The following is a 130,976-nucleotide window of genomic DNA, read 5'->3' as shown; positions in this document are numbered from 1 at the left end:
GTGCTTGATGTTCATCATGGCTCTCATCCTTGATGCATATAGCTTCAAGTGTACAACTCATTGATGTATCTACATCATCTTAACCAAGTCTTGACCATCATAACCCATGTGCAAGTCTAAGACATGAAGCACAACTCACTTAAGAGTTGTATGAAGTTTGATGAACCAAAGTTACATCAAAGTCTTAGATCTAACACATACATGAACTATAAACTTGAAAGTTAACTAACTAATCAAGATCATAAGTAGTAGAACATAGTTCTTAGTTTGATCTTGAAGATCCCAGACTCAAAAGTCTAGATCCAAAGTTACATTTAAAGAAAACTTGTTTGTGTGTTCTTGAACTTCCAAGGTTAACTTGATTTGTTCAAGAGATATGAGATCAAGACTAACTTGTAGTACTTGACCATATAAACTAACTACATGAAATTAAAGTGTATAAAATAAAGAAACAAGTTAATTAAACAAGTAATTAGTTCAAGGGTTGCTCATACTTTAAAGATTCAACCAAAGTTGATCTTTAAGTAAAGTAAACTTTAAGTTTACTTCCATGACTTACAAGCATGATTTCAACAACAATGAACTTATAATCTTTGAAACATTATATGTAGAACCTAAACTAGAGAGTTTAGTTCTTGATTGTTCTTGTTAAAACAAGATAAAGGATGAATCAAACTAGAAAGTTAGATTCTTGAAACATGTAAGTAAATAACAACAAGTAATTTAACTAATCAAAGACTAGTAACAATAAACAAAAGATGATGATGATTATGTTCATGTAGAAATCAGTTTTTACCAACAAAAGAAAAGAAGAAAAGAAGTTGTTTCAAACACTTACAAGTATGAGAGAAAAAGAGAAGAAAGTTTGAGGGAATTTGCAAGTAAAGTGTGTGTGTTTTTGAGAGAGCATACAAGTGAGAGTAATGAAGGAAAAATGAAATCAAAACACCACTAAATGTGACCAAGGGATTCGGCATTCTGCAGCAAAAACAAGGGGAAGAGGTTTGTTTGTTGGTCACTTGAATGAAAAGCTTGAAAAAGTTGGATACTTAGAGGTGCATGCATGGGGAGAAGTTGTAACAAGATTCCTACAAGTATTAACTAACTAGTTACACTCCTAAGTGATACTTACACATGAAAGAGTGGGCTAGTCAAGTCCATTTAAAAGGTAGGGTGGGCTTACAAGTCTTAATTCATGAGTCCATTAACTAATCAAAGCCCAAGTTCAATTAATTAACAATTAAACCCAATTAAAGCCCAAGTAACTAACTAATAGCCTTAGTTAATTAAAATGATTAATAAATTTAATCATGAATGTAAATAATATCTAAAAATATTATTCGTGAAAGTTCCGGGTGTCACAAAGACGTTTCGGGCCCTTAAAAGTCAAGTACGGGCAATCATGGCAACATGTAAATGTAATAACGTACATTCATTTAATCACACGTATTAACAATAATAATTATTAATAAATAAATGTTGGAAATTACAGGGTCGTTACATTACCCACCTGTTAAAGAAAATTTCGTCCCGAAATTTAAGCTGAGGTAGATGGAGGAGTCGGGAAACGGTGAGGATACTTTCGCATCATTTGATCCTCTCGTTCCCAAGTAAACTCATGTCCTCGTTTGGCATTCCATCGTACTCGAACGATTGGAATTTTTTTGCGTTTCAAAGTTTTGATCTCACGATCCATAATTTCAACAGGTTCCTCCACAAAGTGGAGTTTGTCGTCAATAGTAAGTTCTTCCAATGGTATGATAAGTTCGGGTGCAGCAAGACACTTCTTCAAGTTCGATACATGGAAGGTAGGATGAACTGAGCTCAATTGTGCTGGTAGATCCAAACGGTATGCAACGGGTCCAACACGTTCCAAGATTTCAAAAGGACCAATGTATCGTGGGTTTAACTTTCCACGTTTTCCAAAACGGATCACACCATTCCAAGGTGCAACCTTTAACATTACAAGATCACCAACGTTGAATTCAAAGTCTTTACGTTTAAGATCAGCATAACTCTTCTGACGATCGCGGGCAGTCTTAAGTCTAGCTTGAATCTGAGCAATCTTCTCCGTCGTTTCATGGACTACCTCGGGTCCGGTGATTTGCTTTTCGCCTACTTCGGCCCAACAAATAGGGGATCGGCACTTGCGGCCATACAATGCTTCAAAAGGTGCAGCATTAATGCTAGAGTGATAACTGTTGTTGTACGAGAATTCGGCGAGTGGAAAATGTCTTTCCCAGGTCTTTCCAAAATCAATGACACATGCACGCAGCATGTCCTCCAAGGTCTGAATCGTTCGTTCACTTTGCCCGTCAGTCTGAGGATGATAAGCAGTACTCATGTCGAGACGAGTTCCCATAGCTTCTTGCAAAGAACGCCAAAATCTGGAAGCAAAACGGGGATCGCGATCGGAGATGATCGATAAAGGTACACCGTGTCGTGATACAACCTCCTTAATGTATAACTGAGCAAGTCTTTCCATTGTATCTGTTTCCTTCATCGCTAGAAAGTGTGCAGATTTGGTAAGGCGGTCAACAATAACCCAAATAGTATCGTATCCGCCCACCGTCTTCGGCAGCTTAGTAATGAAATCCATTGTGATCCTTTCCCACTTCCATTGTGGGATTTCCGGCTGTTGAAGTAACCAAGAAGGTCTCTGATGTTCGGCCTTAACTTTCGAACAAGTCAAACACTTCCCAACATAAGTTGCAACATCCTTCTTAAGATTCGGCCACCAATACTGTTCTTTAAGGTCGTGGTACATTTTACCCGCTCCAGGATGAATCGAATATCTCGATTTGTGTGCTTCATCAAGTATAAGGTTCCGTAGATCTCAATAAAGAGGTACCCAAATTCTTCCGGCATAACATCGGAGTCCAGACTCCCTAACCTCGAATCGAGAGACAAGTATGTTCAAATGTTCGTGAGATATGTTCTCCTCCTTGAGAGCCTCAACTTGGGCTACTCTGATCTGGCTGTTGAGGTTCGAATGGATGGTGATGTTCAGAGCCCTAACACGGAGAGGTGCCGTCCTCTCCTTTCGGCTTAAAGCGTCAGCTACAACATTGGCCTTGCCAGGGTGATAACGAAGTTCACAATCGTAGTCGTTGAGCGTCTCGATCCATCGACGCTGTCTCATATTCAGTTGCTTCTGATCAAAGATGTGCTGGAGACTCTTGTGGTCGGTGAAGATAGTGCTCTTAGTTCCATACAAATAATGTCTCCACAATTTGAGCGCAAAGACAACGGCTCCAAGTTCAAGATCATGTGTAGTGTAGTTCCGCTCGTGAATCTTCAATTGGCGGGAGGCATAGGCAATAACCTTTGATCGTTGCATCAGTACACAACCAAAACCACTCTTTGATGCATCACAATAAACAACAAAGTCGTCACTGCCTTCAGGAAGTGATAGGATAGGTGCGGAGGTTAACTTCTTCTTCAAAGTTTGAAATGCTGATTCGTGTGCGGGTTCCCAAATGAACTTCTTGCCCTTGTGAGTCAGCGCGGTCAAAGGACGCGCAATCAGAGAAAATCCTTCAATGAACCTTCGATAATAACCGGCGAGACCTAGGAATTGGCGAATATGCGTCGGAGTAGTGGGGGTCTCCCACTTGCTGATGGCTTCAATCTTGGCGGGATCAACTTTGATACCCTGGTCGCTTACAACATGACCCAAAAATTGTACTTCCTTCAACCAAAATTCACACTTGGAGAATTTGGCGTAAAGTTGCTCTTGTCTTAAGAGTTCAAGCACTAATCAGAGGTGTTGCTCATGTTCTTCTTCACTCTTAGAGTAGATGAGGATATCATCTATGAAGACGATAACAAACTTGTCCAAGTAAGGCTTGCAGACACGATTCATGAGGTCCATGAACACGGCAGGTGCATTTGTCAAACCGAATGGCATCACGAGAAACTCATAATGACCATAACGGGTCCTGAATGCAGTTTTCATCACGTCACTTTCCTTCACCCTCAGCTGGTGATAGCCGGATCGCAAATCGATCTTTGAATAAACGCTCGATCCTTGTAGTTGATCAAAAAGATCATCAATTCGCGGAAGAGGATACCGATTCTTGATTGTCAATTTGTTGAGCTCACGGTAGTCGATACACATACGAAAGGATCTATCCTTCTTCTTCACAAACAGAACAGGTGCGCCCCAAGGCGAGAAACTTGGTTGAATAAATCCTCGGTCTAACAGCTCTTGTAGTTGACTCTGTAATTCTTGCATCTCAAAAGGTGCGAGTCTATAAGGTGCGCGAGCTACAGGTGCAGCTCCTGGCACTAAGTCAATCTGAAACTCTACGGCTCTCTGCGGTGGCAATCCAGGCAATTCCTCTGGGAAGACTTCAGAAAATTCGTTCACAATTCGAACGTCGTTCACGCTCTTTACCTCAGTTTCTACTGCTTTCACATGTGCTAGGACAGCAAAACGTCCCTTCTTCATAATCTTTTGCGCTTTCACGCAACTAATGAGGTTCAACTTCGAGGTACATCTCTCTCCATAGATAACCAGTGGTTCGCCATCTCCTTGTGGTATGCGAAGTGCCTTATCTCCACAGATAATATCGGCCTTTATCTTGCTCAACCAATCCATACCAACGATCACGTCAAAGCTTCCCAGTTTGATAGGTATCAAATCAATTTCGAAATCTGCACCAGCTATGTTGATAATAGCTCCACGACTAATATGGTCAACCTTTTCAAGTTTTCCATTGGCGACCTCGACAAGCATACTTTCTTTTAACGGGACTAATGACCAATTAATCTTATCGCAAAAATGTCTACATACATAACTTCTATCCGCACCAGTATCAAACAAGACAGAAGCTAAAAGATTGTTGATTGTGAATATACCTGTCACCAAGTCGGGGTTATCGCGTGCATCCCTTGCATTAACATTAAAAGCTCTAGCACGCGGTGGTCCGCCATCCTTTCGTTTGTTCGGGCACTCGTTTCTGAAATGGCCCGTCTGCCCGCATTCGTAACACTTTTTCGGCCCGTTGGTGTTCGGCCTCCCTGTCATCGTGGTAGTCTTGCATTCTCTACCGATGTGCCCGCTCTTCTTGCACTTCTCACAAACAGCATTACAATACCCGGTGTGGTGCTTGTAGCACCTCTTGCATTGTGGTAGCGTGCCCTTGTAGTTCGGGTTGGAGTTGTTGTTGTTGGGGTTGGGGTTGTTGTTGTTTTGCCTGAACCCTTCATGTTGCTTCGCCGGGTTTTGATCATAGTTTCTACCCCGGTTGTTGTTATTGTTGTTGTGGTTGTTGTGGTTGTTGTGGTTGTTGTGGTTGTTGTCCCATTTCCTCTTTTCGCTACTACCAGCTTCAAACTTAGCCTTCTCCGGCTCATCAATAAGGATCTGATTCATGAGAGTATGCGCCATGCGCATTGCTTCGGGAACATTCGGTGGTTTGGATGAGGTGACATTTCCTTTGATGGACTTAGGAAGTCCCGAGAAGTATTTCTCCATGCGCTTGAATTCGGGCGTGACCATGGTCGGACACATAAGTGCCAACTCCAAAAACCTACGGTTGTAACTGTTAAGGTCGTTCCCTACGGCCTTTAACTGCATAAATTCGATTTTCATCTTCTGAATTTTGGTTCTTGGACAATACTCATCAATCATAGCACACTTAAACTCTTCCCAAGGCGTAGCATACGCCTCATCAATCCCTTTTGCTTGAGCTAACGTGTTCCACCACGTTAGCGCGCTGTCAGATAGCGTGCAAGATGCAAATTTGGTCTTATTATCCTCCGAACAGTTGCTAACTCGGAATACTGATTCAAGTTTCTCGAACCATCGGGTGAGACCAACTGGTCCCTCGGTGCCGCTGAAGTTATGCGGTTTGTAGCTCTGGAATTCCTTGTATGTACACCCATTTCGAACGGGTGGGATAACTGGTGGTGGTGGCGGTGGAGCTTGGAGATTTCTTTCTGCTAGGGCTGCAGCGACCCGTTCGCTGATCATGTCCTCAATTTGGGCGGCGGTAGGTGTGGTTCTTCCGTTAGCCATGGTATTCTAAACAAAAATTTTGACCCAAGTCAAAATCCAGCATGCAAGTAGTAATAATACTGTATATAGTGACCAATCATGGAATCAAACATCACATGTTATTAAATAATGCATCTAGGTACAAATACCACAGAATCATCGTACAGCAATGTAAATAGAACATCGTGCAAGAATTAAATAACGCAAAGTTCCATTCATTAATAATAATAAGTTTCATACATCTGAATAAGTTCGTACAATACATATGAAATACATGAAACTATATCTAGATTACATCATGAAATCTAAGTACAAAGTCCTACGGTGAAGGCGGGTGAACTGCTCCTCGAGCTAACTGCTCCTCGAGCTCAGTGACTCGAGCTCGGAGAGTCTCAATCTCCCTCATCAGTTCCTCGTTAGAGTGAGCTGGTGGGGCAGGCGGTGCAGGTGGGGCGGGTGGTGCGGGTGGTGCCGGTGGTGCTGATGTAGATGGTCCAGCTCCGGATGTAGACGGTACGTCCCTAGATGTAAGTGGTCCGTATCTAAATCTAGGTGGTACGGTTCCAGGAATAGTCAATACGTAACGGGGAACCTTACGTATCTGTGGGTCAGCAGGGTATGGCACAACTCGTTTACGAGCAGTAACCCTACGTCGATGGCCAAAAGCATCAGTAAAAGCACGACCTCCATTCACCCCTGGAATGACGGTGCCGTCGGAACGGTACCGCTTCTTCGGCGGGGTGGAGGGTGCCTGAATAGGTCTATCAGCAGGATCCTCATCATCGCTGGAGTCGTCTAATGATGAAGAATCGGCGGATGATGAGTCATCCGAATCGTGTGGTGGTGACACTGGTGGCTGAGCTGGTAATCCAAAGCGTCCGAAGGCGGCCAACATCTGTCGGTGTCTGCCTGGAGGAATCACGACTAAACGTCCGTCAGGAGTGCGTCGGCAAGGCGTGTGCATGTGGTTACGAAATGGCCCTTCCCCGAACTCCGCGGGGATCTCAATACCACCAATGCGGGGCTGTAACCTCGAGGGTCCGGGAGCAGAAACTGGGGCAGGTGCACTAGTGCCATCTCCGGAAGTGGAAGCGCCGGGATCACTAGTGGGTGTCGGGGCCGGTGTATCGGCAGTAGCAGCAGCAGGTGTAGCAGTAGGTAGGGCGACGGGGTCTGAGTCTGTACTGCCCGAAATGCCAGCAGGTGGAACATCCGACATCTGAACAAGGAAAAATAAATTTTCCATGTCAGTATGTCATAAAGCAAGCAAATAATAGGCCAACAGTTTAAATCATGTATAACAATAAGTAGCATGGCAATATCAGTAATCGTACGAAACTAGCATGCAATCGAAAGCAAGTAATAGCATGCAGTAGTGAAATCACGTAGTAGCACACGGCATATAGCAGTAACAGTAAGCAGCAGCATGCAGTAAGTTCAGCAGAAACACGTAAACTAGCAAGTTGTAGATTAGTCCTATTAGTGAATCCTACTCGGGTCTGTCTTAGACTCACTAATGCAACCTAATTCCCTACAACCAATGCTCTGATACCAAATGTGATGCCCCGTACAAAACCATCGTGTACGAATTATCAACAACAGGATCATTACAAGGTTAAGTACTATATGCTGTAATTAAAGAAATTGCATTCGCGATAAAAAGGTGATGTCACAACCGACATCAAATGTTTTACATTTCAAAAGCATGCTTCACTAAGTAGAAGCAGATAAATAAGTGTACGTGACCCCAAAGGTCGTTACATAACATAGTTTCAAAAGTACGAATGTTTGAATGCAAGATAAGTAGTCATGCGATAACAACTCTAAGCAGCGGGTTCTACAGCACGACTAGTACACAGCGGAAGCAACCTCAAGCACCTGAGAAATACATGCTTAAAAACGTCAACACAAAGGTTGGTGAGCTATAGTTTAAGTATAACAGTATGTAAGGTAGGCCACGAGATTTCAGTGCTACAAAGAGCGTTTCAAAACAGTATGATAAAGTATATGTTAACCGTGGGCACTTGGTAACTAACTTAACGTTTAAAATACCCCCTGAAAGTACACTTGGCGAGTGCGTATGTTTACTAAGTATTAAACACTCGTTGACTGCTAGCGCGACTAGCCCGAGTGGGGATGTCAAACCCTATGGATCCATATCTAAGATTCGCGTTCACGGTTCATAAACCAATGATTAAACGTTACCGAGCTAAAGGGAATCTTTATGCCGTTGTATAACCCACACATATATAAGTTTAAGTACTCGTGCCTAGTATGTAAAACATAAAATCCGCATGTATTCTCAGTTCCCAAAATAAGTTAAAGTAAAAAGGGAATGCTATAACTCACAATGATATGTAGCGGTAAAGTAGTAGTCGGGAAAGGTGTGCAAGTAAATGGTCCGAAGTCCTCAACCTAAGTCAAATAGTACTAAGTTAGTAAATCGTCTTAATAGGTTTAAAAGTATGTATTTAAGGTCTTAAGGGTCATCATCAATCATCATTAAACAAAAGGCGTAAAGTAAGTTTCGTTTATGAAAGTAGTTTTCAATAAAGTCTGACTTCAGTCAGTCACCACGGCCTCTACCCTTACTGAATTAAGGTGATACCAGTGGCCATGGCTCCGTCTATGAGTCCCTTAAGTGTGGTAAAATTTACAGAAGCAAACTCGTCTTGGTTTGACCGTGGCGACGGTCTAAGTGCGAGTAGGTCAGAAATTTCTGCACAACGTTAAAGGACATAGTGACGATCGGAGGGCCATAAATCCAAAACCGTAACTAGGATTAAGACGAGTCCTATATGAAAAGTTATCTACACGAACTGAGCTATCAGAAAATCAAGGTTACAGTAGCCCAGGTGTACTGGTCTGTTACAGAAACCAGAAAAACAGAAACTGTACACAGAAAACAGAAAAGTAAATGGACATAGTGACGCTCAGAGGGCCGTAGACTCTAAACCGTAACTCGGATTAAGACGAGTCTTATATGAAAAGTTATCTACTCGAAAAGTTCTATCTAAAAATCAAGGTGAGAACAGCCCAGGTCTACTGGTCTGTTCCAGAAGCATCAGGTCAGTAGGTTTTGGACAGAACAGTGAGTTTTTAAGGGTTCCGGTGGTCTTGGTGCTTGATGTTCATCATGGCTCTCATCCTTGATGCATATAGCTTCAAGTGTACAACTCATTGATGTATCTACATCATCTTAACCAAGTCTTGACCATCATAACCCATGTGCAAGTCTAAGACATGAAGCACAACTCACTTAAGAGTTGTATGAAGTTTGATGAACCAAAGTTACATCAAAGTCTTAGATCTAACACATACATGAACTATAAACTTGAAAGTTAACTAACTAATCAAGATCATAAGTAGTAGAACATAGTTCTTAGTTTGATCTTGAAGATCCAAGACTCAAAAGTCTAGATCCAAAGTTACATTTAAAGAAAACTTGTTTGTGTGTTCTTGAACTTCCAAGGTTAACTTGATTTGTTCAAGAGATATGAGATCAAGACTAACTTGTAGTACTTGACCATATAAACTAACTACATGAAATTAAAGTGTATAAAATAAAGAAACAAGTTAATTAAACAAGTAATTAGTTCAAGGGTTGCTCATACTTTAAAGATTCAACCAAAGTTGATCTTTAAGTAAAGTAAACTTTAAGTTTACTTCCATGACTTACAAGCATGATTTCAATAACAATGAACTTATAATCTTTGAAACATTATATGTAGAACCTAAACTAGAGAGTTTAGTTCTTGATTGTTCTTGTTAAAACAAGATAAAGGATGAATCAAACTAGAAAGTTAGATTCTTGAAACATGTAAGTAAATAACAACAAGTAATTTAACTAATCAAAGACTAGTAACAATAAACAAAAGATGATGATGATTATGTTCATGTAGAAATCAGTTTTTACCAACAAAAGAAAATAAGAAAAGAAGTTGTTTCAAACACTTACAAGTATGAGAGAAAAAGAGAAGAAAGTTTGAGGGAATTTGCAAGTAAAGTGTGTGTGTTTTTGAGAGAGCATACAAGTGAGAGTAATGAAGGAAAAATGAAATCAAAACACCACTAAATGTGACCAAGGGATTCGGCATTCTGCAGCTTAAACAAGGGGAAGAGGTTTGTTTGTTGGTCACTTGAATGAAAAGCTTGAAAAAGTTGGATACTTAGAGGTGCATGCATGGGGAGAAGTTGTAACAAGATTCCTACAAGTATTAACTAACTAGTTACACTCCTAAGTGATACTTACACATGAAAGAGTGGGCTAGTCAAGTCCATTTAAAAGGTAGGGTGGGCTTACAAGTCTTAATTCATGAGTCCATTAACTAATCAAAGCCCAAGTTCAATTAATTAACAACTAAACCCAATTAAAGCCCAAGTAACTAACTAATAGCCTTAGTTAATTAAAATGATTAATAAATTTAATCATGAATGTAAATAATATCTAAAAATATTATTCGTGAAAGTTCCGGGTGTCACAAAGACGTTTCGGGCCCTTAAAAGTCAAGTACGGGCAATCATGGCAACATGTAAATGTAATAACGTACATTCGTTTAATCACACGTATTAATAATAATAATTATTAATAAATAAATGTTGGAAATTTCAGGGTCGTTACAAAAACAAGCTATGCAAAGTCCTCCCGTTCTACACTTACCCGATTTTAACAAAGAATTCATAGTCAAAATTGACACTTCTGGGGTGGGAATTGGTGCCGTGCTTCAACAAGAGGGTCACCCATTGCTTTTTTGAGCAAAACATTATCGACTTGACACCAAGCTTTGTCCACATATGAAAAGGAATTCATTGCGGTAATCCATGCTCTTGAAAAGTGGCGAGGATATTTGCTTGATCGTTATTTCAAAATTCAAACGGATCATGTAAGCCTCAAATATCTACTCGACCAACGAATTACAACACCTATGCAAATGAAATGGTTACCAAAACTTATGGTCTTTGATTGCGAAATTGTGTACAAAAAAGGGATCGAGAATGGTGCTGCAGATTCTCTTTCCAGACTGCAAAGTGATGCTGAACTGCTCCAAATGTTTGCTACTACGATCTTTGGTGACTTTGAAGAAAGAGTTTTACAAATTGTGGCGAATGATATTGATCTCCAGCAGATTATAGTACGGTTACAACAAGGATCAACAAATGAAAAGCATTATGTGTTACAAGATGGTGTGCTTAAACGTAAAGGAAAATTGATAGTGGGGGCAAATGATCAACTTCGGTTAGATATTATCAAACACTTTCATTGTGACTCAAATGGTGGACATTCGGGTTCCAGTGCAACTATACATAAGATCTCATTATGTTATTATTGGCGCAAGTTAAGAACACAAGTGAAGCAATTTGTTCGAGAATGTGGCATTTGTCAACGTTGCAAACCGGACTTGAGTAGCTATCCCGGCTTACTTCAACCTCTGCCTATACCTTCACGCATTTGGTCAGATATATCCATGGACTTTGTTGAAGCCTTGCCACCTTCAGAGGGTAAAGCGGTTATTTTCGTGGTGGTCGATCGTTTGAGTAAGTATAGTCATTTCATTCCTCTTGCTCACCCGTTTACGGCTACACAAGTTACACGTGTATTTTGGACAACATTTATAAGCTACATGGACTTCCAAACGTCATTGTAAGCGACCGAGATAAGATTTTTGTAAGTACGTTTTGGAAGGAGCTTTTTCGCCTACTTAAAGTGAGCTTAAACCTATCTACCGCTTATCACCCTCAAACCGACGGGCAAACGGAAATTGTCAATAAGTGTTTGGAATGTTATCTCCGTTGTATGACAAGCGACAAACCGAAAGATTGGGTTAAATGGTTGGCGTTAGCGGAGTATTGGTACAATACTAACTATCATAGCTAAATATGTACCACTCCATTCGAAGTGGTGTATGGCCAAACACCACCAACACCTATTTCCTACACTCCTGGTGAAAGTAGAGTAGACAGCATCGATCGCTCATTAACTGCACGAGAAGAGTCCATAAACATTCTGAAATTTCACCTAAAGAGGGCACAAGATCGTATGAAAAATGTTGCAGATAGTAATCGTTCGGACAGGGAATTTAATGTAGCATATTGGGTATACGTGAAGCTGTTGGAAGCTTCGACGAGCCCAACACACCCACTATAGAGGACCTAGGTTATACTCACTCACTACACCAACACTTTGACGTTGGTTAGCCTTTAATTTTATAAATCCTTAGTGCACAATAATACTTAGGCGACAGTGTCGACCATATATCGTTCAGGCGGTATAACCGACCATATATCACTTAGGCGGCAAAGCCGACCATATAATAGATACAACACAAGTGCACTAAGAACTTAAACACAAACTGAGGCTTAACCGGGAAACTTAACAAAGAACACTTTTATTAATACAAAGAAACAATTACAATATTATGGACTCAACTCACACTCTTACTTCTTCACAACTTCTACTTCTAACTCTTCTTCACTTCTTACTTCTTCTCTACTTCACACTTCACTTACTCACACCTTACACAAATGAACTACTCATCACCCATATTTATACTACCCCATGGAACATTCTAGAAACTAGATATTGCCATGGATAAATATCTAGATATTTTTACCACATAAAAATATCTAGATTTTTACATTTTAACATCTAGATTTTTCCTTATTTATATCTAGATATTTCTTTTACATTTTAATATCTAGATATTTATATACATTACTAATTCCATGTTATCTAAATTTGCATTGTATTTTATCACACCCCCTCAATGAAAATTTTCTTCCAACGATGTCTTGCAGACCATTCCAAGTGCTTATCTGAATCTTGTAAACTTCGGTTTACTTAGGCTCTTGGTGAATATATCTGCAACCTGTTCATCTGTCTTTGTTGGCATCATCTTGATCTCCCCTTCAAGGACCTTCTCGCGAACATAGTGATAGTGCACTTCTATATGTTTTGTTCTTGCATGAAAGACTGGATTCTCTGCTAGACGTATAGCTGATAGGTTATCGCAGAAAAGCTCTACTTGATAATCCGTTGATTGATGAAGATCTTTCATTAGTTGTTTCAACCAAGTAATTTCTTGCATTGCTGATGCTGCCGATCGATATTCTACTTCAGTGCTCGATAAGGATACTGTTGGTTGTCTCTTGCTGCACCATGATATTACTCCCGATCCAAGACTAAACATGTATCCAGTTGTTGACCGTCGTGTATCATAGTCTCCAGCGTAATCAGCGTCACAATATCCAGTCACGTGACATTCTTTTGTTTTCTTGTACAAAATGCCAAAGTTAATAGTGCCTTTAACATACCTTAAGATGCGTCGTACAACATCAAGGTGAGGCTTCTTCGGATTGCTCATGTATCGACTAACCACTTCAACTGCATAAGATATGTTTGGCCGGCTTAGTGTGAGATAAATAAGACTTCCGACCATCTTTCGATACATGGTAACATCTTGAAGACTTTTTCCTTCATCTGCTCGTAGTTTTGTATTCGGATCCATTGGAGTTGAGATAGGTTTGCAATTAAGCATTCCGTACTTTTGTAAAAGATCTCGCGCATATTTCTGTTGTCCCAGAAATAATTCTTCTCTTTTCTACTCTATTTCGAGTCCAAGAAAATGTTTGAGTCCTCCAAGCTCCTTCATATGAAATCTGATAGACTGATTCTCTTTTGTTCTTTGGATCTCCTCATAGTGATGTCCCGTGATGATTGATGTTAAAGCTAAGGGGTATAAAATACTATTAAATTTTACAAGGAAATACTATTAAATACGATACAATTTTACACAAGATATTTATTTATTTAGAGAATGGATATACTTAAACCTTGCTACAACACTTATAGGCAGTGTACCTAATCGTATAGTAGTGTAGTTTTTAGTAAGTCCGGTTCGTTCCACAGGGGAAAAATCTTTAAACAAAGCTTAACGCTATATTAGTTTTATTTTATAAAAATACAAATATATATATAAGTAATATTATTATTATAAAGGGGGTTTTTTACCGTTTAATGACCGGTTTGTCGATTTTAAAAACTTAAGTCGCAGTTAAAACCAAATGTAAAATATTAAAAATAAATACAAGACTTAATTTAAAGCGTAAAGTAAATAACGATAATGAAATTGCGATAAATAAAAGTGCGATAAAATAAACTTGCGATAATTAAAAAGTACGATAATTAAAAGTGCAATTAAATACAATAACAATAAATAAAAGTGCGATAATTAGAAGTGCAATTAAATATAAAATAAAAGAAATTAAATATGAAATAAAAGAATTATGCTTATTTAAACTTCCATAATCATGATGTTTGACATGTTGATTTTAGTTTTATGCCCATGGGTTAATAGTTCTTTATCCTGGATTATTTAATATGTCCATACGGATTTGTCCATAATAGTCCATCAGTCATAAATATAAAGAGCGAAAGCCTTCGTCAAATTATTCTTATTCCCGAAGTCAAATATTCCAACTAATTGGGGATTCGAATTGTAACAAGGTTTTAATACTTTGTTTAATGAATACACCAGGTTATCGACTGCGTGTAAACCAAGGTTTTACTACTTTGTTAACAATTACACCAATTACCCTTGAATGTAATTCACCCCTGTTTCAACAAGTCTATTAACTATTAATCCAGTTCCGTGTCCGGTAAAATGAATAATTATTGGTATTTATAGATATCCCGCCCACCGTACCTAGTCAAGCGTATGTGGTTATATATAAATACGTCGAATTATAAGTTTGTATATTGAATTAACAAGGTATTGTTTAGTTAATATAAATCCCATTAATAGCCCATAGTCTAATTTTCACAAGTGTCGTTCTTTTATCCAAACCCCAATTATGGTACACAACCCAATTACCCAATTTTAGTAATTAGCCCAACATCATGATTACTTCGATTTAAATAAGCATAATAATAACTTAGCTACGAGACATTAATGAAAATAATATAAACATAACTTACAATGATTAAAAATAGCGTAGCGTTACACGGACAGAATTTCGACTTACACCCTTACAACATTCGCTAACATACCCTTATTATTAGGATTTAAAATTAAAATTAAAATTAAAATATAAATATAAATATTTACGTATACATATATAGAGAGAGATAGATTTTTTTTTATATATAAATCATCGAATTGCGCTGGCTTTTATAGGGATTTTTGTCCAGGGGAACTCCGCGACTCGCGGCCCATTTTCACTACAAACTCCGCAACTCGCGGAGTTTGTAAAACCAGCTCACACATTTTGGCTCCTTTCTTGCCGATGGATTTTTATATATTATATAATATATAAATAATTATAAGAATTATTTAAATATTATATTATATTTATGTGCATAGTTGACTTGTAATTTTTAGTCCGTTACGTCGAGCGTTGAGAGTTGACTCTGGTCCCGGTTCCGGATTTTCGAACGTCCTTGCGTACAATTTAATATCTTGTACTTTGCGTTTTGAATCTTGTACTCTTGTAATTTCGAGACGTTTCTTATCAATAATTGGAACCTCTTTGATTCTATTTTGTACTTTTGAGCTTTTTGGTCGTTTGCGTCTTCAATTCGTCGAATCTGTCTTTTGTCTTCACCTTTTATTATTTAAACGAATATCACTTGTAAATAGGACAATTGCAACTAAAAGCTTGTCTTTCTTGAGGAATAATGCTATGAAATATATGTTCGTTTTTAGCATTATCAATGATTAAGTCATCCACATATACTAGCACTATGGCTAGTTTTCCTTGATTTTATTTCACAAATAAACTAGAATCTGAAGGAGCAACTGTAAAACCACTTTGTACCAAGAACTCACCAATTTTCCCGTACCAAGCTCTTGGAGCCTACTTCAAGCCATATAGTGCCTTCTTTAATTTGCAGACATGCTCAGGATGGATCTTGTTCTCAAAGCCTCTTGGTTGCTCCATATAAATATTTTTGTCAAGTTCTCCATGTAAGAAAGCGTTCTTGACATCCATCTGCCATAACTTCCAATATTTGCTAGCAGCTAAAGCCAGTAGAACTCGAATTGTTGTGATCTTTGCCACCGGACTAAATGTTTCTTCATAATCCAGCCCATATCGTTGAGAAAAACCTCGAGCAACAAGTCGAGCTTTATACCTTTCAATGGAGCCATCAGATCGAGTCTTCACCTTGTAAACCCACTTACAAGATATTGGTTTCACATCTTTTGGCTTTGGAACTAAATTCCATGTCTGATTTTCTGTTAGTGCATTAATTTCTTCTTCCATTGCTTTCCGCCATTCTTGACTTTGTGCTGCTTCTTCATAAGTGGAAGGCTCAATATGTATTGATTCATCCACATGAGCAGCATTGGCATACCTCGAATTAGGTTGCCTCGGCCTTGTTGATCTTCGTAATTCTTGTACATGCTCCTCGGCATCCATTTGGCTTGGACGAACCTCTTCGGATGTAGATTGATGTACCCCAGTTTTCCATGGACTCGTTTCCTTAGAGTATGATCCATCTCCTTCTTTAATTGGATCCGATATGTGCTCTTTATGTTCTTCTTTCTCTTCTGGAACTTCTTCTAATCCATGAGATTCTGGAAGCTCTATCTTTTGAGGTGACCACCATGAAGAAGCTTCATCAAATACCACATTTCTTGAAGTATGACACTTTTCAGTATTTGGATCACAACATCTCCATCCTTTTCTTGATTCATCATAACCGACAAAAATGCATCGAATTGCCTTCTTATCAAATTTGCTACGTAGATGATCTGGTACGAAGACGTAGCATACACATCCAAAAACCTTGAGATGGTTGACGGTTGGCTTGATCTTCCATAATCTTTCATATGGTGAAATATATCCCAACTTTGTTTGTGGGAGTCTGTTAATCACGTATGAAGCCGTCCTCATACATTCGGCCCAAAATCTTTCTGGTACATTCTTACCATGAAGCATACTTCGACAAGTTTCAGCAAGGTGACGATTCTTGCGTTCTGCCACTCCATTCTGTTGTGGAGTATTGGGGCAAGTTAATTACCTTCTGATCTTGTGGTTCTCAAGATAGATATTGAACTCAGTCGATAAATATTTTCCTCCATTATCTGTGCGTAAGCACCGAATCTTATTATTGAGCTCACTTTCTATCTTCTTCTTGAACTCTTTAAACTTCTGAAAAGTCTCTGACTTTTCCTTCATGAAGTAAACCCACACATACCTTGAGAAGTCATCAATGAATGTCACCATATACTTCATACCTCCAAGTGATGTTTGTTTCACTGGGCCAAAGACATCTGAGTGTATGAGCTCTAGTGGTGTCTTGGAATGATGTTGTGACTCCTTGAATGGCAATTGGTGAGCTTTTCCGAATTGACATCCAGCACATATTGTATCTGTTCGGATATCAATTTGAGGAAGCCCATTTACTATGTGTTTCACCATCATCTCTTTTAACTTGTTGTAGCCCACATGCCCAAGACGTTCATGCCAAAGATCAGCCGTCTCATTCTTTCGAGTCTTATCCACATATGCTGTTTCAGCAGATAGTACATAGACCGACTCTATTCTTCTTCCTTGCATAATTAGATTGTCAACCACCTTCACTCTCTTGAATACGGATACATCTTCGGGTCCAAAGAGCAAATAATTCCCTTCTGCTGTCAATTGTGGTACTGATAGTAAATTCTTCTTTAGGCCAGGGACAAGATACACCTTCTCGAGTTGGAGCTTATGAGAGCCGCATTTATTTGGAATTATTGTCTTTCCAATGTGAGAAATAGACAACCTTGAATTGTCGGCTGTCAACACGACTCTCTTTCCTTTGTAATCATCCATTTCTTGCAGCTTCGTCTCATCATTGGTCATATGATTTGAGCACCCAGAATCGATGATCCAATCATCTTTGTAGTTTATTGTTGACTTTAAGGTTGCTGCAAGAGCTTGATCATCCATGCCAGCTTCAACGGAGAGTCCTGCTTCTGCATCCCAAGTTTCCTCATTAATGGATGCTTCGTGATGTGTGCAGCGGTGTATACGAAATAGTTATTATTTTTACTACGAAATACGATACAAATAACACAAGTTTTAATTATTTATTTACAGATGGGATATACCTAAACCTTGCTACAACACTATAGGCAGTGTACCTAATAGTAAAGTAGTATAGTTTTTAGTAAGTCCGGTTCGTCCAACAGGGAGATGGCTTATTTCACACTATATTTTAATTAACTATATTTGTACACAATATATATAATATATATATAATAATATATAAAAGGGGGTTTACCGTTTAATGACCCGTTTGTCGGTTTTATATTTTAAGTCACAATTAAAACCTAATGCAAAATATAAATGACGATAATTTAAGTGCGCAAAATAAATAACAATATAATAATTATGCTTATTTAAACTTCCGTAACCATGATGTTTGACGTTTTGATTATTTATTACCCTGAGTTAATTGTCCTTTGTCCTGGATGTAATTGAAACCTATCTGGGTTTTACCCATAATAGTTCATCGGTCATAATTATAAAATGCTCGGCAAATTTAACCTTATACCCGAAGTCAAATATTCCAACTAATTGGGGATTCGAACTGTAACAAGGTCTTAATACTTTGTTTAATGAATACACCAGGTTATCGACTGTGTGTAATCCAAGGTTTTAATACTTTGTTAACAATTACACCAATTACCCTTGAATGTAATCCACCCCTGTTTTAATGAGTCCATTAACTATTAATCCTTCCCCGTGTCCGGTCAAATGAACAATAATTCGTACTTATAAATATCCCGCCCATCTTGTCCAATTAAGCGTATGTGGTTATATATAGATACGTCAAATCATAACCTTTATATTAAATTAACGAGGTATCGTTAATTTAATATAAAGCCCATTAATAGCCCATAGTCTAATTTTCACTAGTGTCATTCTTTTGTCCAAACTCCAATTATGGTACAAAGCCCAATAACCCCATCTTTAATATTTAGTCTAACATCACGATTACTTTGACTTAAATAAGCATAATAATAACTTAGTTACGAGACATTAATTTTAAAAAGGAAAACATAACTTACATTGAGTATTTATCGCGTAGTGTTACATGGACAGAATTTCGAATTCAAAACCCGTAAAATAACCTTTACATAACCCAAATTAATCTAATATAAAACTAAACTAATATTATATATATATATATATATATATATATATATATATATATATATATATATATATATATATATATATATATATATATATATATATATATATATATATATATTACAGAGGGAGTAATATATTTATTGTATATATTTCGGCCAGAATTCTGTGGCTTTTATAGACCTGACCAAACTTTTGGGGCCATGCGATCGCATGGCTCCCCTTTGTTATTTCCATGCGATCGCATGGCATAGAAATCCAGCTCACATTGCCTTGGACACTAGCTTGTCGACATGATATATAAATATATATAATATATATATAATTTATATAATTATATATATATTATATTATATTATTGTGCATAGTAGACTTGTAATTTTTGGTCCGTTGAGTCGGGCGTTGATAGTTGGCTCAGGTCCCGGTTCCGGATTTTTGAACGTCCTTTCGTACGATTTAATATCTTGTACTTTGCGTTTTGCAATTTGTAATTAGCACAAAAAATTATTTTCCTTAACTCCCAAAATCCGCGCAAGTCTTTTAACTCAATTTTTGGGACGCTTTTGAGTGCACTATGGCTTTAAGGACCCTTTTCCAGTTTTAGGACGCTTTTTCTTCAATTCTTTAATCTTCGTGCTTTTCGTTTCGTAACTTGTACTCTTGTCAATTTTAGACGTTTCTCATCATTAATTTGAACCACTTGAATTGTATCTTTTACATTTGAGCTTTTTGGACGTTTTTGTCTTCGAATCTTCGTTTTCGCCTTTTGTCTTTGCACTTATTTATTATAAACGAATATCACTTGGAAATAGAACAATTGCAACTGAAAACTTTACATATCGGAAGGATATTGATACTAAATATATGTTTATTTTGAGCACTATCACTTCGAATGTGACCTCTTTCTTCTCATCTCTTGCGGCGGCCACATTTCCTTCGAAAGTTCGCCTTCTGGGGTATCTACAATCTCGAGCAAAATGACCCTTCTTGCCACAATTGAAGCATTCACCATTCTTTCTCTTATCATTTTTCCCGTATTGTTGACGATGATCTCTTCTTCCTTGTTGAGCTCCCCCTGAACCGTTGCCTTTTGATTTTGGGTGACCCTTCCACCCATATGTCTTACTTTCTTTCATCGCCTCATGTCTTTGAGATGTTGCTTTCTTCTTATTGGTGAAGAGTGCATCTTCTCCGTCTTTTATAGTTACTTCATTCATCTGCTTGACTAATGCCTCTTGGTTAGCCAATAAATTCTCCAGCTCTATTAATGATGGTTGAGTAGGCCATCCTCTCACAGCGGCTATAAATCCATTATACTCGGGTCTTAAGCCGTGGATGATAATTCTCTTCATCCTTGCATCACTCACTTTCTCTTCAGGAGCAAGTTGAGATATCTCACGACAAATAGATTTCACCTTGGTGAAATACTAAGAAATAGATAGACTTCCTTGTGAGATACCCGCGAGCTCATTTTCCAAGAGCTGGAGGCGTGCTTCATTCTTCTTTGAAAACAATTTTTCAAAAGTTTTCCAAGCTGGCTTTGGTGTTTTCTCGTCACGGATGTGCTCCAATAGATCCTCGTCGATTGTAGTCTTCAATATAAATAAAGCCTTCCCGGCCTTGATGTTCCATTTTCTCAAAGCTTCGGCATTTTCTTTCGGTGGAGGCGTTGTGTCACTGCCAGCAACTATTTCCCATAAATCCTGTCCTTGTAGGTAGGATTCTATACAGGTCCGCCAATAACCATAGTTGTGGTTATTGAGACTCTTGATTCCACTGCTCGTACTTGCAAGATCTGCCATCATGACGTCCAACGTTCAATAAGCTTGGTCCCAGACCGATGAGCTTTCACAGTTCCTAACTGTGCTCCGACAGAATCTCCGTTAGGGCCTTGGTGTTAACAAGACGATGTAAACGTCCAACGTTTACTGATGAGTACCTCCGCTAGCAATGGTCCCGAACGACCCGCTCTGATACCAATTGTTGGAAGCTTCGACGAGCCCAACACACCCACTATAGAGGACCTAGGTTATACTCACTCACTACACCAACACTTTGACGTTGGTTAGCCTTTAATTTTATAAATCCTTAGTGCACAATAATACTTAGGCGACAGTGTCGACCATATATCGTTCAGGCGGTATAACCGACCATATATCACTTAGGCGGCAAAGCCGACCATATAATAGATACAACACAAGTGCACTAAGAACTTAAACACAAACTGAGGCTTAATCGGGAAACTTAACAAAGAACACTTTTATTAATACAAAGAAACCATTACAATATTATGGACTCAACTCACACTCTTACTTCTTCACAACTTCTACTTCTAACTCTTCTTCACTTCTTACTTCTTCTCTACTTCACACTTCACTTACTCACACCTTACACAAATGAACTACTCATCACCCATATTTATACTACCCCATGGAACATTCTAGAAACTAGATATTTCTATGGATAAATATCTAGATATTTTTACCACATAAAAATATCTAGATTTTTACATTTTAACATCTAGATTTTTCCTTATTAATATCTAGATATTTCTTTTACATTTTAATATCTAGATATTTATATACATTACTAATTCCATGTTATCTAAATTTGCATTGTATTTTATCAGAAGCTCCAACCACACCGTCAAGTCACCCTTCGAGGTCATAAACAACACAAATTGTCCCCAAAATATTATGGACCCTTTCAGATAGATAGTCGTGTAGGGGCAGTAGCTTACAAGCTCAAGTTACCATTATCCACTCAAATTCATCCGGTTTTTCATGTGTCCCAACTTAAACGTCATCATGGTGCTTCACCTACACAAAGTGGAACTTTACCAACAACAAATGAGGCTGGATTAATTGCAAATGTACCTTTGAAAATACTCGACCGAAAATTGGTAAAGAAACAAAACAGGGCTGCTATATACGTTTTGATTCAGTGGGCACAAGGAACGATTGAAGATGCCACGTGGGAGTCTAGTGATGATATCATCAATCACTTTCCTGAGTTCGATGTCATGCCAAGCGATTCTTGAGGACAAGAATCAATTTAAGCAAGGGGGATTGTTACAGGATCAACGTGCCTGGCACGTGTTCATTAAGTCACAAGCTTAGCACGTGAGCTGCTAGAGTCGTTTCATAACACGAGAGCTGCTGGAGTCGTTTCGTAACAGAAATTGCTAACCGTCTTTACAGCCAAGAAGTTGTTACTTGATTAGTAGCTTAAATAGTGCAGTTACTTTGTAATCAGTTAGTTTTTCAGTTAATAATTCTTCTCTCTTGTAAAACCTAAACTCAGTTCAATCCAATTGTAAATACGATTCAATTCCATAGCTCTGTTTCTTAGCTTGAGCTATTAGATTGATTTGTGTAATTGTGTGATTTCGATTAAGTTCTAGATCGTACAATAGCATGAATCTTGTCAGTTATAAAATTTGTTTTCGCCAAAAAAAAAAATATATATATTTAATCGAGTATATCCTTGCTCAAAGTTTAGTGGACCCGAAACCTATGAATTATTCTGTTAAAGTTCAGACATCACGAAAAAAATACAAACGTTAGTGGAAACCATCTCTTTGTTACCTTTCAAACATTCTCTTGCAATCTTTCTTTCTCTATATATACATTTTATGTATACATATGCATATGTTGTTTAGATAAATTGTGAGCTATCTAAAATTCTAAGAAGGAAATATTTATACTTTTAAATCAAAATATAGGGTAAAATGGTAAGATATTTTTTCTGATTGTTTTAAGTATGGATGGCAATGACCACCCGATCTATTGGATATCCATCCGATCCACCCGCTTCGTGATGGATATGGATAAATCTAGATGGATATGGATACGGATGAACTTGAATGTATATGGATATGAATGAAAAGTTTCATATATGGATATATTCATTAACATCGTCCGAAATACATAAATATAGATATATGCTTACATAATTACTGTAATAAATGCATTTACCGTTAATTTTACATTTTACATTCAACCTTATAATAAAATAACTGTAATATATCACAATAAAACATGTATCTCTAACAAAATAAACATGCAAATTACTTATTTTATTTTTTATAATCTATGTTTAATAGCTTAAAAAGGGTGAAAAACAAACAAATCAAAACTCCTTTAAGTGTAGTTTTAGTCCAAAAATATCCAAAATCAACAAGAGATTATATAGGACCCATTTAGTTAACCCATTCAGCTAACGCTTTGACATATTACTCAAAGATTCATTGCATTTCTGGAGGATTACAAATACTGCAAATGTTTGAGAAATTGCTGAATCAGACGCAGGCTAATTTTTTGTCAGAACAGCATATTTACCCACAAATGGAATAGACGAAACAGGCAGATCAGATCAAATAGGTAATAATTGTCCAAAAACCAATTTTTCAGCAAAACATTAATATGTGAAAAGATCAAGAAGCTAAGTCCTACCTCATCCTTTCTTATATCGAGGGTTCCAAATGGCTTCTTTCACCTCCAAAAATACCTCGAAGTTATGTTAAAAGATTAAGTGGATATAAACATTGCAAATAATGTAGAAGGGAGTGTGTATACGTACAACGAAATTTTGTTTTTGTTTGCAAGCAACCGTATAAATAAAAAGGGTATAAACAGTTTAGTTTTGTTTCCACACATCACTTCCATAGATCATAGAAACTAGATAAAAACAGTTTAAAGGTCATTTTTTGGGACTATGATGACTATGAGTTCTGGGTATAAAAGCATGTTAAAGTGCATACAATAAAGATCTTGAAAAAGAAAGCTAAAGAAGAATGTTGGGGGATTTGGCAACGCAAGCAATAGTACATAATGTGATACACATGATCTAAGACTACAGAGACGGTCAAGTAAAATTCGGTATGACTGTTGCCTCTTGCGGTCACTAAAAAACACTCGGTGACTTGATTAATATGGCCGGTAACGCATTGGCCTCCTAGCTCTTGGAATCCTTCTGCACAGTAGCAAAAACATGTTGGTTTCTAATTGTAAGATGCCATTAACTACAAATATCAGATATGGTATTAACTTTTAACTATAAAGTTATTCACAGATATTTCCCTAACACACTTGGTATTCATAATTAATTAATTAGTCAAGAGAACTTAAGAGACATAAGGCTGGTCCTTTGTTTCAGTACCAATCTCTTATGTTATCTAGTAATCAATATGGATTTAGGTGAATAAGAACAATGTAAATTGGAATGCTAATCAGATACAAGAAGTATCCAGATTTCAAGATGTCATTGTAGTTATTTACTGAGTATAAGTTTCTTCACATGTTAAATTTTGAAGCTTTAAATCAAAAATGTGAGCTACTAGGTTATTAACTTATGACCGGGCCTGAACCAGTTAAAGGGCTACTAGAAAAGGGTAGCAATATAATGCAAATTGGGCTAGTTGTAATGCAGGGAACTTCTAATCATGATATATTCATATTAATTTCATATTCATATAGATATAGATTATAACAAAGGATGACTTAAAAGTTAAAACCGTAACAAAACTTCACATCTGGTAAAAAAAGATACTGATACATACCCATAACCATATGGAGAGTACATTGGAAGTCCACCAAAGTAAGGCCTTCGTGGATTGAATCCAAGATATGGGTTGGGTCGCCTCCCTCTAAATTGTTTCAATCCAGGAACATTAGTTCGTTTAGCAGCAACCTGCACAGTTTGAAAATCCAGTCATGAAAATTTGAAGCTAGATTTTGGAATATCACAAACTGAATGAATAAAAACGAATATAGTTGAGACCTTGAGTTGGCGACCATGCAACTCCGATTCATTCAAAAGAACAGCATTTTGAACAGCTTCAAGTTCCACAAATTCAACGTATGCAAAACCTTTTGGTTGACCAAATTTGTCTGTTAATATTGTCACCCTGTTTACAGTTCCACATGATTGAAAATGCTGCTGAACCTCCTCAGGCGTACATGCATAGTCTACCTGAAGAGAGAAACATGTAGAAAGAATATTAATCTAAGTATCAAGACAATTGATAAGAATCAGTGTATATTTGCTTCATTCCTAAAGGTACTTTCTTTAATTTAAAAAAAAAAAAAAAGAAGTCCAGCTCTCAACAATAATTGTGAAACAAATTATAAACCATTAAAATAAATCATTAAGAACATAGTGATATTCTTGTTTTTCTGTGCACCATACCAATGATATGATGTCCAATATACATAGGATTTAATAAAGTGAAAGGTCATAGAACCTCACATTACCAACGTAAATTGAACGTGCATCCGCCTCCTCTTTTTCAGCCAGAGTTGCAGCAGCCCCAGTGGAATCATCTAGTCATGCCCAAAAACAGATGAACAATATTGTCAGGTAACAGATTATCTACCTTAGACAATGATAGTGTTTATGTTTTACAAGTCATAACACTACAATCTTGCACACGTAGATATAAAAAGTAGCACAGAACAAGATGATCTATATTGACTAATTAATTGCTACAAGGTCCCAACCAAATATTCCCCAAATAGTGACTTTTACAACCTCGCTCAAACATATGGTCACATAATAAAGTGTTAAAGTTACTCATCAACACACAATAGTACAATACATATGGTGATATGCATTTAGGACATGAAATGGCTTTTTATATAGTGTGAAACCAGAGTATCTCATTACCATATATCAATGTCTAAACTTTATAAAAGAGATAGTATTGAATATTCTATAGGTCTGGACACGGATGTTTTTATTTGGACATCTTGTTGGGGCGAATTAGATGGATATATATCGTTCAGAGACGTAGAACAAAAATTCGTTTAGTGTTACAGCCTTCTATTCAGTTTTACCAATTTAATATTAACTATGAACGCCTCCGGTCTCCTTAGTACGGAGTAATACATTAACACAGTACTGCCCAAAAAAGCAATAACACATGATTCTATGATATCATTCTACTCCGTATAAATTTAATCCATATAAGTTAATGTAGGGGTATCGCTCTAATACACGTCTAACAAAGTCCTTACCAATAAATATTAGTCCAAATTATCAATAACCTCACAGAACAAAACATACTCTATAACAGAATGAGTCTCAGAAAATAAAATTTATAAAATTTATAATTAAAAGAAATAGAAAAGCTATAAACAAAGACCTTGAACAGAGCCCATCTCCTTCTCAACTTTAGCTTGCATTTCTCTAAGTGCTCCTGCTTCTTCTTCAATCTCCTTCAGTCTCTTCTTCATATCCTCCAATTCCTAATTTCAAAACAAAAATCAAACACCTAATTAGCCAAATTAGGGCTAAAAAAAATTACTTCACGCAAACACATTCAATCACAAAACAACGTACATCAGTACATCCAATTTTATGTGAATGATAAACTAAGCAACAATTAACCTAAAACAGACCTTGGAGTTATTATTCTCATCGACTTCCGTATCGTTACGTGACATCTCAATATCAGCATCCATTTCACTTTCATCAGGTATATCTCCTCCGTACACTTCGTGTTCTTGATCTTGATCTGTTTGTTCCATTACTTTCAACTTCCGATTCGATTTCTAAATGATTGCGAGTGCGTGAAAAACACACGCAGCAGGTTGTGAATTGATATTAATAAATAAACTAGATATTGTGAGGACGATGATATAGAGGGTGATATTGTCACACTATTTACTTTGAGGGGCGTTTTGGGAATTTTAAGCTTAAGTTTATGGAGTGCTTTTAAGCCCAATTTGATTATACAATGGGTTTATAAGCCCACTCTGTATGTATCATATTAGCCCAATTTGTGTAAATAAAAACACTTCACGCTTTCAGTTTTGACCGACGACGTTAACGGTGGTGATTTCTCCGGCGACGGCTACTTTACCGGACAGTGATTTAAAACCTGCAAGTAATTTTAGGTATTCTTATAATTTCATTTTGTTTCGTAGTGCTCGTTAGTCCGGATATACGTGTTTTTTACAATTTGGATGCCTAAACCCTAACTTTCAATCGTACAATTGTGCAATGAGATACAATTATATTAGGATGTGCTGGTGAAAGCTGAAATTTTTGACAAGCCTTAGGAATTTAGAATGTATCGAATGTTAAGCTTACTCATTATCATTATTTGTATAATTGTACGGTTTGAATTTGGTTTATTAAGTTATAAGCTTTTTGCTGAGCATTCTTCTTAAATTATATGCGGTTGTAGAACTATAAATTAATGAGATGAGTAATTTGAAATGTGGGACAGGTTTTTGAAGCAATTAGCTAGTATTGTTTCATCTTTAATCTACTGCAATTTTGGAAATACATTTAAATCAAGTTACTGATGCTGTAGAGGTGCTTATTGAAGTGCCCCGTTCATATTGATTATAAACGATTCACAATAGTTGATTTCATTGCGAGGTATTTGACCTCTATATGATACATTTTACAAACATTGCATTCGTTTTTAAAAGACAAACTTTCCTTACATCGAAAGTTGACAGATATGCATACCCTTTCATAATATATCCAAACTAGGAATGACTTAATATTAATCTTGATGAACTTGACGACTCGAATGCAACGTCTTTTGAAATATGTCATGAATGACTCCAAATAATATCTCTAATATGAGCAAATGCACAGCGGAAGATTTCTTTCATACCTGAGAATAAACATGCTTTCAAGTGTCAACCAAAAGGTTGGTGAGTTCATAGGTTTATCATAAAACAATAAAATTCATCATTTTGATAGACCACAAGATTTAAATGCTGCATGGTACAAATGGGCTCAAATCCTATACCCACCTGTAATGTACATGCGATATCTTTTAAATACAGTACACCTTTCTCGTGTACGAAATCCTTTTTCATAAATCTTAGTAACCGTACACATATCTCGTGTACAAAATATAATACACATAACATGTGTATAAAAATCATTCTCTCGATACATAACATTCACATCAATTGGTGGCAATTATCATGTCCACATAATTCAATGGTGGCAATTATCATGTCCACATAATTCAATGGTGGCAATTATCATGTCCACATAATTCAATGGTGGCAATTATCATGTCCACATAATTCAATAATAATCCACAGAACTTCTGTCTGTATAATAATTCATTCGAGGAATGTTTTGCTTGTGTCTATCTCATCAAACATTTATAAAAGCATTTCATGTATTCGCAGTTCAAAATATATTTCAAAAGCATTTAATAAAGCAGTTATAAAAACAACGCATGTATTCACAGTCCCAAAAATGTAAAGAGTAAAAGGGAATTAAATGAACTCACGATACTGTATTTTGTAGTAAAAATACATATGACGACATTGAAAAAGTGTAGAGTTGGCCTCGGATTCACGAACCTCATTAAGCTTTATAAAAAAATATCTGCTACGAGCCGGGCTCGAACCCGCGACCTCCCGCTAACCAACACATAACCTAACCATTCTGCCAAACCCTTTTTTTTCTGATTAATATTGGTTTCTCATTATACTTAACACGTTTCTGTTTCTCCCCTTTCTTCTTCATCTTTCCAAGTCGGCCAGAGGTCAAACCACACTAAACGTGAATTACCAATTCAAATTAAGACTTGCATTTAAATTATAATCGTTCTTGTGAGTGTTTGCTTTAATAGAAAAACGAAAAAAAATAAAAAAAAAAGAAAAGAAAAACTGTCTGATGCTATCGCGACTGTTTTAAAAAAAAAAAAATTTGATTTCTGATTTCGTTACATAATGGACTATGTTTATATCATGAAATAGATTTTAAATCCATCTAATAAACTTTTGCAAACCTCAATTTAACTTGAAACATAACATAAAATTCGAATTTAATTAAAGAACATTGTTTCACTTTTTAAAAACTAAACTTTGACTTCGAAATTCGAATTCGATATAGAAATTTGGAACTTCAAACTTTGCAGATAGTTTAAAAGAAGGTTTCCTAACATCTCTGCATTTATAGATTTTAAAACTTGTTTCGAAAATGAGCTTTTGTCAATTACAATTTCAAGAACATGAACTCAAGAATCAAATTTGAATTTAAGACTGTTTTAAGTTATGCTTTCAACATAAATTAGGTTCTAAATCGTTCCTAGAAACTTTAGAAATCATCAATTTATCCAGAATCATTAAAATGATTTCGAATTTTTAGTTGAACAAATCAATTGACTTTTTGAAAATAAACTTTGACTTCAAAATTAGAAATTAATAGAAAGATTTGAGGTTTGAAAACTTACAGAAAGTTTAAATGGATGATTCCTAGCAAAACTGCATTAATAGTTTTTGAAATTGAATTTGAATACGTGATATGGTGATTTGAGTTCAATAACAGAGTACCGGATGAGTTTTTTTTTCTATCTTTTCTGTTTTTCTCCCCTAATTGTAATACATGATAGCATAATATAATACTAGTAATCGAATACTCGATGTTAATAGAGGTGATTTGATCGGTTTGTCTGCATTGAGAATTTTGATTTCAACGGGTACAACTTTGTAGACAGGAAGGACGATAAAATCAAATAAAAAAAGAAAATTTGCTGTTGATACTTGACAGAAATCGATTTCCTTATCTGTTTGATATCTAATAATTTAAATAACTGAATTAAAGTATTGAGATTGATTCCAAACAAATCTTACTCGTTTTTTTTATATAATATATAAAATTAATAATAATAATAATAATTAATAAAATTAAATAATAATAATAATACAGTTAATAATATTATAAATAATAAAAATACTAATCATAATAATAATGGAAATAATAATAATAATATTAATAATTAAAATAATACTAGTATTAAGAATGATATCAATTTTAATGGTCCGTAATAATAATAATAATAATAATAATAATAATAATATAAATAATAAGAATAATGATATTTATTAATAATAAGGTTAATAATATCAATAATGATATTAATATAACAAATTATGCGTATTAGTTTTCATATCTATAAATATTATATATATTAGTATATCTTTATATCTTTAACTTGTAATTACATTTAATATTACAATTTATTAATTATGTAATAATTATATTATATATAATATGATAACATTTATTGAATATTTGATATTTATATATTTTATGAATGTTACCATATAATAATTTTTAATAGAAATCTTATATAGATTCATATAATACTATATATATATATATATATATATATATATATATATATATATATATATATATATATATATATATATATATATATATATATATATATATATATATATTTATATATTCATTTTAATAGTAACTTAATTATTCTAATTATTATTTTACATTTTAGTTTCAATTGATTAAGCGTACTTTATTAATTTCAAATATTATCTGTACACTTATATATATATATATATATATATATATATATATATATATAATATAAATATATTTACATATTTATTTACACATTATTGTTCGTGAATCGTCGGGAATAGTCAAAGGTTAAATGGATATATGAACATAGTTCCAAAATTTTCGAGACTCAACATTATATACTTTGCTTATCGTGTTGAAATCATATAAAGATTAAGTTCAAATTTGGTCGAAAATTTCTGGGTCGTCACAGTACCTACACGTTAAAGAAATTTCATCCCGAAATTTGATTGGGGTGGTCATGGCTGTCAATAGGTATGTTTTCATGACTCACATGAGCTGATAAATAGAGTTTTATTACTATTGAGTAATAAGGATAAAACAATTCGATTACTCGAAGAGTACGAGTGAAGTTATCACAAAAGAGTGAAGTGAATGAAATAAAGGTTCGTCTTAACTCTTGACGTAGTCACATTTGATTTCTGGAATTCAAGAGATTTAAAGAAAATCTTATAAAGATTTGATCATTCGGAAATTAAGAAAATTATGATCCTCATTAATATTCTAAGAAGGAAATTGTAATAGCACGATCTGATTTGTTAAATTATTATAATTCAAGAGAAAAGATAGAACTTATCAAGAAATTATGTTCTTGATATGTTTATATATTAAATAGAATGTAAGAGTCGTGTAACATGGCACATGATGACGTTATGATCTGTGAATCATCACGTTCCATTTAAAAACTCAGCATGACTTACTGTAATATAATCACGTTGATCAAGTGTCATTATATTATACTAACTCATGCTTCAGTTCCCAACACTACTTCAAAAACATTCATATTTTAAATTCGAATTTTTTTTCTTTTCAGAATTTAAAAACTAAAATAGTTTCCTTTCTGATGTAACACTGATATTGCGAAGAGATAAATGATTTCAGCTAAGAATAGTTATGAAAATATCTTCAGAAATATCGAGGATATTTATAATGAAAGATACGATGATATCTTAGAATTTCTAATATCGATGGATGATGAAGAAAATTTGTCCGTAAAAGATTCAGAGTAAGGGGTAAGGTATTTGTTAATGACTTCAGCAGATACTTAATCATTTGGATTCTTTGAAGGCAGGTTTAGTATTTGTGATTTGTTTATAGCCTCCTTCATGGTTTTTCTCAATTCGTTTTTCAGTACCAAATTTTCTTTTGAGCTTTTCCAACGTATCCTTCTTTATCATCAAACTTTGACTGTTAAGGTCGTTTACAGTTTTTGCTGCTTCATCAGAAATTTCCAAAATTCGAAGTATTGATTCGTAGACTGGGTACTTTTCAGAATGGAGAATCATAATTCTAAGAGATGAGTGTTATATGTATACATATAACTGTTGATGTAGAAACGCTGCGAGATTCAAAATACTAATTGCTGATTTCTGGTAATTGGTATGACAGTTCTCATTACAAGATGCGGATGAGTATATGATTAGGTTTTAACGAACAAATATAATGGTTCTTCGGAGAGACTTAAGCCAATGAGTAATGAAGTTGCTGGTAAGTTTACTGCTAATGTGGTGGGATATAAACGGTTCTCCGGTAACGATGATTAAGGGGTAATCTTTATAATAAGGTTTATTCGAATGATAGATTGAAGTTGATTTGCTGGAGCTGTGACAAAATTGGCCAATTTGGAAAAAGAATTGGAATGTTATTTTCGGTAGTAACAACGCCAAAGGAGCTAGCACAGATACGTGTTAAACGTTTACTCAGGTTCCGAGTGTTTTCAGGTGCATAACTATATGCATCAATCTTTTCTTCCGTAGATGAAGTGCGGTTGGTTCATCCTCTCGATTGAGGCGTTTTCAAGAATCATGAAAGGTTTGAACGCAGATGGTAATCGTCAAGATACAAATGAGGTTTAAGATGAAATCAAGTGGCAAACTTGAAGAAATGTTTAGTTTCATATGTTATAATCAATATTTTAATTCATTTTAATTGTCCAATGTTATTAGTCCACAGTTAGCAGTCCACAATTAAGAATTCAACAATGCGTATGTAGTTTAATATATAATATTCGAATTAATTAATACGTGTCGTGACCCGTTATATACATGTCTCAGACTCGATCATAACTCAAAGTATATATATTATTTGAGAATCAACCTCAACCCTGTATAGCTAACTCGAGCATTACTGCATATAGAGTGTCTATGGTGATTCCAAATAATATATATAGATGCGTCGATATGATATGTCAAAACCTTGTATACGTGTCCCGATATTTAAAGTGCGTAAAATAAATAACGGAAATTAAATGACGATAATTAAAATTGCGATAAATAAAATGTAATACGGAATTAACAGTTAGCTAGGAACAGTTAGCTAGGATTTTGTTAGCGTGGATTCTTAACAAAATTTCTCATAGTTAAATTTGTTGGTTTCTAACAAATTTTATTTTGTCCAATGTTTTCTTCATTATGCCACTTGTTGGATTCTGATAAGTCAAAATCCAATTATGAAATTGAATGAAAATGGTTGCTCTGTGGTGAACGGATTCGTATATCTGTGGATGTAAGTAGGATAGTAAATGACTGTTGAATCAGATTCGAAGAATGTACAGTGTAACTTATTAATGTAAAATCTAAATATTCCTCGGGTATTACCTACCCGTTAAAATATTTTCATCATTAACAGTTTGTACAAAAGAATTTTTAATTACAATCTTTATGAAAACATATATACATATATATTTTCTTCAAATGTAATCATGGATTTAATGAGTTAATATGATATTAAACTCATTTGATTTACGGCTAGAACTAGAGTACATAATCTCTAAAACTTTAGAGATTACATAATCGCTACCGAATGTTTCTCCAATGATGTTATAGATTAATACTTCATCGGTTGTTGTTATTGGTACTCCTTGGTATCTATGGTGTGTATGACGTTGATGCTCAAGATACAGATTGTGATGTTGAATCATGGGATGTGGATGTTGTGGATGGTGGTACTGGTTATGCTGCTGATGCTGCTGATGGTGGTACTGTTGTTGCCGGAGTTGCCGCTGGTGCTTGTAATCTTTGCACCATATTCTCCAAAGTCACTACCCGAGCGCGAAGCTCGTTGACTTCTTCTATTACACCGGGATGATTGTCGGTTTGGACGAGTGGATGAATAAGATCTAGAATTTGAGATAGTATATAATCGTGACGGGATACTCTGGAAATGAGAGAGAAAATGGTATTACGAACAGGTTCGCCGGTAAGTGCTTTAGGTTCTTTGCCAAGAGTGCAGGTTGGTGGGTGGAAAGGTTCGCCTTCTTCTCGTCTCCATTGATTAAGTCGACTACGAACTCATCAGATGAATTGGGGTTGGCTGATTGGTTGATTCATTCCGGTAACGCTGCTTCTGGAGCTTAGGTGTACATCCATGTCGGAATAGCTGTCGGGTTCCGAAGAACTTGAACTAGTGACGAGTTCCATTTCGTACGATTAAGTAAAGGATTTTTCGGTAGGAAACGATTTCCGGCTATTGGATGGTATTCTAATTACATAGAATATCTATATATATAGAACAATAGATTTCGTAGATTACGGAGGAGTTTACGGAATATGTCAGACAAAGTTTACAGTAACAGATACGCTAAGATATGAATTTTTGTCTATACACTATTCATGCAATCAATGCAGTAAGATGTGTCTAGACTAAGAGTAATAAGTAGGTAATTTTCTAAGGATGATAAACAGATGATTTCCGACTAGAAATGATAAGCAAAACTTTTGACATGCAGACACGGTCGAAGTCCAGACTCACTAATGCATCTAATGTCCACATAATTCAATGGTGGCAATTATCATGTCCACATAATTCAATGGTGGCAATTATCATGTCCACATAATTCAATGGTGGCAATTATCATGTCCACATAATTCAGTGGTGGCAATTATCATGTCCACATAATTCAGTGGTGGCAATTATCATGTCCACATAATTCAATAATAATCCACATAACTTCTGTCTGTATAATAATTCATTCGAGGAATGTTTTGCTTGTGTATATCTCGTCAAACATTTATAAAAGCATTTCATGTATTCGCAGTTCAAAATATATTTCAAAAACATTTAATAAAGCAGTTATAAAAACAACACATGTATTCTCAGTCCCAAAAATGTAAAGAGTAAAAGAGAATCAAATGAACTCACGATACTGTATTTTGTAGTAAAAATACATATGACGACATTGAACAAGTGTAGAGTTGGCCTCGGATTCACGAACCTCATTAAGCTTTATAAAAAAATATCTGCCACGAGCCGGGCTCGAACCCGCGACCTCCCGCTAACTAACACATAACCTAACCATTCTGCCAAACCCTTTTTTTTCTGATTAATATTGGTTTCTCATTATACTTAACACGTTTCTGTTTCTCCCCTTTCTTCTTCATCTTTCCAAGTCGGCCAGAGGTCAAACCACACTAAACGTGAATTACCAATTCAAATTAAGACTTGCATTTAAATTATAATCGTTCTTGTGAGTGTTTGCTTTAATAGAAAAACGAAAAAAAAGAAAAAAAAAAGAAAAACTGTCTGCTGCTATCGCGAATGTTTTAAAAAAAAAATTTGATTTCTGATTTCGTTACATAATTGACTATGTTTATATCATGAAATAGATTTTAAATCCATCCTATAAACTTTTGCAAACCTCAGTTTAACTTGAAACATAATATAAAATTCGAATTTAATTAAAGAACATTGTTTGACTTTTTAAAAACTAAACTTTGACTTCGAAATTCGAATTCGATATAGAAATTTGGAACTTCAAACTTTGCAGATAGTTTAAAAGAAGGTTTCCTAACATCTCTGCATTTATAGATTTTAAAACTTGTTTCGAAAATGAGCTTTTGTCAATTACAATTTCAAGAACATGAACTCAAGAATCAAATTTGAATTTGAGACTGTTTTAAGTTACGCTTTCAACATAAATTAGGTTCTAAATCGTTCCTAGAAACTTTAGAAATCATCAATTTATCCAGAAACATTAAAATGATTTCGAATTTTAAGTTGAACAAATCAGTTGACTTTTTGAAAATAAACTTTGACTTCAAAATTGGAAATTAATAGAAAGATTTGAGGTTTGAAAACTTACAGAAAGTTTAAATAGATGATTCCTAGCAAAACTGCATTAATAGTTTTTGAAATTGAATTTGAATTCGTGATATGGTGATTTGAGTTCAATAACAGAGTACCGGATGAGTTTTTTTTCTATCTTTTCTGTTTTTCTCCCCTAATTGTAATACAGGATAGCATAATATAATACTAGTAATCGAATACTTGATGTTAATAGAGGTGATTTGATCGGTTTGTCTGCATTGAGAATTTTGATTTCACCGGGTACAACTTTGTAGACAGGAAGGACGATAAAATCAAATAAAAAAAGAAAATTTGCTGTTGATACTTAACAGAAATCGATTTCCTTGTCTGTTTGATATCTAATAATTTAAATAGCTGAATTAAAGTATTGAGATTGATTCCGAACAAATCTTACACTTTTTTTTTATATATAATATATAAAATTAATAATAATTATAATAATTAATAAAATTAAATAATAATAATAATAATACAGTTAATAATATTATAAATAATAAAAATACTAATCATAATAATAATGGAAATAGTAATAATAATATTAATAATTAAAATAATACTAGTATTAAGAATGATATCAATTTTAATGGTTCGTAATAATAATAATAATAATAATAATAATAATAATAATAATAATAATAATAATAATATAAATAATAAGAATAATGATATTTATTAATAATAAGGTTAATAATAACAATAATGATATTAATATAACAAATTATGCGTATTAATTTTCATATCTTTAAATATTATATATATTAGTATATCCTTTATATCTTTAACTTGTAATTACATTTAATATTACAATTTATTAATTATGTAATAATTATATTATATATAATATGATAACATTTATTGAATATTTGATATTTATATATTTTATGAATGTTACCATATAATAATTTTTAATAGAAATCTTATATAGATTCATATAATACTATATATATATATATTTATATATTCATTTTAATAGTAACTTAATTATTATAATTATTATTTTACATTTTAATTTCAATTGGTTAACTGTACTTTATTAATATCAAATATTATCTGTACACTTATATATATATATATATATATATATATATATATATATATATATATATATATATATATATATATATATATATATATATATATATAGTGGTAGGATCAAGAGGGAAGTAACCATTCGGGGGGAAGCGGGGGGAAGCAAATTTTTTTTTTTTTCGTTTTTTGAAAAAACTTTGTTCACGAACATTATAGATGAGATGAAAATATGAATATTTAGTAGAGACACTTTGTGATAAATGTTTTTATTTTGGCGGAAAAACGCTCGAAGAAGTAATATATAACAATTATCGTGTTTTTCGAGCGTATTTTGAGGTTTTAGCTATTGGGGTTTAGATATTAGGGTTTAGATATTAGGGTTTAGATATTAGGGTTTAGAAATTTAGGGTTTAGAGTTTAGATTTAGGGTTTAGATTTAGGATTTAGATTGAGTTTTTAACACGAACGGTTTAGAGTTTAGGGTTTAGGGTTTAGGGTTTAGGGTTTATGGAATAAACCCAAAACACCAAACCCTAAACCCTAAACCCTAAACTCTAAATCGGGCTAAATTTTACTTCACAAAACATGAAAAAAAAAAAAAAACGTTCATATTCTTCACGAACAATATTATCTTGAATGTTATTTTTGTCGATCGTTTTCCCGCCTAAATAATAACATTCATCACGAAGTGTCTCTTCTAAATGTTCATATTTTTGTGTGATCTTGATGCCGGAAAAAAAAAATTCAAAAAAACGATTTTTTTTTTTTTTGCTTTCCCCCGCTTCCCCCCGATTGGTTACTTACCCATTGATCCTGCCCCTATATATATATAAATATATTTACATATTTATTTACACATTATTGTTCGTGAATCGTTGGGAATAGTCAAAGGTTAACTGGATATATGAACATAGTTCCAAAATTTTCGAGACTCAACATTATAGACTTTGCTTATCGTGTCGAAATCATATAAAGATTAAGTTCAAATTTGGTCGGAAATTTCTGAGTCGTCACACTTATCTTTAAGTCATTGGCCAGTGAATGCATGGTTTCAGGTCAAGAAACTAATGGCTCCTTGAATGATCACAGCTCGTAAGCTTCTGTTTTTAATTTACTTGTAATATGTGGTATATTTTGTTTCCATGAAGTTGATTTAAATAGGCATATGAATTTGATATGATTAATGCGGCCATAGTTTAATTAACGTTTCAGTCCTAAAAAGGTATACAAAGATCCAGATGATGGGCGACAAAGATTTTTGCTTGAACTCGAATTTGTACAGTGTCTCGCGAATCCAACTTATATCCACTGTAAGTTCGAGTTATAATGGAATTTACATATGTGATATAGTGATGTGGTTTCCACGTTTGAAACTGTGTTCAGGAGTATTGAACAGATAGCGGAAGTGGTACTGATTTGTTTTATGATAATTGTTAGTCACAAATAAAGAGATACGGAGTAATAATAGGGGATTTTTGGATGTGTGTTTTGGCAATGAAACTATGTGATATTACATAACTAAAATATGTATTCTATACCCTTTAAGTTGTACAGTTGTAATCGGAATATCTAATGTTCTACAAATACAAACTAAATATGGAGTGAATAGATTAAGTTACTAGAAAAGAATTTAAAGGAAGGAATGTGTAAAATAAGATCATAAGTCTCTTTATTATCATAAGTGGCTTTAAATAGGTAGCCTTAGTTTTTCCTAAAGCAATCGGTTTTATTGCATTAAGAAGCTTTGAGTTTGTTGAATCGGCATGAATAACACATAAAATTGCTAATGCAGATTTAGCTCAGAACCGTTATTTTGAAGATGAAGCTTTCATTGGCTACTTGAAGTACCTTCAATATTGGCAACGACCAGAATACATATTATTTATTATGTACGTTGTACATGCATATGTTGTTTTAGGCTAATAATTTAATCTTTCTTTTTTACAATTTATATCGAAGTCATCCTTGATTCAGTTTAATATTTTGTTAATTAATATCTGCTTATTGTTGGACAATCATAGGTATCCTCATTGTCTCTACTTTCTTGAACTTCTCCAAAATGCAAGCTTCCGCAGTGCGATGGCACATCCGGCCAATAAGGTTGCATCATACAAAACAACTCATCTATTTATAACTTTTATAATTCTTATGATTTTGTTTGTATGTTATGGATCTTTTTAGGAGCTAACACACAGGCAGCAGTTCTATTTTTGGAAGAACTACAGAAATAATCGTCTGAAACATATATTACCAAGACCCCTTCCTGAGCCTACGCCGCCTGCACCGCCATCTAACGCGCTTCCACCGCCAACGACCGCCACCATGGCCGCTGCTTCTGTACGTGTGTCTGCACTACCTCCTGTACCATCACCAATGCAGTATGGGGTACCTTCGGGCCCACCCCTAATGAAAAATGACCCGAGGAGTGGGATCGATAGAAGAAAGAGGAAGTAAAACCTTTTCTCTGTATGTTCATACTGTTGGCATAAACAATTTTCCGTTACGATTTTTTGTTAGAGCCTTAGAGGTGACAAAATGAGTTGGGCAGGTGGGTTGGGTACAGGTAACTTTTTAGAACGGGTCAAGTTGTGTTGGGGTGAACCCACAAACATTCGTTGTCTATTCTTTAACCAACTCTTACAAATGTATAATGAAAAAAAAAATGAATTACAACTTCAAAAATATAATAATTCTGAAGGGTTGACCTGGTATAATTGGGTTGAAATTGGCACCTCCACTTTAATTTCCATTCTTAAGTATGTAATGTGTTAAATAGTCAGTAATCGAACACTTTTTATTTGCAGGAAAGACGGATAATTCGCAAGTAATATAGGATGCTTATCAGTTGATGAAACCGGATACCTTGAGAACATTCCAGTTCATGTTAGTTGCATGTTCATATTGTTGAAAATTGTAGTGCCTACATATTAAAAAATATTAAGAAAGATGCATCTATATCCACATCTCTGCATTTTTACGTTAATGGGATGTCAGTCCAATATTACTTTGTTTTGGGTTCTTCATTAATGTTTACTTGCACTCTATGCTTAATCTCGTAATTTATGGTTCATAGAACACTTTTTATAACAAATTTTGTTTTCATAAATAGTATTATATTATAGTACTGTATTTTAATCTTCATGAATTTAGAGTTAGGAGCTTGAAATTAGCCTTCATGTTAATGGAATCATGATTGGAACCCATTTAGAGTTTCAAAACGGCCCTAAAATGCAGCTCTCCTTGCTCAAAAACTCCAAAAATGCTTTTATAGGTCGGCTGAAAATTTGGGCTGAAACAGCGAAAATGCTCCTCATTTGCCATTAGATGCGCCGCATTTAATGGCCGAAAGGTGAATGTGCCGCATTTTCCATTAGATGCGCCACATTTGCCATCAGATGCGCCGCATTTTTGTACATGCAAAGATTCTGGTACTGAAAGGTTCAATTTACACTATAGATTTGCCGCATTGGCCATTTTGATGCGACGCATTTGCTGTTTTGCACTTTTTCTTCATTTTCACTCCAAACCTTACTTTGATCATTTCTTAGGCTCAAATCTTGAATCCTCTGCACAAATATGATCTCTTGGATTACTTTTGCCCCACAATGACCAAATACCACAAACCGCTCACTAACAATCACAAATTGTATGGAAATGTCACGAAAGTAGGGACATATTGCGAAGATAAATATGTATATTTTGAGCAATATCATGATGCAACTCATCACACCAAGGAAATTTAACACCATCACCCCATGTTACAGGCGTGATAGTGGCGCGATGCCTTTACAATCCGGTCATGCTGCTGCGTTAACGATGGTCTAATAGGTTTTAACCATGATAAACTACTATATCAGTGTCACATCAATATTTTCTTCCTCCACTACAAATGAATAATAAATAATTCTCAACTATGACATCATTTGTCCCAATCACATAATCTGTATTATTTTTATTAGATTTATAATTATAATTATTAATATTATTTAAACATAAAATAAAATAAATATTAAAAGCTAAAAATACTTTAATAAATTAAAAGAACATTATATGTCAAATGAAACTAAACTTAAAGAATACAAGATAATTAAAATGCGACATAGTTAAAAAACGAGAAATGAACTAAATAAATCAACTAAAACTATTATTCGCTTTCGAATTCTTCAAACTACTTGACATATTTCTTTTTAAGTTTCGTTCTAGTTTTTATTACGATCCGATATTTGTAGGGTGGTAAGTCAGTTAATACCAATTGAGAGAGAAGTTTAAAACTTTTTAACATCGCACGAGTAATGTTTTCCTCTATAGCTTATCCATTACTCATTCGGTAGCTTTCACATAATCAATAATCTTTTGTCGGGATTTCTCAACCGACAGGCGAGATGCCATATCCGACGAACCCGTCTCTTTGGACTCTTAGAATAACTTGGTGGACGACGGATTAGATGACTAAATACAGGCGCAAATGGACTATATCTTATCCAATTGTCAGATTTTCATAAACATGGACCTAACGCTCTGCCAGGATGCGACTATATGTGTCAGTTCAAGGTTGTTTCGGTGGGCTCTTTTTTCTTTCAAATCTTCGGTTCTCCGGGTTCAGGTTCGACTTTCCATGTCTCAATTTGACTTTTGAAAGACTTTTTTTCTCAAGTTTGATTTTAAATATGTTTGTTTGTATTACTCTGTAATATTGAGTGCAATTTATATTAGTAGACTTAGTTTTAAAAGTGTTTTCATTTGCATTATTTCATCATATATCATATAACACAAACAAAAATATATAGCATTAAAATTGAAAAAGAAGACCTTCAAAAATTAAAATGAAACAGTTTTTTTTTTTTTTTGGACAGAAGGAGTATATATACAAATGCTAACATGTATTTTGCTTCTTCTACCATGAAAGTACGTATCAGAAATCATATTACAAAGCTTCAATCCTACAAGTTATAATCTATATATATATATATATATATATATATATATATATATATATATATATATATATATATATATATATATATATATATATATATATATATATATATATATTAAGATTTCCTAAAAAGATTTTTTGTAGATTTTATAAATTTTGTCAGGATAATAACGTTTTATCCTGTGGAAGTCTAGTATTATACCCGTAGCGTCATGGGCACCACTAGTTTAAAAGTTTTTAGTAAAAAATATCTTTTAAATTGTATAGGACGAGTTGTAATTCCTTGAATCCAATAATTTGCTTGAAATCTAACGAACCAATCATAGCGCGACATGTGGCACGACAATCACATGTGATTGAAAAAAAAAATTAATTTTTTTTAAAAAAAAGTTTAATTTTTTTTTAAATTTAACATTTCAAATCCAATCACATGTGATTGTAAAAACCAAATCACATGTGATTGTAAAACACAATCACATGTGATTCTGCATGTCAAATCCAATCACATGTGATTGGAAAAAAAAATTCAAATTTTTTTTTCTTCAAATAAAAATTTCAACCGGAAACCGACTTTAATTCGGTGATTTGATCAAGTTTGTTAGCGTTTCGTGATCATATCTTTAAAATTTCAGACTTTAATTTCGGTGATTTGATCAAAAACTTGGCGTTTAAAGGTTTTAGCACAAATTTACTGAAATTAGTCATTTTACTAAAAAAAAAAAAATTCAAACATATGTGATTGGTTTTGACATGCAGAATCACATGTGATTTACTGCATGTCAAATTCATTCACATGTGATTGAAGAAAAAAAAATTCAAAAAAAAATTTTCAAAAAAAAAAAATTTTCAAATTTTTTTTTTAATTTATTTATTTTTTTTATTTTTTTTTAAATCACATGTGATTATCGCGCCACGTGTCGCACTCTGATTGGTCCCTTGAATCTCAACTTAAAAGTTGGTTTCATTTGAATATTCCTCTGTATAGGACAACTAAATTTAACCGCAGGACCCATATATTTTTCAAATTTATATTTTCTTTTAAATTGTTTATAAGACACCACTAAATTTAACGACTCAGACACAATATATTTTTCGAGTTTTAAGTTTTTTTTAAGTAAATTATCACTAAAATAACATTCATGAAATCGTAGTGAAAAGAAATTTCGGGACCCATTGCGTTTTAGTCGTGAAATCGCAGCCTGTTTAATGCCTATAAATAATTTGGCCAGAGTACTTATCATGAAATCGTAAGTTCTTTTTTGTGTGAAATGGTAAGTTTTGCGGGTCAAATCTGCAACTTTTTCAAAATAGGGTAAAGCGTTATGGACACTTCCAGAAAATCGCTAAAATGATTAATATTCCTTTCCAATATACGTACATGTATGTAATACGACAATATGACTATTTAGTTTTAACTCTAACCTGTTATTAACCACTTGGGTGACTCGAGCTGCTAGCTTCATCACACGACTCCATTTTCAGGCCTGCAAAACAAAGAGATATAAAGGTTGAAGCTGTGAAATTACATAAATGAAAATCATATATTAAAGAGATGTGTTTGAACCACTAATTACCGTTGGGTTGACCGTAGACGTATTGTGACAACTCTGACCGTCGTTTAATATCTTCATCTAAGCTAAGAATTTCATCAAGTGGTTTACTTCTAAAGCCTACATGTTACAGATAACAAGATTAAATCAGAAAGCCATGTTAAATTCAACAAAAATTCAATTCATAGGAGACACTGAGACAGTATTTTTTGGGACATATGGAGTAGTTACCGTTAGTGATAACTAGAAAAAATTCGACCGCGCGTTGCTGTGGTTGTATTCAACGCGCGGTCATATTTGTATATACGTTGTTTGGTACCTTATATATCTAATAGGTTGGGTTGTTTGTTGGACATGTACGTATATGTATGAAATATAGCTCGAAATATTTAGAGTTTTTTTGACGATGTCCGTTTCGCGTATAGTTAGTCGCGTTGTGTTCGTAAAATAATATCGAGTTGAACGGTGGTCTCGGAAAAATTTAGCTCGCACCGAGCGAGAATATAGGGCCTGTTATTTAGTGTTTTTTTAACGATGCCCGTTTCGCGCATAGTTAGTCCTGTTGTGTCCATCTGATTTTTTCGAGTTGAACGGTGGTCTTGGAAAAATTTAACTCGGACCGAGCGAGAAGATAGGGCCCGTTAAAAATACGGGTGGAATCAATTTCTTTTGTTTTTTTTAAAATTATATATTTACGCTTTTTACCCCTGAAAAAGTAGAAAGTTTGGGGGTTGTTGTGGATATGAACCCGAATTTGAGGGGCCGTGTGTAGTGTGAACGCAAACTTAAAACGACATTTGGATAAAACTAAAACTACAATTTCTTTCATGCATATTAGTACAATTTCTTCCATGCATATTAGTATGTAGGGAAATAATTGATGAATAAAAGTCGGCCGTTAACTGCTTTTCATCGATCGAACACTTTCTTTAGAATAAGTTCTGTGTTTTAACAAGAAGAACTTAAAATTTAACTCCTAATTGTAAATGGAGAAATATCATAATCCATGGTTAAGAAGACTTACAAGGTAGAATGAGATGAAATAAATGTTGAAGCTTGATCCTCGTTTTGTTAAGAAATCGATAATACACATTTCTCCATCGTTTGCTAACGAGTAACGGTGCAATAACGATCCGAAAACCAACAACTACTCTAACGAGCGTAAATATCACTAGGATCCAATCAACGCCATTAGATTCATCAGAATCTTCGTTAGGTCGTCCTTTACGATCATCAGTATTTGGTAAGCATGAAGGAAGAGGATGTTGGGAAATTACGGTCTCACTAATTCCCACCACCCAGCCCAACAATAACAGTAAAGAAATAATAACAATACACAACACAAGATTTAACGTGGAAACTCCAAAACAGGAGAAAAATCACCGGCCCCCAAAGAGAGAAATACACTATATCACAAATTGTTACAATGATATAGACAACTCTCTTAAGCCAACTACACTCTTCAAAATATTTAACTAATACAACTCTGAAACAAGGGTAAGAAAGAAAGAAATAATCAAATACTTAAAGTGTATTGATTGGTGCAATTTGAAATGAAGACTTAACCCCTCTTTTATAACCAAGCAAGTCCCCTCCAACTTTTTCCTCTCACCTATGTGGGATAACATCCTTCACAAATACTATGCAACCATATCCAATTCTTCTAACCAAAACTATATCCAATAAATCTCCACCTTTTGGATAGAAGAAGATAACCATGCTTCCATATTGCAAGGATAACCGATGTAGACGCTTCCTCGACGACAACTTCAAGATCCTCATCTTCATGTCGTTGACATTATCTCTCAAGAGATAAAACTTGCATCTTCATCGAACATTGTCAAGACCCGACAATCATTGTCATAATAGACAACCATAACTCTAAACAGAATTATCATACCCCACCATAAAGAGTATCACACTTAGAATATCACATCTCAAGCATTTCACCTCGGCACATGTTGTATAACCAGCTGAACAGTTATGGTGTGTGATGACCCGGGAATTTTCGACCAAATTTAAATTTAATCTTTATATGATTTTGACAAGATAAGTAAAATATGTAATGTTAAGTCTCGGAAACTTTGGAAACTATATTCATGTAATCATTTAACTTTGAACTGTGCTCATGTATACATTTGACCTCTGACTAGTCCCGATGATTCACGAACGTTTGTTTATAAATAAATATGTATATTTATATAAACGTACGTATATATATATATATATATATATATATATATATATATATATATATATATATATATATATATATATATAATTGAACATTATAAAATAAACATTAAAATTAAAAAAAAAATTGTGAATTAAGATATAAAATAATTAAAATGAACTTATGTATAAATATATGATCCTTATATATAATTATTATATGTATATTGCAATATATGTTAAAATGTATAAAAACTTAATATTCAATATTAGTTCTATGATACACATTATGTAGTAATATTATACAAGCAATAAAATATAATACTAAAATACTAAATTTAATTATTAATTGTTAAAATAAAATTGTTGTTTCTTTTAATATTAATATCAATACTATTATTATTATGATTATTATTTGTAGATAAGAAATATGATATATTACATAATTAACAATAGATAACACAAGTTAAAGTATAGATATTAACATTATTAATTAATACATCAATATGGTTAAAAATATATATTAACATATTGATTTATTCATTTATACTAAATATATTATGAAATCAGGTATATACAAATATTTACATATAAAATTCAGTTACATTTAAAAAAAAATAGATATGCAGATAAATATATATACTACAGTTATTATGATGATTATTATTATTAATAAATTTAATTGTTATTAACATTAAGTTATATAAATATAAATATAAATATAAATATAAAAAAAAGTCATTCGCTATCTGCTATCTGCTATCTGCTATCTGCTATCTAAATTTGTTATCTATATATATTTATATATTTTTTTCTTTCACCTACTCCACTTTTTGTTTTCTTCCATACCCTTGATATATAGCTGTTATCTATATATCTGTTATCAGTATAATATATCCCAACCATTTTTTTTATCTTCTTCTGCCTTTTCTTCTGTTGCCCTGTAACCTGTCGACAATCAACAACCCAACTTGATCAATTATTACTTTCATATTAATCATCCAATTTCAATATATGTGTGTCTTCTGTCGATAAAGGGAATCAAATAGAAATGTAAACATTTTTTTTTCCCTTCTTGCCTTGTTCCTTCTCTGCACGAACACTTTTTATTCATAATCCAATTTTGAATGAGTTTGCAAAATCTTTAAAAGCAATGTTGTTAGGAATCCATCACTCAGGCTACTTGCAAAATCCCAACTTCCAACTCCTCATAACCACTTCGAATTTCAAGGTCAAAGTTTTGAAAATAAAGGTCAACAAAATTGTTCTTGCAGAAATTTGAGTTTGTTGTTGAGAATTACCGAAAATTAACGATCCCAATAGTTTCAAAAGGTGGATTGAAACAAATTTCGTTTTATAACTTCTGCCTAAAACATTGCAAATCTCGAAATCAATTTTTTTTCCTTCTTACTTCGAACAGCAGTCGCTGTTTTTTTTTCTTTTTATATTTTTTTTTCGTTTATTAATTCATTATCTTACTTGTGAATGATTATATTTTGTTTAAATATCTTAAGATTAAGTAAACAACTAAAAGATTGAGGGGTATTAAGTTTCTCGATCGTGTAATAGAAGAAGGAGGAGGTGAGGAAGAAACAGAAATATAAAACGAGTTATATTTATATTCTTTGGGTAGAATTTCAGAAAAACATGATTGGAAGAGTGGTCTTGAGTATTGATGGGGTAGCGAGGGGTCTCGGGTTCAATTCTGTGCTGGGACATTCTTTTTGATTGAAAGCTTATTAAGGTAGTCCTTTTATTTCTATTATGATTATTATTATTATAAATATGATTATTATAGTTATTGTTATTAATATTAGTATTGTAATTATTATTGTTAAGAATACTACTAATATATGTAATAAATATCAATTATCAATTATTATTATTAGGTATTAGTAATATTATGAATATCATTAATATAGTTATTACTATCATTAGCGTTATTACTAGTATTATATTTTTAGTATTATTATTAATAATCTTATAAATATTATCATCATTGATAATATTATTAATTTGTAATGTCTTTATGTATTTTTGTTATTATAGTTACTAATATTGTTATTAACTTTATCATATTAATATTGTATGTATTATTAATAACATTACCAAAAATTATCATTTTAAGTATTATTATCACTAGTATGATTATGATTATGATTATTATTATTATCATTTTATAAATATTAGAACTATTATTATTAACATAAGTATATTATTAGTATTAGTATCATTTTCTATAATTATTAGAATTATTAATATCGGCATAAGTATTATTATTAATAGTATCACCTTTATTAAAATGATTATCATTAACGAGTATTGTTATTATTAAAAATTAATATAATCATTACTAAAAAGTATCATTGCTTTGAATATGTATTTTTTTATATATATAAAAACTATTATAAATACTATTAATATTATTATTAAGAAAATTATTATTTTATCAGTATACTTATTCTACTATTATTATAACTATATTATGTAGACAAAAGATTTCTTAAATAAAAAGATATATAATATAAAACTTAAGTATATTAAAAATTTTTGCTTATTTAAATATATATAAAATAACATATAATTTATCAATATAAAAATTAATTCACTAATAATAATAATATATATTCGATTATGATTATATATGTATTAATGAATAATCAAATGATATAGGTTCGTGAATCCGAGGCCAACCCTGCATTGTTCAATATAATCATATGTATTTTTACTACAAAATACATTAGGTGAGTTTCATTTGCCCTTTTTACTCTTTACGTTTTTGGGCTGAGAATACATGCAAATGCTTTATTAACTATTTTACAATAATTATATGCGTGAGTTTCATTTGCTCCCTTTTACTCATTACATTTTTGGGCTGAGAATACATGCACTGTTTTAATAACTGTTTTACAATATTTATAAGCGTGAGTTTCATTTGCTCCCTTTTACTCATTACATTTTTGGGCTGAGAATACATGCACTGTTTTAATAACTGTTTTACAATATTTATAAGCGTGAGTTTCATTTGCCCTTTTTACTCTTTACGTTTTTGGGCTGAGAATACATGCAAATGCTTTATTAACCATTTTACAATAATTATATGCGTGAGTTTCATTTGCTCCCTTTTACTCATTACATTTTTAGGCTGAGAATACATGCATTGTTTTAATAACTGTTTTACAATATTTATAAGCGTGAGTTTCATTTGCTCCCTTTTACTCATTACATTTTTGGGCTGAGAATACATGAACTGTTTTAATAACTGTTTTACAATATTTATAAGCGTGAGTTTCATTTGCTCCCTTTTACTCATTACATTTTTGGGCTGAGAATACATGCACTGTTTTAATAACTGTTTTACAATATTTATATGCGTGAGTTCATTGATTCCCTTTTTATATATATTTTTGGGACTGAGAATACATGCGCTGTTTTTATAAATGTTTTACGATATAGACACAAGTAATCGAAACTACATTCTATGGTTGAATTATCGAAATCGAATATGCCCCTTTTTATTAAGTCTGGTAATCTAAGAATTAGGGAACAGACACCCTAATTGACGCGAATCCTAAAGATAGATCTATCGGGCCCAACAAGCCCCATCCAAAGTACCGGATGCTTTAGTACTTCGAAATTTATATCATGTCCGAAGGAGGATCCCGGAATGATGGGGATATTCTTATATGCATCTTGTTAATGTCGGTTACCAGGTGTTCAATCCATATGAATGATATTTTGTCTCTATGCATGGGACGTATATTTATGAGAACTGAAAAATGAAAATCTTGTGGTCTATTAAAATGATGAAAATGATTATTTATGTTAAACTAATGAACTCACCAACCTTTTGGTTGACACTTGAAAGCATGTTTATTCTCAGGTATGAAAGAAATCTTCCGCTGTGCATTAGCTCATATTAGAGACATTACTTGGAGTCATTCATGGCATATTTCAAAAGACATTGCATTTGAGTCGTTGAGTTCATCAAGATTATTATTAAATCAATTATAGTTAGATGTATTATGAAATGGTATGCATGCCGTCAACTTTCGATGTAATGAAAGATTGTCTTTTCAAAAACGAATGCAATGTTTGTAAAATGTATCATATAGAGGTCAAGTACCTCGCGATGTAATCAACTGTTGTGAATCGTTTATAATCGATATGGACTTCGTCCGGATGGATTAGGATGGGTCTTTACAGTTGGTATCAGAGCGGTGGTCTTAGCGAACCATGTCTGCATTAGTGTGTCTAACTGATAAGTCGTTAGGATGCACTAGTGAGTCTGGACTTCGACCGTGTCTGCATGTCAAAAGTTTTGCTTATCATTTTGTGTCAAAAATTACCTGCTTATCATTCTTAGAGAATCACTTCCTTATCATTCTTAGTCTAGACACGTTTTACTGCATTGACTGCATGAATAGTGTATAGACAAAATTCATATCTTAGCGTATCTGTTACTGTAACTTTGCCTAACAACTTCCGTAGATTCCTCCGTAACTTATGGGATTTTAGTATTATATATGCATATGTAAATTATGTATTGCAGGGTACTAATCTACATCCTATAATCTATTTCTTATCGAGAATCCTTCATCTGATCGTACGAGATGAATCCTGCAACCAGTTCGAGTCCCTCAGATTCCGATAGCTATTCCGATAGTTATTCCGACAGCTATTCCGACATAGATATTCACCTAAGCTCCGAAAACAGCATCATCGGCATGAATCAACCAATCAGCCATTATCAATTCATCTGATGGGTTCGTAGTCGACTTAACTAATGGAAACGTGCAGAAGGCAATCCCTTCCACCAACCAAATTCACCTCACAATGAACCTGAAGCGTTTACCGACGAACTTGTTCGAGACACCATTTTCAGTCTCATTTCCAGGGTAACTCAATAAGATTATATTCTATCCACAATTCTGAACCTTATTCATCCGCTCGTTCCGACCGACAATCATCCTGGAGTAATAAGTCAACGAACTTCGCGCTCGAATAATCAATTAGGAGAATATGGTGCAAAATGTACCAGCTTCAGCAACATCACCGGCACCAACCGTACCATCAATAACAGTACCAGTACCATCAACAATCCATGCCTCAACATCTCATTCTGTATCTCGAGTATAATCACCGTTCTACGTATCGATCTACATCAATTATCTTCATTCTTCATGGCAATTATGTAATCTCTAAAGTCTTAGAGATTATTTATTCTAGCTCAAACCGAAAATCAAATGAGTTTAATATTATATTGACTCATTAAATCCACGATTACATCTGAAGAAAATATATATGTATATATGTTTTCATAAAGATTGTAATTAAAAATTCTTTCGTACAAACTGTTAATGATGAAAATATTTTAACGGGTAGGTAATACCCGAGGAATATTTAGATTTCACATTAATAAGTTACACGGTACATTCTTCGAACCTGATTCAACGGTCAATCACCATCCTACTTACATCCACAGATATACGAATCTAATTCACCACAGAATAACCATTTTCATTCAATTTCATATTTGGATTTTGACCTATCAGAATCCAACACGTGGCATAATGAAGAAATAATGGACACAATAAAAATTGATTAGAAACAGACTAATTAACAATATGAAATTTTGTTAAGAATCCACGCTAACAAGATCCTAGCTAACTGTTCCTAGCTAACTGTTTATTCCGTATTACATTTTATTTTATCGCAATTTATTTATCGCAATTTAATTATCGCAATTTATTTATCGCAGTTTATTTATCGCAATTTATATTCTCGCAATTTTATTTATTGTCATTTAATTTCTGTTATTTATTTTACGCACTTTAAATATCAGGACACGTATACAAGGTTTTGACATATCATATCGACGCATCTATATATATTATTTGGAATCACCATAGACACTCTATATGCAGTAATGACCGAGTTCTCTATACAGGGTTGAGGTTGATTCTATAATAATATATATACTTTGAGTTGTGATCGAGTCTGAGACGAATACGGGTCACGATACGTATTAATTAATTCGAATATTATATATTAAACAATATATGAATTATTGGACTGTTAATTATGGACTATCGACTGTGGACTAATAAGATTGGACAATTAAAAATGAATTAAAATATTGATTATAACATATGAAACTAAACAATTCTTCAAGTTTGCCACTTGATTTCATCTTAAACCTCATTTGTATCTGGACGATTACAATCTGTGTTCAAACTTTTCATAATTCCTGAAAACACCTCAATCGAGAGGATGAACCAACTGCACTTCATTTACGGAAGAAAAGATTGATGCATATTGTTATGCACCTGAAAACACTCGGAATCTGAGTAAACGTTTAACACATATCAGTGCTAGCTCCTTTGGCGGTGTTATTATCGAAAATAACATTTCAATTCTTTTCAAATTAGTCTATTTTGTCACAGCTCCAACAAGTCAACTTCGACTTTTCGTTCTAAACAACCTTATTATAACCTTGATATATATGCGTGCTCTTTTATTGTTACCGGAGAACCTTTTATATTCCATCATATTACCAGCAGACGTACCAGCAACCTCGTCGCTCCTTGGTTTAAATCTCTTCGAAAAATCACTATATTTATCTATTGAAGTCTCATCATGTACTCATCCGCATCTTGTAACAAGAATTGCCATACCAATTACCGGGAATCAGCAAATCTGTATTGTGAGTCTCGCAACGTTTCCACATCAACAGTTATATGTATCCATATAACATTTATCTCTTAGAATTATGATCTTCCATTCTGAGATTCTGAAAAGCACTCAGTTTACGAATCGATACTCTGAATGTTGAAAAAGCTGAATGAAGCAGCAGAAACTGTAGGCAACCGTAAACGACCTTAGTCGTCGGAAGTTTGATGATAAAGAATAATATGTTGGAAAAGCTCAGAAACGTTGGAACTGGAAAACGGATAAAGTTAATCATGAAGGAAACCAAGGACAAATACAAGGACCATACCCTATATTCAAAGAATCCAGATAATTTTGGATCCGTTGAAATCTTTAGAGAATATCTTGCTCCGAAGTCATGTTAAAATCTTGCGGAAAATCTTTCTCCATCAAACATCGAACTTAGAAATTTCAAAATATCATCATCAATATCTTCGATATTTCTGAGGATATTTTCATAAATATTCTCGTCCGAAATTATATACCTCTTAGTGCTTTCTGTGTATCATTATATTGGAAACATTCAATAGAAAATTTAGTACCGAAAAGCGGATTATGTGAGACTATGAAGGAAGCCGTGGACAAATCACAAAGAATAAGTTTGACTTCAAAGAATCCAAATGATTCAATGCCTGCTAAAGTCTTCAGCGAATATCTTGCTCCTTACTCTAAACCCTTGCGGACAATAGTTTCTATCATCCTTTGATCTTAGATATTCCGAGATATTATCGTATCTTTCATTATAAATATCCTCGATACTTCTGAATATATTTTCATAACTAATCTTATCTGAAGTCATTAATCTCTTCGTACTATCAGTGTTACATCATATAGAAACTGTTAGTTTCTATATTCTGTAAACTTTCGAGCTTAAAATATGAATGTTATTGAAGTAATGTTGGGAACTGAAGCATGAGTTAGTATAATATAATGACACTTGATCAACGTGATTATATTACAGTAAGTCATGCTGAGTTTCTAATGGAACGTGATGATTCACAGGTCATAACGTCATCATGTGCTATGTTACATAACTCTTTCATTCTGCTTAACTTCTGAACATATCAAGAAAATACATTTTTGATAGTTCTATTCTTAGTGATTCTGGTAATTTCACAAATCAAATCGTGCTATTACGTTCTTCCTCGTTAAGAACATTAAGTTCATTTTGAAACTTCATACCTACGAATTCTGGACCGTTACTCGCTTTACTAGAGGTTGAGAAGATAATAAAATGACAAAGAGCTCCGATATATAAGGGAAAATAAAAAAAAAACCCAACAACAACACCGAAATTACAAACTGTGGATATCAGTGCGTATAGCAATATAAAGACACGGGAGGATTATAAATACAATAATCCCTAGAGCATAGTAGAAATAAACAGATTCTTCCAGTAGGAGTTGGAAAAGAAGAATGATCATTGCAATAGTCAGAATAAGAACAAGGATTAGAACCGGATTAAGCATTATTATAATCTTTTGAATATATAAACTGGGAAAGAAGGTATAGAAGTGGTGGAAACTAATGGAACGAAAAAGGTAAATTTATAATGGAAATATCAGACAGAGTAATCGAAACAGATCACCGTATTTAATTAGAGAGATCTTAATTCCCTTATTCGCCGAAGGATCAGATCTAATAGATTTCCAAGATTTTCTTTTAAATCCCTTGAATTCCGGAATTCAACCAAAACAACGTCAAAAGTTAAGACGCATCCTGTTTTCTAAATTCAATCGTGACTACGTCAAAAGTTAAGATGTATCTTACTTTCAAAATTCAACCCTGACTCTGTCAAAAGTTACGACAAATCTTTACTTATTCTATCTCAATCTTTTGTGATAATTTCACTCGTACGCTTCGAATAATTGAGTGGTTTTATTCAAATCACCTAATGGTGATAAAACTTTAATTATTGACTCATATTCGTCATGAAAACATTTTTATTGTTAGCCATGACGACCACACTCAAATTTCGGGACGAAATTTCTTTAACGGGTAGGTACTGTGATGACCCGGGAATTTCCGACCAAATTTAAATTTAATCTTTATATGATTTTGACAAGATAAGTAAAATATGTAATGTTAAGTCTCGGAAACTTTGGAAACTATATTCATGTAATCATTTAACTTTGAACTGTGCTCATGTATACATTTGACCTCTGACTAGTCCCGATGATTCACGAATGTTTGTTTATAAATAAATATGTATATTTATATAAATGTACGTATATATATATATATATATATATATATATATATATATATATATATATATATATATATATATATATATATATATATATATATATATATATATATATATATATATATATATATATATAATTGAACATTATAAAATAAACATTAAAATAAAAAAAAATTGTGAATTAAGATATAAAATAATTAAAATGAACTTATGTATAAATATATGATCCTTATATATAATTATTATATGTATATTGCAATATATGTTAAAATGTATAAAAACTTAATATTCAATATTAGTTCTATGATACACATTATGTAGTTATATTATACAAGCAATAAAATATAATACTAAAATACTAAATTTAATTATTAATTGTTAAAATAAAATTGTTGTTTCTTTTAATATTAATATCAATACTATTATTATTATGATTATTATTTGTAGATAAGAAATATGATATATTACATAATTAACAATAGATAACACAATTTAAAGTATAGATATTGACATTATTAATTAATACATCAATATGGTTAAAAATATATATTAACATATTGATTTATTCATTTATACTAAATATATTATGAAATCAGGTATATACAAATATTTACATATAAAATTCAGTTACATTTAAAAAAAATAGATATGCAGATAAATATATATACTACAGTTATTATGATTATTATTATTATTAATAAATTTAATTGTTATTAACATTAAGTTATATAAATATAAATATAAATATAAATATATAAAAAAAAGTCTTTCGCTATCTGCTATCTGCTATCTAAATCTGTTATCTATATATATTTATATATTTTTTTCTTTCACCTACTCCACTTTTTGTTTTCTTCCATACCCTTGATATATAGCTGTTATCTATATATCTGTTATCAGTATAATATATCCCAACCATTTTTTTTATCTTCTTCTGCCTTTTCTTCTGTTGCCCTGTAACCTGTCGACAATCAACAACCCAACTTGATCAATTATTACTTTCATATTAATCATCCAATTTCAATATATGTGTGTCTTCTGTCGATAAAGGGAATCAAATAGAAATGTAAACATTTTTTTCCCCTTCTTGCCTTGTTCCTTCTCTGCACGAACACTTTTTATTCATAATCTAATTTTGAATGAGTTTGCAAAATCTTTAAAAGCAATGTTGTTAGGAATCCATCACTCAAGCTACTTTCAAAATCCCAACTTCCAACTCCTCATAACCACTTCGAATTTCAAGGTCAAAGTTTTGAAAATAAAGGTCAACAAAATTGTTCTTGCAGAAATTTGAGTTTGTTGTTGAGAATTACCGGAAATTAACGATCCTAATAGTTTCAAAAGGTGGATTGAAACAAATTTCGTTTTATAACTTCTGCCTAAAACATTGCAAATCTCGAAATCAATTTTTTTTTCTTACTTCGAACAGCAGTCGCTGTTTTTTTTTTCTTTTTATATTTTTTTTTCGTTTATTAATTCATTATCTTACTTGTGAATGATTATATTTTGTTTAAATATCTTAAGATTAAGTAAACATCTAAAAGATTGAGGGGTATTAAGTTTCTCGATCGTGTAATAGAAGAAGGAGGAGGTGAGGAAGAAACAGAAATATAAAACGAGTTATATTTATATTCTTTGGGTAGAATTTCAGAAAAACATGATTGGAAGAGTGGTCTTGAGTATTGATGGGGTAGCGAGGGGTCTCGGGTTCAATTCTGTGCTGGGACATTCTTTTTGATTGAAAGCTTATTAAGGTAGTCCTTTTATTTCTATTATGATTATTATTATTATAAATATGATTATTATAGTTATTGTTATTAATATTAGTATTGTAATTATTATTGTTAAGAATACTACTAATATATGTAATAAATATCAATTATCAATTATTATTATTATTATTATTATTATTATTATTATTAGGTATTAGTAATATTATGAATATCATTAATATAGTTATTACTATCATTAGCGTTATTACTAGTATTATATTTTTAGTATTATTATTAATAATCTTATAAATATTATCATCATTGATAATATTATTACTTTGTAATGTCTTTATGTATTTTTGTTATTATAGTTACTAATATTGTTATTAACTTTATCATATTAATATTGTATGTATTATTAATAACATTACCAAAAATTATCATTTTAAGTATTATTATCACTAGTATGATTATGATTATGATTATTATTATTATTATCATTTTATAAATATTAGAACTATTATTATTAACATAAGTATATTATTAGTATTAGTATCATTTTCTATTATTATTAGAATTATTAATATCGGCATAAGTATTATTATTAATAGTATCACCTTTATTAAAATGATTATCATTAACGAGTATTGTTATTATTAAAAATTAATATAATCATTACTAAAAAGTATCATTGCTTTGAATATGTATTTTTTTATATATATAAAAACTATTATAAATACTATTAATATTATTATTAAGAAAATTATTATTTTATCAGTATACTTATTCTACTATTATTATAACTATATTATGTAGACAAAAGATTTCTTAAATAAAAAGATATATAATATAAAACTTAACTATATTAAAAATTGTTGTTTATTTAAATATATATAAAATAACATATAATTTATCAATATAAAAATTAATTCACTAATAATAATATATATATTCGATTATGATTATATATGTATTAATGAATAATCAAATGATATAGGTTCGTGAATCCGAGGCCAACCCTGCATTGTTCAATTGTTCAATATAATCATATGTATTTTTACTACAAAATACATTAGGTGAGTTTCATTTGCCCTTTTTAGTCTTTACGTTTTTGGGCTGAGAATACATGCAAATGCTTTATTAACTATTTTACAATAATTATATGCGTGAGTTTCATTTGCTCCCTTTTACTCATTACATTTTTGGGCTGAGAATACATGCACTGTTTTAATAACTGTTTTACAATATTTATAAGCGTGAGTTTCATTTGCTCCCTTTTACTCATTACATTTTTGGGCTGAGAATACATGCACTGTTTTAATAACTGTTTTACAATATTTATAAGCGTGAGTTTCATTTGCCCTTTTTACTCTTTACGTTTTTGGGCTGAGAATACATGCAAATGCTTTATTAACTATTTTACAATAATTATATGCGTGAGTTTCATTTGCTCCCTTTTACTCATTACATTTTTGGGCTGAGAATACATGCACTGTTTTAATAACTGTTTTACAATATTTATAAGCGTGAGTTTCATTTGCTCCCTTTTACTCATTACATTTTTGGGCTGAGAATACATGCACTGTTTTAATAACTGTTTTACAATATTTATAAGCGTGAGTTTCATTTGCTCCCTTTTACTCATTACATTTTTGGTCTGAGAATACATGCACTGTTTTAATAACTGTTTTACAATATTTATATGCGTGAGTTCATTGATTCCCTTTTTATATATATTTTTGGGACTGAGAATACATGCGCTGTTTTTATAAATGTTTTACGATATAGACACAAGTAATCGAAACTACATTCTATGGTTGAATTATCGAAATCGAATATGCCCCTTTTTATTAAGTCTGGTAATCTAAGAATTAGGGAACAGACACCCTAATTGACGCGAATCCTAAAGATAGATCTATCGGGCCCAACAAGCCCCATCCAAAGTACCGGATGCTTTAGTACTTCGAAATTTATATCATGTCCGAAGGAGGATCCCGGAATGATGGGGATATTCTTATATGCATCTTGTTAATGTCGGTTACCAGGTGTTCAATCCATATGAATGATATTTTGTCTCTATGCATGGGACGTATATTTATGAGAACTGAAAAATGAAAATCTTGTAGTCTATTAAAATGATGAAAATGATTATTTATGTTAAACTAATGAACTCACCAACCTTTTGGTTGACACTTGAAAGCATGTTTATTCTCAGGTATGAAAGAAATCTTCCGCTGTGCATTAGCTCATATTAGAGACATTACTTGGAGTCATTCATGGCATATTTCAAAAGACATTGCATTTGAGTCGTTGAGTTCATCAAGATTATTATTAAATCAATTATAGTTAGATGTATTATGAAATGGTATGCATGCCGTCAACTTTCGATGTAATGAAAGATTGTCTTTTCAAAAACGAATGCAATGTTTGTAAAATGTATCATATAGAGGTCAAGTACCTCGCGATGTAATCAACTGTTGTGAATCGTTTATAATCGATATGGACTTCGTCCGGATGGATTAGGACGGGTCTTTACATGGTGCAACTTCCTGTTTGGCTTTCCCTGGAAGTTTCATCAGCTATAACATCAGTTTTCACCACACAACCTGCACCAATGCCAAACCAGTGCCCATGTGCAATTGTGAAACTGCTAACGAACATCCCTTTCCATGGTGGCACGGACACACCATGAGGATGACGTGACTTCAGAGGAATTCGTCACTCTCCGTAACAACGGAGACAATGTTGGCATCTTTGGAGCCATTTGCCTGATTAGCTCCACCTGGACAATTAACCCTTACATGCCCAGTCTTCCCGCACTTCCAGCATGTCAGATTCTTTCTAGAGTTTCTCTTCTGCCTATCCGAACACAACAGTACCGTAGCTTCTGATGATGAGACTCCGTTACCTTCCAATCTTTTCTCCTCGGATAGGAGCTTGCTAGTAACATCTTCAAACTTCAACGTTTCTTTCCCGTACATTAGAATAGGTTTCATGTGCTCATAGGACGATGATAAAGATAATATCAACCTCAAAGCTTTATCTTCATCATCCGTTTTAACTCCAATAGCCTCCAGTTCCGAAACAATACCTTTAAGAATACTTAGATGATCTGAAATCTTTGAACCCCCATCCATACGCAGAGTATAAAATTGTTCTTTAAGACACAACCTATTTGAGATGCCCTTGCCCTGGTACAACTGCTCTAGTTTAACCCAAAGCTCCTTTGCCGTTGATAACCCGTGCACATTTGCAAGCACGTTTTTTGCAAGACACAAACGAATCGCACTTGCTGCCCTCAAATCCATATCATCCCATTCTTCTTCATCGAACTTACTGCTAGAATCACTGCCAGGAACAAGGGTGGGTTTACCCTTCAATGCCTTGTGTAAACCAGACTGAATCAACACATCCTTGACTTGAACCTGCCATAAGCCAAAATTGATCCTCCCATCAAATTTCTCAACATCGAACCTCATTGGACTGAACTTCAACATCGTATCCGTATCCTATAAACAATACTTTCTCTGATTTTGCTCTCGTTTCGACTGGCCGACAGATGTAGTGGAGTGACGCACAGGATCCGTTAAATTAGAAAATTCAACACCCGGTCCACTACAAATTCTAGACACCACTTACTCCAAATCATAAAAAATATTGTCTAACCAGATTCCCTATACGATCAATAGAACTCGTTTCTGATGTGGACGATCCACTCCCGTGGCAACCACAAAGCATACTCCGACTCCTATAACCGAGACCCCCGTCAAACCTGACGCTCTGATACCAGTTGTTGGGAAATTACGGTCTCACTAATTCCCACCACCCATCCCAACAATAACAGTAAAGAAATAAGAACAATACACAACACAAGATTTAACGTGGAAACTCCAAGACAGGAGAAAAATCACCGGCCCCCAAAGAGAGAAATACACTATATCATAAATTGTTACAATGATATAGACAACTCTCTTAAGCCAAATACACTCTCCAAAATATTTAACTAATACAACTCTGAAACAAGGGTAAGAAAGAAAGAAATAATCAAATACTTAAAGTGTATTGATTGGTGCAATTTGGAATGAAGATTTAACCCCTCTTTTATAACCAAGCAAGTCCCCTTCAAATTTTTCTCCCACCTATGTGGGATAACATCATTCACAAATACTATGCAACCATATCCAATTCTTCTAACCAAAACTATATCCAACAGAGGATACCCACAAAGTCCAGTTCCAATGAAACTAGACTCGACGAACGTTTGAGTCTGCGGGCCCGTTGGGATTATTCCAACAAGATTGTTGTATGATAGGTTCAACGAGTTTAAAGTAGTTAGCACTGTGAAACTCGGAGGAAACTTTCCGTTAAGATGATTAACCGACAGATCTAACGCTTCAAACATTCCCATTTTTTAAAACATGTTGGGAATTTGTCCCATTAAATCATTATGAGATAGATTCAAGTATCTTAACCCCAAAAGTGACAAAAGTTCATTAGGGATTAACCCTGAAAACTTATTATTTGAAATATCAACCGTTGTCACTAGATAAAGGATAGAATCATACGTTGAAACCCGTCCCTTTATCACAAATGACGCACTACCTAAAACTTGATTCTGAAAAAGCGTATCGTACAGAACAATTGGACTTAAGGTTACTATGACAACCCAGAAATTTCTGATAAAATTTAAACAAAATATTTACATAACTTCATTTAACTTCAAACAAATTCCGACGATTCCCGAACAAATAATTTTAAATATATATATATATATATATATATATATATATATATATATATATATATAAACATGACTTAATTGTTATAACTAGAAATGTAAAATTTTATACAAGGTAATATTGTTGATATTACTTTTATTATTATTATTAATATTAAATATTAATATCAATATCAATATTAGTTATATTATTACTTGCAATATATAACGTAATGTGATACATTTAAATTGTAATATTATTATTATTACTAGTGTTATTGTTATCATTATTAATATCAATATTATAATTTATAATAAAATTATAATTTCTATTATTTATTCATTATCATTATTAAAATAAGTATTATTATAAAAATATCATTTATTATTAATGATATTATTATTATTAACATAATTATCAACAAATATCACTATTCTTGTTATTTAAATTATTGTTGTATTAAAAGTATTATTATTATTATACTTATTATTATTATTAATACAATTATTATTATTATTATAATTATTATTATAATTATTGTTAATTTGTATATTAATTAAATGAAAAAGGTATATACCTAAATTAGGTCAAGATCTCTAATGCATTTGATATTTTTTTTTTAAATCGTCACTCTGCTTTTTATCCATCGTGAAATTACTTTTTATTTTTTTATTTTATTTTTTGTTCTTGATTTAAATCCAGTCGACCATTAACATTAAACAAAGTATTTAGGACTACTGCATTACACGTTCGATTAGCATTATCATTATCATTTATATACCATGGAAGATTACTACAATTCAGGAAATCAAAACATAAATATATATTTTTTTTTAAAAACCGTCGACTCTGTTCTTCATCTTAATGGTCATATTTCGAATTCAAATTCAATTTAAAAATCTAAAATTGCAGTCATGTTAGGAATCTTATATTCAATCTATCTGGAAAGTTTCAAAACCCAATTCAATCTATCGAGTTCAAATTTTGAGGTCAAAGTTCGTATATAAAAAGTCAACTAATTTTTTCATCACAAAATTCGTAATTATTTTGAAGTTTCAGAATAAATTAAGGATTCTTATAGTTTCTAATAATGATTTAGCACCTTTTTCATGAAGGAATCAAAGTCTAAAACTTCCTTAAAATCCCAATCAATGTTTGAGTTCATACGCGTATATTTTTTTTTTATTTTTCTGCTGTTGCTGTTTAATTTTTTTGTTAATCCAATTCACCCACATTCAATTATTATATGTTCCATTTTAAGACCTAAATCAAATCCCAAATACTCTCTATTATGAAGTTTATTGTTCTGGCCGAATTGTGTTTGAAGAAGATGAAGTGAAACAGAAAACAGATTAAGTATAATTAGTTTAGAAATTTAATCAGAAAGAAAGTAATGGAGGAACGGTTTGGGGTGTTTGTTTGGTGAACGGGAGGTAGCGGGTTCGAGCCCGGTTCGAAGCAAATCTTTTTATAAAAGCTTAATTGAGGTAGTTTTCTTTAAAAAATTATTATTATTATTATTATTATTATTATTATTATTATTATTATTATTATTATTATTATTATTATTATTATTATTATTATTATTATTATTATTATTATTATTATTATTGTTGTTATTATCACAATTATTATTATTATTACTACTAACAACATTAAAAGTATTATTATTAATATCATTAAGATTATTAGTATTATTATTAACTATCATTATTATTATCATTTTAAATATTATTACCATTATTATGATTAGAATTATTATTATTATTTTGAAAACAATACAAATTATTATTATTATCATTGTTATTAGTATTAGTATCATTTTATATTTATAAGTATTGTTATTAATGTTATCATTATTATTATTATTAATATGATTATCATTATTAAGTATTTTTACCAAAAATTATAATTTTGATTATTATTATTAAACTTTTCATTTTTATTAAAACTGTTATCATTATTATTATAACTACTAATATTAGTATTATTATTACAAAGATAATACAACTTATCATTTATCAGTATTATTTTACCAAGTTATATAAAAATATATTTAACATATATAACAAAACTATATTAATATTTTAAACATTGATTATTTATACAAGGTATATAAAATAAATATATTAAGTTGTTAATGAAATCTATAAATTATTAAATATAACAACTATATCATTAATAATATAAACTTATTCGATTACGAGTATATGTGTTAATATATATACAAATGATATAGGTTCGTGAATCCGAGGACAACTCTGTACTTATTCAGTGCTATCATACGCATATCATACAAACTATCGTATCGTGAGTTTTCATAGCTCCCTTTTTATCTATATTTTTAGGCTGAGAATACATGCGCAACTTTTATAACTGTTTTACGTTAGACACAAGTACTCAAACTTTTATGCTGAATACGTGCTTTGTCATGCTAAATCCCTGCCGTAATATCGTTAATTGCTTGGTGAACGCAAACTTAGTTATTATGAATAGCGCTATTGAGAGTAACGTCTCTAATCATTTGACCTCTGGTCTTTGGTTACATAATAATGATTCAAACTGACACTGACTGTTCAAGGTGTCTCGGGGTAAAATTCTGTTTAGTCGCGATATTACAAACTACAGCAACTCTTTAGATTGATATGATGGGTATCAATCAACTTTAAACTTAAATCTTGTGGTCTAATACTATACTGAACTATTGATTTATAATAAATCTATGAACTCACTCAACCTCGTGCTGACTTTTTAAGCATGTTTATTCTCAGGTACTTAAATATTGCTTCCGCTGTATATCTGCTGCTTTGATGATGATTTCTTGCCATGCTTGGAGTCTTTATGCATTACTTACCAATTCATCTAAAAACATTCAATGCTTTAAATACAAAGTAATCTATTTATCTTCCGCTGCAAAACTCAATAAAACATCTCATATAGAGTCATTCTCGTTTATACAACTGTGATTTGATATAATTAGTCACAAATACCCCAGGCCCTATTTTTGGGTGTGACAGATTGGTATCAGAGCAGGTTGTTGTAGAGAACCAGGATTGCATTTTAAGTGTGCCTTATACTATTAGGTACCTTAGCAATGTAGGACTACAACTTTCCTTGACCATAGTGCCTTTAATTGTTGCCTTTAACTGTTAAATGCTACACTATACTTTAGAAACGTTACTTATCTTAGAATGTCGAGCCAATCTAAGAACTCTGCTCACTTTCCTAAGTACTATCCAATTCCACCACCACATTTAAATGCGACACCATGATTTCTGAAATTCTCGACATTCCTTTGTCATCTATCATGGTTTTGTGTATTACATATGTATTACATGAAATGTTATCCATGATTCTTGAAATCTCTACTATTCATATTCATAACTTTCAAAATCTTTGCTTTCTCGTTATTTTTGATCATTGAATTTTCTTGATGGATGGCGTCTACGAAACTCTAGAATGGAAGGGTTTGGATTACCGATTTAAAGGATCCTATAGCTCAAGCCCCTAAACCTGAATAGGCCATTGTGAATTGAAAGTCTTTAATCGAAAGTTTATCGGATTACATACTTATCATTTTTAAATCTCGACACTTCATACTGCCATTATTGCATAAATGGAGTATAGACACATCATATCTTATCATATCTATTCCAATAGACTTTGTCTAAACACTATTCCTAAATTTCCTCCGTAAATTACGGAAATCTTTTTGCTATATATACGTATTCAAGGAGACGAATATATCATTCAGCATCCAACACTCATTTCATATCAAACCCTACTCCAAACACATAATATGGATTCCTCGAACTCCTCAAGCTCCAATGGCAGCGTAACTGGAACAAACGAACTAATCAGCCATCATCAGTTCTGAATGAATTGGGGATGGGTTCGTAGCCGACTCAATCAATGGAGGCAAGAAGAAGGTGATCCCTTCCACCAACCAAATTCACCTCTTGGTGAAGAACCCGAAGCGCTTACCGGCGAACCAGTCCGAAACACCATTTTCTCTCTTCTTTCCAGGGTATCCCGTCACGATTATATAATATCGAAGATTTTAGATCTTATTCACCCCCTTGTTCTAACCGCCAATCATCCCAGAATAGTAGAAGAAGTCAACGAGCTTCGCACTCGAGTGGTGGCTCTGGAGAATATGGTGCGAATTCTACAAGCATCAGCAGCACCAGCAGCATAACCAACATCACCAACACCACAAGCAATACCAACAACAACCGCAACACCACCAGCAGTATCGTCAACATCACCAGCACTGACGACACTACCAGAATCAACAACAGCTTCAACAGTACTGCCAACATCATCAACACAGCAAGCATTATAAGCACCAGCAGTTGCATCAGTATCAGTAACAGCATCAGCACCATCAGCTTCATCAACAACAACATCCGCATCACAAGCCTCAACATCACAATCTATGCCATGAGCATCAACATCATACGCACCATAGATACCAAGGAATACCAGTAACAACAAACGAAGAAGTATTGATTCATAACTACATTGAAGAAATACTCTGCAGAGAATATGTAGTTTCTAAAAGTTTTTGGAGATTATTTATTCTTGTTCCAACCTCAAATCAAATGAGTTTAATCTTATATTAACTCATTAAATCCATGATTACATCTGAAGGAAAATATATATGTACGTATATTATCATAAAGATTGTAATTAAATATTCTGTTGTACAAACTGTTGATGGTGAAAATATTTTAACGGGTAGGTAATACCCGAAAAATGTTTATATCTCACATTAATATGTTACATTGTACATTCTTCAAAATTCTTGAAAACACCTTAGAACTATAACCAACAATTCAGATTCGTTAACCCTAAAGCTGATGAAGCAGCAAAGGCCGTAGATGGTCTTAATGACCAGAAGCTTGATAATAAAGAATAGTGCATTAGAAAAGCTCAAAAGAGAATCTGGTATTGAAAGACGGATTGAGTAAAACATGAAGGAAGCTGTGGACAAATTACAAGGACTAAAACCTATACCCAAAGAATCTAGATGATTCGATTTCTGAAGGAAATCACAGAAGATCTTTTTACGCATTCTAAATCTTTACAGAAGAATTTCCATCATTATCATTCGATCTTAGAAATTCTAAGATATCACCATATCTTTCTTTATAAATATCCTCTATATTTCTGAAGATATCTTCATAACGATTCTTGTTCGCAATTAATTATCTCTTTGCGATATCTTTATCACATCATAAAGTAAACTGTTTTAGTTTTTATATTCTGTAAAATTCAAGTTTAAATTATAAATGTTTTGAAGAAGTGTTGGGAATTGAAGCATGAGTTAGTATAATATAATGACGTCAGGCCAACGTGATTATATTATAGTAAATCATGCTAAATTTTTAATGGAAGATGATGATTCATAGACTTTATAATCATCATTTGCCATGTTACACGACTCTTACATTCTACTTAAATCTCTAAACATATCAAGAATATATTTTCTTGATAGTTCTATCTTTTCCGGATATTCTGGTAATTTGACAAATCAAATCGTGCTATTACCTTTCATTCTGCTTTGTATATTATGATCATTCGAAACTTCATACCTACAAATTCTGGACCATTACTCGTTTTACTTAGAGTCGAGAGGAGAATAAAAAAGCAAAGAGCTCCGACATATAACGGAAAATATAAAGTCCGATAACAACACCAAAATTACAAACCGTGTATATCAATGCGTATAGCAATATAAAGACACGGGAGAACTAAAAACACTATAAATCCAAGAGCATAGTAGAAGTAAACAGATTCCTCTGGTGGTAAATGAAAAAGAAGAATGACAGAAATGATAGTCAGAAAAATATCCAGAATTAGAACTGGATGAAGCATTTTCACAATCTTTGGAAGTATGAATTGAGGAAGAAAGTATAGAAGTAGTAAAGATAATGAAACGGAAGAAGCTAATTTATAGCAAAAATTCCAAACACAACAATCGAGGCAATTCACCGCATTTAATCAAAGAAAATCCTAATTTTCTTAATTACTGGAGAATCAAATCTTATAAAGATTATGAAGATTTCTTTAAAACCCTTGAATTCCGGAAATCAACTTTAGCTATGTCAAAAGTTAAGACGAACATTTAATTTTCTCATTTCAATCTTTTATGATAGCTTCGTTTATACTCTTCCTATAATCGAATCGTTTCATCCATATTACCCAATGTTGATAAAACTCTATTTTTCAACTCATATTCATCATTCTTGTTGTAAACAATGACGATCTCTATCAAATTTCATGACTATGATTTTCATGAACTCTTCTCTATTTTGTCTACTCTAATATTGTGGCATAAACACTCAAGGTTTAAATAAGCTCACTATTATTCATAACCCATTTCATGTGTATTGAAATGCTTGTATAGCGTCATCATCTCTTTCTGAGAAAACATAATCAATGACACTCTTGTTAAATCCTTTAGATAACCTCCGCATTAATAATAAAATGCACTTTGTAGAATTTATGAATCGTAAGATTTAAACTCTTAAAACAAAACAATATTCTATCCGTTGAAATTCACGCAAGGCCCCGAGTATGTGACAACCCGAAAATTTCCAACCAAATTTAAACTTTATCTTTATATTATTCCGACACGATAAGCAAAGTTTGTTAAGTTAAATCTCAAGAATTTTAAACTGTGTTCATACATTCATTATAACCTCGACCAAATTCCGACGATTCACGAACCGTTATATATAAATAGATATGTATATATGTATATATATATGTATATATATATATATATATATATATATATATGTATATATGTATTATAACTTGAGAATATTAATAAAGTATTAAACGTATAATACTTTACACGAACGTATTTGTTTCAATATGTTTATCGATGGAATTAGAAGATAATATCAAATGATTGATTTATCAGATACATTGTGATATGATTACGGGTCCATGTTATGAGGTCCACTGTGATTTAAGAAATCTATTCTTTTTAACAACATTCGAAAAATGGTAAAGTGATTTATAAGTAAGAACATGGAGTGTAAATAACTTAGATGTTGGATATCGACAAGTTAAGTAACTCGACATTTTTCATTAAGATGATTTCATACGTTTATTTAACCTTTGAACTTTATCTCATACTTCACCAACAGACTGTAATTTAAAAACTTGAAACCTATTATGAATATATATGATTATACTTTTCTAAAACGTTTTATGATATAACGATTTCTATTATTTTAACCTTTAAATAAAATGATTCTTAAATATATTTAGTTTTGGAAAACAAAATTATCATATTTATTTGATTTAATTTCAAACGTACAAAAACGTTTTCAGTTTAAAAAGAACTTTATTATTAAAATGTATATAACTTTTATAAATATCTAGAACCACTTTTGACAACTCATTACTTAACCAGTATGATAAAGATAACGATATTTATATTTTATTTTATTAAATATATATAATGATTTAAATTAATATTATATATATTTATATGCGTATTATACGTACATAGTTTTATACTTTTACTATACTTAAACTTTACCTTTACTTTATTTTTACTTTACTTTAACTTTAATAATTCACTTTAATAATTCATACTTTAATAATTCACTTTAATAATTCATACTTTAATAATTCACTTTAATAATTCATACTTTAATAATTCACTTTAATAATTCATACTTTAATAATTTACTTTAATAATTCATACTTTAATAATTCAAAAATCTATTATAAATAGAATTCAATAGGTTTCATTATTTCATAGAAACTTGAAAGTATTTTCTCTAAACTCTCTCAATCGATTTAAATATATATATTTACTCCGTATTATTTCAAGATATTATTAGTATACATAAAATATTACGACGGAGTGCTGTCCGAGTGATTTCGAAATTGTTTTTCGAGCGGGATAGAGCTAAGAAAATTATGGGTTATAACTATAGAGGTTATGGGTATGGTTTGGGAGTATTGCTCGTGAGTCAAACTAGTATTTATCATCCCCGTTGTGTCTACGTACTTTTCCTGCAATAATGAATCTCAATATTGATACGTGAGCCCTCATAACTTAACTTTTATATATTATTAGTGTATCCCTGACTAGTGCTCGAGTATATAGGATTATGCATGCTTATACATTCGTTATTGTCGTTAGATAGGTTATGTCGAATCTTGAATTAAATACATATGCTATTAAGATAAGGTATGTGATATGCATGTCGTTGGAAAGCTAGCGAAAAATTGAGAACTTTTCATTTAGATATCGAATGGTTTCGATGAACGGTTTAAAAGTTATAGTCAATTGAATTTTTGTAAAAATGATTATTATTATCGTCGTTATTATCATCGTTATAATCTAATTATTATTATTATTATTATTATTATTATTATTATTATTATTATTATTATTATTATTATTATTATTATTATTATTATTATCATTGTCGTTATTAATAAAAGATATTATTGTTATTTTTTGTTATTATTATTATCGTTATTGCCGTTAAGGTTATAATTAGTATTATTATTATTATTATTATTATTATTATTATTATTATTATTATTATTATTATTATTATTATTATTATTATTATCATTCAAATAGTTATTAGTATTATCATTAATATTATTATTAGTATTATTATAATTAAAACTGCCTTTCAAAAAAAAGTATTATTATAATTAAAAATAATATTAGTAACATCTCATTATTATGATTACTATTATTATTATTATTATTATTATTAATATGAACGCGATATAAAAGACGACTAAAAGCTATTAAACGAAACGATTAGGAAATAATGAGTATGAGTATCATGATGAAATTAAGATATTGTAAGATATTGATTTAAAGGAAAAATATCGTTTTCATTATTTTACTATTATTGTTATTAAAAGTATTATTAATATTAAAACTATCATTTTTACTAAAATTATTATTTTTAATAAAAATATCATTGTTAATATGAAACATCATTATTATTATTATCATTTTAGTACTATTATTAATAAAAATTATCATTTTATCATTTTTAGAAAATATAATTATTGTTATTTTTATTAGTAGAATAATAATAATTATTACAAAATAATGCAACTTTTACTTATTATTATTATTATTATTATCAATATTATTTTATCAAATAAATATGTGATACAAAGATATTTTACTACGTATAATATAATTACATTAATAATACCTATCATATTATTTTTATGATATTAAATGAACTTTATAAATTTTATTACTTAAGATATATAAAATTATATTTTTATTATATAAATTTTAATATAAAATTTTATTTATTAATAAAAGAACTATATTATTTACTTTAATAAAATCTGTTAAAAATATTTAAATATATAAAACGACTATATTTAAACTATATAATAATCATGTATAAATTTTGGAAGACATTTTGGTCAATATGACTTTTGTTGACTTTTGCGTATTTAGTCTCAAGCATTAGGATTGTGATACACTACGACTTGACCTAAATTGTTAGACAGATATTGATCAAACATATAAATATATATAATTAATATAGGTTCGTGAATCCAAGGCCAACCTTGCACTTGTTCAATGACGTCATATGTATTTTTACTACAAAATACAGTATTGTGAGTTTCATTTGCTCCCTTTTTAAATGTTTTTGCAATATATATTTTTGGGACTGAGAATACATGAGCTGCTTTTATAAATGTTTGACGAAATAGACACAAGTAATCGAAACTACATTCTATGGTTGGATTATCGAATCGAATATCACCCCTTTTAGGTTGGTAGCCTAAGAATTAGGGAACATACACCCTAATTGACGCGAATCCTAAAGGTAGATCTACGGGCCCTAACTCCCCCATACTGGAAAATGGTATGCTTTAGTACTTCGAGTTTATATTATACAGATGAATTTCTGTTTTGGGGATATTCTATATGCATGATGTTAATGTCGGTTACCGGGTGTTCAATCCATATGAATGATTTTTAAACACTTGCGAGTGTATGATTATTGAATAAAGGAAATCTTGTGGTCTATTAAAATTATGGAATTGATGGATTATGATAAACTAATGAACTCACCAACCTTTTGGTTGACACCTTAAAGCATGTTTATTTTCAGGTATTAAAGAAATCTTCCGCTGTGCATTAGCTCATTTTAAGGATATTACTTGGAGTCATTCATGGCATATTTCGAAAGACGTTGCATTTGAGTCATTGAGTTCATCAAGATTATTATTAAGTCAATTATAGTTGGATGTATTATGAAATGGTATGCATGCCATCAACTTTAGATGAAAAGAAAGTTTGTCTTCTAAAAACGAATGCAATGTTTGTAAAATGTATCATATAGAGGTCAAATACCTCGCGATGTAATCAACTATTGTGAATCGTTTATAATGTATATGAACGGGTCCTTTCAGTTGGTATCAGAGCGGTGGTCTTAGCGAACCAGGTCTACATTAGTGTGTCTAACTGATAGTCGTTAGGATGCATTAGTGAGTCTGGACTTTGACCGTGTCTGCATGTCAAAAGTTTTACTTATCATTTTTGTCAGAAATTGCCTGCTTATCATTCTTAGTCTAGACACATCTTACTGCATTAATTGTATGAGTAGTGTATAGATAAAATTCATATCTTAGCGTATCTGCTAAATCATATCTTATCATATCTGTTACTTTAAACTTTGCATGACATATCCCGCAAATTCTTCCGTAATCTACGAAATCTTTTGATCTATATATATATATATATATCCTATGTAAATAGAATATCACCCGATAGCTGGAAAATCATTTTATATCGAAAAATCCTTTATCCAATCGTACGAAATGGAATTTGTCATCAGTACAAGTCACTCGGATTCCGAAATGGAATCTCACTCAAGCTTCGAAAGCAGTGTGACCGGAATGGATCAACCAATCAGTCATCACCTATTCTGGATGAATTGGGGATGGGTTCGTAGCCTCCTCAATCATTGGAAACAAGAAGAAGGCGATCCTTTCCATCCACCACATTGCCCTCTTGGCGAAGAACCTGAAGCACTTACTGGCGAACCTGTCCAAAACACCATTTTCTCTCTCATTTCCAGAGTATCTCATCACGATTATATACTACATCAAATTCTAGATTTTATTTATCCGCTCGTCCGAACCGACAATAACCCCGGTGTAATAGAAGAAGTCAACGAGCTTTGCACTCGGGTAGTGGCTTTGGAGAATATGGTGCAAAGGTTACAAACACCAGCAGCAGCACCAGCAGTATAACCAGTACTACCATCATCAACGCCAACAGTACCATTACCACCCCCAACCACAACCGCGTCGTAAACCTCAATTTTACAATCTGGCCCACGAGCACCAATGTCATACGCCCTGTAGATACCAAGGAATACCAACAACAACAAACGATGAAGTGTTGATTCATAACTTCATTGGAGAAACACTCCGCGGCGATTATGTAATCTCCAAAGTCTTAAAGATTATCTATTCTAACCCTAACCATAAATCAGATGAGTGAATCGAAATGATAGAAGGAAGAGTAGAAACCCTGACAAGAATGATACGTGATTTATAAGCTAGACTTGTTTTACCAACAGCATCAACAGTACCGTAGCATCACCATCACAGTCAGTGCCGTTAGTGTCATCAGAATCAGCAGCACCTATAACATCACAAACTCTGTCAGTTCAAGAATCAATGTGGAGTCATTACGAATCAATAACGCTTATATTGTATCAACGAGTTATGAAGTATTAACTCACTCCCTCTGAAGAAATTATATGTATATTTTATATATATATATAAATTTTGAGATCAAAATAAATCTTTCCATACTAAGCTATTATGTGTAAATCTTAACTACTCGGTTAATCCATATTACTAATATGCAATGAGGTACGTCCTTCATCCGCAACTTAACTTTCGTTAGCTACAATTTCTGTCTCAATTCAATAAATTCCAACTCATAATAAACCAAGTGTATTATTTAAATATATGTTTGATTTTACACTTTCATCATCGATGTACTCGAAACTTTCCAAATAACATCATTCATACCTGGCGAAGTTCACAAGAATTTCACAAAAACCAGCATCATGTATCAACAAATAACGAAGTATTGATTCATAATATTATTGAAGAAATACTTATGTAATTTCTAAAGTTTTAGAGATTACTCAATTCTAGTTTCAACCATAAATCAGATGAGTTTAATTTAATATTAACTCATTAAATCTATGTTACATCTAAAGAAAATATACACATATATATTTTCGTAAAGACTGTAATAAAATTCTTTTGTACAAAATATTATTTGTGAAATTTTTTTTAACGGGTAGGTAATACCCGAGAGATATATAAATTCACAATTAATATGGTACATTCTTCGAATCTGATTCAGTAATCAACAACTATACACACTATTTTCTCAATAATACACATTCTTTTATAAAAATCAAAACAACCATACTCATTCAATTTCAATTACATATGCTGATCTTGAAATCGCAGAATTCAATTCGAAATATAACCAGTATCATCACTCTTAGATTCCTATATCTTTCCAAGTTATACTTTGACTCCAAAACTGTGCTAGAACATCATATGTATATTAACGATTACAATCTGTGTTCAAACCCTCCAAAATTCCTGAAGACACTTCAAATAATGAACAATCGAGATGATGATCCAACCACATGTTACCCACAGTTATGTACCTGAAAAACTTATAAAACCAAAGTCATAGTTTAACACGTATACGTGTCAGACCCTTTGGCATTTATTAGCTAAAATGACTTTTCAGTTCCTTTCCAAAGTAGTCAGTTTTGTTACAGCTCCAGCAAGTCAACTTCGACTTTTCAGTCGAAACAACCTTATTACAACCTTGATATATACGTTGCCCTTTCACCATCATTACCAGGGAACCATTTATGTTCCATCACATTAGCAATAAACTTACCAACAACTTCATTGATTTTTAATTTTTTGAAAAATCATTATAATTATCAAAACCCTATCATTTACCTATCTGCATCTTTTAACGAGAATTGTCATACGAATCATTGGGAATTAGCAATCAGTATTTTAAAATCTTGCAGCATGTCGACGCCAACAGTTATACATATAACGTTTATCTCCTGGACTTACATACTGCGAATGTGAAGTTTCTGAAAAACACCCTAAACAGCGAACTAGTTCTCAAAATTTTGAAAAATGTTGATGAAGCAGCAAGAACTGTAAATGACCTTAACAGTAAAAAGTTTGATGATAAAAAATAGTGGGTTGACAAAACTCAGAAAAAGAGAAGGTTTGGAACTGGAAAATGGATTGAGCAAAGTATGAAGGAGGCTGTGGACAAATCACAAGGACGAAATCTACCTTCAAAGAATCCAAATGATTCAGTGTCTGCTGAAATCCTTAACAAATACCTTGCTCCTTGCTCTAAAACCCTTACGGACAATATTCTTCATCATCCTCTTATCTTAAATATTCTAAGATATCATCGTATCTTCCGTTATAAATATCCTCCATATTTCTGAAGATATTTTCATAACCATTCTTATCTGAAATCATTTATCCCCTCGCGTTATCTGTATCACATCATAAAGGAAACTGTTTTAGTTTCTAAATTCTGAAACCTTCGAGTATAAAGTATGAATGTTTTGAAGTAGTGTTGGGAACTGAAGCATGAGTTAGTATAATATAATGACACTTGATCAACGTGATTATATTACAGTAAGTCATGCTGAGTTTCTAAATGGAACGTGATGATTCATAGATCATAACGTCATCATGTGACATATTACACGACTCTTGTATTCTACTTAACCTCTAAACATATCAAGAAAATATTTTTCTTGGTGATTCGGTCTTTTTCGAGATATTCTGGTAATTTGAAAAATCAAGATCGTGCTATTACCGTTCCTTTCTTAGAACATTAACTATGTTCATTTCGAAATCCATACCTACGAATTCTGGACCGTTATTAGCTTGAATTGAATTCGGGAAGAGGAGACAAAAGTATGGAACCCTTGAATATAAAAGAAAATATAAAGCTCGACAACAACACATAAATTATAAACCGTGCATATCAATACGTATTGCAACGTAAAGGCACGGGAGAATTAAAAATACTATAACCCCAAGGTAATAGTAAAAGTAAATAAAATCCTCCGGTGGTAGATGAAAAAGAAGAATGACAGATATGAAAGTTAGGAGTATATCAAGGATCAGAACGGGATGAAGCATATTGACGAATACTTTAAAATATGAGTTGAGGGAGAAAGAATAGAAAGTATGAGTTGTGAAAATAAGGAAACGAAGGGAGTAGATTTATAGTGAAATAGCAGACAAAGGAATCGAAACAAATCATCGCATTTAACTAAAGAAGATCCTAATTTCTTTAATTATCGAAGAACCAAATTTTATTACGAAGATTTTCTCTAAATTCCTTGAATTCTGGAGATCAACCGTGACTATGTCATTGGTTAAAAAGAACGTGCATTTACTCATTTCATTCTTTTGTGATAACTTCACTCGTACTCTTCACAAAAATCAAATTGCTTTATCTATATTACTTGATGATAATAAAACTCTAATTTCCAACTCGTATACGTCATGAAAACATACTTATTGTCAGCCATGACCATCCCATTCAAATTTCGGGATGGAATTTCTTTAACGGGTAGGTACTGTGACAACCCAGAAATTTCCAACCAAATTTAAACTTTATCTTTATATTATTCCGACACGATAAGCAAAGTTTGTTAAGTTAAATCTTAAGAATTTTAAACTATGTTCATACATTCATTATAACCTCGACCAAATTCAGACGATTCACGAACCGTTATATATAAATAGATATGTATATATATGTATATATGTATTATAACTTGAGAATATTAATAAAGTATTAAACGTATAATACTTTACACGAACGTATTTATTTCAATATGTTTATCGATGGAATTAGAAGATAATATCAAATGATTGATTTATCAGATACATTGTGATATGATTACGGGTCCATGTTATGAGATCCACTGTGATTAAGAAATCTATTCTTTTTAACAACATTCGGAAAATGGTAAAGTGATTTATAAGTAAGAACGTGGAGTGTAAATAACTTAGATGTTGGATATCGACAAGTTAAGTAACTCGACATTTTTCATTAAGATGATTTCATACGTTTATTTAACCTTTGGACTTTATCTCATATTTCACCAACAGACTATAATTTAAAAACTTGAAACCTTTTATGAATATATATGATTCTACTTTTCTAAAACGTTTTATGATATAACGATTTCTATTATTTTAACCTCTAAACAAAATGATTCTTAAATATATTTAGTTTTGGAAAACAAAATTATCATATTTATTTGATTTAGTTTCAAACGTACAAAAACGTTTTCAGTTTAAAAAGAACTTTATTATTAAAACGTATATAACTTTTATAAATATCTAGAACCACTTTTGACAACTCATTACTTAACCAGTATGATAAAGATAACGATATTTATATTTTATTTTATTAAATATATATAACGATTTAAATTAATATTATATATATTTATACGCGTATTATACGTACATAATTTTATACTTCTAATATACTTAAACTTTACCTTTACTTTATTTTTACTTTACTTTAACTTTAATAATTTACTTTAATAATTCATACTTTAATAATTCACTTTAATAATTCATACTTTAATAATTTACTTTAATAATTCATACTTTAATAATTCACTTTAATAATTCATACTTTAATAATTCACTTTAATAATTCATACTTTAATAATTCACTTTAATAATTCAAAAATCTATTATAAATAGAATTCAATAGGTTTCATTATTTCATAGAAACTTGAAAATATTTTCTCTAAACTCTCTCAATCGATTTAAATATATATATTTACTCCGTATTATTTCAAGATATTATTAGTATACATAAAATATTACGACGGAGTGATGTCCGAGTGATTTTGAAATTGTTTTTCGAGTGGGATAGAGCTAAGGAAATTATGGGTTATAGCTATGGAGGTTATGGGTATGGTTCGGGAGTATTGCTCGTGAGTCAAACTAGTATTTATCATCCCCGTTGTGTCTACGTACTTTTCTTGCAATATTGAATCTCAAATACGTGAGCCCTCATAACTTAGCTTTTATATATTATTAGTGTATCCCTGACTAGTGCTCGAGTATATAGGATTATGCATGCTTATACGTTCGTTATTGTCGTTAGATAGGTTATGTCGAATCTTGAATTAAATACATATTCTATTAAGATAAGGTATATGATATGCATGTCGTTGGAAAGATAGCGAAAAATTGAGAACTTTTCATTTAGATATCGAATGGTTTCGATGAACGGTTTAGAAGTTATAGTCAATTGAATTTTTGTAAAAATGATTATTATTATCGTCGTTATAATCTAATTATTATTATTATTATTATTATTATTATTATTATTATTATTATTATTATTATTATTATTATTATTATTATTATTATTATCATTATCATTGTCGTTATTAATAAAAGATATTATTGTTATTTTTATTATTATTATTATCGTTATTATCGTTAAGGTTATAATTAGTATTATTATTATTATTATTATTATTATTATTATTATTATTATTATTATTATTATCATTCAAATAGTTATTTTTATTATTATTATTATTATCATTCAAATAGTTATTAGTATTATCATTAATATTATTATTATTAGTATTATTATAATTAAAACTAATATTAGTAACATCTAATTATTATGATTACTATTATTATTATTATTATTAATATGAACGCGATATAAAAGATGAATAAAAGCAATTAAACGAAACGATTAGGAAATAATGAGTACGAGTATCATGATGAAATTAAGATATTGTAAGATATTGATTTAAAGGAAAAATATCGTTTTCATTATTTTACTATTATTGTTATTAAAAGTATTATTAATATTAAAACTATCATTTTTACTAAAATTATTATTTTTAATAAAAATATCATTGTTAATATGAAACATCATTATTATTATCATTTTAGTACTATTATTAATAAAAATTATCATTTTATCATTTTTAGAAAATATAATTATTGTTATTTTTATTAGTAGAATAATAATAATTATTACAAAATAATACAACTTTTACTTATTATTATTATTATCATTATTATTTTATCAAATAAATATGTGATACAAAGATATTTTACTACGTATAATATAATTACATTAATAATACCTATCATATTATTTTTATGATATTAAATGAACTTTATAAATTTTATTACTTAAGATATATAAAAGTATATTTTTATTATATAAATTTTAATATTAAATTTTATTTATTAATAAAAGAACTATATTATTTACTTTAATAAAATCTGTTAAAAATATTTAAATATATAAAAAGACTATATTTAAACTATATAATAATCATGTATAAATTTTGGAAGACATTTTGGTCAATATGACTTTTGTTGACTTTTGCATATTTAGTCTCGAGCATTAGGATTGTGATACACTACGACTTGACCTAAATTGTTAGACAGATATTGATCAAACATATAAATATATATAATTAATATAGGCTCGTGAATCCAAGGCTGTGACAACCCAGAAATTTCCAACCAAATTTAAACTTTAATCTTTATATGTTTCCGACACCGGAAATTTCCAACCAAATTTAAACTTTAATCTTTATATGTTTCCGACACGATAAGCAATATTTGTTAAGTTAAATTTCAAGAATTTTAAACTATGTTCATACATTCATTCAACCTCGACCAAGTTCCAACGATTCACGAACCATTAAACGAATATGATTATATATGTATATGTGTATGTATATTATAACTTAAAACGTAAACAAAATATTAGATTAAATACTTTATATGATTGTATCTGTTTCAAAATGTTTATCAATGGAATTAGAAGATAAGATCAAATGATTGAATTATCAGATATATTGAATTATGATTACAAGTCTCTGTTGAAAGGCCCACGTTGATTTGAGAAATCTTTCCATTTTAACAATATTCGGAAAATGGTAAAGTGATTTATAAATAAGAATAAATTGTTAATCATTGAGAACTAGACAAAGGATAGTGGAAGATTGAATCTCATAAAGACTCGATTGATCTATTTAGTTTTAAACGTACAAAAACGTTTTCAGTTTAAAAAGAACTTTATTATTAAAACGTATATAACTTTTATAAATATCTAGAACCACTTTTGATAACTCATTACTTAACTAGTATGATAAAGATAACGATATTTATATTTTATTTTATTAAATATATATAAAGATTTAAATTAATATTATATATATTTATACGCGTATTATACGTATATAGTTTTATACTTTTACTACACTTAAACTTTACTTTTACTTTATTTTTACTTTACTTTAACTTTAATAATTCACTTTAATAATTCATTTTAATAATTCATACTTTAATAATTAACTTTAATAATTCATACTTTAATAATTCACTTTAATAATTCATACTTTAATAATTCACTTTAATAATTCATACTTTAATAATTCAAAAATCTATTATAAATAGAATTCAATAGATTTCATTATTTCATAGAAACTTGAAAATATTTTTCTCTAAACTCTCTCAATCGATTTACATATATATATTTACTCCGTATTATTTCAAGATATTATTAGTATACATAAAATATTACGACGGAGTGCTGTCCGAGTGATTTCGAAATTATTTTTTGAGTAGGATAGGATTAAGGAAATTATGGGTTATAGCTATGGAGGTGATTGAGTATGGTTCATGGGTATGCTCGTGAGGTCAATATAGTGTTTATCATTTCCGTTGCGTCTACGTACCTTTCCTGCAATATTGAATCTCAATATTGATACGTGAGTACTCATAATTTAACTTTTACATACTAATAGTGTATCCCTGACTAGTGCTCGAGTATTTAGGATTATGCATGCTTGTACTTTTGATATTGCCCTTAGACAGGTTAGGTTGAATCTTGAATTAGTTACACTTGCGGTTGAGATAATGTATAAGATATGCATGTCCTTGGAAAGCTAGCGAAAAATTAAGAACTTTTCCTTTAGATATCGAATGGTTTCGATGAACGGATTAGAAGTTATAATCAATTGAATTTTTGATATTTTTATTAAAAATGATTATTATTATCGTCGTTTTTATCGTCGTTCTAGTCTTATCTTATTATTATCATTATTATATTATTATCTTTATCAATAAAAGGGATTTATCATTAAAAATTGTTTTTTTTTATTATTACTATCATTCTTATCGTTAAAGTTATAATTAGTATTATTATTATTATCCAATTATTATTATTATTATTATTATTATTATTAGTATTATTATTATTATCATTATTAATATATATATCATTATTTAAAAAATGGTTATTGTTATTGTTATTATTATTATTACTATATTATCATTAAGATAATTATTAGTATTATCGTTAATAATGTTATAGTAACTATCATTATTAATATTAGTGTGATTAAAACAAATATTTGTAACACCTAATTATTTTGATTACTATTATTATCATTATTATGAACACGATATAAAAGACGATTAAAAGCTATTAAATGAAACGATTAGGAAATAATGAGTAAGAGTATCATGATGAAATTAAAATATTATAAGATATTGATTTAGATAAAATTACCGTTCTTATTATTTTTATCATTACTATTATTATTAAAAGTATCGTTAGTATTAAAACTATCATTTTAACAAAAATGATCATTTTAATAGAAATGTCATTGTTACTATAAAATATCATTATTATTATTATTTTAAATAGAATTATTATTTTAAAGATAATATTAAAAATTATCGTAAATATTAAAGTTATCATAATTAGAATTATCGTTTTATCATAATAGTGTTTTTAGGGAGAACCTGAAAGTTAGAAGCATCATCGACAAGCTTAGAGAAGAACGACTTCGATGGTTTGGGCATGTGAGAAGACGACCTCCTACTGCCCCTGTTAGGAGGGTCGAGACACTTACGGTTGACGGCGTAAGAAGAAGGGGTAGACCTACGCGTAGGTGGGAAGATAGGATAAAGCTAGACTTGAAGGAGCTCTTATTGACCGAGGACATGACCTCTGATAGGGTTGCGTGGAGGACTAGAATTAGAATAGACGAGTAGGTTTTTTGGTTTTGTTTGTGTGTTTGTGGTTTTGTGGGTCTGTGTGGGTATCTTCTTTCACTCTGCTCTTTGCTGGTTTTTTTTTTTTTTTTTTTTTTTTTTTTTTTTTTTTTTTTTTTTTTTCTCTAGACCCATGCATCGATGGTGTAAGTTTGGACATGTGGGTTTCTATGTGTATGTATGGATGTTCGTGTTTGTATGTATGTATTTAACTTTGTTCGCAAGTTTATGTTTGGTTGTTTGTATGTTCGCTTGTTTTGCTTTTCTGCTTGTCTTTGATTGTATTTATGTATTTATGTATGTTTGTATTTATGTATGGTTGTATGTTTATATGTATGTATAGTTATATGTTTGGTTGTATGTATATTCGTATGTTTGTATGTATATCCGTATGTTGGTATGTATATTCGTATGTTTGTATGTTTTATATCTATGTATGCGTATGTTGGTTTTCCCGTATGTATGCTTGTTGGGTAGATACTGTTTTATGTATGTTTGTATGTTAATTCTTATAGAATGGCTTGCTATGTTGTGTTTTTATCTGTATGTGGACATATATGTTTATTTCTCACTTAATGCAGCTTTACTTTATTCGTCCTGTGCTCCGCAGTACACTCTAAGGTACGTTTTTCTTTTTTTCTTTTTTACGGCGCTGTTTCGGGAGCCATCAGCAAGCGTCTAATTATTGGCGACTTGACTGTCGCTTAGAGCCTAAATCGAATTCCAGGCAACATTTTAAAACCCATGGAAATTCGTTCCACCATTTTCATGGCGTTGGCATTTTTTTTTTTTTTTTTTTTTTTTTTTTTTTTTTTTTTTTTTTTTTTTTTTGGCCGGAGGTCCGTTGCAAGCAATCTCTTTATCCGTCGAACATAGAGAGGGAGGACTTTCCCTACCCTTGTGAGTGTTTCACTCGGGGTGGTGAAATGACTTCTCTTTGTCCTAGGGTAGAGGTAGGATTGTCTACGTCTCACCTCCCCCATACCCTACAAGTGTGGGATTGGGTATTGTTGTTGTTGTTGTTGTTGTTTTATCATAATGTCATCTTAGTAATTATAAATATTGATATTTTTATAATAATAATTATTATTACAAAATAATACAGCTTTTACTTACTATCATTATAGATATTATTTTATCAAATAAATATGTGATACAAACATATTTTACTACGTGTAATAACTTACTTTAATAATACCTATCATATTATCTTTATGATATTAAATGAACCCTATAAATTTTATTACTTAATATATATAAAAGTATATTTTATTATATAAATTTAATATAAAATTTTATTTATTAATAAATAAATTATATTATTTACTCTAATAAATCTTTTAAAAATATTTAAAAATATAAAACGACGATATTTAAACTATATATTAATCATGTATAGATTTTTGGAAATTATTTTGAGTCAAATTTACTTTTGTTGACTTTTGCATATTAGTCTCGAGCATTAGGATTGTGGTACACTATGACTTGACCTAATTTGTTAGACAAATATTGACCAACACATAAATATATATAATTAATTTAGGTTCGTGAATCCGAGGCCAACCTTGCACTTGTTCAATGACGTTATATGTATTTTTACTACGAAATACAGTATGGTGAGTTTCATTTGCCTTTTTTACCCTTTATATTTTTGGGACTGAGAATACATGCAATTTTATAAATGTTTGACGAAATAGACACAAGTAATTGAAACTACATTCTATGGTTGAATTATCGAAATCGAATATGCCCCTTTTTATTAAAGTCTTGTAATCTAAGAATTAGGGAACAGACACCCTAATTGACGTGAATCCTAAAGATAGATCTATTGGGCCTAACAAACCCCATCCAAAGTACCGGATGCTTTAGTACTTCGAAATTTATATCATGTCCGAAGGAGGATCCCGGAATGATAGGGGATATTCTTATATGTATCTAGTTAATGTCAGTTACCAGGTGTTCACCATATAAATAATTATTTTGTCTCTATGCATGGGACGTATATTTATGAGAACTGGAAATGAAATTCTTGTGGTCTATTAAAATGATGGAAATAAATGATTATGATAAACTAATGAACTCACCAACCTTTTGGTTGACACTTTAAAGCATGTTTATTCTCAGGTGTTAAAGAAATCTTCCGCTGTGCATTTGCTCATTTTAATGATATTAGTTGGAGTCTTTCATAGCATATTTCGAAGAACGTTGCATTCGAGTCATTGAGTTCATCAAAGATTATTATTAAATCAATTTATAGTTGGATAGTGGATATTATGAAATGGTATGCATGCCTGTCAATTTTCGATGTAAAGAAAGTTTGTCTTTTAAAAAATAATGCAATGTTTGTAAAATGTATCATATAGAGGTCAAATACCTCGCAATGTAATCAACTATTGTGAATCGTTTATAATGTATATGAACGGGTCCTTTCAAAGGCCAACCGTGCACTTGTTCAATGACGTCATATGTATTTTTACTACAAAATACAGTATTGTGAGTTTCATTTGCTCCCTTTTTAAATGTTTTTGCAATTGGTGTCAAAACTAAGGGGTATAAAATACTATTAAATTTTTGCAGGAAATACTATTAAATACGATACAATTTTACACAAGATATTTATTTATTTATAGAATGGATATACTTAAACCTTGCTACAACACTTATAGGCAGTGTACCTAATCGTACAGTAGTGTAGTTTTTAGTAAGTCCGGTTCGTTCCACAGGGAATCTTTTTTAAACAAAGCTCAACGCTATATTAGTTTACTTTTATAAAAATACAAACATATATATAAGTAATATTATTATTATAAAGGGGGGTTTTTACCGTTTAATGACCGGTTTGTCGATTTTAAAACTTTAGTCGCAGTTAAAACCAAATGTAAAATAATAAATAAATACAAGACTTAATTTTAAGCGTAAAGTAAATAACGATAATGAAATTGCGAATAATAAAAGTGTGATAAAATAAACTTGCGATAATTAAAAAGGACGATAATTAAAAGTGCAATTAAATAACAATAAATAAAAGTGCGATAATTAGAAGTGCAATTAAATATAAAATAAAGGAAATTAAATATGAAATAAAAGAATTATGCTTATTTAAACTTCCGTAATCATGATGTTTGACGTGTTGATTTTAGTTTTATGCCCATGGGTTAATTGTCCTTTGTCCTGGATTATTTAATATGTCCGTCTGGTTTTTGTCCATAACAGTCCATCAGTCATAAATATAAAGTGCGAGTGTCCTCGTCAAATTATTCTTATACCCGAAGTTAAATATTCCAACTAATTGGGGATTTAAACTGTAACAAGATTTTAATACTTTGTTTAATAATTACACCAGGTTGTCGACTGAGTGTAACCCAAGGTTTTAATATTTTGTTATCAATTATACCAAGTGTCCTTTGTACATAATTTCACCCCTGTTTTAATTATTCTAGTGGCTATTAATCCATTCCTGTGTCCGGTTAAATGAACGATTATTCGTACATATAAATACCCCGCCCATCGTGTCCGATTGAGTGTATATGGTAATTTATAGGGACGCCCAATTGTAAATCTTTATATTAACATTAACAAACTATCATTTAGTTAAACAAATATAAAGCCCATTAATAGCTCATAGTCTAATTTCCACAAGTGTCGTTCTTTTGTCCAAACCCAAATTATGGTACAAAGCCCAATTACCCAATTTTAGTAATTAGCCCAACATCATGATTACTTCGTTTTAAATAAGCATAATAATAATTTAGCTACGAGACATTAATATAAAAAGGTTGAACATAACTTACAATGATTAAAAATAGCGTAGCGTTACACGGACAGAATTTCGACTTACACCCTTACAACATTCGCTAACATACCCTTATTATTAGGATTAAAATTAAAATTAAAATATAAATTATAAATATATATATTTTACGTATGAATGAGGAGAAGAAAAAGATGGTTTTTGCGATCAGAATTCGGTTGCTTTTATAGGGATTTTTGAAACTTGGGGCTCCGCGACTCGCGGCCTTTTTGGACTTCAAACTCCGCGAGTCGCGGAGTTTGCAATTACAGCTCACTCTGGTTTGGAGTCTTTCTTGCCGACGGTTTTTATTATTTATTATAATATATAAATAATTATAAGAATTATTTAAATATTATATTATATTTATGTGCATAGTTGACTTGTAATTTTTAGTCCGTTGCGTCGAGCGTTGAGAGTTGCTTGTCCTCAAGCAATATCGTCTTGAAATACTAGAATCACTTCTTTATTCTTCACACTTTGTACATCAGTGATTTCTATACGGCGGTATAAACAATAGTAGTAACGATATGGTTTACAGTTCCACATGACTATAAAAATTTAGATCCATTAAGGAAATTGGATCTTTATGAAAACATTTGATCTTTTGAAAATTAAATCTAGTTTTTACCCTAGATAAGTTTTCCGGAATAACCCTTTACCGGTGTTTGCAAAATATTTTTGTGGGTTTGGTGGGTTTCAGATTTGAAAATTTTAGCTCAAAACTTGCGGTTTTGTGTCACCCACTTACTAACCTTGTATTTGGAAAGCAACACGTCCAGTTTACTTGTCCCGTATATTACCTTTCGGTAAACTACCGTCCGGTTGTAAAGGAAAGCGTTGAACAAGCAACTGTTAAGGCAATGTCCCCTGACATGCTTTTAATTATGGTCTATAACGTGTCGGACGCAATTACTATCCTTGGTAGGAGCAATAGTAAAGCTCACCCTTATAATTTTTCGGTATGGCACAAGGTCCTGTCTTTGACCACTATGCAACCACCGTTCTTACGGTTGACACCCGATTTGGTTCAGGTGACCTAATGAATTCCAGGTGAATTCCTAGGATTTTACGTTCAATGGTAATGAATGCATTGAAAATAGGGTTTTCAGAAAACAGATCGGTTTGTAATTTTGATCAAAATATTTTCTCGTTCAAGCTCGAGTTTAGATATCATTGAATTCCATGATTTTGTAATTCTCAATCTTTAAGGTCAATCTCAAGGATTGAGTGATATCAGTCTTAAAAGCTGATTTTTAATTTTTAAGGAGATTATCCTTTCTGGGGATCTGATTCATTAGTCTTATCCAGCTAATTTGCATGGTGCCCCTCATTGTACAAGATAAATTCTTCTCATGGTTAGGATAAATCTGACCACTTGGCGACCATGTTTAATGCTGAGGTCCGTGGATTTCCTGCTGATTTTAGTGATGACTTTTCTAGATTTTTCGTCAACCTACAGCTGGTCTGGACGACAACTTCATGACCTAAATCAAGAAGCGCGTGTCTTTTTCAGAAGACTTTACTTCCTTTTAATGATGGAATTGATTCATCGTGTAGATCCATCTTTTCTTTTCTTTCATCGGGTAAAACAGTTTAGTTTAGTCCAAAGCAAAAGTATTTTCAGTTATTTGTTACAGATATATGTGACATATGTTTAAGATAACTTGGTAAATTTTCCCACAGTTGGCTTTTATTTTCCTTTTTATCGTCCTCTATTCCATTTTAAATGAATTTTAACATTTTAGTTTGTTTCTCAATTTATGTCCTTTCCGAGGTAACAATAATTTCGGTGTTAAAACCTAGTTTTATCGTTCATAAATATGTATAAACATGATTTTGAGTTCATTTAATTGAAAATTTTGAAAAATTTTACTAGAATTGGGTAGTTAGTATATAAGACTAGGGCTGTTCTTTTTTATCAGAGAGCACTAGATTCTAATACAACTACTGCTTTACTAGTATTTTAATGGTAACCAAGTGTTTAAGATAAAAATTTTAAAATCCGAAAGAATTTAACCCCTTCCCACACTTAAGATCTTGCAATGCCCTCATTTGCAAGAAATCAGTAACAATTTAAATTATTGAGGGTGATTAGTGTGAAAATGATTAAATTTTTACCAAAGTTTCCAAATATATTGGCGTTTGTTTGCTGAATGATAAATGGTGCACATCATTTGTTCATTCCGTCTTGTTGTTATTTCACATATATTTTGCATCTTGTCGTCAAAATTAGTTGCTTTTGCTGAACTTAATGCCAGTCTTTGAAAATGCGTTGTTTTACCCTGTTGTGTACATAAGATAAACTGCATACATATATACATATTTTTGAAGTTTGGTATATTACCCCACATTCAAAAATTATTAAAATCTAAGAATAAAAGTTAGATAATTATAAAAATGATTACAATATTAACAAAAGTATTAAACGTATCAATAATTACAAATTACAAAAAAAAATAAGTATACTAGGGATGATACTGGTACCAATAGGGGTTCCAGGCATAACCATAGGTGCTATAGAATGCTTCGGCAGGGTTATACGTAGGATATGGTGGCTGCATCTCTATAGACCAGGGAGGAAAGATGGGTTTCGGTGTAGGAATATAGTTTCTACCTATATGTTGGCAATGAGCTATGATTTGGTTCTGATGAACTTGCCAATCTTCAAATGCTCTCTGTCTAGCATTTTCGTATTCCTGAGAAGCTATAAACCTTTGCATTTCTTGCATCTCATTCCCCCCTCCTACATTACCTTGCTGTTGGTTTCTCTCAACCTGTGGATGTCTACCATGGTATGGTACTGCGGCGTTATTTCGCCTCTTCAAAACTTTCGCACCATGGTATACATTTAAACCTATAGTATCGCGGGGTTCCGGTTCTTCTACTAATAATCCCCCCCGACTTATATCCACACCGAGATATTCACCAATCAAAGTAATAAAAATACCACCTCCTATTATGCTATGCGGTCGCATCCCCAACCATAGCTGATAAATAATAACCCACACAATATGGTATACTTACAGCGCTTTGTGGGTCTCGAATACACATATGGTAAAACAAATCCTGTTCATTTACTTTTTCCTTGTTCTTACCCCTTTGTGTAATCGAATTAGCTAAAAACCTATGAATCACTCTTAATTCGGCTCTATCTATATCCAAATAAGAGTAATTTCCCCCTTTGAAACGGTGATGGCTTGTCATTTGACTCCACACACCGTGTGTATCAAAATTTTCATCTATCTTTCTACCGTTTAGTATCAACCCTCTACAATCGGCAGATGCTAACTCCTCAGGCGTATATATACGTAAAGCCTGAGCCATGTCTAGTAAAGACATGTGGCGCATCGAACCGCCTAACAAAAATCTAATAAAAGAACGATCGGTTAAACTAGCTACCCGATCATTCAACTCTATACTACACAAAAATTCTTCACACCATACTTTATATACAGGTCTACGCATGGTGAATAAACGTACCCAGTCATTAAAAGTAGAATTACCATACCTCTGTACAAGTAATTCCCTAATTGGCCCGGCCAATTCTACAGCTTCTAAGGGTCCCCATTCTATGACCCTCGGTACCTCAACAACCTTAGAATGAAGAGTATGCAAACCCCTTTGATATTTTGGATAATCTATCCAAAGTCTGTCAAATCTCAGGTTCGGGTGCAACTCTTCCAAGTGCATATCGGAAAAGGTCATGACTGGATGAGGTATATCCTGCTTGTAGTAGTTATCCACCTCCTGTTGTTCCGCATTCTCAGCAGGAGCATTGCGAGCTTGGGATGAAGATTCACCCCTTTCAGTCTGCAAAACACATCAAACACAATTTTTGTGCATCCAAATATGCATTAGTGTCAGCAAAATCATCAATCAAAATAATTACAATGGCATTATCAATTTATATTAAACTTAAGCTTATTTTCACATTTTTATCAAATCTACACTTTTTCAAATAAGCATATATGAAAATGTTTGCCTAGTTCATAAGCATTCAATTCAAATAACATGTCAAAATAATCATTACTAGCAATTAAACAAGTCTCAAATGGCATTATCTCTCAAAAATCAAGTTCATGAATTTTAGACTTGAAAAAGTCCACTTTAATTCTCAAAATCATGTTTAGGCTCAAAGTTTGAATCATTTAACTACCTAGACATGTTACACTACTTAATTTAGCAACAATTCATGACAAAAATCGGCCATAACCTGTTTATATCAAAAAGCCCCAAATTTGCTCAAGAACACAAACCCTAGATTACTCAAAATTTGAAGTTTAAAGCTTCTAATCATGTTAAACAGCATCAATCTAGGTTATACAAGCATAATACATAAACAATTTAAGCCTAATTACACTAAAAAGCATCAAAATCAAATTGGGGAAAAAATGGCTCAAGAACACTAATTTCGGATTAAATGGTGTTTAGGTGTAGAAATTTACCGTTTTTCTTGAGTAATTCCTAGATAGCATCCCTCTCAACATGATTTTAGTAAAAGATTTGGTGATTAACGGTTAAAAATTGTGATTTTGGGGTGTATTTTTCGGGTTTTTTCGATGGATATTCGCAGTTTTTTTTCTGTTGTGGGGAGTGAAACTGAGCTGTTGCAGCTCTTTATTTTTTTTCTGTAATCCGGTACTCCCGCGACTCGCGGTGAAATACCCTTCAAACTCCGCGAGTCGCGGAGTTTGCTATTTTTTTTTTTTTATAATCATTAACTTATGAAACAATTAAATACTTAATTTTAAAATTTTGTTTCCCTTGTTATTTAGGATGAGGTCGTTTCGGATCGATGTCCTAGTCCGTCCCTCGACAAAATTTTAAAATTTGTCTTTTTTGTAGCGATTGTTTTAAAAGCTAAGATTTTTTGTTTTTTTTTAATGTTTTTGGCATACTTTAAATCAATAAGATTAAAAATAATGATAATAAAAGTTCTCGTCCCTCCCTTGGGTAAAGCAATTTCGGTTCAAAGACCTAGTCTTCAACTTACGACGAATTTTAAAAATCATATTTTTAACTTAATGAGATAAAGCAAATTTTTGTTTTTAAATTCACACAACTTAAATATAAAATTCAAAATTTATATTAAAAATTCACACCAAACTTAAAATTTGAAATGCATAAAATTAAAAATTTATATTTTAAAAATTAAAAATTCACACCAAACTTAATTTAAAAATTTATAAATTCATACCAAACTTATATTAATTTTTCAAATATTTACAATTTTAAATATATTGTTTTTACAAAGTTTACAATATTAATTTAAGATTTAAATAATAATTTTAAAAACATGGTAAAAATAAAATTAAAAATCTTTTTGGCTTTTTATCCCACTTTAGTCAATCAAATATTATCAAAAATATGCGCCCCTCTTTTCGGTAAAGTAATTTCGGTTCCAAGACCTAATTTAACTCATGACGAATTTTTGAAATATTTTGGGTTGATTGTTTAAAGATATTTATACCTTAAGAATAAACGTTAAATTTCGCAGTGATGTAATAAATTTTTGAATGATATCAATAATTTCGGTCGCCAAACCTAATTTTATTCAATACCAATTTAATACTTTTTAGCGAACAAATTAGCGTTTATTATCAAAAGGTTAAAAAAAAAAAAAAAAAAACTGTACAAACATACCTGTGAAATAGATTTCTTAGTTATATGATCTATCCCATTCATAAGATAGTCGGTTTAATTGGTTTTCCATAGCTACATAGGCGTAACCTCGAGCATTCAGTGTCTTTTCTTCTAAACATATGAACGGTCCGTCTCTGCATAAAGTAACAAATTCGGTATTTGAATAGGTTTGATTATTTGAACATTTACCTCCATGTGACCATTTTCCGCATTTGTGACATCTTTCTAGGTGTCGTGCTCTTCTTTTCGCTGCGGATTTTGATTTTCCTTTACCAAATTTTAACTTATTATCTTCGCATCTGGATTCTTTTCTAACTCCGTCCATTCTTTCTCTGATTACTGATACTATTTCACTTGGTAGTATGTCATTATTTCTTTTAGTGATCAAAGCGTGTAGCATTAGACCATGGTTTAGTTCACAGGCAGTCTTCATTTTGTAAAAACCTAAAAAAATAAAACTTCAGAATGGGGGGATGTAATGACCCGGACTTTTTCGATTGATCTATACTTATAAGATTAATATTTACATAAATTAAACCTTACCAACATGATAAGCAACCCAAATTGTTGAGACTTATGTTTTTGAAAAGAGATTTACACAACGTTTGACCGTCTAGTTTGACCGATGATATCACGAACTATATAACATATGATAATTATACGTTTGTGTATATATATGTATATATACATATTTAACATGATCTAAGGATGTTTTAATATCTCATTTTGTATTAATAACAATAAGTTATAAGTGTATTTTGAAACTACTAACTTAAGTTTTCAAAACGATAACTTTAAGTAACGTTTTTTAATATAAATACTTATAACCTATAATGTTTATACATATATCGTATATGTAATGTATTTAATCATTTTTAAGGACTTAAATACATAAAACAATATAAGTATATTCACAAAAGATAACTATATTTGAATCCTCGTTCCGTTTTCACAAGATTTCTATACGTATATCTAGAGTATATGTACTCGTATCATACCTAACTTCTATACGTATTTACTATTGGTATATACACATCAAATCACCACCTAACTAGCCCTTGTTACTGCCCTAAGGTAGAGGTAATTACTTTTGTAAGATAGTATGACTAATTACACAAAATAACAACCTAAAATCTTGTCTTGGTTCCCCTTGATTCACGTTTTTAAGAGCTGGGGGGGGATCATCATTTTGATTCATTTTTACCTCAAATCTCTAGCTAAATACACACACACTTATGAACCCTAAACACCTTAACCATCTCAGCCCACAACCATGAAGATCTAGCTTCAAAAACATCACTTAATCACCATAAGAAAACCCTTACAAAAACACTTCAAGAATCCTTCCAAGAACACAAGTTTATTTCCAATCTTTCATCCAACTCCACCACTCTTTTGGTTCTAGGTTTTTACTCCTCTTTTACATCAATCTTGTCCAAGTAACTTGAGGTAGTAACTTTGTTCATAACCTTATTCGATTCATATATATATATAGTTATCTTATTTTATGGTATACAATTTTAACAACAAGAACATAGTTTGAATGATTTCAAACTTGTTTGCAAAATAAATAGATCCTTCTAACTTAACTTTTAAAATACTTCAAGACCTGTAATATATCATAAATATATGCTAATTTAACAAGGTATAACTTGGTTTTTCAAAGAACACCTTAAAAACTGAATTTACGACGTCGGAGTACAACCGGGGGCTGTTTTGGGTTGGATAATTAAAAACCATCTTGAACTTTGAATTGGAGGCTTATTTTCTGGAAAATTGATATTTACTATGAATATGTTAACACATAAAAATTTCATGATTTAACTCAAAGTATAAGTATTTTTAGAAAAATAATCATTTAAGGTTGTTTACATGATGGAAAATGATCAACTTCATAAGTTTCACCAAAGTTTGACCTATGACCTGTGATTTTGAATACAAACTAAGGTATTTACAGTTCATATTCTTAAATAAGGACCCGATCCAAGGAAGTGGCAAGTTGAACCAACGAAAACGGAGTTGTAACGAAGAAACTATGACTAAAACAAGATCGGATATCCAAAACTAGTTTAGTCACGAAAATAATTGGAGAAAAATTAAATAAATCACATCTTTCTAAAATAACATGATATTTTATATATATGTACTCATAATTTAATTTTATATATTTCAGGATCACCCATAAACTATACGAGAAGATTAATCATAAGATCCCATGATTGTACGCAATACGTCTTCTTGACAATATAGGTACCATGGGTCAAGATTAATCCCGACCAATACAAATACGATGGGGGTTTTATTTATTTCGATGGGGGTTTTATTTATTTATTGAACACCTAAATATGAACCATTAAAATTGAATTGCTAACTACGGACTAAGAAGACATTAAAAGTATTATAAGTATATATACGTGACGATTGTTTAAAATGAAAATATATTGATATATTATATATGGATAGGTTCGTGATATCAACCGGAGACCAAGTCAAAATATATATATCTTCAAGGAAAAAGTGAGTATATAGTCCCACTTTTAAACTCTAAATATTTCGAGATGAGAATACATGTATTTTATGTTTTACGATATGGACACAAGTAACTGAAAAATATATTCTACGTTGAGTTGTACCACTGGCATACTTCCCTGTAGCTTGGTAACTACTATTTACAGCGGTATTGTAAACGCGAATCCTGTTGATAGATCTATCGGGCCTGACAACCCCAACCGGACTGGACGACCAGTATTCAACGGTTGCACAGTACTTCGTTTCGTGACTACACTTGGTACGGTGTAGTAAGATTTCATAATAAAGGGAATATGCGACGTGATTAAATGTTAAGTATGGTTACCAAGTGCTCAACCACTTAGAATATTTTTATTAAAATGTTTATATATGAAATCTTGTGGTCTATATATATATATATATATTGCTGCCGGCATTAAACCTATATCTCACCAACTTTATGTTGACGTTTTAAGCATGTTTATTCTCAGGTGATAACTAAAAGCTTCCGCTGCAACATGTTGAATTTAAGCAAGATCTTGAGTATGCATATTTGTGTCAAAAATAAAACTGCATATCGGAGGATTTGTAATGTAAAATATGTTGGAGGTCGTATTGTTATTATCACATGTAAAGTTTGTAAGTCTAAGATTATCGCTAAACGATAATCCTTATTAAGTTGTTTAAACCTTGTATTTGTAATAAAAGCTATGGTTTGTATTGTAAAAACAAATGCAGTTTTTGAAAAATGTCGCATATAGAGGTCAATACCTCGCGATGAAATCATATGTTATTGTATTCGTCCTTATGGTTAAGGTCAGGTTATGACATGTGGTATCAGAGCGGTGGTCTTAGCGAACCAGGTTTGCATTAGTGTGTCTAACTGATAAGTCGTTAGGATACATTAGTAAGTCTGGACTTTGACCGGGTCTGATTTAAAAACCAATGCTTATCATTGTTGGTTAAAATTTATATGTAAATATTATGTAGTACTAATGGGTTAGTTGTTGTGTGATAGATGTCGGGCTCAAAACTTGTTATCACATTCAGCGACTCCGAACCAGAATCTTCAGATGGTGTTCCAGTCATTAACCTATCCGATGACGAAAATAATATCTTTGGGGAAGACTCACAAATTCCGGATGAACCGACTATAGAGAACCCGGAAAGTGAACCCGAGGAGGAAAGTGAACCCGAGGAGGAAAGTGAACCCGAGGAAGAAATACAGGAAATTACAAAAGACAAGTTCGAACTAGGAAAGAAACGAAAGGCTAATGAATTAGAAAATTCAAATCCCGAGTTTAGTGAGGATGATGTGGCACCAACTCTACTAGACACTACCACCCCTATTTCCGCTATTCCTATTCGTTCTATCCCGGCATCCAGTTCTTCAGCCCCACAGCCAAAATATAGGCAGACAGCCAGGATAAGCGTTAAGCGATTCTTTGAACCTAAACGTCCTAGAAAATAGACCAAACGATGCGCTGCGGTATTAAACCATGGGATCATATAATGTTTTGTATAATATTATTAGTGTGGTTTGCTTAATGTTCGATGTAAGATAAGCATATGTAAAATAGTGAAGTATGAAATGCAATAATTTTCCATGGTTAAGTATTATTTAGATGGTAGTAATTGGTTCTGTACTAAGCTATTAAGTATGGACATTAACGGGTAGGTACTACCCTAGATATAATTATAAAACGCTAATAAGAAGAAAAGGCTTTTATAATAATACCTGGTTCATATTATTAATAAGCTATAATGTACTGTAAATATACACTACATCTATAATATTCCATGTGAATAATTATTTTCTTTTCATTCTTATAGAAGAATATGGCGCGATTGAATCGAATGACGGAACAAGAAGCTGAGGAATTCATCAACCAGCGAGTGAACGACAGAATGTTATGGGTTGAGGCTGCAAGAGCTGCTGCAGTTAACCCAAATCCTCATGTAGGATGCACCTACAAAACTTTTCAAGCTTGCAAGCCCTCATCATTTAGTGGAACAGAAGGACCGATCGGTTTAACCCGGTGGATAGAAAAGATGGAGACTGTGTTTAAAATTAGTGGTTGTGTTGAAAAGGACATGACCAAGTATGCATCGTGCACTTTACAAGATAGTGCACTCACGTGGTGGAAAAATTATGTGAAGGCTGTAGGAGGAGATGTAGCTTATGATACTCCATGGGAAGAATTCAAAATAATGTTAATCAACGAGTATTGTCAAAGGAACGAGGTTAGGAAGTTGAAAGATGAATTACGAAGCCTGAAGGTTGTTGGTACTGAAATCACCAACTACAATCAGCGATTCATGGAATTAGTTTTGCTATGTCCTGAAATGGTTCCAACCGAAGAACGGAAGATTGAAATGTACAAAGATGGTTTGCCCAAAAAGGTCAAGGCAAATGTTACAGCATCGAAACCTAAGACAATTCATGAAGCTATAACCATGGCAAACGAGCTAATGGATCAGGTCATCATGGATAAGAAAGTATCCAATACTGATGTGAAGGTATCAGGTAACAAAAGAAAGTGGAATGGAAATTATGATCAAGGTAACCAACAACAATCTTTTAAGAAACAAGAAATCACGCAAGGTGCGGGTAGTGGTTTAAGCTTTGGTTACAAAGGACAAAATCCTTTATGTAACCGATGCCACAAACATCACTCTGGCTACTGTAATGTGGTATGCAACAAATGTAATCGAAAGGGTCATCTTGCTGAAGATTGTAGGGCTCTCGTTACAAATACAAATGGTACCAAGACTCCTGCCACCAATGCAAATAGAACTGCTTTGGCTACCATTACTTGTTATGGGTGTGGAAAACAAGGTCACTATAAGAGCCAGTGCCCGAATCCTGAGAAGAATATTGGACCTGCACGTGGGAGAGCATTTATTATTAATGCTAGAGAGGCATGTGAAGACCCGGAGCTTGTTACGGGTACGTTTACCATTAATAACTTATCAGCATCTATTATATTTGATACTGGTGCTGATAGAAGTTACGTGTGTAGAAATTTTTACACTAAATTGAATTGTTCATCATTACCTCTAGATGCTAAGTACATGATTGAGTTAGCTAATGGTAAACTAATTAAAGCCGATAAAATTTGTCGTGATTGTAAAATAAATTTAGCCGGAGAAACGTTTAAAATTGACTTGATACCCGTAGAATTAGGAAGTTTTGATGTAATAGTCGGCATGGACTGGATGTCCAAAGTAGGAGCTGAAGTTGTGTGTGCCAAGAAGGCAATTCGCATTCCTTGTAAGGATAAAATGCCGGTGATGATTTATGGAGAGAAGGGTAACTCAAAGCTAAAACTCATTAGCTGTTTGAAAGCCAAGAAGTGTTTAGAAAAGGGATGTTATGCTATTCTAGCACATGTTAATAAAGTCGAAAAGAAAGAAAAAGAGAAGTGCATCAACGACGTGCCTGTGGCAAGAGATTTTCCTGAAGTTTTTCCAGAAGAGTTGCCAGGATTACCTCCATTTAGATCTGTAGAATTTCAAATAGATTTAGTACCAGGAGCTGCACCAGTTGCCCGTGCTCCATATAGACTTGCACCGTCCGAGTTAAAAGAACTTCAGAGTCAGTTAAAAGAATTACTGGATCGTGGATTCATACGACCAAGTACTTCACCGTGGGGAGCTCCGATTCTATTTGTTAAAAAGAAAGATGGATCTTTTAGGATGTGTATAGATTATCGTGGATTAAATAAGTTAACTATCAAAAATCGGTATCCACTACCGAGAATTGACGACTTATTTGATCAACTCCAAGGATCATGTGTGTACTCGAAAATTGACCTAAGATCGGGCTATCATCAATTACGCGTCAAAGAAGAAGATATACCGAAAACTGCTTTTCGGACACGTTACGGTCATTACGAATTTTTGGTCATGCCGTTTGGATTGACGAATGCGCCAGCTGTATTCATGGACCTCATGAATCGAGTTTGTAGTCCATATTTAGATAAGTTTGTTATTGTTTTCATTGATGACATTCTTATCTATTCCAAGAGTGAGCAAGAGCATGAGCAGCATTTAAGGTTAATATTAGAGTTGTTGAGAAAAGAACAGCTATACGCTAAATTTTCTAAGTGTGCTTTCTGGTTGAAAGAAGTGCAATTTCTTGGTCACGTTGTTAGTAGCAAAGGAATTCAGGTTGATCCAGCTAAAATTGAGGCCATTGAAAAATGGGAGACTCCTAAAACACCAATGCAGATACGCCAATTTTTGGGTTTAGCCGGTTATTATAGAAGGTTTATACAAGATTTTTCCCGAATAGCTAAGCCGTTGACAGCATTAATGCAAAAAGGGAAGAAATACGAATGGACCTCGGAGCAGGAGAACGCATTTCAATTACTGAAGAAGAAGTTAACTACGGCGCCTATTTTATCGTTACCTGAAGGGAACGATGATTTTGAAATATATTGTGACGCTTCGCGACAAGGTTTTGGTTGTGTTCTTATGCAACGAAAGAAAGTTATTGCATACGCATCCCGACAATTGAAGATTCACGAGCGGAATTATACGACGCATGATCTAGAACTGGGAGCAGTCGTGTTTGCGTTGAAGATATGGAGACACTACTTATATGGGGTTAGTTGCACTGTGTTTACTGATCATAAAAGTCTTCAACATATTTTCGATCAGAAACAGCTGAACATGAGGCAACGTAGGTGGGTCGAGCTGATAAACGACTACGATTGTGAGATTCGCTATCATCCCGGGAAAGCGAATGTAGTGGCCGACGCTTTAAGCAGAAAGGAACGAGAACCAATTCGAGTACGAGCAATGAACATAAAAATTCGCATGAATCTCAACTCACAAATCAAAGAGGCTCAACGAGAAGCTCTTACTAAAGAAAACATAGGAAATGAAATAATGAAGAAGTATGGGAAACAACTCATTATGCGGGAAGATGGAATTCGATATTTTGCAAACCGTATTTGGGTACCAAAGTTGGGTGGATTAAGGAAGTTAATATTGAATGAGGCACATAAGACAAGATACTCGATACATCCTGGAGTTGGAAAGATGTATCAAGATCTTAAGACGCATTATTGGTGGCATATTTTGAAGACAGACGTTGCAACATATGTTGGGGAATGTTTAACTTGTTCCAAAGTCAAAGCAGAACATCAGAAGCCGTCAGGATTACTTCAACAACCAGAAATCCCAGAATGGAAATGGGATGGTATTACCATGGATTTCATCACAAAATTACCTAAGACTGCCTGGGGTTATGACACCATTTGGGTAATAGTTGATCGTCTCACCAAATCTGCACATTTCTTGCCTATAAAGGAAACGGATAGAATGGAGAAACTATTACGATTATACATAAAGGAAATTGTTTCAAGGCATGAAATACCTATTTCCATTATATCCGATCGTGATAGTAGATTTACATCAAAGTTCTGGCAATCACTACAGGAGGCCCTAGGAACTCGTTTGGATATGAGTACCGCATATCATCCGCAAACTGACGGGCAGAGTGAAAGAACAATTCAGACTCTTGAAGACATGCTTAGGGCATGTGTGATCGATTTTGGAAACGGATGGGATAAATATCTACCATTAGCAGAATTCTCGTATAATAATAGTTATCATGCGAGCATTAAAGCTGCACCATTCGAAGCACTGTATGAAAGGAAGTGTAGATCCCCTATCTGTTGGAACGAAGTAGGAGATCGACAATTAACTGGACCCGAGATCATCCATGAAACTACTGAGAAGATAGTGCAAATCAAGGAGAAATTGAAAACAGCCCGTAGTCGCCAAAAGAGCTACGCCGATGTCCGAAGGAAACCATTAGAGTTTCAGATCGGTGACATGGTTATGTTAAAGGTGTCACCTTGGAAAGGTGTAATACGTTTTGGAAAAAGGGGTAAACTAAACCCAAGGTATGTAGGCCCGTTCAAAATTATCGAACGCATCGGACCGGTAGCTTATCGACTCGAGTTACCGCAACAACTCGCCGGAGTACATAATACATTTCACATCTCGAACCTTAAAAAGTGTCTTGCAAAGGAAGACCTCACCATTCCTCTTGAAGAAATTCAAGTTGACGAGAAACTACAATTCATAGAAGAACCAATCGAGATCATGGACCGTGAAGTTAAACGGCTCAAGCAGAGCAACATACCGATCGTTAAAGTTCGTTGGAATGCACGAAGAGGTCCCGAGTTTACTTGGGATCGAGAGGATCAAATGAAACAAAAATACTCGCATTTGTTTCCCGATGACGCAAAATAGGTACGATTTTAAAATTTCGGGACGAAATTTATTTAACGGGTAGGTACTGTAATGACCCGGACTTTTTCGATCGATCTATACTTATAAGATTAATATTTACATAAATTAAACCTTACCAACATGATAAGCAACCCAAATTGTTGAGACTTATATTTTTGAAAAGAGATTTACACAACGTTTGACCGTCTAGTTTGACCGATGATATCACGAACTATATAACATATGATAATTATACGTTTGTGTATATATATGTATATATACATATTTAACATGATCTAAGGATGTTTTAATATCTCATTTTGTATTAATAACAATAAGTTATAAGTATATTTTGAAACTACTAACTTAAGTTTTCAAAACGATAACTTTAAGTAACGTTTTTTAATATAAATACTTATAACCTATAATGTTTATACATATATCGTATATGTAATGTATTTAATCACTTTTTAAGGACTTAAATACATAAAACAATATAAGTATATTCACAAAAGATAACTATATTTGAATCCTCGTTCCGTTTTCACAAGATTTCTATACGTATATCTAGAGTATATGTACTCGTATCATACCTAACTTCTATACGTATTTACTATTGGTATATACACATCAAATCACCACCTAACTAGACCTTGTTACTGTCCTAATGTAGAGGTAATTACTTTTGTAAGATAGTATGACTAATTACACAAAATAACAACCTAAAATCTTGTCTTGGTTCCCCTTGATTCACGTTTTTAAGAGCTGGGGGGGATCATCATTTTGATTCATTTTTACCTCAAATCTCTAGCTAAATACACACACACTTATGAACCCTAAACACCTTAACCATCTCAGCCCACAACCATGAAGATCTAGCTTCAAAAACATCACTTAATCACCATAAGAAAACCCTTACAAAAACACTTCAAGAATCCTTCCAAGAACACAAGTTTATTTCCAATCTTTCATCCAACTCCACCACTCTTTTGGTTCTAGGTTTTTACTCCTCTTTTACAGCAATCTTGTCCAAGTAACTTTAGGTAGTAACTTTATTCATAACCTTATTCGATTCATATATATATAGTTATCTTATTTTATGGTATACAATTTTAACAACAAGAACATAGTTTGAATGATTTCAAACTTGTTTACAAACTAAATAGATCCTTCTAACTTAACTTTTAAAATACTTCAAGACCTATAATATATCATAAATATATGCTAATTTAACAAGGTATAACTTGGTTTTTCAAAGAACACCTTAAAAACTGAATTTACGACGTCGGAGTACAACCGGGGGCTGTTTTGGGTTGGATAATTAAAAACCATCTTGAACTTTGAATTGGAGGCTTATTTTCTGGAAAATTGATATTTACTATGAATATGTTAACACATAAAAATTTCATGATTTAACTCAAAGTATAAGTATTTTTAGAAAAATAATCATTTAAGGTTGTTTACATGATGGAAAATGATCAACTTCATAAGTTTCACCAAAGTTTGACCTATGACCTGTGATTTTGAATACAAACTAAGGTATTTACAGTTCATATTCTTAAAGAAGGACTCGATCCAAGGAAGTGTCAAGTTGAACCAACGAAAACGGAGTTGTAACGAAGAAACTATGACTAAAACAAGATCGGATATCCAAAACTAGTTTAGCCACGAAAATAATTGGAGAAAAATTAAATAAATCACATCTTTCTAAAATAACATGATATTTTATATATATGTACTCATAATTTAATTTTATATATTTCAGGATCACCCATAAACTATACGAGAAGATTAATCATAAGATCCCATGATTGTACGCAATACGTCTTCTTGACAATATAGGTACCATGGGTCAAGATTAATCCCGAACAATACAAATACGATGGGGGTTTTATTTATTTCAATGGGGGTTTTATTTATTTCGATGGGGGTTTTATTTATTTATTGAACACCTAAATATGAACCATTAAAATTGAATTGCTAACTACGGACTAAGAAGACATTAAAAGTATTATAAGTATATATACGTGACGATTGTTTAAAATGAAAATATATTGATATATTATATATGGATAGGTTCGTGATATCAACCGGAGACCAAGTCAAAATATATATATCTTCAAGGCAAAAGTGAGTATATAGTCCCACTTTTAAACTCTAAATATTTCGGGATGAGAATACATGTATTTTATGTTTTACGATATGGACACAAGTAACTGAAAAATATATTCTACGTTGAGTTGTACCACTGGCATACTTCCCTGTAGCTTGGTAACTACTATTTACAGCGGTATTGTAAACGCGAATCCTGTTGATAGATCTATCGGGCCTGACAACCCCAACCGGACTGGACGACCAGTATTCAACGGTTGCACAGTACTTCGTTTCGTGACTACACTTGGTACGGTGTAGTAAGATTTCATAATAAAGGGCATATGCGACGTGATTAAATGTTAAGTATGGTTACCAAATGCTCAACCACTTAGAATATTTTTATTAAAATGTTTATATATGAAATCTTGTGGTCTATATATATATATATTGCTGCTGGCATTAAACCTATATCTCACCAACTTTATGTTGACGTTTTAAGCATGTTTATTCTCAGGTGATAACTAAAAGCTTCCGCTGCAACATGTTGAATTTAAGCAAGATCTTGAGTATGCATATTTGTGTCAAAAATAAAACTGCATATCGGAGGATTTGTAATGTAAAATATGTTGGAGGTCGTATTGTTATTATCACATGTAAAGTTTGTAAGTCTAAGATTATCGCTAAACGATAATCCTTATTAAGTTGTTTAAACCTTGTATTTGTAATAAAAGCTATGGTTTGTATTGTAAAAACAAATGCAGTTTTTGAAAAATGTCGCATATAGAGGTCAATACCTTGCGATGAAATCATATGTTATTGTATTCGTCCTTATGGTTAAGGTCGGGTTATGACAGGGGAGAAGACTAGTTCTTTAGGGTCTGCTAGGGAAAGACCATTCGGGTTCCATTTTCGAGAACTATATGAAAACAGACAATCTAACTCTAACAGAAATACATATTATCCTTTAAAGACTTGATTCTCCCCACACTTAGTTAGCTGTGGTGTCGAAATTGTGATTAACTTCGTTGTCGACTTCCATCGGACCATGTATGTAATGTTTAACTCTGTGACCATTAACTTTAAATTCAATCCCATTTGAATTTATCAATTCTATCGTTCCGTATGGGAAAACTCTTTTGACTATGAATGGTCCAGACCATCTTGATTTCAATTTTCCAGAAAATAGCTTGAATCGTGAATTGAAAAGAAGAACTCTGTCTCCTTCTTTAAATTCTTTTGAACTTCTGATTCTTTTATCATGCCATTTCTTCGTTCTTTCTTTATAGATTAACGAATTATCGTATGCTTCATGTCTTAATTCTTCTAATTCGTTTAGTTGACTTAATCGTAGACGTCCGGCTTCATGTAAATCAAGATTACATGTCTTCAAAGCCCAAAATGCTTTGTGTTCAATTTCTACTGGAAGATGACATGCTTTTCCATAAACAAGTCTAAAAGGTGTGGTTCCAATTGGAGTTTTGTAGGCTGTTCTAAAAGCCCAGAGTGCATCCTCCAATTTAATGGACCATTCCTTCGGATTTGATCCTACGGTTTTCTCTAGAATACGTTTTAAAGCTCGGTTGGTATTTTCAACTTGTCCACTTGTTTGTGGATGATATGCGGTGGAGATTTTATGAGTTACTCCATATCTTTTAAGAACTTTCTCAAGTTGATTATTACAGAAATGAGTACCCCGATCACTTATTAAAGCTTTCGGTGTTCCAAACCTTGCAAAAAGACGTTTTAAAAAGTTGACTACAACTCGTGCATCGTTAGTTGGGAGAGCTTGTGCTTCCGCCCATTTAGATACATAATCAATAGCTACGAGTATATATAGATTATTATGAGATTTTGGAAATGGACCCATAAAGTCAATACCCCAAATGTCAAATACTTCACATACTTGGATGACATTTTGTGGCATTTCATCACGTTGACTTATTTTTCCAGCCCTTTGACATGCATCACAGGATTTGCAAAGAAGATGTACGTCTTTGTAAATTGTAGGCCAATAGAATCCAGCTTCATAAACTTTTCTTGCTGTTAGTTGAGGCCCATAATGCCCTCCTGTTGGTCATGTGTGACAATGGTTTAAAATTTTACTAGCTTCATCTCCAAATACACATCGGCGTATTATTCCATCGGGACAACTTTTAAACAGATGTGGATCTTCCCAGAAATAGTGTTTTATATCACTGAAGAATTCTTTCGTCTTTGGTACGATAATCCTTTTTCAAGGAATCCACAAACTAAGTAGTTTGCATAGTCTGCAAACCATGGGATTTCATTATAATCTATCTTCAATAGATATTCATCAGGAAAGTTGTCTTGTATGGCCGATTCATTTAGAACTTCTAACTCAGGATTTTCAAGACGAGAAAGATGATCAGCGGCGAGATTTTCTGCTCCTCTTTTATCTCGGATTTCAATATCAAACTCTTGTAAGAGTAAGATCCAATGGATTAATCTTGGTTTAGCATCTTGTTTTGAAAATAGGTATCTAAGAGCAGAATGGTCGGTATAGACCACCGTTTTTGCTAGAACGAGATATGATCGAAATTTGTCAAAAGCAAAGACAATAGCAAGGAGTTCTTTTTCAGTAGTTGTATAGTTAGTTTGTGCTCCTTGTAACGTCTTACTAGCATAATATATAGGTTGAAATCGTTTTTCAATCCTTTGTCCTAAAACGGCTCCCATTGCAAAATCACTTGCATCGCACATTAGTTCAAATGGTAGATTCCAATTTGGTGTTATCATGATCGGCGCATTAGTGAGTTTTTCTTTAAGAATATTAAAAGATTTGATACACTCATCTGAAAAGATGAATGGAGCATCCTTTTCTAGGAGTTTATTCATAGGAGTGGCAATTTTAGAAAAATCTTTTATGAAACGTCGGTAAAAACCGGCATGCCCTAGAAAACTCCTAACTCCTCTAACATTGGTGGGATGTGGAAGTTTAGCAATTACATCTACTTTAGCTCTATCCACTTCAATTCCTTCTTTTGAAATTTTATGTCCAAGAACGATGCCTTCTTTAACCATGAAATGGCATTTCTCCCAATTAAGTACTAGATTTGATTTTTCGCATCTAATTAGCATTCGTTCCAGATTAACTAGACATGATTTAAATGTATCACCGAAGACTGAAAAGTCATCCATGAATACTTCCATGCATTCTTCTATCATGTCGTGAAAAATCGCCATCATACACCTTTGAAAGGTTGCAGGGGCGTTGCAAAGTCCAAATGGCATGCGTTTGTAAGCAAAAGTACCATAAGGGCACGTGAATGTGGTTTTCTCTTGGTCTTCGGGTGCTATTGAAATTTGAAAATATCTGGAAAATCCATCTAGAAAACAATAGTAACTATTTCCGGCTAATTTTTCCAACATTTGATCTATGAAAGGTAAGGGAAAGTGATCTTTTCTGGTGGCGTCATTTAATTTTCTATAATCAATACATACACGCCATCCTGTTACAGTCCTAGTAGGAATAAGCTCATTTTTTTCATTTGTAATGACAGTCATGCCACCCTTCTTAGGCACGCATTGAACTGGGCTTACCCATGGACTATCAGAAATTGGATATATCAAACCTGCATCTAGCAGTTTAATAATCTCTTTCTTAACTACATCTTGCATATTAGAATTTAGTCTTCGTTGGCGTTGCACATATGTTTTATGACCTTCTTCCATAAGGATTTTATGTGTGCAATACGAAGGACTTATTCCTTTAATATCATGAATCTTCCATGCAATGGCTGGTTTATGAGCTTTCAACATAGAAATGAGTTGTGATTTCTCATTTTCAGTAAGAGAAGACGATATTATTACAGGTAATTCAGATTCACCATGTAAATAAGCGTATTCCAAATGGTTTGGAAGTGGTTTTAACTCTAATTTCGGAGGTTCTTCTATCGATGATTTATATCGATATCTGTCTTCTTCTTTTAGCATTTGAATTTCTTCTGTTGTTGGTTCATATCCATTAGCTATTAGTGTAACTAACATTTCAGCTTCATCAATTGGTTCATTACCTTCTCCTAAAGAACATTCTCCTGTTCCTTGTAATTCTGGAAATTCTTCTAATAATTCTGCATGTGCATCTATAGTTTGAATATAATAACATGTATCATCTGCAGATTGTGGTTGTTGCATTGCTCTATTAACTGAAAAGGTAACACTCTCATCTTCTATACTTAGGGTCAATTTCTTACCGAACACGTCTATCATTGCTTTAGCCGTGTTTAAGAATGGTCTTCCTAATATGAGAGGAACTTGAGAATCTTCTTCCATGTCCAGAACAACAAAATCTACTGGAAATACTAAAGTACCAACTTTAACTAGCATGTTCTCCATTATCCCTCTAGGATATTTTATTGATCTATCGGCTAGTTGTATGCTTATTCTGGTTAGTTTCAATTCTCCAAGGTCTAGTTTAGCGTATAGTGAATACGGCATTAGATTTATACTAGCACCTAAGTCTGCCAATGCTTCTATTGAACTAAGACTACCCAGAAAACATGGAATTATGAAACTTCCTGGATCAGATAGTTTTTCTGGTATCTTATTCAACAGCACTGCTGAACAATTAGCATTCATAGTAACAGCCGAGAGTTCTTCCATTTTCTTTCTATTTGAGATTAGATCTTTCAAGAATTTAGCATATCTAGGCATTCCTGAAATCACATCAATGAAAGGAAGATTTACATTTATCTGTTTAAACATATCCAAGAATTTGGATTGCTCGGCTTCAAGTTTCTCTTTCTTTATTTTACTCGGATAAGGAAGTGGTGGTTGATATGGTTTAACATAAGGTTTATCCTTAACTGTGTTATCTTCATTAACCTTTTCAACTACCGGTTCTTTTTCCTTATCTTGATCAGGTTGTGGTTCTTATGGAGTAGGAATAGTTTCATCAGAAGTTACAGGTATTTCCGGTGGTTTAAGTGTTGTACCACTTCTTGTGGTAATGGCTTTAGCTGTTTCATTCCGGGGGTTAGCATTTGTATCACTAGGTTGACTTCCCGGTTTTCTTTCACCTATTAACCTTGCTAGGTTACTCACTTCTTGTTCTAGATTTTGAATAGAAGCTTGTTGATTTCTAAATGCTTGAGCATTTTGTTCATTAGTTTGTTTCTGAGATGTGAAAAACTGCGTTTGAGTTTCAACTAGCTTCGTCATCATATCTTCTAAATTCGGCTTTTTATCATCGGTTTGTTGTGGTGGTTTGTTTTGAAAATTAGGTCGTTGCTGATTGTAAGTATTATTGGATACTTGTTGATTGCTAGGACCTTGTTGGTTGTTGTATGGAATATTTCGGTTATAATTTTGGTTTTGATTGTAAATCGGTCTTGGCGGTTGATAATTATTCTGATAATTATTTACAGGCCTTTGGTTTATGTATGAAATATTCTCTCTTTGTTCCATTGTTAATTCAATACTGAGACAATCTTTTGTCAAATGTGGTCCTCCACACTGCTCACAACTAATTCGTATTGAGTGAATATCTTTAGTCATCTTTTCCATTCGTCTCTCCACAGCATCTATCTTTGCGGAAATGGAATCTAAGTCATGGCTAGAATCGGCTCTAGCTGCTTTAGATGATCTAACAATGTCTTTTTCTTGGTGCCACTCATGTGAGTGGGAAGCAGTATTATCAATAATTTTGTAAGCATCAGTTTCGGTTTTCTTCATAATAGAACCACCAGCTGCTATATCTATGTCTTTTCTTGTAGTGATGTCGCATCCTTGGTAGAATATTTGTACTATTTGACAGGTGTCTAAACCATGTTGCGGACATCCTCTTAACAACTTTCCATATCTTGTCCATGCCTCATATAGAGTTTCATTTGGTTTCTGTGTAAACGTAACAATTTCTGCTTGAAGTCTTACAGCTTTAGATGCAGGAAAGAATTGTTTAAGAAATTTGTCAACTAAAACATCCCATGTATCAATCGCCCCTTCAGGTAACGATTCCAACCAATCTTTGGCTTCTCCCTTTAAAGTCCAGGGAAATAACATGAGATATATCTGTTCATCCTCCACTTCTCGGATTTTAAATAGTGTGCAGATCCTATTAAAGGTACGTAGATGTTCATTTGGATCTTCCTTCGGCGCACCACTAAATTGGCATTGATTAGTCACCATGTGTAGAATTTGTCCTTTGATTTCATAATCTGGCGCATTAATGTCTGGATGAGTAATTGCGTGACCTTGGCCAGTGCGTTTAGCTCTCATTCGGTCTTCCATACTTAAAGGTTCCAGATTCTCCATAATTGAATTTGTTGAATCGGTATCACTAGATGATTCTGATTTAATGGTTCGTTCCTCAACAATCTCTGTTTGAATGATTGGTGGCTCTGGAGGAAAGTTTAGTGGTTCAGGATCTACGAACCGTTCCTGAGTATTCTCCGGATTCTCAATTGTGAGGTCGGATTCAAAAAATGGATTATCGGAAATTTGAACTGAAGTACTTGGTCGACTTATAACAACCCGAACCAACCCGCGAACAAACCACGTGAAAATACAAAATAAAAAAAAAAATTTGCTGAACTGCCACCTGGCGCGGCGCGCCATATAGGCCGCGCGGCGCGCCAAACCTGACTGTCCGGAAAGTCTTTAAATGCGAAAATGTTTGACTAGTTCCCGACGTATTTAGACAAAACGCTTTTAACCGCATGTTCAATATATGAAAACTAGCGCGTTCCATTAATAAAATTTAGTTTACGAAGCGGGGCCCACATCGACCCAAATTACCCTTTAAGTATCAAAATACAATTTTCGACCATAAGACTTTTAATACAAAACAAAGCCGAGCATGGCGATTGGGGATACGCTACCCAATCCTAATAAATCCAAAAGCAAGCCTTCTACGCAAATTATGCAAGTCCTCTAATCCTCGCGCTTACCCGAGCCACCATCCGCATGCAATCTATAAAAAGAGTCAACAACGAGAGGGTAAGCTAACGCTTAGTGAATGATAATATACTACATACATATATATGTATAAAATGGACACGCCACAAAATAACAAATACCGCATACCGAGGCATCCATATAAGGCACTAAACTAAGCATACCGTACGATCTCTAAGCAACGAGCTAAAGATACAACAACAATATAAGTTCACCAACGACGATGTGAACAACGCCAAATAGCTACACCCGGAGGGTTAGCTACAACACAACAATACATTAATATATAACAATATAAACGAACAAGGTTAACACCTTAACCCAATACCGAGAACCAAATACCACAATGAAGATTGGCCGAACTACACGAGCCTTAGTAATCCGAAACCACACGAGATTACTATCTTCACAACATCGAGGTTGGCCGAACTACACGAGCCTTAGTAATCCGAAACCACACGAGATTACTACCTCAATAAGATGACCGAACTACACGAGTCACCATGAATCCGAACTACACGAGATTCATTTGATAAGATGACCGAACTACACGCGTCATCGTGAATCCGAACTACACGCGATTCACTTCTCCAACTCAAAACCCTTCGCCATTGGGGTTATATCATCCACATCACAACCACGTGTGAACGTGTACACACAAAACGTGTACCTCGCCAAAGGTGGTCAACCAAAACGCACAACCGTGCCAATTGGATCTAAACGCAAGTCTATCAAATCCACCTATATGTGAAGTGAGCTCTATAACCGAGAACCACTTCACCCGACCCGCACCCATCCTACACATACATATGCACATAGGATATTAACACTCACCTTGAAGTCTTGAAGAATGCTTCCAAGTAAACCGCAACTCGCCAATGGAAAATACCTATTCCATTATCACAATTACAACAATACACTTAGAGTGGATTTACAAATCAACCCAATTCGACACTTAGTGCAAATTTGACCCAAATGCACTTCCAAGCACAAACCGTGCCCAAAACTAACCAATAATCACTAACACAAGTGAGAATGGTCCTAATACGCCAATTAAACCCGAACTCAAGTGTTAAACACGTGTCATACCCATTTTGACACTTAAACCCTAATTTTGACCCATAAGGTCAAAATCTCACCATTTACAAGTTTTGACACCAAAACACATTTAACTTGGTTTTATACTTCAACTTAATCCATTTCAAGTTTATAAACCTCATTAAATCGCCAAATGGGTCATAATCACCACCAAACCCTAATTTGACCCAAAGTCACAATTAGTCAACCAATTAACCTTAAATGGGTTTCAATACTTCCTTAATCACTAACTTAAGTGATTAAACTCAATTTCAAGTCCTAAACATGGCCAATTAGTTCACCAACCCAAAATCCACCAACAATTAACAATAAACCCAATTACTAGCATCACTAAACCCATTTCATCATCTAAAAGGGTTTTTCATCAAACTAACTCAAACCCTAACTTGAATATCAAATCAAATAGATGAAATTCGGAGTTTAAGCTTACCAATACTACCACAACGTAGCTAGGAACGAAAGGAACAACTTTAGAACTCGAGCTTTTGATCCAAACGGCCTCCTTCTTCTCCAAAACCCCAAATCTCTCTCTAGAATCTCTATCTCTCTCTAGATAGTTGGGAGTGATGGATGGATGTGAATATCATCCAAAACTGATCCAAACCAGCTAATATGGCTCACAAATCCGGCCCTAAGTGAAATTACCCAATTGCCCTTCATTTAAAACAATTAAAAAGAAGAAGAGGGCTGTCTGCGCGATTTGGCGCGGCGCGCCCCAGACCCGCGCGGCGCGCAAGTAGCCAGTTTCAGATTCTTTTCCCTTTCCAATTACATAACAATATTCAACGAAGCCCGTTCTCGAATGTCATAAGTACACAAGTATACAAGATAAATATTCGGGTCTTACAACTCTCCCCCACTTAAACTCGATCACGTCCTCGTGATCCTCGTCACTTAACCAAACGGACCACACTCCACGGTCCTCAAACATATGTCCCAATCCGACTTTCCTAGGCAACTCTTCCCAATGAATCACCTCTAACAACCAAAATCGTCACACGCGATTTAACAAATCACAATCCGAGCACTAAAACCATGCTCAATCCCTCACATCGGGAAACTCAACCAATCTCGAACCGAGATATCAACCCTCTAGCGTATCATTACCAAGTACAATGCTAAAAGCAACCAAGTTTAAATCCTAAAGTCAACAATCCGAAACGATGAAGACCGAACCAAACGAACCCTTACGGATTACACCAATCACTAAACATCCATTGTAGTGCGCAATACGACCAATACGTAACTACCGTAACATCATAATCCAACGGCTAGAACCGATAGCGCCCAAAACGACTATGAAAACGCAAAACCCAAGGTGTACGAAATCAACCATCGTCACACCCGTAACAAACATGTGAGCGAAACACGGCTATCGCCTCACTAATCCCACAACATGGTCCTCACGACCCCACCATCGACGTATAAAATGACCGATAGTTCCCGCAACATGGTCCTTACGACCCTACCATTGGTGTATCAAACAACCAATAGATCACACGACACGAAGGCTGGCCGAAAACACACGCGCCCTAGTGAATCCGAACTACACGCGACTCACTACCTTCACCACAACAACAATCGGGAATGGCCGAACTACACGCGCCATAGTGAATCCGAACTACACGAGAGTCACTATCCCGGAGGAATGATCGAACTACACGAGTCATTTGTGAATCCGAACTACACGAGACTCACTCCTCAATACAATGACCGAAACCACACGAGTCATTTGTGAATCCGAACTACACGAGATTCACTTCCACAACATCGAGGTTGGCCGAACTACACGAGCCTTAGTAATCCGAAACCACACGAGATTACTACCTCAATAAGATGACCGAACTACACGAGTCACCATGAATCCGAACTACACGAGATTCATTTTGATAAGATGACCGAACTACACGCGTCATCGTGAATCCGAAACCACACGCGATTCACAATCTCAACATAGGAATGGTACTCGCATTTCCCACCGGTACTCGCATTTCCCGATAGTGTTACACCATACCGACATAACACTACTCCCTTGATGAAGTCAGCGGACCCCGAAGGTCATGCTCCACCAATCACAACACCGGATGAAGTCAGCGAACCCGAAGATCATGCTTCACCGATATAACACCACGCTCATGATGAAGTCAGCGGACCCCGAAGGTCATGCTCCACCAATCACGTATTCCCATGATGAAGTCAGCGGACCCTAAAGATCATGCTTCATCAAACAACCATACCATAATCGAGCAAGAACCACCTATACCAAACATAGGTACCAAACAATAATTCTCCACAAGAGAACCCGACACACACCTCCCTCAACCGGAGGATTTCACCTTGCTCGCCAAACACGTCCATTATCCCTCAACGAGATTTACCACATTACCACCTTAGTGATAATTCAAATCCAAAATCATAAGTACAATCTATCCAAAATTGTACTCTACCACAAATCGACCCAACCAGGTCTCGACAACACTTTCCGGATCTACCAAAAGCATCATCCGAAATCTCACACTAAAACTTCCTCGTGCGGGAGTGTAACTCCCCCACTTAGAACCACGTTCCATATCCACAACTCGTACAACCGTACAATGCTACCACAGGTAGACTTTACCAACAATTTGGGCTCACACGACCCATTACCACATCTTGCTCCAACCTTGAGCACACGAAGGATTTTAACCAACCCTTAAACACTTTGTACGAAAAGTGTACCGCAACACAATCGGAGTCGAACACCACGCTAGTAGGTATAAAAGAGGCACCTAATGTCGCGTCATAAAGACTCCATTACCAACACACATCGAGATTTAAAACACTCGATCTCAAGGGTTCCAACCAACCGACGAACCTCATGATTCGTCACTTCAACATAAAAGCGAACACGCGCTTAACAACCAAACACCAAAACCATTTCCGTGGCTTGGTAGAAACGTTTCCCAAATACTAAGGAATGCTTGGTTGCACCAAGTCTTACGCCCTTCGCCCGTCAATCAAACATTAACATAGGGTACTTCCATTAGGAACGTCACCCATAGCATAACATGCACAACAAATGCACGCAACTCAAACTCAAACGGCATTTAATAAATAATCAAAAGACATATTTATCAAAATTAAACGTACCTTAACGTCTCCTGGCCGCACCCGTCCCCGCTAACTTGGGACATTCCGACTTACGATGTCCTTCTTTTTGGCAATTAAAGCACACCATACCATCACCCTTTGGTACCGAACATTCCCAAGACTTGTGACCCCTCACGCCACAATTGTAACATCTAGCCGCACTAGAATCTGACATACCCGCTCGCGTACCACCCGTGCTCACACTCGGACCCTTAGCCCTCTTACTCGGAGCACCATAAGAAACGACCCTTCGCTCACTTGAAGGTTCACCCTTTTTCGATCGTGAATACGACTCAAAACCTCTAGCCAAGTCGAATAATTCCGAAAACGATTTCGCTTGACCCCGGCTAATTTTACTTTTCAAGTCATCATTCAAGGTCCGATAGAAATCTCCCATCAACAAACGATCATTCCCCAAATACTCCGGACAAAAACGAGCCTTCGCCATAAAGGTCGTCTTGAGAGTACTCAAATCCATAGATCCTTATCGCAAATTTCGCAACTCATTACGCAATTCCCACAAATCGGCCGAAGTCCGGAACTCCTCGAAGAATTCCTCCTTAAAGTCGTCCCACGATAAAGCCATAAACGTCTCGCCACCGACAAGATCAATCTTACCATCCAACCAATCCCTTGCCCTACCCAGCAACAAACTCGTAGCGAGTCTCGTCTTTCTCTCGGGAGGGCAATCAATAGTACGGAAACACCCTTCGACGTCCGAAATCCAAGTTGTGCTTACCAAAGGATCCGGCTTTCCGTCATACATCGGGGGTTTAGTCCTCATGAAGCTCTTAAGATAACGCTCCATTTCACCACTACTTTGAAGTTCGGAATACCTCCTTTCCATTCTTTCTTCTAACGCACCCATTTGCTCCGCAACGGCGGCCGCAACCCTAGTGTTAAACTCTACGTCATTCGCCTCGGTCTCGTTTCGCGTCGTCATTCTAAAGAATGCAAAACGATTAGTCCACGAACGTGTAAAACCGTACGCACGACACAGCCCCATCTTGCTAAACACTCATCATACATCACTTGTTAGACACGATTTGCACCCGTAATAAGGTTTGCAAGTTCTTATTACGCACACATGCCGCATCGACTCGTTAGTACAACGACCGTCTCGCTCGATGATATACACAAACACAGTCAAAATTCTACGCGGTACAAACACACGCGAGAATTATTATCACAACACAACAACATATTAATAATATCCGCATTACTAATATAAACGTTAGTCAACCTATAGCCAAGGCACTAACCAAACCCATTTCGACCCGTAATCCTACAAGTCCCGCAACAATTTAAGCACACACAAGTCTAAGTCTAGGCACCTATCTCAAGTCACCTAAATCCCTTAGACCATGCTCTGATACCACTTGTAACAACCCAAACCAACCCGCGAACAAACCACGTGAAAATACAAAATAAAATTTTTTTTTGCTGAACTGCCACCTGGCGCGGCGCGCCATATAGGCCGCGCGGCGCGCCAAACCTGACTGTCCGGAAAGTCTTTAAATGCCAAAATGTTTGACTAGTTCCCGACGTATTTAGACAAAACGCTTTTAACCGCATGTTCAATATATGAAAACTAGCGCGTTCCATTAATAAAATTTAGTTTACGAAGCGGGGCCCACATCGACCCAAATTACCCTTTAAGTATCAAAATACAATTTTCGACCATAAGACTTTTAATACAAAACAAAGCCGAGCATGGCGATTGGGGATACGCTACCCAATCCTAATAAATCCAAAAGCAAGCCTTCTACGCAAATTATGCAAGTCCTCTAATCCTCGCGCTTACCCGAGCCACCATCCGCATGCAATCTATAAAAAGAGTCAACAACGAGAGGGTAAGCTAACGCTTAGTGAATGATAATATACTACATACATATATATGTATAAAATGGACACGCCACAAAATAACAAATACCGCATACCGAGGCATCCATATAAGGCACTACACTAAGCATACCGTACGATCTCTAAGCAACGAGCTAAAGATACAACAACAATATAAGTTCACCAACGACGATGTGAACAACGCCAAATAGCTACACCCGGAGGGTTAGCTACAACACAACAATACATTAATATATAATAATATAAACGAACAAGGTTAACACCTTAACCCAATACCGAGAACCAAATACCACAATGAAGATTGGCCGAACTACACGAGCCTTAGTAATCCGAAACCACACGAGATTACTATCTTCACAACATTGAGGTTGGCCGAACTACACGAGCCTTAGTAATCCGAAACCACACGAGATTACTACCTCAATAAGATGACCGAACTACACGAGTCACCATGAATCCGAACTACACGAGATTCATTTGATAAGATGACCGAACTACACGCGTCATCGTGAATCCGAACTACACGCGATTCACTTCTCCAACTCAAAACCCTTCGCCATTGGGGTTATATCATCCACATCACAACCACGTGTGAACGTGTACACACAAAACGTGTACCTCGCCAAAGGTGGTCAACCAAAACGCACAACCGTGCCAATTGGATCTAAACGCAAGTCTATCAAATCCACCTATATGTGAAGTGAGCTCTATAACCGAGAACCACTTCACCCGACCCGCACCCATCCTACACATACATATGCACATAGGATATTAACACTCACCTTGAAGTCTTGAAGAATGCTTCCAAGTAAACCGCAACTCGCCAATGGAAAATACCTATTCCATTATCACAATTACAACAATACACTTAGAGTGGATTTACAAATCAACCCAATTCGACACTTAGTGCAAATTTGACCCAAATGCACTTCCAAGCACAAACCGTGCCCAAAACTAACCAATAATCACTAACACAAGTGAGAATGGTCCTAATACGCCAATTAAACCCGAACTCAAGTGTTAAACACGTGTCATACCCATTTTGACACTTAAACCCTAATTTTGACCCATAAGGTCAAAATCTCACCATTTACAAGTTTTGACACCAAAACACATTTAACTTGGTTTTATACTTCAACTTAATCCATTTCAAGTTTATAAACCTCATTAAATCGCCAAATGGGTCATAATCACCACCAAACCCTAATTTGACCCAAAGTCACAATTAGTCAACCAATTAACCTTAAATGGGTTTCAATACTTCCTTAATCACTAACTTAAGTAATTAAACTCAATTTCAAGTCCTAAACATGGCCAATTAGTTCACCAACCCAAAATCCACCAACAATTAACAATAAACCCAATTACTAGCATCACTAAACCCATTTCATCATCTAAAAGGGTTTTTCATCAAACTAACTCAAACCCTAACTTGAATATCAAATCAAATAGATGAAATTCGGAGTTTGAGCTTACCAATACTACCACAACGTAGCTAGGAACGAAAGGAACAACTTTAGAACTCGAGCTTTTGATCCAAACGGCCTCCTTCTTCTCCAGAACCCCAAATCTCTCTCTAGAATCTCTATCTCTCTCTAGATAGTTGGGAGTGATGGATGGATGTGAATATCATCCAAAACTGATCCAAACAAGCTAATATGGCTCACAAATCCGGCCCCAAGTGAAATTACCCAATTGCCCTTCATTTAAAACAATTAAAAAGAAGAAGAGGGCTGTCTGCGCGATTTGGCGCGGCGCGCCCCAGACCCGCGCGGCGCGCAAGTAGCCAGTTTCAGATTCTTTTCCCTTTCCAATTACATAACAATATTCAACGAAGCCCGTTCTCGAATGTCATAAGTACACAAGTATACAAGATAAATATTCGGGTCTTACAACTCTCCCCCACTTAAACTCGATCACGTCCTCGTGATCCTCGTCACTTAACCAAACGGACCACACTCCACGGTCCTCAAACATACGTCCCAATCCGACTTTCCTAGGCAACTCTTCCCAATGAATCACCTCTAACAACCAAAATCGTCACACGCGATTTAACAAATCACAATCCGAGCACTAAAACCATGCTCAATCCCTCACATCGGGAAACTCAACCAATCTCGAACCGAGATATCAACCCTCTAGCGTATCATTACCAAGTACAATGCTAAAAGCAACCAAGTTTAAATCCTAAAGTCAACAATCCGAAACGATGAAGACCTAAAAGAAACTTATAAAACTTAAAAATACTTGACTAACCTAACCTTATTACTACAACTAACTTAAAATTATAATCGCAAATTGAAATTACTAATTGGAATGATAATTGGTACATAGTAAAAGGTGTCTAAAAATATTAAAGCTTATAGGAAAAACTATATCCCAAATGGAAATAACTTAAAAAGAAACTAAAACTTAAAAAGGCGTCGCAAAATTCTAAAGTACCTAAATCTTAGTCTAAAGAAAAAGCACTTAAGGAATTCTACGGCAAAGCCTAAAAATCTAGAAGTAAAAATAACTATGGCAAAATCTAAGTTTAAAACTAAATATGAGCTAAAAATACAAATATTACGCTAAAACAATTAAAAAGGGACAAAATATAAAAATATACAAAAAGTTGTAAAAAGTACAATTTTTATAAAAATATTATTTTTATATTATTTATTTATTAAAACTACTAATTTTATAATTTAATTAAACTAATTAAACTAAATAATACAAATTAATTAAAACTTAAATTAACTACTAAATTAATTAATTATTTAACCCTAATATAATTTAATTAATAATAATTAATAATACTCCGTAATAAATGCAGGATTAGGGCTTCTGTCGTGTGTCAGGTCCCCTCCGCGAGTCGCGGTATTTAAAGCATCAAACCCCGCGAGTCGCGGGGTTCAGAAATTCAGATGACAGCTTACTTTAAATTCGACGCGTTTTTCTTTATTTATATTTTTTTTTAATTTCTGTTTTTAATTTTCTGTTTTAATAAAAGTATTTATATAATAAAAACTTATATCTAAATAGAAATATTTTATAATTTTATAAATAAAAATCTTAAAACTAGAATTATATATATATATATATATATATATATTTTTTTTATGTTTTTAAATAAAAACAAAATACTTAAATAAAACTTATGTTTTTATAAAATAAAAACAAAGAAACTTTATAAAACTTAAATATTTATCAAACTCCTAAAAATATTTATATTTTTGTTTTTCTTTTTATATTTTCGAATATTTAAAACGTTTTTTTACAAAAACGAATTTTAATAAAAGTAAACTAAAATTTTTTTTTTTTTTTTTATATATTAGCGTTGCGCTTTCGGCGTTTAGAAAGTTCCCCGGCAGCGGCGCCAAAAATACTTGGTTCAAAGCTAAGGGGTATAAAATACTATTAATTTTTTGCAGGAAATACTATTAAATACGATACAATTTTACACAAGATATTTATTTATTTATAGAATGGATATACTTAAACCTTGCTACAACACTTATAGGCAGTGTACCTAATCGTACAGTAGTGTAGTTTTTAGTAAGTCCGGTTCGTTCCACAGGGAATCTTTTTTAAACAAAGCTCAACGCTATATTAGTTTACTTTTATAAAAATACAAACATATATATAAGTAATATTATTATTATAAAGGGGGGTTTTTACCGTTTAATGACCGGTTTGTCGATTTTAAAACTTTAGTCGCAGTTAAAACCAAATGTAAAATAATAAATAAATACAAGACTTAATTTTAAGTGTAAAGTAAATAACGATAATGAAATTGCGAATAATAAAAGTGCGATAAAATAAACTTGCGATAATTAAAAAGGACGATAATTAAAAGTGCAATTAAATAACAATAAATAAAAGTGCGATAATTAGAAGTGCAATTAAATATAAAATAAAGGAAATTAAATATGAAATAAAAGAATTATGCTTATTTAAACTTCCGTAATCATGATGTTTGACGTGTTGATTTTAGTTTTATGCCCATGGGTTAATTGTCCTTTGTCCTGGATTATTTAATATGTCCGTCTGGTTTTTGTCCATAACAGTCCATCAGTCATAAATATAAAGTGCGAGTGTCCTCGTCAAATTATTCTTATACCCGAAGTTAAATATTCCAACTAATTGGGGATTTAAACTGTAACAAGATTTTAATACTTTGTTTAATAATTACACCAGGTTGTCGACTGAGTGTAACCCAAGGTTTTAATATTTTGTTATCAATTATACCAAGTGTCCTTTGTACATAATTTCACCCCTGTTTTAATTATTCTAGTGGCTATTAATCCATTCCCGTGTCCGGTTAAATGAACGATTATTCGTACATATAAATACCCCGCCCATCGTGTCCGATTGAGTGTATATGGTAATTTATAGAGACGCCCAATTGTAAATCTTTATATTAACATTAACAAACTATCATTTAGTTAAACAAATATAAAGCCCATTAATAGCTCATAGTCTAATTTCCACAAGTGTCGTTCTTTTGTCCAAACCCAAATTATGGTACAAAGCCCAATTACCCAATTTTAGTAATTAGCCCAACATCATGATTACTTCGTTTTAAATAAGCATAATAATAACTTAGCTACGAGACATTAATATAAAAAGGTTGAACATAACTTACAATGATTAAAAATAGCGTAGCGTTACACGGACAGAATTTCGACTTACACCCTTACAACATTCGCTAACATACCCTTATTATTAGGATTAAAATTAAAATTAAAATATAAATTATAAATATATATATTTTACGTATGAATGAGGAGAAGAAAAAGATGGGTTTTTGCGATCAGAATTCGGTTGCTTTTATAGGGATTTTTGAAACTTGGGGCTCCGCGACTCGCGGCCTTTTTGGCCTTCAAACTCCGCGAGTTGCGGAGTTTGCAATTACATCTCACTCTGGTTTGGAGTCTTTCTTGCCGACGGTTTTTATTATTTATTATAATATATAAATAATTATAAGAATTATTTAAATATTATATTATATTTATGTGCATAGTTGACTTGTAATTTTTAGTCCGTTGCGTCGAGCGTTGAGAGTTGACTCTGGTCCCGGTTCCGGATTTTCGAACGTCCTTGCGTACAATTTTATATTTTGTACTTTGCGTTTTGAATCTTGTACTCTTGTAATTTCGAGACGTTTCTTATCAATAATTGGAACCTCTTTGATTGTCTTTTGTACTTTTGAGCTTTTTGGTCGTTTGCGTCTTCAATTCGTCGAATCTGTCTTTTGTCTTCACCTTTTATTATTTAAACGAATATCACTTGTAAATAGAACAATTGCAACTAAAAGCTTGTCTTTCTTGAGGAATAATGCTATGAAATATATGTTCGTTTTTAGCATTATCAGCAATATATATTTTTGGGACTGAGAATACATGCGCAACTTTTATAAATGTTTTACGAAATAGATACAAGTAATCGAAACTACATTCTATGGTTGGATTATCGAATCGAATATCACCCCTTTTAGCTTGGTAGCCTAAGAATTAGAGAACAGACACCCTAATTGACGTGAATCCTAAAGGTAGATCTACGGGCCCTAACTCTCCCATACTGGAAAATGGTATGCTTTAGTACTTCGAGTTTATATTATACAGATGAATTTCTGTTTTGGGAATATTCTATATGCATGATGTTAATGTCGGTTACCAGGTGTTCAATCCATATGAATGATTTTTAAACACTTGCGAGTGTATGATTATTGAATAAAGGAAATCTTGTGGTCTATTAAAATTATGGAATTGATGGATTATGATAAACTAATGAACTCACCAACCTTTTGGTTGACACTTTAAAGCATGTTTATTCTCAGGTATTAAAGAAATCTTCCGCTGTGCATTAGCTCATTTTAAGGATATTACTTGGAGTCATTCATGGCATATTTCGAAAGACGTTGCATTTGAGTCATTGAGTTCATCAAGATTATTATTAAGTCAATTATAGTTGAATGTATTATGAAATGGTATGCATGCCGTCAACTTTAGATGAAAAGAAAGTTTGTCTTTTAAAAACAAATGCAATGTTTGTAAAATGTATCATATAGAGGTCAAATACCTCGCGATGTAATAAACTATTGTGAATCGTTTATAATGTATATGAACGGGTCCTTTCAGAGTATAACTGGGAACGTGAAAAACAAATAAAACGAAAATATCCTCAATGTTTACAAACAACACCGACTAGTGGCAACAACTAAATTTCGGGATGAAATTTCTTTTAACGGGTAGGTACTATGACAACCCAAAAATTTTCGATAAAATTTAAACAAAATATTTACATAACTTCATTTAACTTCAAACAAATTCCGACGATTCCCGAACAAATAATTTTATATATATATATATATATATATATATATATATATATATATATATATATATATATATATATATATATATATATATATATATATATATATAAACATGACTTAATTGTTATAACTAGAAATGTAAAATTTTATACAAGGTAATATTGTTGTTATTACTTTTATTTTTATTATTAATATTAAATATTAATATTAATATCAATATCATTATTAGTTATATTATTACTTGCAATATATAACGTAATGTGATACATTTAAATTGTAATATTATTATTATTACTTGTATTATTGTTATCATTATTAATATCAATATTATAATTTATAATAAAATTATAATTTCTATTATTTATTCATTATCATTATTAAAATAAGTATTATTATAAAAATATCATTTATTATTAATGATATTATTATTATTAACATAATTATCAACAAATATCACTATTCTTGTTATTTAAATTATTGTTGTATTAAAAGTATTATTATTATTATACTTATTATTATTAATACAATTATTATTATTATTAATATAATTATTTTTATAATTATTGTTAATTTGTATATTAATTAAATGAAAAAGGTATATACCTAAATTAGGTCAAGATCTCTAATGCGTTTGATATTTTTTTTTTTTAAATCGTGACTCTGCTTTTTATCCATCGTGAAATTACTTTTTATTTTTTTTATTTTATTTTCTGTTCTTGATTAAAATCCAGTCGGCCATTAACATTAAACAAAGTATTTAGGACTACTGCATTACACGTTCGATTAGCATTATCATTATCATTTATATACCATGGAAGATTACTACAATTAAGGAAATCAAAACAGAAATATATATATTTTTTTAAAACCGTCGACTCTGTTCTTCATCTTAATGGTCATATTTCGAATTCAAATTCAATTTCAAAATCTAAAATTCCAGTCATGTTAGGAATCTTATATTCAATCTATCTGGAAAGTTTCAAAACCCAATTCAATCTTTCGAGTTCTAATTTTGAGGTCAAAGTTCGTATATAAAAAGTCAACTAATTTGTTCATCACACAATTCGTAATTATTTTGAAGTTTCAGAATAAATTAAGGATTCCTATAGTTTCTAATAATGATTTAGCACCTTTTTCATGAAGGAATCAAAGTCTAAAACTTCCTTAAAATCCCAATCAATGTTTGAGCTCATACGCGTATATTTTTTTTTATTTTTCTGCTGTTGCTGTTTAATTTTTCTGTTAATCCAATTCACCCACATTCAATTGTTATATGTTCCATTTTAAGACCTAAATCAAATCCTAAATACTCTCTATTATGAAGTTTATTGTTCTGGCCGAATTGTGTTTGAAGAAGATGAAGTGAAACAGAAAACAGATTAAGTATAATTAGTTTAGGAATTTAATCAGAACGAAAGGAATGGAGGAACGGTTTGGGGTGTTTGTTTGGTGAACGGGAGGTCGCGGGTTCGAGCCCGGTTCGGAGCAAATCTTTTTATAAAAGCTTATTTGAGGTACTTTTCTTTTAAAAAAAATTATTATTATTATTATTATTATTATTATTATTATTATTATTATTATTATTATTATTATTATTATTATTATTATTGTTGTTGTTGTTGTTGTTGTTGTTGTTGTTGTTATTATCACAATTATTATTATTATTACTACTAACAACATTAAAAGTATTATTATTAATATCATTAAGATTATTAGTATTATTATTAACTATCATTATTATTATCATTTTAAATATTATTACCATTATTATGATTAGAATTATTATTATTATTTTGAAAACAATACAAATTATTATAATTATCATTGTTATAAGTATTAGTATCATTTTATATTTATAAGTATTATTATTAATGTTATCATTATTATTATTATTATTAATATGATTATCATTATTAAGTATTGTTACCAAAAATTATAATTTTGATTATTATTATTAAACTTTTCATTTTTATTAAAACTGTTATCATTATTATTATAATTACTAATATTATTTTTATTATTACAAAGATAATACGACTTATCATTTATCAGTATTATTTTACCAAGTTATATAAAAATATATTTAACATATATAACAAAACTATATTAATATTTTAAACATTGATTATTTATACAAGGTATATAAAATAAATATATTAAGTTGTTAATGAAATCTATAAATTATTAAATATAACAACTATATCATTAATAATATAAACTTATTCGATTACGAGTATATGTGTTAATATATATACAAATGATATAGGTTCGTGAATCCGAGGACAACTCTGTACTTGTTCAGTGCTATCATACGCATATCATACAAACTATCGTATCGTGAGTTTTCATAGCTCCCTTTTTATCTATATTTTTGGGCTGAGAATACATGCGTAACTTTTATAACTGTTTTACGTTAGACACAAGTACTCAAACTTTTATGCTGAATACGTGCTTTGTCATGCTAAATCCTTGCCATAATATCGTTAATTTCTTGGTGAACGCAAACTTAGTTATTATGAATAGCGCTATTGAGAGTAACGTCTCTAATCATTTGACCTCTGGTCTTTGGTTACATAATAATGATTCAAACTGACACTGACTGTTCAAGGTGTCTCGGGGTAAAATTCTGTTTAGTCGCGATATTACAAACTACAGCAACTCTTTAGATTGATATGATGGGTATCAATCAACTTTAAACTTAAATCTTGTGGTCTAATACTATACTGAACTATTGATTTATAATAAATCTATGAACTCACTCAACCTCGTGTTGACTTTTTAAGCATGTTTATTCTCAGGTACTTAAATATTGCTTCTGCTGTATATCTGCTGCTTTGATGATGATTTCTTGCCATGCTTGGAGTCTTCATGCATTACTTACCAATTCATCTAAAAACATTCAACGCTTTAAATACAAAGTAATCTATTTATCTTCCGCTGCAAAACTCAATAAAATATCTCATATAGAGTCGTTCTCGTTTATACAACTGTGATTTGAAATAATTAGTCACAAATACCCCAGGCCCTATTTGGGGGTGTGACAGTTACCCTACCAGAAATAACAGTGAAATTTGTGAAGCATTTTGGTAGGTTACCAGAAAGATGATTATAAGCAAGATCCAAGATCTGTATAGATCGAAGATGACAAATTTCATCTGGTATTTCACCTTCTAATTTGTTCGAACGAAGGCTTAAAAGCTTTAAACTTGTATTATCTCTTCGTATTGAATCTGAAATGCTTCCTGTTAATTCATTTTCTGCAAGCTCAATGATTATCAAGCTTTTGGAATTCATTAACGACACAGGTATGTTACTGGATAGCTTATTATCGCGCATATTTATAGATAACAGGGAAGACATATTTCCTAATGACGATGCGATACTACCGAAAAATCAGTTTTTTTCTAGGTTTAAAATTACCAAAGATTCCCAATTTTTCCAGCAATCTGAGATAGCACCTGACATGTTATTATTTGCTAGATTAAGAACTCTTAATAGCCGCGATTCTTGAATGCCGAAACACAAGAACTGATTTATAGATCCTGAAAGATTATTGTAAGAAAGATCTAGAAAATCAATATCAGGTTTATTGAAATTACTAGGTAACACACCATGTAATTTGTTGTTACTTAAATCTACTACTGATATTGGTGCGAGAAAACTAACATCTCCAAAATTTCCTATGATGTTGTTATAAGATACGTTGAAATACGTAACATTAGAATGTCATCCAGATCCAATCCGGAATCAGATATGTTTACGTTGGATAAATCTATTTCTGTTAGATTCGTTAGCGACTTAATAAATGAAGGAAAACGAGGACCTAAACCGCAAGAACCTATTCTCAACACTTGGAGATCAAAAGGCACAATCCAGTTTCTAAGACTTAAATTGAACACTAACTTGTTGTCCCCAATCCATAAAGTTTTTAAGGATGTTAGATTGGTGAAGTGGCTTTCAGTCACAAAACCGGTTAACGAATTGTGATGAATCGTTAAAAATGTTAGTTTCCCGAGTCATCCGATACTCTCAGGAAGACTTCCGTTTATTTTGTTATACGATAGATCCAAGAAATCTAACGATGACAGGTCACCAATCGTAACGGTAATGGATCCCGTTAGTTAATTTCGATTTAACTGAAGTGTTTTCAAGAGTGATAAACTACTAATAGAATCTGGAATTGTCCCGGTTAACTGATTATAAGCAATATCAACGCTACCAAGATTCTTCAATCTTCCTATACTTTCGGGTAGTTGACCAGTCAAATAATTTCCACGAAACGCTAACAATTCATGTTTTGGTGACTCACATTCACAAAAAGCTTCTAGAAGCTCAGACACATCACTGGAAAAGTTGTTAGTAGGGGTGGTCAGTATCTGGTTTGAAACCGTGGAACCCGAAAACCAAACCGAAACCAAACCGGAAAAAAACCAAACCGAATTTGAAAAACGGTTTTCGGATCGAGTCAAACCGAAACCGAATTTGAATTCGGTTTTCGGTTCGGTTTTGAAAATTTTGAAATCGGTTTAACCGAAAACCGAATTCAAAATTTTTAAATATTTAATTTGTATATTTATGTTTTAATGTCATTATAATTTATTGGATCTAATCAATAAAATATGTTCTCACCTATAAGCCGATTTGGTAGCTCACATTATAATTATGTTACTCAGATTATTATGTTCTTTTTCTTAATAACAGAAGCAGTAAACGTTGTAATTAAGCTGTAAATATTAATAAATCATCAAATTCTTTATAATTTGATAGTACATCATTGTTTTAGGATATAAATAACTAAGACATCAGTAATACCACAATTAAACTACCATCGTTCTCATTTTTTCATTATATTCGGTTTTAATCGAAAATCGAACCGAATCCAAATTCGGTTTTCGGTTCGGTTCGGTTTTAACTTTGAATTCGGTTTTCGTTTCGATTTTCGGTTTTGCCCAAAAAAATTTCAAAACTGAATACAGCGAACCGAATAAACCGAACAAACCGAAAACCGAACCGATGAAGACCCCTAGTTGTTAGATTGCATATCAAGATAAATCAAGTTGCACAGATTACTTAATGATTTAGGCGTATGTTCAGCAATTTGATTGTCTGATACATCGAGATGAACAATAAACGACAAGTTTTGTAGGTTACGAATAATTGGAGTTGAAAGGTCACAGTTACTAACATCAAGTAAACGAAGATTACTTAACTTGAAAAGTCATTAAGTAACGACACGGAATTCATAAAAGTGTTACTACGCACACTAAGAGAATTAAGTGAAGGGTATGTTTGGACGAAAGTAGCTGGAGCTGGAGCTTATAGCTGGAGCTGAAACTTATGAGCAGGAGCTGAAACTAGAGCTTATTTTTGAAGCTGGTAGCTGGAGCTTATTATTTTTTACAAATGTTTGGTAAACTAGCTGGAGCTTATTTTCAGTTCATAAGCTCTACTTTTTTTCATAAGCTACTACAAGTAGCTTATTTTTTCAGAGCTTATGATTTTCATAAGCTCTACTTTTTTTGTCTACAAAACGAAGCTTATGACTTAGAACTTATTAAAATCATAAGCTCAAGCTCTCATAAGCTTTCATAAGCTCCAATAAGCTACCCGCCAAACACACCCGAAGTCATATTATCGAAACCACCATGAGTACCGGGCTGTAGACCTTGAATCGAACAACCAGTAAGATCTAATGAAATTAAATTATGTAGGCTAAAAATCCACGTAGGCAACAAACTGTCAAACAGGTTATTTGAAAGATCTAGGACTACAAGAGAAGTACTAAAATTGACAATAGTTGGATTACTAGGAATTTGAGTTAAACGACATAAAGGAAGATGTAGTTCTAACAATGAAGGAAAGTTGCCGATCACCTGAAACCAATCAGAAGCGGTTGAAAGATCGATACTACCCATATTCAAGTATTGCAACGATTCAAGATTACGTAGCCAACTAAGACTTTTCGACGAAAGATCACTGAAATCAAAATCGCCATCATGAAGATCTAGAATGCGTAATGTTGATAGAATTCCAAGTTGATGTGGGATTTCCCCACTGAATTTCGACTTCGAGAGGTTAAGATAATTCAAATCAAGAAACGAGCCGATGAATGGTGGGATTGGGATTAATCCGAAATCATTGAAACTTAAGTCTAGGTGCTTGAGTTGTGTTAAATTGATCAAAGAGGGACTTATAATACCTCCTAACATTTCCTTCGATGCTTCTTCTAGTTCTTCGTCGGGCCCACGTAGGTGAATTTCGTGTATGTGACCGGTGAAGTTGTCACAAACTACACCAGACCAACTACAACATTCTTTGCCTGTCCAAGAAGCTAGACGATCGGTTTGGTCGATTAGATTGTTCTTGAGATTAAGAAGTGCTACTCTTTCGATGGATATACATCGTACGGGATTCGAGTTTTGAATGCAAAAACTGTGGGTAAAAAGTGATGAAACAAAGAGAAACCAAAGGAAACATGAATAAAAAGAGGAAGATACAGTAAGATATGTGGGAGGGTTCATTGTGGTCCTAAATACGGAGTAATTTGTTGGTGAATGATATAAAAAAAGGCTTAAACGACGACATATATATAGAAATCGAACACATAGTCCGACTAGTGATGGCAATGGATCGGATATTAATCGGGTGCGCTTATATTCAAATTCATATCGATTTAATTATTAAAATTCATATCCATATCAGTATCTGTATCCACTTAAATATAACTCATCCATCCATATCCATATCCGTTAGATTAAGCGGGTTATCGGTTATTCGTTGGATGTTAAGTTTTTTTACAAATCTGTTGGGTGTAAACCCAATTCCACATTGGTTGGGATAATTGTCAAGATCAACATATAAGCTCATGAGTGTCTCTCTCTACTACCAATTGATTTTAGAGTAATTTGGGAGCTCATGGCTTATAAGTTTGGTGCTTGTTGGGTTATAACCGTTCCTTTTAGTGGTATCAGAGCGGGTTAGCCTAAAATTATGATGTGGATTAATCGCCCCAGTTCGCCAACGGTAATGGATCATTGTGTGTGCCTTATATCAAAAGATCTTCCTGATTAATATTGTTGAAGGGGAGACCTGGTGATGTGGTCTTCGGTTTGAGGGGAGGATTGTTGGGTGCAAACCCAATCCCACATTGGTTGGAGATAATTGTCAAGATCAACATATAAGCTCATGAGTGTCTCTCTCTACTACCGATTGGTTTTAGAGTAATTTGGGAGCTCATGGCTTATATGTTTGGTGCTTGTTGGGCTATAACCGGTCCTTTTAAAATCTTCCTACTATAAATGCATATATTTAAGTCAATGTGTTTATATTTATATGTATATATGTATTTCGGGTGGTAAATGGGTATATCCATGGATGATAAATTGTCATACATACTCAATCAACTAATTTTTCACATCAACCATATCCATATTCATATCAATTTATCATCCATTTACATCATTCATATTCATTTAAATGGATCGGATCGGATGGATGTCTGATAATCGTACATCCATTGAAATGACATCCCTAAGTCGGAAACAAACGTTTATTATTCAATGTGGAAATATTGTAATTGTAACATACGTATATATAAACAGATGAACGAGTTTTAATGTTTAAATTTATTACGATGGGGAATTAAGTGAATTTCTAATATGATAAAAGTAAATCTATCTATTATATCTATCTATCTATATACATTATATATAAAATACATCTATACATTATATAAAATACATGATAATAATCCTACATATTAACTTTTAGTTAAATACTATCACATGTCAACTCTACATTTTACAATGCTACATGTTATCTACTAATTACATGTCAGCTTCACATTACACTATTTATTTTTACAAAAAAAAATTATATTTTGATGAATATTAATTCCTACTATATAGGCTACATTACATATTTTTTAAAGGCAAAAAATAAGATCTTTTGCCTTTAAATTTTTTTGTTAATATAGTTATATTATTTAAAATTATATTAAGTTTTATCTTATTATATTTATAATAAAATAATACAAATATATTATATATTATCATATTTATAATATATATATATATATATATATATATATATATATATATATATATATATATATATATATATATATTATTGATTAAAAAGTAATATTTGTTAATACAATTATAATAAGAGTATATGATAAAATATACATATAGTTCGTTTTATTATAATATAAGTGTATAGTTATATCAACAATAAGATTTTGAAATAATGTAATTAGTTTGTATTAAAAACATATACTATTATAGATGTACATAAATATTATTATTAACGATCATATCTAAAACAATTTTTTACGGCTTATGTTTAGTGTTTTATGGATTATTTGTCAATTGAAGTTAAAATGATTTCAATGGACGGCTTAGAATCTATGCGTAGTATTCAATATTAATGCTTTCAATACAAATGTTATCAATAACAAATGATTTTTTTTAATTTTAATAGTATTATACATTTGATAGTATTAATACTAATTTATACAACTGCCGTGTAACGCACGAACTCATAAAACTAGTTATATATATATATAGTCATAATTAAGAGGGAAACACTTTTTTGAGCAAAAGGGAAGTAAAATTAATTATTTTATTTTTCTGTTTTATCGATTTTTTTTCCAACATTAAGAACACATGAAAATATAAACATTTAAAAGGGACACTTTGTAATGAATGTTATTATTTTAACGGGAAAATCCTAAAAAAAAACTGATAACATGCATCATTCGTAATGTTATTTCTGAATGTTATTCTTCGAGCGCTTTTTCCCATCATATGTGAAGTTTTTTTCAAGATTTAGCCCGATTTAGAGTTTAGGATTTAGTCCCTAAACCCAAAACACAAAACCCTAAACCCTAAACCCTAAACTCTAAACCCTAAACTCAAAACCCTAAACCCTAAACCCTAAACCCTAAACTCTAAATCGTTCGTGTTAAAAATTCAATCTAAACTCTAATTTCTAAACTCAAAACCCTAATTTCTAAACCCTAATTTTTAACCCCTAATTTATAAATCCTAATTTTTAAACCAAAAAAAAATAATCAAAAGCAAAACATTCATTGCAATGAATGTTATTATTTATTTCTTCGAATGTTTTCTAGCCAAAATAATAACATTATCACAAAGTGTTCTTTTTAAATGTTTATATTTTCGCCTTTCAAAAAAAATGTTCATATTTTCATGTAATCTTAATGCTTGAAAAAAAGATTAAAAAAAAAAAAAAAAAAAATTTCCCCTTCTCCAAAAAGGTGATCTTTGTTACTTTGAGTTAAGATATTTATGATCGCTAAATATAGACGTGCTGTCATATTGATTTGATGAGCCATGTTTAATAAGTAAAAAGGTAGGTGTTTGTATAAGAATTTTTTTTCATATATATAAAATTAAATTCAATGATAAAAAAAATATATATATATATATATATATATACAAGGCCGGCTAAGGCTATGGGCGAAGCGGGCGACGGCCCTGGGCATCACGCGGTTAGGGGCATCATTTCGAAAAAATTTATTAATACTCATAGTTTAAATCTCCTAAAGATATATGTTTGTGTAACTGTTGGGGGCATTTTATAATCATTTCGCCCGGGGCATGCAAAAATTTTGACCAAAGTTTGACCGGCCCTGTATATATATATATATATATATATATATATATATATATATATAATAAGTACTAGCATCAATTAATACAACGATTGTAAAAAAACATAATATCAAAACCATATAAATAAATAAACCTTATATAGATACTATTTTTTTAATTTTCAAAATCTTATAAATACATGAAACATAGATACATGTATATTGTTGTACGGAGTATTACATATTTTTATGACTGCTTTAGATTTTGGCTATCTAAGTGCACACTTTACACGCTTTAAAATCCAGCCCTAAATATCAAATTCAGACTACAGTAGTTGTATTTGTTTCATGGGATTAGAGTATCGTTCGATGTTGTTGGAATTTGTGCGGTAATAACATTGTGCTCCATCTAACCAGACACAATTGAAATAATTTATAAGTGATAAAAGCGGATGTGATTTCTTGTAACTCCTAAGGATTGGGGGTATAATTTACTCGTATAAAAATCAAACATAAATTAAATTATACTCCATATATTTCATGTTTAAATAAATAAAGTATGCATACTTTTAATTATGTTAATATCAGCTCAGATATTTATCATTGCTGAATATCAAATCATCAGTACGTACGATGTTGTTGCAACTTGTGTGGTAAAGACGTTGTGCTCAATCTAATCAAACCTAAATTTCTCACCCACCAAAAGAGATGATATATCTATATACTTTTCCACGACGACCAAGACTTTTTTAAGAGTGACGTAGACCATGTACGTCATAAAAATGGGAAGCGATTCGTACACCGCCTTTTTTTAGTCGTATACCACCAAACATGTTTTATAGTATTGTACAATACAACACTTTAAAACATCTTTGGTGATGTACGGCTAAAAACAGGTGGTGTAC

The 130,976-nt window shown here is 32.6% G+C and overlaps 2 protein-coding genes and 1 pseudogene across 2 annotated transcripts; 1 reads left to right on the top strand and 2 right to left on the bottom strand.

Annotated features, from left to right (window-relative positions):
- Positions 1 to 23,796: 23,796 nt before the first annotated feature.
- LOC139839956 (polyadenylate-binding protein 1-like) lies at positions 23,797 to 26,690 on the bottom strand. Its single transcript, XM_071830171.1, has 6 exons — positions 26,545 to 26,690; positions 26,289 to 26,391; positions 25,394 to 25,467; positions 24,926 to 25,117; positions 24,705 to 24,835; positions 23,797 to 24,118 (listed from the first exon to the last, which is right to left on the bottom strand). The coding sequence occupies exons 1-6, from the start codon at positions 26,671 to 26,673 to the stop codon at positions 24,073 to 24,075; spliced, it is 675 nt and encodes a 224-aa protein (XP_071686272.1). The 5' UTR covers positions 26,674 to 26,690; the 3' UTR covers positions 23,797 to 24,072.
- Positions 26,691 to 37,673: 10,983 nt separating this feature from the next.
- LOC139844804 (mediator of RNA polymerase II transcription subunit 31-like) lies at positions 37,674 to 39,679 on the top strand. The gene is made up of 6 exons (XM_071835029.1): positions 37,674 to 37,720; positions 37,841 to 37,938; positions 38,421 to 38,517; positions 38,650 to 38,728; positions 38,810 to 39,078; positions 39,433 to 39,679. Exons 1-6 carry the CDS (start codon positions 37,674 to 37,676, stop codon positions 39,443 to 39,445), a joined length of 603 nt encoding a protein of 200 aa, XP_071691130.1. The 3' UTR covers positions 39,446 to 39,679.
- A 3,313-nt stretch (positions 39,680 to 42,992) lies between these two features.
- Positions 42,993 to 126,976, bottom strand: LOC139840818 (receptor-like protein EIX2; annotated as a pseudogene).
- Positions 126,977 to 130,976: the final 4,000 nt, after the last annotated feature.

The sequence above is a fragment of the Rutidosis leptorrhynchoides genome, chromosome 4 (genome assembly GCF_046630445.1).
Source record: "Rutidosis leptorrhynchoides isolate AG116_Rl617_1_P2 chromosome 4, CSIRO_AGI_Rlap_v1, whole genome shotgun sequence".
In the NCBI taxonomy this organism is placed as follows: domain Eukaryota; kingdom Viridiplantae; phylum Streptophyta; class Magnoliopsida; order Asterales; family Asteraceae; genus Rutidosis; species Rutidosis leptorrhynchoides.
The sequence above is the reverse complement of the archived record's forward strand: the minus strand, read 5'-3'. Positions and strand labels throughout refer to the sequence as shown.

Excerpts from the sequence above, each read along its gene's own strand:
- LOC139839956 (XM_071830171.1), bottom strand. The coding sequence starts at position 26,673 with ATGGAACAAACAGATCAAGATCAAGAACACGAAGTGTACGGAGGAGAT. Across the intron at positions 25,118-25,393 it reads GTTCAATTTACGTTGGTAAT|GTAGACTATGCATGTACGCC; the intron begins GTGAGGTTCTAT and ends TTCTCTCTTCAG. Across the intron at positions 24,836-24,925 it reads TGCATGGTCGCCAACTCAAG|GTTGCTGCTAAACGAACTAA; the intron begins GTCTCAACTATA and ends CAAACTGTGCAG.
- LOC139844804 (XM_071835029.1), top strand. The coding sequence starts at position 37,674 with ATGGTTTCAGGTCAAGAAACTAATGGCTCCTTGAATGATCACAGCTC. Across the intron at positions 37,721-37,840 it reads TCCTTGAATGATCACAGCTC|TCCTAAAAAGGTATACAAAG; the intron begins GTAAGCTTCTGT and ends TTAACGTTTCAG. Across the intron at positions 38,729-38,809 it reads TGGCACATCCGGCCAATAAG|GAGCTAACACACAGGCAGCA; the intron begins GTTGCATCATAC and ends GGATCTTTTTAG.